This window comes from Amblyomma maculatum, chromosome 1 (genome assembly GCF_055883805.1).
Source record: "Amblyomma maculatum isolate TAMU_Amacu chromosome 1, ASM5588380v1, whole genome shotgun sequence".
Classification (NCBI taxonomy): domain Eukaryota; kingdom Metazoa; phylum Arthropoda; class Arachnida; order Ixodida; family Ixodidae; genus Amblyomma; species Amblyomma maculatum.
The window spans coordinates 161987202-162109097 of NC_139344.1; the positions used below are offsets into that span (position 1 = coordinate 161987202).

General features: G+C 47.8%; 1 protein-coding gene across 1 annotated transcript; it reads left to right on the top strand.

Moving 5' to 3' along the window:
* The first annotated feature begins 25303 nt into the window (after positions 1–25303).
* On the top strand, positions 25304–116499 carry LOC146204767 (uncharacterized). The gene is made up of 5 exons (XM_084586556.1): positions 25304–25534; positions 87276–87535; positions 98368–98730; positions 100697–100861; positions 115997–116499. The coding sequence occupies exons 1-5, from the start codon at positions 25469–25471 to the stop codon at positions 116181–116183; spliced, it is 1041 nt and encodes a 346-aa protein (XP_084442682.1). The 5' UTR covers positions 25304–25468; the 3' UTR covers positions 116184–116499.
* The last annotated feature ends 5397 nt before the right edge of the window (positions 116500–121896 follow it).

The following is a 121896-nucleotide window of genomic DNA, read 5'->3' on the forward strand; positions in this document are numbered from 1 at the left end:
TCTCCTCGCCAGATGCAAAGGTCTATAGGATACGTAAACGCGAACAGGACAACCAAAGTCATTAATTCAGAGCTTTTCTGCAATCCTCGGGACTGTTGCACTTCCCCACTGGACTCTGCACCTCAATAGAAGATATTTTTCAGCACCAAGTGCTTGCCGTGGGATCAAGTCGAAGCGTCTGCGTTGCAACGTCGTGCTCAAACCAATGGCGGCCCCAGTATGCGTTTGTCCAATGTTATGCGTCTGTGCGATGGTTGTCATGTGAATGATACGGTCAACGCGTTTGTTACGGCAATAGTGCCTCTTTCTAGTTCACTGTTTATCACGGTACATTTAGCTTTTGAACTATAGGTTTGGCAACGCTTTGAACGTGGCCCACTGGAAACATTTAAAGTAGTTCCACCTCCCCGTTCTCAGATTCGAGTGGAGGTGTCGCGTGAAGATTGGGGCACTGAAATGAACCTAGCGCAATGCAGTTGCAATAAGCGAAAACCCTGCTACTCTTTGCCGCCAAGAAGATAACAAGGAAATACCTTCTGGCTCGTGCAGGGTTAATTGTACCATCACCGTGTGATATACGTGTGGAAACGCTTCGTTGGGGGAGCGCTGCCGCATTATAACGCAAGCCACAAAGGCCGAGAGCTGTCGTTTAATTTTTTCCTTTGCGAAGGAAATAAAATAAGAAGCAAAAGTGCTAGCCACTTGAAGACTTCGCAACAATGGTTTCTTGCGTGGCTGCCGCTTGTCCGATGAATGGACTCGATAAAAGCTGTTTAGAAACCCAGGCATCCGACGGCGCTGTTTATTGAGGGTACGTAGTACTTTCTTGATGAATGCAAATGCGGGCTCATTCGGTCGAAGATTGCATCGCGCCGTTTGTATGATCAACAGTTTCTATCAGTCGAGGTCAATTTGCCTTGATCATTGCAGGCTTTATTGCTTCAGACGTTCCTGCTAAGGATGGCGCGGCTCTCTAGCGGGTCCTCGCGGCCGGCTTCTAGCGGTTTCACTCCATAGTGTATGTACTGTCCAAGCCACCGTCCTTCGAGGCAGTGACAGGTCCAGGAAATGAGGCATGGAGGTCCAGAATGATTGCACAGTGCATCTAGTCCCATGTGCAGGCCTCGTCCACTCGCATCGACGTCGTGGTATGCTTATGCGTTTTAATGAGATATACCATTAGCGATGAGGGCGAAAACTGTCCGGTGGCGTCGGAGTGAGTGTGAAGCCTCGCCAGTCGTGGCTGATGGGGTTTAGCGGCATTTTAATCCATCTCTCCAACAGCCATACATGGCAGTAATTGAATTATAGCAATGAAATTACTATAATTTAATTACTTTCTCTTTCCCCCATAACTTTTGCCATCCTCCTTTCCTCAGCTATTTGCAAAGCCTCTTCAGATAACCATACAGTTTGCTTTCTTGCATTTCTTTTGCTTTGGAACTACCTTAGTAGCAAGTTCTTGTATTATATCACGAACATCAGTCCACATCTCTTCGGGCTCTTTGTCTTCTATATCTAATTCTTGAAATCGATTCCTCACTTCCACAGCATATTCTAATGGAATTTGATCTAGATCATACCTGAAAGGCCTTCTAGTTTTCTGTGTTTTCCTCAATCGAAGCTTAATTTTGGCAACAAGAAGCTGATGACCGGTGCCACAATCGGCCCCAGGCCTTGTTTTTACTGCTTGTATAGCTCTTCTCCATCTCTGCCGGCAAAGAATATAGTTGATCTGATTACTGTACAGACCGTTCGGTGAAGTCCATGTGTACAGGCGCCTCTTGTGCTGTTTAAAATGAGTATTCGCTATGGTCAGGTTGTTGTCTTGACAAAACTCTACTAGCCTCTGCCCAGCTTCATTTGGCTCGCCAAGATCGAACTTGCCTATAATTCCGGATATTTCTTCACTCCCGACCTTCGCATTCCAGTCTCCTATGAGAAAAACGACGTCTGATGATGGGGTGCGGTCTAAAAGGCATTGTAGGTCCGCATAAAGTCTCTCAACGTCAGCTTCTTCAGCAGTAGTGGTCGGTGCATAGACTTGGATAACTGCTATGTTGAAAGGGTGACCTTGGATCCGAAGTGAAATCATTCGGTCGTTTTTGGGGTTGTACCCTAGCACTGCTTTGCCCATTCTTCTGTTTACTATGAGGGCGACCCCATTCCTTCTCTTGGATTCGTGCCCACAATAAAAGACATAATGGTCGCCGGAGTTAAATTCTCCCATTCCGGTCCACTCGAGTTCGCTGATACCCAAGATATCAATGTTCAATCTGTCCATTTCTCGCTTGACGACATCCAGTTTACCTTGCGTCATAGATCTTACATTCCATGTTGCTATGTGATATATCTCCTTGAAACATCGGACTTTCCGGTCGCTTCCCGACACATCCACAACTGAGCGTCCTTTTGGCTTTAGCCCAGCCGCTTCATTCGTCCTGGAGCTACTAGGAATCGCCCTTTGTTCATCCCCAGTAACATGTGGGACGCCTTCCAACCTGGGGGGCTCATCTTCCGGCGCCACATCATAGGGTTTTCTTGGAAGGAAATACTGGAGTGGGTTGCCATTACCTTCTTCAGTGAATCACATTTTCTCAGAACTCTCTGCCGTGACCTGTCTATCTTGGGTGGCCCTACACAGCAGAGCTCACGACTTCATCGAGTTTCGCAAGCCCCTCCGCCACGACAAGGCAGTGATCCATGAAGGGGGAATTACTATTACGGTCTGGTAATTTGATAATGTAATGAATCACTTTTTGGCACTATTTCCGCGACAAAAGTAATTAATTCATTCCGAAATTATTATTACTAAAGGGCACCATTTTTCTTTCAATAAACAACACTGTAGAGCGGCGCTAAAGCAGGAACGACGTGCAGCAAGCCTGGGCCAGCGTATTGGATCGACAAAAGGAGACAGAACAGAGAAAGGAGAAAGGAGATGCAGAGCTCTGCGTCTGAGACCTCCTGAATGTGTCCTGTGTAGCCGAGACAGTTCAAAACTAGTTGGAAGCGTACAGCGGCATTCCCTGTTGCTTCAGCTAGGGCACAATGGCGCATGATTACACACTCGTCACCATGGAACAAGAGAGAGAGGTAGGGGGAGAGGGAGGGAGGCAGGCAAGCGGAAGGGTCCATGGTGGGAACATTACTGAGCGCAAGGTGCCGTGGTCGGTTCTTGGGATCATGGAAGCAATAAAAAGCCTCGCTTATTCGGGAACTTCAAACGGCGGAGATGGCTCTGGGCCAACGAAGTTCGACCATGCTTCTGTTCCTGTTGTTTTGTTGCCACTATCTTCCTTTTGTAATGACACGTGCTGTAGAAAAGAGGGAGGCAACAGTTCTCTAGTTCTCGAGACGAAAGAATGTGTGTCGCGACTGGAGAGTTGTTTTGTTTACTCGCTTTACTTAGCTTTTGCATAGATGAAAACTAGAAAGCAATTAAATATGTAATTGAATTACTCAACAAAAGTAATTGTAATTACATTGTTTTGGAGCAGTAATTAGTAATGTAAATTAATTCCTTTTCAAAAGTATTTTTGTTATGTATGCCACCAGCCATCTGACACGGGTGGCAGGTGGCAGGTTCCTCCTCTCCAGTTGTAGGTTAGAGGAGGGAGAGAACAGGCCGGAAATGGCTAAGCAAATATTAATAAAAGACGTCATTACGAATAGAAACAGATCGAATATGAATAGAATCAGAATTGGAATAGATTGCTGAGGAAAATACAGTGAAATTAAATTTGGAATAGAATCATAATTGGAATAGATCGACGAGTGAAAGTAAAATTATTTCCTTCGCAGTAACCTTAATTGATCATCTCTAAAATCTTTAAGTACACTGAGAATGCACAGGCGCCGGCGAATCTTGCGTGCCGTACTTCAAGCAGTGGTTTCGCGATGCACGCCGTGGAGGGCTCCGGATTAATGTAGACCACCTGCAGGTTCTTTATCACGCACCTGAAACTCCGTAATGCACGCGTCCTCGTACTCAGTAGCAGAGCCGCCAGTAAATGTGCATGTGGCCTCTGCGAATTGCAGCTAAACCTGCGGGCATTTCGAACACCTCTGTGAATGGACTAGTCCCACTTCGCGTGTATTTTACCCGGCGTGCTGTGCAGTGGCTACCGGTTCACGTACGCGGGCCGGAGTTCTCGCGATGGATTCCTGGCCGCGCCGGGCGCATTTCGATAGAGACGAAGTGCAAGAACGTCTGTGTGCTGTGCGACGACAGTGCGCACTAATGAAGAAAAACGTTTCAGCCACTTTGATTGCGCACATGCGAACCCGTAGCGTTTTCAGATAATGTGCTGCACTCGCAATGATTTCTTCGTTTCAGACAAACGTAGCACTCTTTAAGACTACATATGTAACTTTTTCAAATTCGTTATGGCGAGTGCAGCAAATAATATTTCTTGCGCAGTGAGGGGGTAAGCTATAGAAGGGGCAAAGAGTTCATTATAACATGTTTTCTGCACCTCTAGCGTCATGTGCATTTTCGAAATGAAAACTTATCCTCTGGTCATTCGAAAACCCATTTACCCTTCCCGGTGTTTCGATGTTACCACTTCCTAGCTTTGAGGCACTTAACACGAAATTTCTTCTATAAGTGAAGGGCAGCGCCTGAAAGAGCAGCTCTTCAGCCCTCCAATACATACAGGGTGTCCACGCTATCTTTAGCCAAGAGATAAAAATAAAACATTTGAAGTATAGCAAGGGAAACCAGTTGCATAGATCTACCAGCCGTCTTGCGCACCACAGGCAATTGTTTTGTTTAGAAATAAATTGTTTATTAAGATATTTTTTCTAAGTTACTAAATATTGACTTTACAAAATAGATGGGATTGGGAGAGCACCTGTAGAAACCGCGGTGCAATTTATTTCCGGTAAAGGAAACCTCACGTGTATCTTTTTTTCCGAGCTGCAAAGAAGGCCCGCGAAATGCAAAAACCATCACCTGACTAGCGCATTCGTGCGCCGCAGTTGCGGTGCCCCCAAACGTTATTTCAGCAAACGAAATAATCTGCATCTGTTGGCGATGGTTGCAGCAAGCGCGGCGAGCTCGCTGCAACTTAAACCGTCACGTGAGCGGACTGGCTGACGCGGGTGAATAAACCACCGCGAACATAACGGCCTGCCGCTGCAACGGGGCCATAGAGCAGCTGATTTCTTTCGCTCAAACCACGGTTGAGAGCAGCACAATTGCGGCGCGCGGATGCGCCAGTCACGTAATTTTTTTTTTATTTCGCGGCCTTTCTTTGGAGCTCGGGAAAAAAAATCACGTGAGACTTCCTTTATCGCATATAAATGAAATGGGAGTTTCTGAAGGTGCTCATCTTTGCGAACCACTTTTACTTTCTAAAGTCAGTATTTAGTGATTTAGAAAAATTATCCTAATTGCTAATTATATGAATGCAAAACAAAAATAAATATACCACGTCTCTCATGAGGATTAGACTTTCGTATTTTTATTTTCTGGAAATCGCCTGACCTTTTTTGTGTTTACTTCTGGAATGGAGTTTTCATTTTTTCCGCCCGGAAACATAGCTTCTGATGGAATTAAGAATTGCCGCTTTTATTTCGGTGGTGAATATGGCATGCCCGTATGTTTGAAAGTGGCGTGTATACTATCTTGGCTTATGTTTACCAAGGGCAAGGGACTGCACCCGTAAGTAATGCTTATAATATCGTGTTTTAAGAAATAGTCGCCATTTCGAATGTCATCGCCGCAAAAGAAAATGGGGGAAAGGGAGGGGGGTAATTAAGCTCCGCTTTTAAAAGCATATGACGCGACAGCTTTAATGACTCCCGTCTCAGGCACCCATTGCGGATCGTAGTTCGTGTGCATGCCCTGGATTAATCATTAACCCTTTATTTGGTGCCTCGGTTATCTCACGCATACACATTAGCATGCACTTGTAAGCTACGCACATTATGTGAAAGACCACTCAGCATTGATATATAAAGCCGCGCTTCAACCAAGCCACACGAACGTGCCTTAGTGGACTATGGGTAGCGTGTCTTGCACATCGCACAAGGGTTCTGAAAGATTCGATTTTCATCTGCACCCTCCCATCTCAAAAAAGCTCTTCGAGTTGGCAGCTCCTGCCTACTCGGCCATGTCACGTGGTCTCGTGACGTCACGCAACCCGCCGACCAATCAGTGCCAGGTCATGTCACCTGCTAACTGCCACCCGCCAGAAGCATATGCCCGTAATTTTTTTCGCTCACAACGTCGCCGCCAACATCGACGGCAGATTTTGTAGAGAACGAGGCTTTTAACGTTGTTGCGTTTAAGAAGTAACAACCTTGAAGTCAAGTGATCAGGAAAGAAGAGAGGAAAGAACATATAAGGTTATTTCTAAAACCCGGGCTGGTGCGAAATCCGAATAAACAAACAAACGAACAACCAAACAAACAAAACTGCCGAAAGGAACAGGAAGTAGTAGCATGCGATCAACAGACACACAATTTCCTCGCTTTGGCAGCGTAACCAAGCCTCGCTGTGTAACCGCTTGCATGTGTGAAAAAAAAAAAAAAAAATGGGACTATCTTGTTATGGTCAATGCAAATGTGCTTTCTACTTGTGCTCCCGACTTCACTAACGGAAAAGTTTAAAAGCAGAAAAGGCTTCAAAAGAAAAAAGAAAAAAAAAACGGACTTTCTTTTTCTTTTTTTTTTTTTTAGCGCGATAAGGCTCTTAACTTTGATGACCTCTTGGAGTTACTACATCAGATTTGCTTAGTATGCCCCATAATCGTCGCCTACCCTTGGAAGGAAATCTTCAAGGCAATATACTCTGTGCTGGTCCCAAAAAGACTAGGCATGACCTTGCCTGCCAAGGTTTGGCCACACTGGAAGCAATGAGTTCGGGTGCTTCCGAAGGACGAACTACGCTCAAGTGTTCGTATCATACAGATGGTTCCAGCTTTCTTCCTGTGAGATAAGTCTGCTAAACAAAAAAAAAAATAAAAAAAAACCTCCCTGCTTCCATGCCATATCCTCCAAGGAGCCTGGGAGCATTCGAGTGACTCGTTCCTGCTTGTTAAGAGGTGTGAGCAGATGAGGTGTACAGGAAGCGGGTATATAATGCTCGTGGAGATGGACTTAAATATTTTTTTTTTCTGCGGTTCCCGCAGTAATCTTGACATTTTGGGTCGAGTCTCGAATGCCTACTCTGCGATTTTCTAAAATGGCGGCCTTTATGCACTTTCTGGATGGATCGATACCAGTGCTTCGATTTCGGTGAAATCGAAGCTATTTGCACAGATATCTTACTAAATTTGAATTTACGATGGCAGTTCTTGACTGTACCATATGGTGAGAAGTTCTTCCCTCCCCATAAAACTCCTTCCTCTCGCCGAACGTGTCTTTGTGCGTTTTAACTTCAGAATCTGGATGACTGCTCTGTATTGCACAAGGTTCTTTATCCGCTTTTCGATGGAGGCGAAAAGCAAGACGCCCGTGTGCTGTGCGATGTCAGTGCACGTTAAAGAACCCCAGGTGGTCGAAATTTCCGGAGTCCTCCACTACGGCGTCTCTCATAGCCTGAGTCGCTTTGGGACGTTAAACCCCACAAACCAACCAACCAACCGTTTCTTCCACCATCTCAGCGCATGCAAAAGAAAGGTTATTACTAGTTTAATGTTGCTCCATCGCAGTGGTACAGTGGCTACGGCGCTCGATTACTGCACTCAAGGGTGTGGTACCTAATCACGGCCGCGACGGCCGCTTTTCGATGGAGGCGAAAGGCTAGGCGCCCGCGAGCTATGCAATGTCAGTGCACGTTAAAGAACCCCAGGTGGTCGAAATATCTGTAGCCCTCCACTACGGCGTCTCTCATAGCCAGAGTCGCTATGGGACGTTAGACCACCCAATAAATCAAACCACTCTATAGTTTAGTCTTGTAAACTAGCACGTATACCCTATATGGACATTCTAAATGTACACTTTCCGCACCCTGCACGAAAAAGAGGGGATCAGTGGAAATCAATAATAAACGCCCTTTGTAAAATTACCATGCCGTTGTCGGACCACTTTCCTGGCTGCCATACGTTTTTAAACACCATCTTGTAACCCCCTGTGCTCGTGTCCAAACGGCCAGCAATCTGAAGCGTACATATTGCCATGCATCACTACAGAGTGCCTTGGAACTTTGCTTGCTGTTTGCTGTGCCGTAAAGCATAGCCAGTATGGAATGCGTGTAGAGGTTTCACGATGCCGTCTGCATTTGAATAACTTGAGGCACGAGCATCCACGCTCTGCTGTATATAACGTGTGTCTGCCTGGCAGCCACGCGCTGCACACGTCATCTCAAAGAAAGATCCAAGCCAGGCGTGCTTCTTTTGTTTTTTTGGAAATCTGTCACTTTCTTGCGAAGCCTTAATGTCCACTGTTGGCAGTTTTTAACACGATGTCGTTAAAAACCCCGTTCTCAAAAAAAAAAAAAAAAAATATTCGGGCACAGTGAGCGAAAAATCCCGGGCATGGCTGTGCTGTGAGGTGGCAGCTGACATGACTGCATTGCTTGGTCGCAGAGTTGTGTAACGTCACGTGACCACGCGACACGGCCGATTGGCAAGGGCGTACACGTTGCAAACAGGGCTTCGAGCCGCAATTCGAGTGTGTACAGTAAGTGTATCTTTTTTTTTTTTTAATTTAGGAAATTTCTCTCAGTGTTTTTCGAAAGTCATCACGCTGGAGTATTAGTGCGGATCAATCAGATAATACTGTCATCGTCCCTGCCTCTGTCATATATTCCCTGCCTGTTAAGAACATGCAGCAAAACGGTGCACAGTAAGACGTGCGTGAAAATGTAGTCAGGAGACAAATAAGTGGGCAGGCACTATCCTCTGACTTTCGCTATCGGAGAAAGGGCTTGGTGATAGCCTAAAACGTCCATCAGTGGACCTGATGGGGTGAATGAGTAATGTAGAGGGAGCGAGATAGAGTGGTACGAAGAACGTGTTTGATCTTTTATTGGGGGGTGTGCGGATATCCCCCCATTGTCATTTCACCAAGAAAAAAATCAAATAGCGCACGTTCAAAATTTTCGAGACGGATCGAATATGCTTTCAAACTCGCACAGTTTTTTGCATAATTTGCCCAAAGTTCGACGTACTTTTCTCCGGCGGCTGTTTCAAAACCAGAGTCTGCTCTAACGTAGCACGGCATGCTGCCACGCTCTATATATTTGCGCTGGAAAGAGGCTCTGAGACGTGGTTTATTTCGGTGGTGGCATGCATAGTGCTCATAAACAGCGCGGCAGGGCTCAGGCAGGGTCAGCAAAGTGCCCTATCTCGGAGGCCGTGGTTCATGTGTGACTCTCGCTTACACTGCCTACTGATATGTGACGTCAGTTTACTCGCTGTCGTCATCAGAAGCAAATGATAGTTTTCGTACATCTGTGACACGAGGCCATTTAATTTCTGCCGTGTACCATTGATACATTGTTGCATATTATATAGTGTGTATAGCTCTAACTGCATAAACTAAAGCGCTGGATACTGAACCCCCGCCTTTATAGCTATTTGCCGTTTGGCATGCATTATTTGTTTTGTGCCAATATTAAGGCGGAAGCCTTTAAGCGCTCATACTCGCGGTAAACGTCTGTCCGTTACATCTAAATGCTGGAAGAAGAAGGCAGGCGGAGCGAGTACGCGCTGCGACGGCGCTCCTTCGCCAGATGTGTCGTTGCAGTCGAGTGAGTGAGCCGGATGGCTCCCAAGCGGCCCAGTGATTCCGCACCAAGCGCTTCGGATAAGCGCAGGAAGGCGGATTTCGCCAATACCAAACGGCGAAAGATCGATGAACGAATGCGTCAACGGTGGCTTCAGGACTTAAGGCCCCAATATAGTCCGACGTAACGCACGCGCGAGCGCACGTCGGTCTCCGCGACGTTACGTCGGCAAACAACCGAGATCTATACTCCAACGACACGGCGTGACGGACGTAGCGAGCACGAGCCGACGCGGCCCAACGTCCCCGACGCCCAAATAGAATCTCGCCTATTTCTCGCCGACCGCGCCGACAACGAATCCCAGCATTCCCCACGAGCAGTGAAGGTGGCGGGTTGCTATGCAGACATCGACAGCGCGCGCGTTCCAGACACTGTTGCCGAAAAGCTGCTAGAAGGCATTCGAGCGCATCTCTGCGTCTATGATACCAAACGGATTAACTACAGAGGCGTTGGGAGGAAAAAAGTAATGCCTGGGGATGCCCGTGCCATGCCCGTTTTAATACAGTGCTCGAGGAGGTGTAACGATGGTATTGTTTCCCTTATCTGCAGTACTTTCAGTGGGAGAATACCAGAAACTGCGGAAGTGGCTTCGCATAGAGTTGTGACCGGTATACGCCGAAATCGAAGGCCTCTATTTGGCCACACGGAATGTCAGCGGCTCAACAACCTGGGAATTCGCGAGATCGATGGAATTCTACAGGAACTGCGGCCGACCGAGAAAGTGATTCTCATGACTGTGTAATCTCTAACTTTTCTGTAATCGTACAGATACTTAAATGATGATTAGGTTTCAGTAAAACCCGCCCGTACACAATCATTATCGTTCCGTCCGTAGCCGTCGTCGACGCGGGCTCAGGCCGTTGCTGGAAACTCCAGTGAAACAATTAACCATATTATACTCGAATGTAATGGTATCCATCCGGAAGTTGATGCAGGCGCAATCACTGTTCCTGAAGCTCTGGGGTTTAGAGATAACAGTGGCCGGGTGAACAAACCGGCGGTGGAAACAAGCAAAAAACGACTGGAAGATTGGTGGCTTAAAAGCAGAGAAGTGACATAACGTTAGTATTGTAGGAACAAAAATTTAATAAATAGAATGATGGTTTAGTTAAGCATTCTAAATCAATAATTAAGATATAGGGAGAAAAATGAGCATGATAGCATGCTACCACCCCGTTTCAAAGGGGACGCTCCCATGTTCCATCCATCTATCCATCTATGGATTGGATGTCTCCACGGCTGGCCTTGCGCCAGTTGAACATTCGCAGTAAACCCACCGTACCATTGCCTTAATCACGACAGTATTTAGTGCCTCGATGGGCGATCAATTCCTATCTGCAGGTGCCCTGTCGTCTGCTCGAAAATGCGCACCGAAAACGTACCAGCAAGTTGTTTCCTTTCTCCATGCGTACCAGCCCTCGAGGCGTCTTGTGCGCATGCGCGCCGCGGCACCGGGCACGCCAGCTGCGCCAGACTGTAGAAGCACCAGTTTTTAACGCGGTAGCGTTAAAGGGACACTAAATACAGCCAAAGATGGTATGAAAATCTAATAAACTACATTCGGTGACACTGTCGCCGCATATCCGGCAGCAAAAAATCGAATAATTGCTGAGATATTGCGATAAGATTTTCTTGTTCCCGCCGGTCAAATTCAAACTGTGCCCTCCGACTGCGTAGTTGGAGTTGAGTGACGCACACTATGACGTAAGCGGAGACTCCGTGATAGCTAGCGAGCCGGCGCGGCCCGCGGCGTCACATCCCTCAAGGGCCAACATGCAACAGCGTACTCGCAATGACGGCCTCAGCCGAAATAAATAAAACGATGAAGAGAGTAATTTACCTAGCGATGGGCCCATAAAGGAAGAAAAAAAAAAACATAGAGCGCTTGTAATGCACAATACTTTACATGTATCTCAAGCTTTTGCGCTCCTTCTTGCACTGTGTATAAACAAACCGAGCCCTCGGTCATCGCAACGCTTCCTGACATGTTTACGCACAAATAAGATTTAGTTACCAGCAAAATAGTGTCCTCGCTGCTGCGCTTGTCAGTTTTGAAGCTTCGTCGCACTTTTTTCCTTCAGGGTTTGTGCTACAGCTCCGTGTTCAGCGAAAATTACGTCCACGGTGGCAGAACATTACCGAAGTGCCGGCGCCACTACATTTGCCAGCGCTGTGAAATTCCACATGTTAAAATGGATCCAGTGCACAATATAGTGCGCATAGGCATCCAGAACATTAGTTGCAAGACGTGAGAGCAGGCAGCATGCGCCAATGAGCAAGAAGTTGTAATTTTTAGACCGGCAGCAGAAACACTTTATTGTAAATGGGGCCATGACATAAATACTAGAAATATTTCCAAGGTTCCTGTGACGCAGCGTAGCCGAGCGGTTAGCGCCGAACGTTACGGAGCAAGCAATAGCGAGTTCGAGTCTTACCGCTTCTGGCGTTTTTTTTTTTTTACAAATCGTCTTTTTTTTTAAACTTTTGTAATGTATTTCTGATGCTTCGTTGTATTTCTGGTGCTTCGTTATTTTTAGCTTTTACTTTTTACCGGAGGCCCTTTTTTTCGCCGGGCGACGAGCGCAATATATCGACGCTCTCCTTGGTATGAGCGGCAAATATGCCCCTTTTGTTTACGACGCCTGCAAATAGCACGTTGAAGGTCTTGTTGACGCAGTATATGTTGGTCAGATGTGCCATGATTTAGTGAACAATTGAATGATACTGCGTTTTTCCTTCGGTACTTAGCATATGTATGCTTTTCGTGGCGTATGTAGCTGCAGTCCAGCGGTCAGGTCGCAATCGAAGCGGCAACGGCGGCGATATGTTGGCGCAGAAGTGTGAACGAAGGAGCATGTCGGCGGTAGCGGATTTCGCTCGCTTGTGCCTCCGAATGCTCAAATGGGAACCATCAAGGCGCATCTGCTGCTCCAAGCTCGTAATTCAGGCGCTGCAGGTTCAAACAAACTATCCGAGTGCGCACGAAATGCCTGAGCCGAAACATAACCAAAACTGAAGTGGGCGCCTGTGGCGCCTCCAAGTATATTTTTGTATTTGCCTTGCAACGTTTACGTTGTCTTTTCGCCGTCGTTTACGTATGATAAAAGCGTGTTATCATGTTTGAGAAAGAACGTACTACCGCATTCAAACATGCAAAGTAATTCACATTTGTCAGCCTCCGGGATCCCTAGCGCGTCACGTGATTTGTAGTTGCGAGCCTCGGCCGTTTGGCTGTGGTGGCGATACCTGTATTTCTGTTATTCTTCTTTACTACCTTATAACAGCTCTGTTTTCAGTAAGAGTGGTCTTTTTGTAATCAGGAACTAGCATTCTATTAATGCAAACCCACTTCCTTTCTCTCTTTAGTGTCCCTTTAAGAAGCTCGTGTCGCAGAAAAGCCGGTGTCGTCGGCGGCGTTGGCCGTGAGCGATAAATCCCGGCATGCACTTCATAAATAAAAAGCAACTTCCAAGATGGGCTGGGTGGGAATCGAACCAGTGTCTCCGGAGTGTGAGACGGAGACGCTATCACTCAGCCACGAGTTCGATGCTTGAAAGCGGTACAAAAGCGCTTCTAGTGAATGCGGTGTTGCCTTAGAAACGTGCCGTAGAACGTTATACTGCGGTGTATATCGGTTATTATGAGCATGTTACTTACAGAAGTCGCAGTTACACGTGTAGCGAAGTACGTTTCCGCTACATTTCTTCTGCGCTCTGCGCACATGCAGAGCCATCTTGCGGCAAACACAGAAGAACCCCTCCTCGCAATGTGCGGCGCTGCCCCGACACGTGGCGCGCCACTCGCCCCTGACTTTCGGGCCGCGCGGGTACCGGTGCGAGGTTGCCCCAATACCCTTGCGTTTAATAAGTTTTCTCGACGAGGTGCAATAACGCTATCGCGTTCCACTCTTGAAGGCGAAGCTTAAGCGTCCTCCAATTTTTTTTAACGCGCGTGTCATGGCCGACGTACTTTGGCTGACGTCGCTGGCTCCGCCAGTCGCGTCGTAAACGTTGGACTATATTCGGGCCTTAAGGCGAGAGATGCGGAACGAAAGCATTTGCGATGGCGAAATGCTTCGCCTGAGACAAAAGCAAGAGAGGCAGAAAGTAAGCGCTAATAGCGAATAATTGGCAGTCATTGGCAGTCGAAGTGGCGCGGCAAAGCGTGCACTTCAGGCTGGTAAAGTGCCCCCATAGTTTTTTTTTTTGTATAAGTAGCGAATATTTTCAAAAATATTCGATTAGTATTCGAGTTGGTTCTATCACTATTTGATTGCTGCCCTATTCAGATTTTAGCCACGCTATTCGCAACTGATTTGATAAAAAAAAATGTACTATGTTCGCGGAGGACGAAACATATAGAGGAGGCGGCCAGTGGGGTCTACCTTGATCACCATTACCTGCGTACGTTGTAGGTACGTCACCAAAGGCGCGAGTTCGGCCATCTTTGGTTGCATCGCATCAGTTGGTAAAAAGGAAGTGCGCGTTTCTTCAGCAGTGCGCAGCGTATTTGGGATGCGCCGTGCTCCGCCGGGATGGCGCAATGATTAGGGCGAGGATGCGGGATCGAATCCCTGCCTCGGCGGCCGCTTTTCGATGGAGGCGAAAAGCTAGGCGCCCGTGTACTGTGCGACGTTAGCGCGCGTTAAAGAACCCCAGGCGGTCGAAATTTCCGTAGCCTGCACTATGGCGCCTATCATGGCGGCTTTGGGGATGTTCAAACCCCTAAAACCAAACCCCAAAGATCCGCGATGGAATTCGTGATGAGGATGAGAGGTGCATGCATCGGGAGGTGACGAGAATTACGCCCCGAATCGCAAGGTGCCCCAAGCACGTGGAAATGCCCGCGGTTGCTTTCATCAAGAGTGCGGTTGATGCTAGTGCAGGCTTTTCCGCCCGGGTGCTGATACTACACGAGCTTGAGTTTTTTTGCTTTTTTTTTAGAACTCGTTCTTCCTCTTAGTAGAAGCTGTAAGCTGGGTGTGGGTAGGTTTTCAGACCACAAGCTGGATCGGCACGAACTTGCCAAGTTCAGTTCTGGGGCTATACTTATTAGCTGACTTCAGCTGGAGAATAAAGGATCGAACAGCCGTCGGCGTCGACCGTTTCAAGCCTGCAGCCTTCTCGAAAAATCAGGAGCATGTCTCTTGCCAGGACGCAGGTGACATGGTCGGACACTGTCTGGTCGGAGGAGCAATGGCGCACCAGCACTAATGTCTCTTTCGCTCATGAAATTAATCCGCCTAACTTGTGATTTGTAGGCGGGGGGTTTTTTGCCTTCACGAGACCAGATGGAATTTTCGAGTTGGCCCTGCCGCGGTGGCGTGCAGTTATTAGGCCGCCCGACCGCTGTGACCAAGGATGCAGGACCGAATCCCGGCCTCGGCGGCAGCTTTTCGATGGAGGCGAAAAGCCCGTGTGCTGTGCGATGTCAGTGCACGTTAAGAAACCCCAGGTGGCCGAAGTTTCCGGATCCCTTCACTACGGCGCCTCTCATAGCCTGAGTCGCTTTGGGACGTTCAATTTCATAAAAAAAAAAAAAAAAACGCTTTCCAGTTGAAATGAGCTGTAAACTGGGGCAGTTCCTTTCACATGAAAAAGAGAGCTACGAATAGAACGCATGGGACCCCTGCACCCCCGTTCAAAGCCTCGCTGGTTTGAAGGATTACGAGCATATATGGTTCTGGTAGCTACATGGGAATGTCTACTCCTCTCACCGCAAGGCTATGATGATCCCACTGAGCTCAAAATCTTCACCTGAAAGAAACGTCGAAGGTTACAAGACATTCCATGTGCTCTGTCACCTGAAAGGAAATTACCACCGTACAATACGATTAGAAACGACCATTAATGTGTCATTACTTTGCATAGGAGATAACATGTTCATTTAGCGTGCTGTAAACATGTGGTCGTCTGTCGTCGTCTGTGAATGATTTCTGCAACCATTTAGACATTAAATATATATATATATATATATATATATATATATATATATATATATGCATTTGTTATTCTTGTTGTTGTTATTGTTGTTATTATTACTGTTATTACCATTTCGCACTGATTAGCTCCACACAGAAAATATCCTATGCTTTCCTTGGTGTAAGTGGCTTTTAGAGTCCTTCATAAATAAAAACATAGTTGATTTGTATCCTTTATTTAGTAAATGAGAGGACCTTTATATAGTTTTCATCCCCTTAACGCAAATACAAAGTCAAATCAAAAGGGCGAAAAACAGTGCAGCGTTCTCTAAGGCATAATAACATATTATATTACATGAATTAAACGTGTATGCAATATCCACAACGGAATCGAAAGAAATAAGAAACAAGACTCTTTTTCTGGATCTTACTGGTAAGCAAGATCACACTTTTTTCTTGCAAGATAAACAAAACGACTAGTTTTTCGAATATATTTCTCGTAGCATTCATATCCGGTCAAAACTTGTAGACGGTCAAGATGGCTCCTAATTTCAAAAGGCAGTAATTAAAGAGCACGGGCGTGGCAAACACCGAGGCGGGAGAAGGACATGGGACAAGCGATCGCAGGACAAGAAGTCATATTCTGTATTGAGCCTGAAACAAATTTCTAAAATATGTACGTGCCATATATTTTGGGCATGAAAAAAGAAATCACTATAATCAGGCTGTGCTGTATACCAAGCTATCGTGCACATCACAGAAACGTAGCAAGCGCACTCGTTCCAATGTGACGCCTCCATTGTGCAGTAGGAGAAAGGATGATGGAGGAAAGATAGGCTGGGGGGAGGGATACTCAGATGGCCGCCGGAAACCCGGCCTCGCACGTGTGGAAAGACTGAAAGTATGCGCAGTCCGTCCGAGTACGAAAATAGCAGCTTGTCGTCGGGCGCTCGTTTGTTTCAATTTTGAAACAAAGGAAAGCGTTCATACGACAGTCCTGATGCACGAGCTTTGCGCTATATTTGAAGTGGCGGTATGACTGGCCCACCACGCCTTGCCTAGCAATTCGGTAAGGACCGTGGCGGCCCTCGGCTCTTTCTCTCTTTGCGCCACGATTTAACGATTGCATTAAAGAATCGAGTTTTGTTTGACTTCGTGCGTGCCCGAGCCAATTTATATTTTTCCCAGACAATATGTGCTTGCGACAAAATCAGCTGCAGTATGCACATTTGCCGCATGGTTTCATATGTACGAATGCACCTATAACTGCCGTCCAGCCCATCACGACTCAGTTATGAATTCGTTTCTTGTGGAGGCATTGTAGAATCACTCTCAGCGTCATGTATTGGTAGTTCGCCTCGCTTTGTTCTGTCTGACACACACAAATACCGCGGGGCTGACTGTTTCATCAGGGAGCGCAATTAAGATATCCCACCGGTCAGGCTGGTGCACGTCAGTAACTGACAGTATTCGCACGATGCGAGCATTCCTTGCAGAAGCAATAGAAGAGAGCGCACTCTCTGCCATGATGTTCGTATCGCGCGAGCACTGTAATGAACTCGCTTGACCGTTGGCTGTATCTGATTGCACTCCCATGTCGGACACAATTCAAGTCTGCAGTAACCGCCACACACGATTCCTGTGTGAAAGCTACCTAGTTAAATATAAATCACTAACTAATTACAAAACTAATTACAATTAAGGAATTTCGATGCCTCTGACGTGTTTGTTATAGTCAGATACCCATAACTGATTTCAGCTTTATTTCTTGCTACAGAGCAGTGGGCCCCGGGAAAGAAAGCCGCAGCTTGACAAGCTCCCGAGGCCCACAACATCCAGCAACAGTGGCGTCATTGGTCACATGCAAAAAAAAAGAAAAAAGAACGCATACATAATCCTAAGGCATAATTCACAATCTATAAATGAACAGCGAAAACACAAAGTAAGCGCGCGATATAACATAAATGACAAGATTCAATGCATGCACAGAAAGCATTACTTAAACATTCTGTATGCATTCAACATACATGAATGAAGACAACATAATCGTGGCGTACTCACGGGTTACGCTAAACATTCAATGAGACTGCACATTTCGATGCTATCGATATACATACCCCCCTCACCCCCCCCCCCCCCCCCCCCACACACACACACGCACACACAAAGAGAATCATTTAGTGAAAGAACGCCCGGAGGTAAGCATTGCTGCATTTATTAATGTCATTGCCTCCGTCAAAGAGACGGTTGAGCAATGCGGGAAGATAATATCTAAGAATCTGTAGCCCGTAGTTCGTGGCGTATTAAGGGTGCAGTGCTGTAGACATTCACTGTTCACTGTTCAGCTCAGTAAAACACACGCTGCGTACCATTGCTGATAGTCAGAAGTTGCTAACCATATATGGTCAATAGCGAGCTTTATAATAGGGGGGACCCTATTGGTTAGTGGAAACGGGTAACAGTGGGTCGCTAGTGCACATGCTGACAGTAATTACCGCAACCCTCCGCCCTTTCGTCATCGAAGCATTTTGGGCATGAGCATTGTCGCCTCGCTGTTATCCTAATCCCTTATCCGGTTGGGTCCCCCTATTCTAAACTCTCTAATGACACTGACTGTGATTCGGACGTACGGCACTTACCAGAAAAAAGAAAAAGAAAACGGATATTTTGGCTGCTTGTGGGGAAATGGCAAAAACCTGGTCTTCTTGTAACCTCACGAAACGTCAGCATAAATTTTCATTCCTTGTTTTTTTTTTTTTTCTTTAACCATGCATATGGGAAGAAAAACATATTCGGTCCATCTCGTCGTTGCTGGGAGTAGGAGCAGGTTGCAAAACTTCAAGCTGGGCTTGCTGGTTCATGGTAAACGAGCGCGAAAAGACGAATACGGCCCAGAAGACAACACGACTCAAGCGCTCACTCTGAACTGAATGGTTTATATGGAAAGAAACAGCTTAATAACACAAGAGAGAGGAAAACTACAAAGAAAACCCGATGCCACATCAGGAATCCTAATCAGGGCATGAAAACACGCGCGTGATAAAACGTGAAGAAAAGCAGAGAACGCCGGCACAGGACAAGCACGCGGCAAACTCATTTGTAATCAAGAAATGCAATTTCAGGGGTTGTTAGGGTGACGGAGGGGGTGCTGACACACGTTTAAATTGATTTTGCGATGTAGTAGGCTTCCGTAAGTTCGCGTGTGAATTTGTTAGGGTGTGTAAAAAGAACAGTAGTTTTGTCAAATGTTGGCATACATCGCGTACGCTTTCCTCATCTATTGCAATCCCGGCAATGGTCAGCCAAGTTAGAGCGGTCTTGGCTAAATGAATTCTTCTGTTCCATGAGGCGTATGTTTAGGCATCGGCCAGTTTGGCCAATGTAAGCGTGTCTAGAGGTCGTCGGAATTCGGTATACAACATTCTTGCAGCATTCAACATATCTGTTGACATGCTTGACACCACATATTTTGCTGACAGGACGGGGTACAGCATCCGCCCGTTTTTGAACAACGGCGCACAAGCGGGAGAGCTTGACATAGTTTAACAGGATATTTGCAGCGAAAAGGGGCGAACAAAGGAAAGAAAGAAGCACAGGAAGGCGCTACACTTTCAACAATACTTTATTACGAGGAAAGGTACATAATATATAAGTTGCAGATTACTTTTTTTTTTTTTTTGCCAAGTGCTAGACTCTTCCAAATCTATCAGAAAAGCGTATTCATTTTCGTGCAGCTTTCATATAGTCGAGCTCACGCACACAGACCTAGTTTTTTCAGTGTGATAGGATTCCGTCAGCTCTCGCACGATCGCACCTTCCTACCACACAACCATTTTGAAGAAATGCAAAGATGCGATCGCGCTACAGCTCGTTGAATCCGATCACATTGGTCCGGGTGCGTGAGCTCGATTACACTGATGCTGCATAAAAATAAATAAATCTTTCTTGATAGCTTTAGAAGATTGCAACACGCGGCAAAAAAAGAAAAAAAAGTAATCTACAGCATATATGTTCTGTGCGTTTTCTGGTAATAAAGCCTTGTTGAAACGAGCGCTGTCCTGTGCTTCTGTACTCCCTATGTTCGTCCTTTTGCGCTACAAATATCGCATAGAAAAAAAATAAAAAGGGTTCAACGCTGCTGAACCGAATATGGAGCAAAAGCATTAGATGCGGATTACCGAGCGTTCTTCTTCTTCTTCTTTGCCGTCTTCGTCATCGTCTTCGTCGTCGTCTTCTTCTTCTTCGTTTTCTTCGTCGTCTTCTCATCATCGAGGGGCAAGGAGGTCCACGGGCCACGGACCACGCGACCAGCGGTTACACCTGGCGCAGTATTGTAAAAAAAAAAAAAAAAGGGGGGGCGGGACACTGAAGATTCGTCTAAGAGTAGGCGTTAAGCTTTTTTAACACCTTCCTAACACAAGCATCACGATTTCTTAAGCAGTAAATGCAATAAATGTAAACACTAAGTAACCATCTGCTGCCCCACTGTGGTGGTGCAGTGGCTAGGGTGCTCCACATCACACGGGAGCCTTGCTTTTCGCCTCCATCGAAAAGCGGCCGCCGCGGCCAAGATTGAACCAAGCGCCTTATAACCACTGAACCTTCGCGGCGGGATGGCTACGAAGGAGAAGAGCTCAAAAGGGTGGCATCGAAGTAAAACAAGCTTTAAGGAAATACCGGCCGCAAGCATTGTCATGTATATCGCTCGGTTTCAGCTCAAACTAATTACTTTTGAAAGAGTTTCTGCCTAAAAACTGCTGAAAAAAATACCAGGCACGCCCACATCCAAACGCAAGATCTTCAGCGCTACCAAGAGAATGGCATCAACGTGCCATGAAATCATTTTTGTAGGGAAGGAAAATCACCCAGAAGTGCTGCTGTAATGCAGACTGCATAGATTACACATTCTCAGTAAAATATTTGGAAGGCATATGTTGCATATGCCATTCTTACGGTGCGTTATTTTTACTATCCCGTATATAATAAGAGGTAATTTCCGGATAGCAAAATGAAAAAAGGAAAAACGTTTTCATCCTCATATAATGCGAGCGAGGAACAATCAGCAAAAGTTTTTTTTTTTTTTTCCGAGTACATTTCGCGGTTTTTCCGCGCATTGTACGCGTTCTGCGCTTTTGCGTCCAACGCAAATACCCCCCACCAATGATGCCGAATAGTTCCACGAACCTTCATGTTTCGGTGCTGGTTCGGTGCCCTTCTCGCGGAGAATTTCGCGCATCACGAGGAGAAAAGCTGCTCATATTCGCCACAACAATTGCGTAAGCCGCATGGTCCTCCGGCTGCACTAAAATCAGTAAGCCGCTTCCAGCTCGGATGTGGTACGGCAGTATCGGCCATGTAGTGTGGCGCGCTCGCGCCTGTTCGCGCCTAGCACCGCGAGCAGGCGAGCGGCGTGTGCGCCCTGGAAGTCTTCTCAGATTCGGGGTTTTCACGATCGTGGTCATCTTACACATGCATCGCCTACTGATAGTTCCTCATTAGAGACATCTTTCTGTACAAAATATTTTTGGTACCTCAATGCGTTCGGTATCCCGCATTTCTCGATAGCGTGGCCGACGCGCTCCTTTGGAATGCTAGTCAAGCGTCCGAGATTCGGCTGTAGGGAGTGGCTAGCATAGCCGAAGAGGTCCGTGAGAGACCCTTGCAACATTCCCACTGATCATTTCATTATCCCTTCATCGTGTGAGGTGCGACTGACCTCCTTCCAGTCGCTTGTGCGTCGCGGGAACCGTGGTCCCACGATGAGAATTGCAGGGTCAGCGTGGCGAAACCGAAACCATCGAAACATTGAGCCGATTCAATCGCTAGATAGCAACGCCTCTCGCTGTAAGCCTGATTCTAATAGTGGCTGATCAATAACGAGACCGGAACTACAAAGTTAGGCTGAAATTTGTTCGGAATCGCGTATAATACGAGATGGAAATCTGTCCTGGTAACATTGAAAAAAAAAACATATTATACGCGGGTTTTTGCGGTATGCATGGCGTCCCGCCATGGTGGCTCAGTGGTTAGGGCATTAGGGAGCTTGCCTACTGAGCCGGATGACCCGGACTCGATCCTGGCCGCGGTCTTACAGTGGAGCCTAAACGCAAGGCTTCCTGTGCAATGTCAGGGCACTGTGATGTCTGTGCGGTGACGTCGGCAAAGGCGCCAGCGTGTCTTCATTGCCAGGGGCACTTTAGGAAGCGGATATCAACCTGGACGTAGCAGCAGGACTGTTTCGACGACAGTGGTTCCACAGCAAGGCCCTGCGCGAGCAACAAGCTCGCGTGGCATCGGATACCAAAGTGCGGCGAACGTTACGGGAGGCTGCCGTTGAAATTACGCTCTTCCCAAGGGCAGCGGTGGAAGAAAGAGGCATGCATCGCCGGTGCAGAATTGTGGTCGGTTTACAGTTACCAAGAGCACGCCTGAGAGAACAGACGCGCCTATAATATGATACCCTCGCATTCGCAGCGTCAAGAACCAGGTCTACCCGTGGGAAGCTGGTGACGTATTCGTCGACGTGCCGGGGCCTACGTGAAGGAATCCGTTAGGCTGATCTTCATGGTGCTGTGTGAAAAAATACCAATTGGTGCTCTTGTATTGGCCAGTGCTCAAGGACAAAGGATTGTCTATCTAGGTACCTAGGGACAAGACAGTGTATAAAAACCGGGGTTTGACCATTGCTGGGGACACTGGGAGACTTTCCTTGAAATCTCTATCATGTAAATAAATTTGCAAAAGCTCCTTGCTTCCGTGGTGCCTCGTCGCCTCGCCTTGATGGCCTTCGCTACCTTCGGCTCTAGCCCCGCCGGCGTCGCAACAGCACGTTAAAGAACCACAGGCTCTCGACTACGACGTCCTCCATATCCTGAGTCACATTTGGATGCTAAATGCGGTAAACCATAAGCCAACCATATATGCTTGACAGCCCTTAGTATTTCGAAAATAAATACATACATAGTACCTTTTGAAAAAGAAAATCGTGTTTTCTTAAGCATAACAAACAGTTTACTGCCACTCCCGATTTATTAAGAAACTATGAAGGGTGTATAGGAGCAAACGCGCTGCCGTACCTTCGTGATGGGAAATGCATATCATGGGGCACGCCATCAGAGTCATATTGGGAGAGTTAGTGCAATCATGGCATTTCTTTTATAGCCACGTGCCAGCATCACTAATTCAGGGCAATCCAATTTCAGTTAATCGGAAACTGTATATGGATAATCAATACTATGTTGAGGCGTGCCGTGCCGTTCAGCGTAGTTGCTCCCCGAGATTCGCAGCATTTGACGAATGTTGAAACTCGCGATATATATATATATATATATATATATATATATATATATATATATATATATATATATATATACATATATATATATATATAATTTCCTGGGCTTTTGTCCAATAGCCAGCTTTTTTTGCTTGATTCGGGTGGAAAGTTTACGTTAGAATGTGATGCTTCCCAAGTTGCACACAATACGGGGTCCCCTGGGTCCCTTATGGGCAATTTGGGCTGGGGCAAACAATATATAGTACCCTTTAAATCAAGTGGATCAAGTGAGCAAGCCCGAATTGGGCTTGCCTCTGTTTATCCCATTTGGGCATAATATAGGCGTGGCAAGGGCTAACTGAGCACAGATTCCCACATCAGACCCTCAAGGGTTCCTCGTGGAGAACTTTAGGGCAGATGTAAAAAAATTGGGCTTTATGTAGAAAAAACTTCGGGTAACCTAAATGGGGCTGCACACTCAAAAGCCCGATTGGTCCCGCATGGGCCCTGGCGGATCTAAAAACGGGGCACGTTGCCTACGTGGGTCCCTTGTGGGGTGCTTGAGGGAAGGTCTGAAGGAATTGTGGGCTTTATGCAGATAACTACTGGGATATCCCAAATGGAGCTGCCCACCAAAAGTTGATATGTTCCACTTGAGCTGTGGCGGGGCTGGCGGAGTTGAACTGAAAAGCGCGCATGCCCGCACGTTTCCCACGCGGGCCTTTTTGGGGTACTTGCGGGCAAATGCAAAATATATTCGGGTTCTATAGCCGAGCTTAACACTCTGAAACTCCTCCATCCTAGGTGCTATTTTATTTATGTAATTCCTATTATACGCGCCGGTAATTGCCTCTTCTGGAAGTGTCACAAAACAGTTCTAAGTATACTTATGCCATTACTTTTTTACTTTCGCACCTATGCCAGTTATGCAGTTTGGCAGAAAATATGCAGCAATAACTGTTCCGCATTACGAGTATGTACAGGACTACCTCCGAATCTTCCCTGCGTTATCTGCACGCCGGAAGTGGCTTTGTCGATTTCGCTGGCAGTCAACAGGCCCGTGCATCTCCCCTTTTTTGATATTTTCCTCATTGACTCCAGCCAGCCAGCGACATTATCGACACAGAGCGCCCAAAATAAAATTTTCACATCAACGTTTAGGAGGCATTGTGGGCCATCCCATATTATTGTTGTGTTGGGAATAAACTTCTCTTATGTTGCTCAGTACAGAATACCAGGTAAAGAAATAGCGCTCAATGCTTCACACTTGATGGCAATCGGGACTTGGGCAGCCCCGAAAATACCAACTTCTACCCATGAGGGCAACAGAGGACCAGTCCAAATCGGGCTGGCCTCCGTAGAGCCCGCGACGGTACTTTTCAGGTATTAGTGGGGTTAACCGACATGGTCATTAAAACGTTGATCAATGGGGCGACACTCGCCTGTACAAAAGTAGGGTCCGTTATAGTGATTTTGGTATGCTGTTCACATTCAGCTATCTGGGATGAATATGCGGGCAGCCCTATTTGGGCGGCCTACACGGGTATGAATTGGAACCGATCGAGGCATAAGTGGACAGCCCAGTTGGGGCCCTTCTGGGCACGAGCTGCAAAACCAGCATGGGGCCCGCAAGGGCTGCCCCCATGGGCGCAGCACGGTCCCCTGCATATTGCCCACTTTGGCTTCTTGGGTTATTCGGGTCAAACTGCGATTTTAGGGTAGCCAAGCTTCAATTTAAAGCTGAAGCCTAATGTTGAAAGTCATGGTTTTTCATGCAATGTGGGTGTTTTCATTATCATGGAGTCTGGACATGGAGGGACCTAAGCCTAGATATTTAGGGCTACGCATTAGTGAGTATGCGTCAGATAGCTGAGCAAATCCAAGGAGGAGGTAATAATTGCCGGGTCATAGTTCCGGCAACTCCCGAGGGCCACTGTAACAGAGAAATCATGCTGGCTCGTGATCAGTTTCAAGGGTTCGTGGTGGCTACATGCGAGGGCATCTTCGATTTTGTATGTTCTTGTTATCTGCCAGATGCATATAGCTCAGACTTCACGAGCGCGTATACTGACACACGCACACATACACAATCGAGGGAATGAAAAGAAGACGTGACTAATTTCAGGAGCAAACAAGGAGGGAGCGATGAAATCTATCCTTCAGGGAACGGTAATGTTACCCCTGCATTTCGACACAATCCGGTAGATTTATTGCTGATCGTCTTCCTGCTCCCTGATGGTCTTGTTGCGAAGCTCTTTGAGAGGAGGGAACCGTCGTCGGTGGCGAGGACGCCGTAGCCGATGCGCGGCGAGAGAGCGTCGGCGGTTGTGGCGTGTGCCGTCCACCAGCCAGAGCGTCGGAAGCCGCCGGCCGAGGAGGAGCATGCAGCAGCACGCGGGGCGCCCAGGAGCGCCGCGGCCACCCGGCCCAGTTGCAGCCGCCCCCGGAGTAGCCTGCTGACGCGCGCCGCTGTTCTCCGCGGAGCGCCGTGGCCGCGTCCTACCCTGCGTTCTCTGTCGAGCCGCCGCCAAAGATGACGCTGCGCCTCGTGGGCCCTACGCTTCCGCTCGTGCTGCTCGTCGGGGCGGCCTCGGCCAGGGTAAGTCCGCCTGCAGGCGCTTTTCTAACGCTGCCTTGATCGCCGCGGTCAAAAGGTTCTCAGGTGAAAGTGTACGCATGACACAACAAAGCGCGCAGTATGTATGAACACACTGCTGCTGATTGTCAAGTTGCTTTAAGAGACCACCGTATCAGGTGAGAGTGTTGTGCCATGTCGTCTGTGTTAGTATTTTGTACTGCTTTTTTTTGCTACTCTATCAGCCAGGAATATTGTTCGCCAACAAACCCAGCAGCGTACCATGTTGGGATAAGAGTGATTGTTTTCCTTGAACACGTTGCAAATATTTTTTCGTTTTCCTGAAATCATCACTTTACGAAAGTTGCTCACCCACATAGCGTCGCTGTTGATGGGAGCATGCAGGCTGGGAGCTGTCCTCCGAGTCGTGTTCAGATGATATAAATACGAAGAATATGTACCGACAAAGGGTATCCGCGCGCGGCTCAACACCTTAGCTGAGGACTGGCAGCACAAGCTATTTTGAGAGCTTATCCGTAGATCGTATCTCTTTAAACCTGCTAAAACAGAACATTCGAGAGCAAACAGCTTCTATATAGCGCTTGTCATTCACTTTTCGGACCACAGCAAAAAACAGTTTTCAGTAGCATAATATGAAAATTTCGGATTGGATTCCGCTGCCAACATCCAGTCAAATATGTGCATCCAACTATGTGTTTTGAAATTTGCCAACGCCAAAAAAAAAAAGTGTTTTCGCACATGCCAGCGGAGAGCGGAAAATAAGTGCTAAGCGTGGCTTTGTGTACATTTTGTCTGACGCAACCACAGGGCGCGCAAGGTGTAGGGGACGGATGAAAGAGGTTGTGAGCAGGGGGGCCAGTGCAACGCAACGCTGCCCTTGCCCCTCTGATGGAATGTACGCCCTCTTGCGTACCGCGGTGTCAGTCACCACCGTCAGCGCCACAAGCGATGGGATTCTCGGTCGCGATTGGCAGCCGCATGGGCCTCCTTGCTTTCCTCAGGTCTGAGGGGGAGCTACACAATTCTGACCTCGTACATGCCTGTTCTGACGTCTCAGCCCTCCAGGACTTCGCCCATACCTCTCGGCGCTAAGGACATTAGCGAGGAGGTCAATGTCATATACTCGACATCTATGAAGAATTCAAGAGCGCGGACCAAAAGCTGCAGGAAGAAGTAGCATGCACTGCATGGTCTCTGTCTCCTTTAACATCATGCATGTAAATGCATAAAGCTGGCATGGATGCAGATGAAATACAATATATAGCCGCGAAGCAGCATGTAATGAGGCCATGATACGATGACGATAACTACAAATATAATTAAAATTACTATTGGTAACGTTATAAACAAGGTGCAAGCGATGTAATGTAACGTGGGGGTACAAAATAAATGAATGATGATAAAAGTGCAGCCACAGCTTCTCGAGACTGGAAACAACGGTGCCCCTGTGGACTAAATTTTAACGCTCTGCCCGTAATACCGACGTGTAGCAAAGCCGGGTAGTGTGGCGCTCCCGATAGCGCGAATAACCGCGTTACTGGCTCTCTGTCGAGGTACCGTTTCAGCCTGGCAGCATTAATTCGGTATGAGTATAGATGATTATAAAACGTTGACGCTTACAACGTTATTAATGCGTTTTCTAGTTTTCTCAAATCAAAGTAAGCATTACCCCTATAAGCATGCCTCACGTGGGGACGATTCCTGTGGTTTAAGACTAGAGAGATGCAGGAACTATGGTTAGTTTGCCTCCACCTCAGCGGTAAATTTGGAACAATACAGTTCCATATTCACCACGCCAGCATCACCCCAAGACCACTTCTGATCCCAAGGACACGGGTTTAATCCCAGCTGCGACAGCCGCTTTTCGATGGAAGTGAAAAAGAAGGCGCCCGTGTGCTGTGCGATGTCAGTGCACATTTAGAAACCTAAGGTGCGGAAATTTTCGAAGCCCTCCACGAACCCCTCAGTCGCTTTGGGGCGTTAAATATTCTAAAAAAAAAAAACATCAATAAACTGTCGCTGCGCCGAGGTGCCGCGAGGCGAGCAGTTAACTTGTTTGTCGTGGTGATTGATGCCGCTCGGCGTTGAGACGTACCACCCTTTCAAATGATTAAGATCGTCATTGTTACAGCGATGTTACTTTTGGTCCCTGTACTGGGTGTCGTCGAGACTTTTGAATGGTGTTACGTCAAGGCAAGTGCTCCCTTGCACTGTTCCGCATATGAGAACATCTGCCTCGCCATCACTTCCGCAGTGATTGCTGCGAATGCAGACAACAGTCCGAGCAACATTCCCCCTCAGCCCTTCAGGCCTCTAAAGTATTGGCGGCAATGTCGAAGCTTCTGTATACGGCCCAGATGAGAAACGGGGTGCCTGGAATTTTCGAAAGGGATATGTTACTATTCTTCTATAGAGGGTATTTTTTTCACCGTCATTCGGTGCATGATACTTTTCTTACCTCTGGAAGTCGACAACGGTTTTTCCATCGAAGTGTTGTTAAAAGCTCTTATTGTAATGAAAGGAATCTATACAGTTCAGTAATGAGGCGTGCTTTGTTGTCGTTGCAAGAACACGTACCTGACCTCAACGCGCCACGGGCTGCTGTAATTTTTGCAGTTGGCGCCGCTTTAAGATCTTGGAACTGCATTAAAAAAAAAAAAAAAAAAAAACGAGCTTCAAAAGCGAACGTTCGCATTGTCTTTGTCCGCTGCACTTCTTCCTCCGCACCCGCGCATGCTCCTCATCGCATTCCTCCGAGCACCGCGGATTTTCGTGTGGAGTGCGAAGAGGACGTGTTACGTGCGTGACAGTGGCCCGGAGAACTGCTCAAGGCTAGGCGCTTTCCTTTCGCTGACTGGCGGCCCATCGTTTCGGTGCGACGCTTCTCCATAGAGTGCGCCGTGGGAGAGCGCGCCTCTTGTTTCGGACATTATCACCCATTTCTACCGGCAGGTAGCGAAGACGCCGGTGATCGGTGGCGTCTATAATATTCTCCCTTATAAAACTTTACCGGCGATCGCCGTGCGCGATGTGGTTCGTCCGTGGTTCGGGAAATTTTTATAGCGCCTGGTAGAAAGAAGCGGCAAAATAGATCATTGGTTGTCTTTCTTGGACTGCTGCGCAAAAGAATTTGGCCAACTGACCCTTAATGAAATCAGACCAAAGCCCTGCTGGCGTCACTAATTTTTAGTGTTCACCATCGTGTGTCTCTCATAGCCTGAGTTGCTTTGGGACGTTAAACCCCACAAACCAACCAAGTGTTCACCATCGTATTATGCTGGTAGGCTTTCATGGTCCTGGATATATATATATATATATATATATATATATATATATTATTTTTTTTTTCCAGGGTAGCAAACATTTTTGCATTCATGAGATCGCAGCCAGATTGTGCGTGATTTAAGCTATTGAACTATTTGGCTAATCTCCGCAACTTAAAATTGCTTTGTTTTGGGGAGAAATTCGTAATTTCGGACTTTCCCGATCAGGGAGGTGACTATTCATTTCGTCGCCACAGAACTTTTTTTTTGTTTTTTCGTGTGCGCACGTATCGTCAGAGCGTCTTGTATGAGTTATCCTTGCTTTTAAGCCCCCCTCCCCCCCCCCCCCCCCCCAGCATACTTTACTGCAAATATATATCCGTTTTTTTTTTTTTCCTTTCGTTTGACAAACCTACCGTCGTGGCGTTGCGAACTCACTGTAAGTGCCGCTGCAAAATAAATTCATGTGCTACTCGGCCCTGAGCTCGTCTTCGTTATGTTATCACTACAGGCTACCTAAACGATATGTGCGCGTTTAAGCAACTGATTTTAGTAGCTGATATATTTTATTTTATGCCCTTATATTTTCAATGCATTTCGATATCGCTCGCCTTCATGGTCGTTGAAGCGTACCTGAATGGGATGCAGGGTATTTCGGTGTGCGGTCAATGTAGATGCGAGGAAAGTATTGTTCATTCCCTGGGCTCCCGGTCTCACTTTATAGTTGAACTTCGAATATTGCGGACTGGTTTAAATTGGCTGGGCACCCAACGATTCTCTGCAGCGAAAATCGTGGGTTCTTTTTCTGATGAGTGAATGACGCAGAAAGTCACTCGACTAATATAAGGCACATCAGCCAGCCTTAGAGACAGTCTGTGATCTTAACACATGGTTCTTTATGTGCGTGCTTCGTGGCTCTGTTCTCTTGAACTGTACGATTTCTTTCGTTTGTACCTCCCCAGGTGTGGGGTGAAATGTTGATTAACATCCCTGTTTTGTTTTTTTTTCGTCCTTGTACTGAAGATAGCGGGGTTATGCGCCGGCTGAAAAAATCTTCGCCCAAAAGTTTAAACCTTGCGCATTAAAAACCGCCTTATACTTAGGTTTGTTCGTTTTCAGGTAAAACTTGATTTTACCTTATTTTTTCACCCCGAACATGTCCCTGCCTGAGGGAGTTGTTGGATGACCACTGACCTCTCTCAATTTCCCTGACCGACGATGTAGACTCGCTTCGCTAGGAGTCTAGCTAGTACTTGCTGGAAGCGAGCCCCACTAATGGAAATGCCGAAGTCATGGACTACTCGCGGTGCGCAGTTGTGCGCTACCCAGGCCTAGCTAATGCCGCGTTGACACTTGTATCCAGGCAATGGAAGCTGTAATGTTGTGAGAACGTTCTATTATGTTCGGATACCTCTAAAGGCCGGCCAGGTCTCGCATGAAAACGAAATATGCAGATGTTAACAAGGACGTGTAATAAGTTGATGACCAGCTTGTGTGAATCGAAAATGCTTTATGTCCAAACTGGTCCAGGCTCTTTACTGTCTGTAATTACTAATTAACAAAATATACGGAATTCCTCAATACTTTTTTCACAACCCCGATTTTCCCCAGCTTACTGGCCTGAAATATAGCCTTAGTTGTTACATTTTCCGATTCAGTTATTACAGCTTGTAGATTTAGCACGGAAAAAAAAAATCAATTTTAGATTGCTTGCGCGAAAAACACAATTTCTCCCATATTATCAGGTTTAAATATATATAGCGCCCAATTCTCCTCTCTTCCCCTCCCCCAAATTGAAGAAGTAAAAATAAAAGCTCGGAAATGAATAACCGTACGTATATTCCGAAGCCTCCCGATTGCAGTTGTTTATGGCCGGCTCATGGCGCTGCTAAGTGTCCTGCGGATCAACTTTGCTGATATGCAAACAGCTGTGTAGATATGCATCATCTTTTTGTTGTTGTCCGCTAGAATTGCGGGCAGCCTGATTTTTTTTCCATTTTCACTATGCTGGCCTGTGGAAAGAGATCGCGAATGTTGAGAAAGCCTTTGTCGCATTCCAATCTGCTGAGCTCCTTCGGCACTGAACGCTAACCCGCGGGCTTTTTTCGATGTCACCTTGGTGCAGAACATGTTCCGGGCGGCGTCCCCTCCGATCACTACTTCCGTCGTCCTTCGGCTCAGATTGAGTGTCCACTGCTGAAGGCGGACTTCGGAAAGGACGGGCGACCTCTGTATATACGTTCTGGAGCACTGGCTATAGCAGTCACTGACAGCCGTTTGTTTTGGCCTTCCATCGCCTTTCGCTACTTTTGTGGCTGCAGGCACGAGCGAGAGTGAGCCGGTCGCACCTGAGGATGCTTTGGAGAGCGTGTGGAAATGTCTTCCTTTGCCTTCACCTTTCAGGAATCAGTGATGCGTAAACTGTAACAAAAGCAACTGCTCCAATACACCGAATCTATAGGGACGTAGTCTGGGCGCATCTGATTAATTAAACGGCTTGGAACTTTTGAGTTGAAAGCATTATGATAACGAATGTCTGTCGTCTCCACGTCCCATATATTCTCCATGAAAACGTAATTTGTGACAAAAGAAAGTGATTCGTTTGATTGCTTTCTTTCTTATTTATTCCTTCTTTTTTTCTTCGGTAGCTTTGTAAAGGCGTGATTAGTATGTTCAAGAGTAGCACCAATTTATTAAAACTGACGCATTGACACCTTTCACGATTACGTCCTGAGAGGACGCACATTTTAGTAGGCTGCTCTTGACATCGACCACAAGAAAATCCTGTGAGAACAGCTCGCCGAAGTTTTTGCTCTTCGTAATGCAGCCGCCGCGGATATGAATCCTACCCATGAACTCATCATGCTCGAGGGCAGCACAACGCCGCAACCATTGAGCCACCGAGATAATGTAGTGGGAACGGTGACCTTGTACGTAAACCTCTGCATAGCTATGTGACTGCGCGTAGCCGGCTGCTCGTTAATGCCACGACATGTAGTACCGTAATGCATATATATAGCTGGTAAGGTTTCCTCCTGCAGTAGAAAATTAAGCAGCAGAAACAGCTAAAACGAGAGCGGGGTATATGGGTGAAGATAGTGCATTCCATCTCATTGCGAGAAGCGGAAAACGCGAACGCGGTTGTAATGCGCGCTAACGCCCAGCAAGGAAACAAATCAGCTATTTCATCCGCGCGCAGCGAATGGAACCTTCTCTGACGCGCTGCATCCAGACGAGTGCAGCGTCTCCATCATTGTCGACGCAGTGCACGACGCACACGCTTTCTGCGCGCCTTCGCCGCACGAGTCTCGACATGCCCGTGTCTCCACCTTGCGTCCACAATACTGGAATCTGCGCGCGACGAGGTATGCGCACACTGCAGGCCCGGCCGGGCGTTCCCCGCATGCATGAACAAGCGCGGCCGAAAGTCGAGCGCCGCGCAAGCCCGATATATGCGTGCGCACTGTTTCTGCATAAATTCGTGCTCACGCTGTCACCTTGACGCATACGAGGCACCGATACGTTGCCGACGCCAGCCGCTCCTCGGGATCTAGCCTCTTCCGAGCTGGTATGGATCTTGGCTGCTGCCGCCGCTGTCTCCGATAGAGACGAGACGCACCACCGTATTGAGCAACGCGCACCAAGGCTCCGCGAAGTGCGTCAGCGAACGTAGCGGCCTCATAATGCGCCCTCACTTATCGTGGTCTGAGTTTTCCAAGCTTGCTATCCGCGTACTTATCTTTGCCAATGAAAGTGCCTCAGTGCATCCCAGACTGCTCCTTAGACGCCATGAACTCTTTTTCTCGTTTCCGCTGCGGAGGCGCCCATGCAGTGGTACGTACAGTACATTCCACGGGCGCCTTTGAGTGCTGCGTCCCGTCAGCGCGCTCTTGCTGCGACACGAAAGCTCGCGTCCTGCGAACCTGTTCAGCTGCATGTAACGACACGCACCAGGAAGAAATTGTGCTGAACGGAAGAGTTCCTCGCAAGCCAGCGGAGCTTTTAACGACTCCTGTAGTTGGATCTGTTCGAAACAGTGGTCCATCCACTATGTGGCATGTTAGGACTGTCAGTTCGAAATATTGAATTAAAAACGGCAGCAGACATAGGACATCGGGAGGCGACGACACAGGACGGTGCGCGGTCCTGTGTCGGACGCGGTTTTTAATTTTCCAATGTCTCACCAACTGGCCTTCATACCTATCCTCCTACTGTATGTTCGATCAAGCCAGTACAATATCGCACGCTTCGCCGTTGGATTCGCGAGTACTTGTTTCGAATTCATGGGTGAAAGTTCTTTTTCAGAAACGGGAGCTCTGAAACGAACGAAATATCATTTATAGACTAACGGAGTGCTTGGAAATTAGAATCCTTTTACTCCCAAAGACGTACCCAACGACCTTCAGTGCGTGAAGGAAGTACACGTTTAAAAGAGCCACTATGTAATGCTGAAATGAAGCACATTGTTTTATGACGCTCGTTTAGAGCAATAATTTTTACAACGATAGCTGTAGCTGTATAGGGCCCGGTTTTGAGTAGTCGTCGTCGGTGTCGTGGCGCCCGTATTGTCTCCTTCCCTCTGCTGGAAGAGAAGGGAGAATGGGGAAGAAGAGCGGGGTAGGAGAGGAGCAAGATTTGGCCTCCAAGATCATCCTTACCTCCCCGATCTCGGAGGCCATGAGCAGAAGGGAAAGGTGCCCTACAGAGAGGCCGCTGTTACGACCAAGCATCCGCAATTGCGCGCTCTATTGTTCGCCTGTGGGCATGGATAAGTTTTGTGAATATGTGGTGATGGTCCAATGGCTCTAAGTGAGCCTGTTTCCAGGAATCCTGTTTTGTAAGCATGTTTTGCTTTGTGGACAACCTGCAAATGCCAAATTGACCCTGTCAAGAGAACGTCTGGAAAAACACAAAGAAACGTCCCCCTGAGGGAAATAGCAGGAAGTGCTTTCTTTCTTTTGTTCACCCTTCCAGTCGAGAAGTGCTATCCTCCAGTGATGAATGCCTCCTATCCAAAGGAGACGACAGAGTGACATGTCCGCTGACGTGCAGGACAAGAAAGGAGCATGACTCATACGGCCATTAAGTGATTTCCCGGGAATGCAGGAAAGATTTGCAATTGTCGAAAAGGGACCATGTTGGGAGCCCTATGCGGCGCCACGTGCACTCGGGTTTCTGAGAAGTAAAACCCCTTGTCAGAACCAGCCTGTGGTTTCTTTGCTGAAGAATAGAAATGTACCTCCTCTCCTCGCCGTTCCCAAGCTTTTCCCGCCAACAAGTGATCACGCCCAACGAATGAATGCCGGACCAGTCAGTGCTTCAGACCATCAGTGCAGTGATGTGTTCGATTGGATGCCGATACCTGAGGGGCGTGCCCTGGATTTGGTTGGTCAGCATCTTCAGAGAGGGGCTGGACATAGGGGGTTTTTAAGGACGCTGCAGAGCACGAAATGTCGCTCTGAGCCCTGGGTAAACGGCTCATCCAGTCGCTTCTCGCTATGAACTCTTAACGCTTGCCATTTTGCTGATGTACCCTTCTTTTCCATGTAAATATTGTAAATAAGTTTCTCAAAGTGCCATTAAACCTGCTTGTACATATTTCACCAACTTCGAAGATTCAATCCTACTTCAACCCCGAGTCTCTGCACGCTACCAAGTGAAGGCCGGGTCGACGTAGCCCCAGCGTCACGACAACTGGTGCCCAGCGTTGGGATCTGAATCTACAAGCCACAACATCTGGTGATTGGAGGTGGATCTGAAGCTACAAGCCACAACACCTTGTGATCGGAGGTGGCATCTCAAGCAACAAGCAGGAGCAACAATCGGCCAAGAGGGCAGCTCGGAACATCGATCGCATGTGTGGGTGAGTGCTTGGCTTTTCTTCTGATGTGGACCAGGTTCTAGAACAGGGTTAGATTTTAGAACTGGTAAAGAGAGTGTGGAAACGCCTTTAGGTTGGTAGTTTGCACAGTTGTTTTGGAAGTAGCCGACACTCGGAGCGATCATGGACCTACAAAAGCTGCAGAAACCGGACCTGTTGCTATTGTGTGAGGAATTGGGAATTGATACAAGTGGTTTGGCATGAAAACCCTTGATTATAAAGGCAATCACTGATCTAGGAACCGATGATGAGGAGCTCAGTGAAGCATGGAACCTCATCGGTCAAAAAAAGGAACAGCTCAGACAGCAGAAAGAGCGTGAAATTGAAAGAGAAGCAAAAAAGCTGGAGCTAGAAATTGAGCTCCGGAAATTAGAACTAGAGTTGAGCAAGAGGTCGGGCGATTGTCCCCAGCTAGCGGTACCTCGTCTCAACAAGGAGGCAGATTTCAAGATGTCAAAGTACATGCAGCCATATGTGATATCAGGGGATATCGGTCTGTATCTGGCTAACTTTGAGCGAACTTGCGAAAAACTGTCCTTCCAGCGAGACACGTGGTCTCAGAGATTATTGACGGTTCTGCCCTGCGAGGCAGCGGAGGTTGTCGCGCGGCTAAGCAAGGAGGACGCGGACAACTACGAGAAGGTCAAAGCTTGCCTTCTGAGAAAGTATAGGCTTAGCGCCGAGGCGTTCAGACAACGTTTTCGGAAAGCTACTAAGTCCAGGGACGAGAGTTACCCTGAATTCCTATACAATTTAAGAGTTAATTTGGGCGAGTGGCTAAAGAGCACTGATTCCTACAGTGATAGGGACGCTGTAGTCGAGCGAATTCTTTTGGAGCAGTTTTATAGCTGCCTCCCAGAAAAAGAAAGAAATTGGTTACAGGACCGAGGCGACATTAAGTCGGCAACTGAAGCTGCCGAAGTCATTGAGGAGTACGCTTCGCGCCGACAATTCAGCAACCCAGCAGTGGATAGGCTCCGCAATCCCAAGTTGAGTGTAAATAACCGTCAGAAAAGGCACTTTGCTAGATTTGCAAACGAAGAAAGGAAGGCTTCTTCAGGCAAACGCCCTAGAAAGGACGGCAGTGAGAAAAGTGGGGAAGTGACCAACGCGCAGAACACAAAGAACAAGCTTGGGGCTAGGAAGCCGCTCACATGCTTTAGGTGTAATGAGCAGGGTCACATTGCCGTCAACTGCCGGAAAGAAAAGTTTGTTTTCTCGTATGTCAGTGACTGCGATGAAAATATGCAGCTTTTGGAACCTTACATGCATGACCTAGTAGTCAACGGGAAGCCTTGCAAGGTACTGCGCGATTCGGCCGCAACGATGGATGTTGTCCATCCGGTGTATGTGTCGCCTTCCGACTATACAGGACAGTGTGCGTGGATCCGCCAGGTAGTGGAGGAACAGAGTGTGTGCTTGCCAATCGCGAACGTGGTCATCGAGGGCCCTTTCGGCAAGTTGACAACCGAGGCTGCCGTTTCAGGAAAGCTTCCTAAGTGCTATCCGTATTTGTTCTCCAACAAATCGGACATGCTACTGCGAAAGAGGGGCATCCTTTTCGGAGACAGAGTTGTGCAAGCCTTAACACGTTCAAAGGCGCGAGAACTAGCTACACTGCTAATTCCAGAAAAATCCACCGCGGAGGAAACGACAGCTAAAACAGTGGTCGATGCGGAAGACAGTGGGTCAGAAAACTTTGAGAGCAAGGCATCTCAAATAAGTCAACTTGAAAGTGAGCTTGATGAGACGCGGAATGAGGACGTCCTTGGGAGTAACCTCTTGCCGCCAGCGTCTAGTAATCTAACGAGACTTTTAAGTGAAAACCGAGAGGAATTAGCTATGGAGCAAGCCAATGATCCCAAAAATAAGCTCGAAGTACAGTGGGAAGGACCTGCTGAAGTAGTTGCAAAGCTTTCTGACACTAACTACGCAGTGAAAATCCCCGATAGGCGTAAAGCAGTGCGCATTTATCATTGCAATCTTATGAAGCCCTATGAGCAGAGGGAAACCATGGTAAATCTAACGTTAAACCTTCCTGAGGAGATGGGGGACAACTTGATTTGCCTCAGCGAAAAAGGAAGCAACGCTCAGGAGCTTCTCAAAAAGACGGAGCAGAGAGGAGAACTAAAGAAATCCCAGCTGTCCGATCTGGGCGCGATAATAACAGAGTTTGAGGCCTGCTTCGTGGACAGGCCAGGCAGGACTGATTTGACTGAGCACGATATTGAGCTGACTTCAGACGTGCCAGTGCGATCAAGGTGCTACCGATTTTCTCCAAGGCAAAGAGAAATTCTGGATAGGGAAGTAACTCGCATGCTGGAATTAGGAGTAATAAAACCCTCGGAAAGCGATTATGCTTCGCCTATGATCTTAGTAGAAGCTCCAGGTAAAGACCCTAGGCCTGTGGTAGACTACCGAAAGCTAAATTCTCTCACCAGGGATCAAGTGTATCCTATTCCGAATATTGAGGAGAGAGTAGAACAGGTCAGTAGAGCGGCATATGTGACTACGCTGGACCTTACTCGAGGATACTGGCAAGTACCGCTCACTGAACGCGCCAGCAGATACGCGGCTTTCGTCACTCCGACGGGCAGCTACCAGCCAACAATGATGAGTTTCGGGCTCAAAAATGCTCCATTTTGTTTTTCCCGACTCATGGATAGGGTTTTAAAGGGGTGTGAAACATTCGCGGTGCCTTATTTAGACGACATTGCGGTTTTTTCCGACTCATGGGCGGACCATATGGTACATCTAAGAGCTGTACTGAGCCTTTTGCGTCGAGCTGGACTAACCGTAAAGGCCGAGAAATGTTGCCTGGCAAGGGCGACCGTGGACTACTTGGGTCACAATGTAGGTCAGGGTTTCAGGAAACCCAGCGAGATTAAGATTTCTGCGGTAGCAGACTACCCGCGGCCGAGCACGAAGACGGAAATTCGAGCATTCCTGGGTCTGACTGGGTACTACAATCACTACATCCCTAACTATTCAGCTTTGGCTAGCCCTCTGACCGACGCTCTCCGCAGGACAGAACCGACAAATGTAGTCTGGGACGAACAAAAGGAAGCCTCCTTCGTAAACCTGAAGGCTGTGCTGATTAGCCGTCCGGTATTGCGAGCTCCAGACTATGGCCGAGAATTCACGGTCCAGTGTGATGCCAGTGATCGAGGGTTAGGTGCTGTTCTCTGCCAGAGAGATGACGACGGTAATGAGCACCCCGTGCTCTACTTGAGCAGAAAACTGAGTTCTAGAGAGAGGGCTTATTGCGCGTCAGAGAAAGAATGCGCTTGCATTGTATGGGCCATTCAAAAATTGCAGTGCTATCTTGGAGGGGCCAAATTCACCGTAGAGACGGACCATTGTCCCCTAGCTTGGCTGCAAACTGCGACATCGAAGAACAGTCGCCTTCTTAGGTGGAGCTTGATTTTACAGCAGTACAATTTTGAAATAAGATACAAAAAGGGGAAGTTAAATGCGAATGCGGACGCGCTTAGCCGCTCTTTCTAAGCGGTCCGAGATGTTCCTCATCATGTATCCAAATTGATAATCAGGTTTTTTTTTTTTTCGTGCGCTTGTATATGTGTGGCTATGTAAAGCAGCACGTTTGGTTTTCTAGGAATACGTGGGTCCTGAACGTCTTGAGAGTGGGCTTTTCCCGAACAACAATGGCAGTTTTCTTTTAACCTGGTCTCTTCAGACGGGAGCCGAGTGCTTGCTTCGGCATGTGGTTGAGTTTCAGACAGCTCGAGCAATTTGTCCTACAACAATCAAGACAACGCGACAAGCAACAGCGAGCTTCAAGCGTTCACGTGCAGGCCATTAAGTCGTCTCTTCATGCAGCAGCTGGGACTGCTGCCCTCCGAGACTCTTCTGGCGGGGGAGGAGGCTGTTACGACCAAGCATCCGCAATTGCGCGCTCTATTGTTCGCCTGTGGGCATGGATAAGTTTTGTGAATATGTGGTGATGGTCCAATGGCTCTAAGTGAGCCTGTTTCCAGGAATCCTGTTTTGTAAGCATGTTTTGCTTTGTGGACAACCTGCAAATGCCAAATTGACCCTGTCAAGAGAACGTCTGGAAAAACACAAAGAAACGTCCCCCTGAGGGAAATAGCAGGAAGTGCTTTCTTTCTTTTGTTCACCCTTCCAGTCGAGAAGTGCTATCCTCCAGTGATGAATGCCTCCTATCCAAAGGAGACGACAGAGTGACATGTCCGCTGACGTGCAGGACAAGAAAGGAGCATGACTCATACGGCCATTAAGTGATTTCCCGGGAATGCAGGAAAGATTTGCAATTGTCGAAAAGGGACCATGTTGGGAGCCCTATGCGGCGCCACGTGCACTCGGGTTTCTGAGAAGTAAAACCCCTTGTCAGAACCAGCCTGTGGTTTCTTTGCTGAAGAATAGAAATGTACCTCCTCTCCTCGCCGTTCCCAAGCTTTTCCCGCCAACAAGTGATCACGCCCAACGAATGAATGCCGGACCAGTCAGTGCTTCAGACCATCAGTGCAGTGATGTGTTCGATTGGATGCCGATACCTGAGGGGCGTGCCCTGGATTTGGTTGGTCAGCATCTTCAGAGAGGGGCTGGACATAGGGGGTTTTTAAGGACGCTGCAGAGCACGAAATGTCGCTCTGAGCCCTGGGTAAACGGCTCATCCAGTCGCTTCTCGCTATGAACTCTTAACGCTTGCCATTTTGCTGATGTACCCTTCTTTTCCATGTAAATATTGTAAATAAGTTTCTCAAAGTGCCATTAAACCTGCTTGTACATATTTCACCAACTTCGAAGATTCAATCCTACTTCAACCCCGAGTCTCTGCACGCTACCAAGTGAAGGCCGGGTCGACGTAGCCCCAGCGTCACGACACCGCGTGGCGGTGCGTGTGTTCCCGAGAGGCGGTTCTCGCTAACACTTTTATGGACGAGATTCGCCAGCGCCGAGTGTGATTAGCAGCTGTGCGCGTGCGCCCGCGCAGCAGTGGTCACCACAGTGGTGATAAAACCGCGCCAGCGGCGATTTGTTTGGCACGCCAGTCGCGTTGAGGGAGGTCACTGATGGGAGCCTAGACGGAATGCGGAGCGTCGCAGTCGAAACGCTGCAGCATTTGCAGGATGCCATGCAGGGGTACCACGTATGTGTGGCAGGTCAAATATAGTATGGGCGTTCTCGGGACGCTGACCGGAAACGCGCTGCATGGCAGCGTTACACCATCTCGTACCATAAAAAAAAAGTAATAACATTGCAATTCTCCTCTAACACAGATACAATCATCGCATCATCACGCCACCCTGAGAAGCCTGCAGTGCATCACCCTCTTTTTCAGCAGCGAACGTCACGACTGCGGATGGGCGATAAAGGGTCAGCGATTGAATATGCGTGCTTGGGTATGAGTAAAGTGAAGAGGAGACGCTTCGTGACTGACTCAGGTCCGCGTTCGCAGCTTGATTTGCTGCCTTTATTGCCCGACTGGTAGTGTGAGGTAGGCTGATATCAAGATCTCGATGGTGACTGCCATCATACGTGCCCTTGTCATTACGTTTATTATTCCGAGAACCAGCTAGCGCTGATCACTAACCGTTCTACTCGAGAAACTATAGTAACTTTTTGAATTCATGATGATTGAAACACCAATTCATTCGTTAATAAACTTTTCAAACGCCGCATAGCTATAGCGCCGGAAAATTTTCAGTCGTACTGTTAGTTGTAAGCGCTGCAAGAAGCCATGAATGGCTCAAGTTTCATAGTAATCTGATATCACTCAGAAAAAATTACGCGAAGAATGTTTGCGGCAGGAATGCGCCGTTTGAACGCCTTGCTTTCTAGCTGCTGGCCGTTGACAAGTTCTTACTCGCTTAGCTGCAGTGAATAGTCCGTAATATTTCTGAGGTACTGAAAATTCTTAACTGGGATTGACTGGAATGAAAGTTGGCCATTTTTTACGGTTTCAAATTTTGCGCGATTTTGATGCGTTGTGGAGAACACACTTAGCAGTCTAGAGCTCCAAATTTTGTGTGAAATTAAGAACGTAACCCGCATAATAAAGAGAAAAAATTTTAGTGCAAACAACGTAAGGTATCGTGCCAGTATGTAAGGTTTAAAATTAACATTTTTGCAGCGCGCCGCTCATAAAGCAAAGCTTGCTATTCTTCACTAAACTAACTGAAACAACAAAACAGGTTTATAATAGTTCTTATAAAAGTAGAAGTTGCATAGACTTAGTGAGTAAAAAATAATAGGTTTGGTTTGGTTTGGTTTGGTTTGTGGGGTTTAATGTCCCAAAGCGACTCAGGCTATGAGAGACGCCGTAGTGGAGGACTCCGGAAATTTAGACCACCTGGGGTTCTTTAACGTGCACTGACATCGCACAGCACACGGACGTGACAAAGTCTTAGTGCCGAAGTAGCAGGTATCCAAACTTGCAACTTTTTCAAATGACAAAAACGACGTTTTTCCACCTCTAGTGATATACGATTTTTTTTTCGCGAGAAAAGTGCATCGTATTATGCAAAATTAAGGTTATTTACTTTGTGTCGAGACATTTTCTCACCAAATATAAAAATTTTATTGAAAACAAAAAAAAATGGTCATGGGACCTCGATTACCTTATGAGTGACTGTCACTGTGGTTCGAACTCACTCTGTTCATACATCCTACGATACCTGACTGTCATTTGTTGATAAGTCCTTAAACATGAACTTTCTAACTAGATTACACAGCGCATGGAAAACGTGCATAATGGGCTGACACTATAGATCTGTTGTTTCTACAAAAGACCACTTGTGTAGGATGAATTCGGTTGTCACCGCATGCAGCCTTTCTCATCGCTTGGTAAGCTTCGTTTCTCGCACTATGCTTCGGATATTGCCATCTTCATTAGCACTTATTATTTAGCACGCGCGTGCCGAAGTTCAAACTCATGGCCGGTTTGAAGCCGCCCTTGGTGGCACTTGAACAAATGCTTGATCAAACTGGACATCGGATTTGAACAAATTGTGCAACACCTGAAAAGATTTGAAGGAATTGGGAAACATGCAAAGAAATAATTTGTCCACCCGCAGCCAAAGCTATTATTGATGTGGATGAATTCAGCTCAAATCGCTCAATCGGAGCCCACATTATAGCGCTAATCAGTTGCGCTGATCGTCCTTGAATTTTTCTTTTAACTCGTTCATGTTACGTGGGACTGCTATGTGCACACATTTCCATCCGCAGCAAAGCGAAAAAAGGAAGAAGGCCAACGATGCGATAGGATTCAAGCAATTTACACTGCAATCCCCCACTTCCGCTCTTACCCACAATATATATATATATATGTGTGTGTGTGTGTGTGTGTGTGTGTGTGTGTGTGTGTGTGTGTGTGTGTGTGTGTGTGTGTGTGTGTGTGTGTGTGTGTGTGTGTGTGTGTGTGTGTGTGTGTGTGTGTGTGTGTGTGTGTGTGTGTGTGTGTGTGTGTGTGTGTGTGTGTGTGTGTGTGTGTGTGAAGGAAAGAAGCCACAGTCGGCGAGGCCAAGGAAAGCACTGGGGATTGTACTTTGTCTTTTTTTAATTTTTACTTTGGTAATCACATAAATTAGTCATGTAATCTGTTCAGGGGAAATATAGTTAAACACAAAGTAGAAGGAAAAACAACGGGCCGATGGTGGGAACCGAACCCACGACCTCCGAATATCGCGTCCGGTGCTCTTCCAACTGAGCTACATCGGCCGCTGTCCCACCTGCTACTTTCTTGGGTATTAATGTTGTCTGTATACGAACCTTGAGAGTGTTCACCAGCGCCACCCTCAACCATAGCGGTGGACGTGGAAAGTCCTGTGTTACCGCCAGCGTCACGTAGAACGTGAGCCCCGGAGATGAATATAGTGGCCTTTTATGTGGGCTTCGCAGTTTTTTCGTTATTTGTATATTACTGAGGCGACCTGTGGTAAAGATAACGGAGATTGTTTCGCACCTCGACCTGTTCGTATGTGCCGAACATAACTCATACTGACAAGTTCTCAGCTCAATTTCATGGGCATGGTAGTTCTCAGCTCAATTTCATGGGCATGGTTAGCTCTGGAGAAGGAATAAGGCTTCGTATAAAGAGCTGCAGGGCATTTCTATAGTGCTGTATTAGTGTGTGTGGCCCACAGAGCGACTTGGGCATCACAGGCGCGAAATGTTGCATGGGTATGAGAGCCCTGTCTAATAGAAGCAAAGCCAAGGCAGAACGCTGCTGAATACTCGTTACCATTGGATGCAGTCATGATACACTAAACATCGTTCCCATCGGCATAAGTGTGCTGCCCATGTATTTGTGGCAGGTGGATGATACTGCTGGTCATTATGACCCCGTTATATAGCACTGTGGTCGATACCTTTCTTGTCTGTCGTCATTGCCATGTGGATCGCATATAGTGATGAAACGTAGCCATCATCTGTCGTCATCATTTCTTCTGTATCCAAAGTCGAAGCCAGGTATTGTGATAGACGATGCGCGCTATGCTGCCTAAGCTATAAGGGCATCTTATATGTGTATACAATTTCACTCTACAAGTTCGCGAATGGTTCACGTCGGACAAGTTCGAAAAACTGGAGTTTATCACCGGACTTCATATAGCCTAGACATTTCTTCTCGTGCACATTTTCAAGCAGCGATTTACTATATTTTTGCGTTCGCGAGGTTAACTTCCCTTTTTGCCACGTCATGTTTACATAGTGGCATTGGCATAGCCAAGCACTTATCACCTTGAACCGTCTGTGCTTCATGGTTCTTGCAAGCAGCGCGGTTGGTTTCTGGCGTCAAGTGACGAATGACTCTCCAAGTCAACTTCGGAAGCCACCGCGACCTTTCTCTCCCCCACTGTGCGTCTAAAAGTGGCGACACAATTACTACCCTCCACCACCCTCTTAGGATATTCGCTTTTCCGTATTTGCAAGTGCAGCTGTGCTTCTGTATTATTTTTTATTTTTCTCCCACGCGGGTGTTGAGGAGAGCGTGTGCGCGGCTGCGCGGGCGTTCACCGCCGCACCGTTTTGGGGTCAGGCGTCGCGCGGCGACCTTTGCGGATGTGCGGCCGCCTTCGCCACTGCCTCGAGCACTCACCCGTTAAACTCTGGCCCCTCGAGATGCGCCTCAAACGGCTTTTTCTTTTTTTAGTTCCTATTCCTATTGCTTTTCCTTTTTGCTTCTGGGCAGCGCGGCGGCGCGGAAGATGAGCTGCCCCAGGGGAAATCCCCCGTCGCGCGCACCCGCCGAGTCTTCCCCAACGGTAAGACTTGACCGCTGAGAAAACAGAGCTCGAAGCTGTGTGTCGGCAGCAGCCGTTCGACAAAAGGCGGGCGGAAGGTAACAACGAGGTCTTACCGCTTCGTTTGTTTCGCTTGACCCACGTGACCCGACGCGTCGGTGTGCTGAATAAAGTGCCGAGCTTCTGTGTAATCGCGCACGGTTGCGCATACGTAGCAGCACCTATCTGCATATGCGTTTGTTTTGCGGGTCAATAGATGCGGCGAGCGTTCAATGTGTGCACGCGAAGAACACGCTCACGGAGCTGAGCGTGCGATATCTCCAAATTCATCCTTGTTCTTGAATTTATTCGGGCGAAATGCGATATAAAGATCGGTAGAATTATTAACTTTTCTCAGAGTGCGAATACTGCCAGCATGCTACTCGGAAATGGGGAGAGTGTTTCGGAGACGGAAAGCCCCAGGAAGAAAATGGGAGTGCACCAGAAAGCAAATATATAATAATGAAATCGATGGTTATGAATTTAGTATTTTAACAATGCGAACTAAACTCGCACGTTCTTTTTGTTTAGGCGATTGCGCGCGCGCGCGCGCGCGCGCGCGTGTGTGTGTGTGTGTGTGTGTGTGTGTGTGTGTGTGTGTGTGTGTGTGTGTGTGTGTGTGTGTGTGTGTGTGTGTGTGTGTGTGTGTGTGTGTGTGTGTGTGTGTGTGTGTGTGTGTGTGTGTGTGTGTGTGTGTGTGTGTGTGTGTGTGTGTGTGTGTGTGTGTGTGTGTGTGTGTGTGTGTGTGTGTGTGTGTGTGTGTGTGTGTGTGTGTGTGTGTGTGTGTGTGTGAAATATGGATTACATATTTTCAACCACGAAAGCAGTATTAGTCGTTGTCACTAGAGAATACTTTTTAATAGTAAAATGGTATACAGTGACTTTCTCAGCATGCTCTTCTACTACCGCGTTTGACTTCAATGCGACCTTAGTGAACACTTTAAATTGTCTCCTCGCGGAGCAGAGTCGCTGCAGCGCTGCCTCATTGAGGGGGTCTGAGTGAGAGTTGCACGTCGTATCGCACGGACATAATAACACTTTGAGGTAATGAAAATCTTTTAGCTGCAGATCCGCGATCGAACTTGTCGCCTTTTGGATCTAAGACAGCGGTCAGCTGGCACAGCCAACAGCGTTGTCATTTTCCTAAATTGCGTTTACGGTTGTAATCTATTCTACGAGAGAAACTTCTGTGTCGCTCACTGAGGCTACTTTTCGACGCATTTCATGCAATTGATCTCGGTGACTGTTCGGCGCTATGAACAGTTATTGTAGGCTCATTTGTCTTGGCTTGGTTTGGTTTGATTCATGGGGTTTAACGTCTCAAAGTGACTCAGGCTATGAGAGACGCCGTAGTGTACGACTCCGGAAATTTATACCACCTGGGGTTCTCTAACGTACACCGACATCGCTTAGCACACGGGCGCCTTGCTTTTCGCCTCCATAGAAAATCGGCCGCCGCGGCCGGGAGTCGATCCCGCATCCTCGGGTGCCGCAGTCGAGCGCCCTAACCACTGCGCTGCCACGGCGGGGTGCAGCGCTTGTGAAAATGGCCTTTTTTTTTTTTTTAGATTAACAATTTTTTTGGGGGGAGTGGGTAAAAGTCTGTACAGTTTCGGCCCAGCATGACCTGTAGCAGATGCTAGAGCAGCATGGTGGGAACTCCCTGGTATTACGAGCTCAGAGGTCTTTGCAAAGGCCGCGGTATTGTTGAAAACGTAACTAAGCCGTTTCTCTCCGTATGTTCGGTGCTTATGCAAAACGTGCGCTGCTTATAGGTTGACGAAGACAGGGTTAGGAAGACTACACAAATGGTCAAGCGCAATCTACGAACTGAGGTTTATTCCATTCCAATGGAAAAGAGAGGAAACAAGCTCACGTGCGTCGTGACATAAGCTCAGTAAAAGTAAAAGTGAAATAGAAGACAACACGGGAATACACTGACAAATAAAAAAAATAAAAAATAAAGAAAACTTAACAAGTATTTGGGAGGCTCGGCTTGGAATTCCGCGGCGTAACCATGACCACCATGGGATGTCAAAACTGATACACGTCCGTAGTAGCTGCTCATGTAAATTTTTAATCATTACACAGCAATATCAATCTGTCTCCTGGTGAGAGCAACTGAGGGGAAACCTACGAAATCGCCTTCCGTGCCCGATTTAGTCAAGGCAGAAAGCTGGGCTAGTTGGTGTGTCATCATTAATAAAAAGACTAGCGGATATAGCACAGGCGCAGACATAGCGCTCGTCCTGCCTTCTCCTATGTCTGTGTCTGGGTTATATGCGATAGTCTTATTATTAATGGTGCCCGATTTATTCCGCGATGCATAAGAACATGTTAAAACTAGTGCAGTCCCAAGCATGTCTTAATTTTTGGTGCTGCATACTGCGACATGGTGCATTGCAGTGAAGCCCAACGCACGTTGTGGTAAGAGTAACGAAAAGATGCATGCCACGAAACTGTGTGTCCCATAACTTTTCTGAGGCGCCCTTTAACTGGGCCGCGACTGCGGGGAATTTAACATACCGTTTGCACATGTTCATGGGAATGGTCCCAGCTTCCGATATGTTGTAAAAATTTGCTGTTAAACTCTTTTTTTTTCATCGCAGTAAGTCATAAAACTGGCATATATATATAAATGGTCCCTTTCCTGAAAATAAGTGTGTGCGGCGATTGGAGAATAATGTAAGATACTTTTATGAACATATTTCTTGCGATGCATAGCAAATGCTTCAGTTTCAATTTATTTCCACAACAAGCACGACATTTTCAAACTGAATTGTGTTAGCTTTCATTCTCGGCAAAATCAGGAGAACGCCGTCCCGAAATCGTGGTGAAGGTGAAACCGACGCTGAAAAATAGGATTTACTTTCCGTTTGACTAGAAATTAAGAAAAAAACATAAACGCAACACGCACGCACATACACACATACACACACACACGCGCGCACACGCGCACACACACACACACACACACACACACACACACACACACACACACACACACACACACACACACACACACACACACACACACACACACACACACACACACACACACACACACACACACACACACACACACACACACACACACACACACACACACACACACACACACACACACACACACACACACACACACACACACACACACACACACACGAAATACTCCAGCGGTCCGAGCGGTAATTGGCGCAAGGCCGACGAGCATAGAGCAGCTTTGTATCGAACGCCTCAGGAACCCCCAGTCACCACTTGAATTATTTTAAGCTCTGTGATTATTACAGTGAAATGATGTAAGTGCGAGAAATGTACTTAAAAACAAACTTATGGTGAGAGACGACTTCTTCCATCGCTGCAACACCTCGCGCTATTTGTTCTAATATATATAAACATTCTAGTCGTCATCTTTGTCTGTTTATTCGGCTCTTGCAAATTCTCGCGGGCAGTATCTCTCAGCAGTGCTCAGCGAACTGCTAGCTCGAACATAAAAGCATACGAAGGTGGCGTCCTGTCCAGCAGCCAAGTAGTATAGAGGCGCCCTACAGCCAAGAGTGCTGCTATGCCAGCGTCTATGATCCCTCCTAATGTGCTAAGCTTTTTCTTCAATGTATACTCTTGACGGCGGTACTTATGCCGGCTAGGTGAAGTTTCACTAGAGCGGCGTTTTCTAATCGTGCCGTCACAGCGGGTGGCAGCGCAACGGCTCAGTGACCCGTGCGCGGCGCCTTCGTTGCCCTTGCGTTGCTCGGTCGCACATTTCCGTCGTCGCAGGAAAGCGAGAGGCACTGTCCACCCTTCCGTTCCGCCGCGAAGTAGACGATGCTATCGGCCGGACGTGAGCGTTCTCGCCGGATGGCTTTTACTAGCGGATGGGTGAGTGGCTGGCGCTATCGGCACCTGCTGGTCTTAACTGTGCCTCCGGCGAGGGCTCGCCCGCTTGCTAAGACGTATTGATCACCCTCTTGACCCACATAGCCACGCGAAGTCACGCGTTGTGCACTCGGGGGATTGGCCTTTCCTTGTCTGTTTTGCTAGTTTTTCTCGCTTCTTTTCATCATTTTCCTTTTTTCTTGCGCGCATACTCGTATCTAATATGTTAATGGGTACACTTGTGTTCGCGGCGGGGAAGAAAGACAGCATTGTGCAAGGAATACAGGCGCGTTTGGCTTTGAAGCTGCCGACTGTCTGTAGTTGATGATCTCGGAAGACAATTCTGAAATCTGCAGCCCGGGAACACGGCACCAATACAACGGGGACGTATACACACAGCTGAGCGCGTGCACCAGCGCTCTCTGCGCCCGTGCACGCTAAAGCTGCGCTGTCGACGAATAAAAATTTGAGGCAAAAAAAAAATTAAAAACTCTCTAAATCCTTCGCGCATTAGAGACCTTTTGATTGTTTGCTATTGGGCTCAGCGGCAATGCATTTTATACTGTGTCGCGCATGCTCAATAATTTGCCTCTGTGAAATCTGGCAACGATAACGCAGCTGCCGTAACCCAGCGGCAACAGAGGCTCTTAGTTCAGTGGAGACGTATACTATAGCATAGACGTATGCCGGTTTACTGGACGTCTCCTGCGCACACGCTGTGGAAAGGGCCGCAGCTGGCTTCGGCTAGACTGCTGGTGTACGTATACGTATATATTAGAAGTGCGTTTCCGCTATGCTAAAAGCCTCTGATAATGGCTCCGAGCAAAAGGGATAAGTTGAAAAGGTGTATACGCATTATGAAATATAAGCTATTCCTTAAAAAAAAAAAAAAAAAAAAAAAGATGTTTTGTGCTTTGGAAACGAAACTCGGCCTATCTATAAAAGACGATGGTAGGAAGAGCGCGTGCTTGACTACTTCCATGCCTGAAAGCGGTGTCTACTGGCTGTTCACGTGGTGCACTCACGTTGCAGCCACGCGGACGCTACTAGCACTCACAAACGGTCACAATTTTATTCTTCAGGTTTCGCGCGCTGACCTAAGAGCATTAAAATAAACACACAGGCAATGAGCCATTTTTTTCTGACGCTCTCGCACTTTCCATTTGCCCCCACCCCCTTTTTTGCTTTCTTAATATTGCATATATATATATATATATATATATATATATATATATATATATATATATATATATATATATTGCCACTGTAATTTGGTTTGGTTTTGGGGTTCAACGTCCCAAAGCGACTCAGGATATGAGAGACGCGCATGCCGCCCTATGATCTATTCTCCACGTACTATACGGGCCAGCGGAGCGCTACAGCCTCCGAATGTCGTCGTATACGAGGGCGGCTACTTCGCTTCACTCACATTACGGCCCGGACCTCGGGCCACCGCAGTTCTGGATGATACCCCCAATGAAAATTTGTTGGATATGCTCTTAGCGTTCGATGAAGAAGTCATTGGTTCATTTGGATATTGTCGATAGCATTTTTCCTTCTCCCATAACGGTAGCACGCCGAGCGCAGGTGGTTAAAGTCGGTAGATATGCATTGACACTGTTGGTGACTATATTGGAAAGTGACGGGCTGCCCGATGCACAAAACTTACTGAACAGACCACCCTTAGACACACACAGGGCAGCAAATGAAAGACAAAAATCGGACGTAGATTTTACAAAAACCCGGCGCAGTATTGTTGATGGTTGCGTTGTTGCGTTGAGGATGCGTTCTTGTCTAACAGGGCAGTTGCTCTAGATTAATTTTATACACATTTAGTTTCTTGTGAACGCGTCAGATATTTTGTTTAGAGCATTTTCGAACGTCATCAGACGCCCCCTTGCTGCCACTTTTCTGACGGCGCATTTCACTTAATACTGTGATGACGACAGCAACATACTGCCTGTGCATGCCTGCATGCGGTCCCAGACGGCCATTGACGTACGGCGGACGACCGACGGACGTCTGTTTTCGGAGTTTCGGACGTCCGACGGAAATCCAGTCATGTTCGACATACGTACAGCGGGCATCCGTCGGACTATCGTTTGTGGATCCGGACCGCGTCCCACTGACGTCCGGCGGACAGCAGGAGGCGAATATTCAGACGTTTCCCTGAACTTGCTCGCAAGGCTCGCTGATGGCGTAAAAACTTGCCAATAAGATTCCTGTAAAGCTCAGCAACCATGTGTCATGGAAGGAAGAAGGAAGATGAGGAGGTGGAAAGGCAGGGAGGTTAACCGGTAAAAGAAACCGGTTTGCTACCCTGCACTGGGGGAACGAGGTGACTGGAATAAAGTGATGGGCAAGAGAGGGATGGGTAAAGCCAGTATAGTTACACCATAGACATATCATGTCATATCACATCATGTCACAGTCATATCGTGTCACATCACAGCAAAACCACAGCCTATCGATCAAGCCCGTGGCTTTCATGAAGCGGAGCAATGCATGGGAGGCCTTCACCGTGCCGTGGAAATTTCAGACACATACTAGTGCTCAATGCCTTTGTCGTTAGAGTAAAGCAGACAACAGAACATACAACAGGAGTTCAAGTTTCCTGTTGTCTGCTTTACTTTAACACAACAAAGCACTGAACAGCAGTGTGCGATTAAAACTTCCATCCAAGAGGCCCATATGATAGCTGAGCTTTACACAAACGCACCATCTCTGAAAGCATACGAAGTGCATAAGCATACCAGCATGCATAGTTGTAAAAACAGCATTTTAGATTCTTTTTAGGCTTTATTGCAAACATTGCATGGTCTACACAAAAAAAAAATATCCATGCTAAAGCTGCATGCAAGAATAGACGTAATGGCATTGTAAAATGCAGGCTAGCTGGAGTATTAAGAATCTACTTGAATAATTGTTTAAAATATCCTTGGCCGTGACAGCTATTTCCGTGCAGAGGTGGAGGAGGAAAATGCGTTTATTGAAACCTAATATTTGGGAACTGGTGAGGAGATGATCGAGTCCTCTGCGGGCGACCTCCTCAAGCCGGTAGGCCGGGAGCCGCTACTATCCTGCGCACTCACTCGATCAGCTGTTGCTGGTCTTGCAGTTATAAGCTGGAAAAAGCACGTTGGGCTCCTCCTGCAAAAGAAGGGAAAATGAAATTCAAGTTATCTGTGCTGAACTTGGATTAGATATCTCCAAGGGCAACTGCCAGTTTCCCTCAACTGCTTTTTCCAGATGGCACTGTACGTGTGCATCTCCATTCAGATACTATATAGAAAGGCGACATAACTTCACCAAAATCCATGCAGAATACCAAAAAGATACAAACGTAGTTTGACCAGACCTAACATTCAGTATTTTAATGCTTTTATGTCGTCTTTTTGAGCATGCCACTCTGACCAAACATAACATGTTATAAATGTCTGCTTCTAGGAGCCCTCAGCAATGCCCAAGACATGGAGTGCACATGCAGAGGAACTAAGCATAACGGATGTTGTCTAGTAACATAAATCACAGCCACGACATTACAGTACTACACAATTACGTATTGGTGGCAGAAACTTGCATTTTGAGTGGCTTAACAGGCAAATTTTTAAAGTCATTGTTCCAGCTCTGAAAAGAAGTAATCATAATAACATCATTTAAAATTGTCACCTCTTTATTCTGTTTATTTTTATATGCTCTTCGCGTTCGATGAACAAGTCCTTGGTTCATTCGGATATTGTCGATAGCATTTTTCCTGGCCCCATAACGGTGGCACGCAGAGCACAGGTGGTTAAAGTCGGCAGGTATGCATTGACACTATTGATGACTATACCTGTGCATACCTGCATGCGGTGTATCAGCGTGGACCTGCGTTGAAGATTTTGGGCTGTCCGCGCACTTTAACTGGCTGCTCTTTTTGCGGCGCCGAAGTTGACGCAACGAACGGGGGCTCCTCTTGGTTCTCGCCACAAAAGTAGCAGTGCCGCTTTTAATTGTGGCGAGGAAGACAACATCGACCATGTGATCTTGTCGTGCAAAGTCTATAAGATCCCTCAAAACAGTTGCCTGATCCCGCTAAAGACGCTTGGGATAAGCTATAGTTTCAAGCGATGACGTTCAGTATAAGGCCGTCGAATAGGCCGGCTAGCAAATTGCATCAAGTATTCAGGGACCTGTAGATAGTGGTTTGCACGAGCTGTCATTTTGCTCCCGATTTGCAGCCAGGCCGGATGTGCAGTGGGTAGGGATGTGCCCTTTACTTGATCCCCCGTCGTAACATGATTTATTAAAAAAATAATGGCTGCGCCTTTTCTGTACAGCAGTAATTTTTTCCTTTTCCTCAGAGGCAAAGGAAGCTTCCGGTGTAGTTCGGGACGTCTTGGGAATAGGCAACAAGGGGGCATTTCGGTCACTGCGTTCTTCTTGCGCATTTTAATGTGCGCGCGGTTTCGCTTTTCAGTTTGCGATTTCCGCTCGCGTGCTGTCGCGCGATAACCATCTGTGCACCTTGGATAATCTGCGGAAGACTCACGATATCGATGATTCGCCCGGCGCCTTGCATCTGTCACTGTAGCTTCTTGTTGCTCTTTCGCGGTCCCAGCGGCACCTTTAACCTAATCCAATAAATTTTTGGAAGCGGTCATCGACAGCGCTATCTGGTTCAGGAGGCACCCCATTGGGTGCACCCACCGCGCGTGCTGCAAAGGTCGGCGCTGACAAATGGTGCCAGCCCGATGGCACTCGTTGTGGCGCGCCCTTTTCCCACGCGGCTACCGTGCACAGCCTGCAACTTTCGCTGTATAGTGCTCATCGTCACGAGTAGGGATCGCTGTTTCTCGCAGGAGTTCCAGCTGTTTAGCTGCGGGGTCTGCTTATTTACCCGCAAAGTGTAAATGACGTTGATTGAGTGACGATATGTGGGAGCGCTGCGGTGGCTCACTGGTTGGAGCGTTCGGCTATAGTGAGCCCGAAAACACGAGTTCGACACCGGTCCCTTTTCTGTGTACTCAAAGATGTTGAAGATAATCCTGAGCCCTCCACTGCGACGTCACTGGTCGCCCATGCGTCGCTTGGGGACATTGAACCGAATATACCCTATACCACACCTATGGCGCTGTTGTAGAATGGCTAAGAAAACAAAAAGGTCGGACGAGATGATTATTTGAACAACGTCAAAGTACCAAGCTATATTATAGCTTGTCGTAGATCCAGGTAGAACGGGAGGAAAACGATAGTTTACGCGGTATGAAGGAGCACTGAACAAGGGTAAATGGGGTACGCCTCAGTTCGCAGGTCGAGCCAACGTTTCGACAAGTGGACTTGTCTTCGTTTGGACCCTGCCCAGACACATTTACCATTGTTCAGTGCTCCTTTCTAGCTTAAGTTATTCAAGCATTCATGCTAAGCTGCGTGATGTTACCCTTTTTCTTATTTTACAACGGCAGCTCAAACATTGGGTGGGATACCTAAGCTACGCCTTTAAGGACAATGGCGCCACAGTATTAACGGCTTCCGTTCGCCGGCAGCCTCAGGGAATACTCGTTCACATAGAGGCGCCGCCAAAAGTAAACGGAATTGGCGGCTTTGTCGAAAATATTTAATTTATATAAATTCAAAGTTTATTGGTCGGAGTTTATTAATTTAGTTTAGTTTATTGGGTATAACGCCCCAAAACGACTCAGGCTATGAGAGATGCCGTAGTGGAGGGCTCAGGAAATTTCGACCACCTAGGGTTCTTTAAGTTGCATGGACATCACCAGCACACGGGCGCTTAGCTTTTTGACTCCACGAAAAGCGGCCGCCGAGGCCGGGATTCCGCATCCTTGGGCACAGTAGTCAAGCGGCCTAACCACTGCGCCACCCCGGCGGTGCGCAGGGCTTGTGAAAAGGGCATTTTTTAGACATTGCAAACTTTTTTTTTTCATTACTTCGCTATGTTCACAGATTTCTGTCCGCAAACCGCGTCCGCACACTGCGTCCGCAGACAGCATCCGCAAAATCCTGTCCACAGCAGTTGTGAGTAACTGAGAAGTAGTAGAGGTTAACGAGTGGTGTCAATCGATAGAGGGTGACGTAATGTTGCGCCCGAAAAAATAATTAGGCCAATAAGTTAATTAGGTAATTAATGAGAGGCAAAAAATGTAAAAGTTCTCCGCAGAAGTTGTATTTGAGAAGTGGTAGATTTTAATGAGTAGTGTCAGTCGATGGAGGGTGACGTAATTTTGGGTCCAAAAAATAATTAGGCCAATAAGTTAATTAGGTAATTATTTAGAGGCAAAAATATAAAAGTCCGCAGCAGTTGTGAATAATTGAGAAGTGGTAGAGGTTAATGAGTGGTGTCAACCGATAGAGGGGGACGTAATGGTGTGTCCGAAAAAATTATTAGACCATTAAGTTAATTAGATAATTAATTACAGGTAGAAAATGTAAAAGTAAAGGCGAAAATGGCCTTATTAGCCAATGGCTTGGCGCCACATTTGAATGTATCAAATGCTAAAATAGTTAATTAAGTCAGTCAATTAGGGCGACGTCAAGATGTATCAAATTCTAAGTAATTAATTAAATCAGTCAATTAAAGTGACGTCAAGGATGTGACATCACGCAACCAAAAGTACAGCCGAAAAAGGGCATAGGAGGAGATTGGCGCGGAGTTTGAAAGTACGAAAAACTAAAATGGGTAAACAAGAAGTGATTTAATGTGACGTCAAGGATTTGGCGTCATGCAACCGGAAGTAGAGACGAAAAAGGGCATGGGAAGGGATTGGCACGCAATTTTAACGTACCAAATACTAAAATGGGTAAAGAAGAAGTGAATTAAGCAACTAGAAGCAACCAACAGCAGCATCCGTACTTTCGCATTACTCCAATGCAGATTCTGCAGTGCTCTTTAATTATTCAGGAATAGGTATGGGTGTGTACAGTTTTGTTCAGCATGACCTGTAGGAGGCGCGAGAGCAGCAGTGTGGGAGCTCCCTGGTATGGCTGAAAACTAAATTAAGCCGTTTCTCTTCGTGTGTTCGGTGCTTATGCAAAACTTGCGTTGCTTAGGTTGAAAAAGTTTGAGCTAATAATAATAATAATAATAATAATAATAATAATAATAATAATAATAATAATAATAATAATAATAATAATAATAATAATTGGTTCACAGGAAAGGAAAGGCACAGTATCTGTGACACTTGTTCTGTGGACACCTGTACCGCGCCGTAATGGAAGGGAGGAAGATGGGTCTGAAAGAGGAAAGAGAGGAACGGGGTGCGGTAGTTGTGGGCTGTGGAGTAATTTAGACTACCTGTGTAGTTCGCGCAATGGCAATTACATAATCTGCATACGCCCTTTCAATGCTGCACGAAATGAGGGCAACGAAATTAAAATTTCTGTAATATTGTCTTCTATTTACTTTTGACAACACTTTACTGCTAGTGTATCACTAGCTTTTTGTGTGTGTATCCCACTCATACCGATTAGCATAGAGTCGTATAAGCTTCCAAATGTACCGAAAGTTCAGCCCACGCAGATATGAAGCCCCGCTTTAACCCAGCCGTGCGAACGTGCCTTCGTGGCCTATAGGGGTAGCGTGTCTAACTTAGGATCCAATGATCCTGGGAGGCTGCATTCTGACGTCAACCTCCGATCTGAAATGCGAAGAAGCACCGCGAGTTGGCAGCGCCCGCCACGTCATACGGTCTCGTGACGTCACACAACCCGACGACCAGTCAGCGCAGGGCCATGTCACCACCTGTCAGAGGCATGACCGCTATTTTTTTCTCACAGAGCCTACCCCGGATTTTCTGGGAAACGGGCCTTTAACGCTATCACCTTAAAACTGCCATATCCTGAGAGCGACGATGTCCGCACTACGCGCAGAGGGTGATCAGAGAGCGCCCGCATTTCACGGCGGGACACGCGCAGACTCACGTCGGCTCGTGATATAAGTTCGTGCTACCAGGACTGGCACCTTGAGTAATGCCGCACACGCCTCGCAGCGAGGGTCGTGCTTGGTGTGAAAGCCGGGAGCGCAAAGCGTGCCGAGATGGGCACGGTATGTGCGCGAAGAGAGGGGCGATAAATGCGAAAGTCGACTACGGGTGGTTCAGGAGAGCTGAGATTGGTTGACGACCCACGTTGTACGGCGCGAACAGAGCGGCTGACAGCGTATAGCGTTCCCTCTGGATGGGAAAGCCGGCTGCAGCACAAGCCTGGCGCTTTCGACGCTCCCAGTCAATGTCCCAATGCGGTAACTGTGCCCTCATGTTTTTAAAGCATATCGCAGACAGGCAGTGCCTTGAAATTAGTAATGAATGTTCGCACAAACATGCAAAGTTATCTGCTTGAAAGCGTAATTCTGTATGGCATGGCAAATTATGATACGTTACACGATGATATGGCATATTGTATATGATATATACCTGTGGTATACGTGGGGTACCTACAACGTATTTACTAATTTAATCGCAAACGGAATCAGGGCGACCTGAGACTTCAGTCAATCAAAATATCAGCTAGGCTTTTGTAAACGCTACTTTACAATATATCATACGCATAAGTGATCGAAAAATGCTCGGAATATTAACGGCGCTTATACATAGCTTTCGTTGATTACGAGAAAGCATTTTACTCAGTCGAAACACCAGCAGTCATTCAGGCATTGTGAAACAAGAGTGTAGATGAACCATATGTGAAAGCACCGGAAGGTATCTACAGTGGCTGCGCAGCAACTTATATCCCTTAATAAAGAAAGTAATAACATTCCAATAAAGCAAAGTATTAGGCAAGAGGACATGATCTCTCTAGTACTATTCATCGTTTCCTTAGAGGAAAATATTCAGAGAAGTGGATTGGGAACAATTACAGATAAGGGTTAAAGAGAATACCTCAGTAATATGAGATTCTTTAAATACAATGCCTTGTTGAGTAGTCTATGTGACGAATTACAAATGATGTTAAGGATATAAGCAGGAAAACAGTACGGTATGGACCTAAAAACTAATATGCACAAGACTGAAGTAATGTTCAATATCCTCGGAAATGAACAACATTTTGCAACAGACATCGAGGCTTTAGAAGGGGTAAGAGAATACGCATACTTAGGACAGGTAATAGCTGCAGATCTTGGTCACGAAACGGAAATAATTAAGCCAATCAGATTGGGTTGGAGTACATTCGGGAAGTATTATCAGGCCATTAATGGCATGTAATCAATATCCCTCAAGAGCAAAGTACCGGTAACAACAGTACTGTCTTGGGCAGAAGCAGGGAGGCTAACGAAGAGCTCAACTTAAATTGAAGATGACGCAGAGAGCTATGGAACGGAAAATGGTAAGTGTAACTTTACGAGACAGGAAGAGTACCCAATGGGTCAAGAAAAAAAAAAGAAAAAGAAGACGGGAGTTAATGATATCCTATATAGTAGAAATCAATAAGAAGAATTGGGCATGGGTAGGCCAAGTAATGCGAAGGCGAAATACCCGATGGTATCTAAGGGTGACAGACCGGATCTCGCTGGACCGGGTGACTGGGGTGGCGGAAATTTAGGTGAGCGGATGAGATTAGGAAGTTTGCGGGGATGATGTGGATGCAGCTGTCACTGGAAGGGGTTAATTGGAGGGACATGGGAGACACCATTGCCCTGCAGTGGGTATAGTCAGGATGCTGGGGAAGATACATAGACCTTAACATTCCAAAGCGACATCGGCAATGAGGTACGCTATAGTGGCTTTAGATAATTTTGGCCCTCTGGGGGGCACTGATGTACCACAGTACTCTGGAATCTTGCGTTTCGCCTCCATCGAAACGCGGCCGTCGTGGCGGAGAAAAAACCAGCGCCCCCGGGCTCCGCAGGCAAACGTCCTAACGAACGAGCTACCAGGCAGGGCGAGGGCTTGTTTCATCGGAACGGATGCGCGCGCAGACACCTTTTAAGTACGCTGAAATAGGCGTTCAGTTCATCGACTGAGACAGCAAGATCCATGTGAGTGTTGCGCAGTGAAGTATCAGGGCACTCGGTGATCATTCTTCCAGCTGTTATGGCGCAATGATTACAAGTGACTTTCGGCGAATCAAGGGCGCGCGTCGGAAGGCAGTGACCATGACGCGTGGCGTAGCTCTCTTTAAGTACAGTGCTGTGGTATGGGGACATTGTGCGGTACACACAGGTTTTCTTGTCGTATTTTGCAAAACGAGCGAGAGTGAGGAAGTTGGCGCGAAAACATTTCCAGCCAAACCCTAAAATGGCTCCAGAGCACCCGCACTTGCAGCCTCGAGAATCGGCAGCCGGCTGGCTAGCATGGCGTGCGAGCGTGGACCGGGCCACGTCTCCGGCGGCGGTGGCTCAAGCGGGTCAAGTGTGTGGGCGAGCCTTGGTGCCCGGATCACGCACGCGACGGTTCCTCGCCGCACGGCTGACGGCGAGCGCCGAAGGCCTTGGCCGCCGCCGCCTGTCCGCCCAGGATCGTGCATGTGTCCCTGCGCTTTTTGCACTCGGCTGAGGTAGCGTTTTCGGGTCAGTTTAGCGAAGTGTTAGGGTGAGAAACAACGCCTTTTCATTTTGCTTAAGTAATGTCTTGTAGATAGCTGGCTGCTATTAACTTATTATCGGCTGTGTACAGAGACATCAGTAGCTTATAAAAAGGATGTGCGGATATTACTGTCCATAGCGAATCGAACATATTCGTCATACATGACAAAATTACTTTTAAAAAGGTTACCATTGACTCTTCCCAAAACGTATAAATAATGATCGACACTACGTTACAGTTTCTTCCATAGAGTGATGCAATTCATAGTCCTAAATTACTTCTTGGTCTTCATGCGTAAAAAAGCTAAACAGAGTAAAAGAAAGATGGGGAGGACAGCTGGTCGAAGAATCAGTTTACCGGCTCCTGATACGGCATCGTTTATTTACATATTTCTCATTTTGGTACGGTCGTACCATGGACCACAAAATACCATTACTTCATGTTACCATTGCTGCCCTCGAAGTCCGAAAGGAATGACTTTAATTGCGTGCTGTTTTTTGTTTTTCTGTTTCTCTGTATACAGACTTGATGAATGCGTTTACCAAGTGCATCCTCAGTTTCAACATCCGTTAGTTCCCTACCAGGATAATATGAATGGTTTTTACTAACCTTTTTGGAGAATATTTAAATTACGACGTATCACTTAATTCCGCCCCGCCGCGGTAGCTTAATGGTTAAAGCTCTCAACTGCTGAACCCAAAAACGCGGGATCGAATCCCGGCTGCAAAGGCCGCTTTTCGAGGGAGGCGAAAAGCAAAGCGCTCGTGTACTGTGCGATGTCAGTACTCTCAAAAGAGCAACAGGTGGTCGATACTGACGGAGCCCTCGACTGTAGCACCTCTCATATAGTCTATGTCGCTTTGGGACATTAAACACTACAAACGAACCAGCCTTTAATTCCTCTGGACATCAGCACTAACTTGAATATACTTGCTTCCTGTGGTTACCCTCGCAACGGGAATCTGTTGCCCTGAAATTTCTCCTGATTACGGAAGGGAAACTGATTCCCTTGCCACAGGTGTAAAATACAGGATCCATGATTAAGCCCTATGTTGCCGCATCCAAAGGTAGCAGTTTGCGATTAGCAAGACTTTGCTGTTTGCCGATTGTCATGAAGCAGCAACACGATTGTCGACAACTTCCCGCGGCGTTCCGCTTGATTGCATGCTCATGCAGTGCTTTGATTATTGAAGGATAGGTGTCACCAATTATCGCCTTGTGTGCCACTATTTGTGCTAATACACCTACCTGCATGTGTCTTGAAAAGCAGGTGCCGCAATTTTAGCATCTGTTATTTGCGCCCTAAATTTCTGCGCGATTGTTGACCTTTGTGCTTCCATTTCGTGAGCTTTTGTTTCGATTCCGGGATGTGATGGTGAACCCATGTTTTATCATCCAAAAAAATTAGGGATAGAAGTCTTCCATATTTCTTTTTTATAAGTTTGTCGAAAAAATCTTTGTTGTATTGCTGGCAACATGCTTGTTTGTCCGTAGACGGTAGACGTCAACATTAGTGGAGTCCGCCGGGTTCTCATCTTTGACACGATAAAATGTCTTAATAAGTCTGAAGACTGCTTCTACTAAAATGCTTAATTCATGAGCTATGACAACAACGGTCCTTCGAAATAATGGCCGCCGCTTTACGGCGATTATATTTGACACCAAACTTTGCTTGGGAAGGTGGATCACGACAATGTGCTGTGTACACCCACCCAATTTGTTAACGGTAGCACGCGAGCGTTGACCGTTCGCTTGATCAGCGCCCTATGACGGAACGAACATGCAAACTCGCTTAGAGTTGCCTCATGCGCATCAAGACCAGGCCCCGGTGGCCGTCGCCGGCCAGGCTGTTCCAGGAGCTGCACGCAGCCCCTTACCCTTTCTTTTGATCGTAATAATGCTGGCACACGCCCCAGAAATTCAGGAAAATCCACGTGCCGCAGAGCTGCAACCAGCGTACTCAGTGTTTCTCGAACGAACTTTGCAATCGATTTTTCGTTTGCTCTTGTATTGTACGCAGTTGTTTGCGCATATGGCTGTGACCCCCGATTTTGATAAGCGTGAAACGCAGATAGTGAGATTTGTTTGTGGAATGCTTACACTGCTACTATCAGCAATCTCTCTTACCCTCTTTGCTGTGTTAGCGGCTAGAATGCCAGGTAGTACGGTTAGCGAAGAAAAGGGTCGGCGGCTGCTCACAGCTTCTGGAACAGCTTAGCAGACGACGGTCACCGTGGCCTGGTCTTCGTGCGCATGCGGCAAGTCTCAGAGAGTTTGCCGGTTCGTTCCGTCATAAGACGCTGATCAAGCGAGCGGTCGACGCTCGCGTGATACCGCTAAAAAATTGGAAGGATGTACGTACAGCTAGCAGCCATGTGCATCCATTCATGCATATTTCTAGGTTTCTTTTGTTTCCTTTGTAGGAAATTTAATCACAAAACATAATTAAAAATTCATTGCTTCCGTTTCAGCCAACACTTTGCCGTATCTTGCCATACTGCCATTTACAGTGACTTGATCGGATTGAATGAGCCATGAGTTCAGGTCCGGGCTTGTTTAAGTCAGCATAGGCAAGCTCAGTTCCCTAACACTGGCAAAACATACTAGGGCGGAAAACTTACTGATGACCCTTTGCACATATAGCTAGGGACGTTCTGTAACTGTTTCCTTTTCCTTGTTTAATGTTTGTTCCTTGACGTTCTTGCAAATATATACTTGACACAGTCTTTATCGGTTGCTATTTAGCATTTTTCTTTTGGTAACTCCCACATATATAATTTGAGTGATTTTCTGTATGCTCCCCTTGAGTATACCCAATCCAGCACCATTCGCCACTTGTTATCCTTAATCATTCCTGGGCGATCAGTGCATACGTTTTGAGACGCGCGGACAATGCAGAATTTCTGCAGATATCACACTTGTATTTCAGTATGCTTTCAAACATTTCTTGGCTAGTTGACATTTTAATTCTTCCTAAATATGCCTACTCATTTGGTTCTAACACTTGCGATCTTTAATAATTACTTTTTTCTGCCCTGCTCATTTTCTCAAATCATCCACTTTCAAAAGAACGTTTTACTAATGTCGTCATTAGTGTTTCTCTGCTAAGAAAGCAATTTTCACGCATTTCTATTTCTTCTGATACAAGCATAGGAATACCTTCCCTTAGAAATAGTTTTTTTTTTTTTTTAATTTTGCTGTCTATTGAATTATCTAGTGTTTACAGAATGTTGTTTATTGGATCGCAAGTCACACACTCCTGCGGAGCGGGTGATATAGCGATGAGCAGTACTTCCAGCTTACATACTGCAACAATGCGGAAGATGACAGACCAGGAAAAATGCCGTGACGCGCAATAGCCACCGCAGCAGGTGACGCCCTCCCTAGTGGCTCCACTACCGTCAGTATTGCGCTTCGCGATCATCGCGCAGACTTCTCTTTCATTGCCCCCCCCCCCCCCCCCCCCCGCTTTCAATTTCCCCCCAAACTTGTCCAGTGTCACTACCTTGCCCTTGTTTCCGAGAGGGTTTATCTGGAGGCCGGATTTTCCCCCTCGCCTGGAACCTTCCGCATTTGGCCGCAGGTATCATGCGGGGTCTGGTACTGGCCCCTTCGACGATGCTTGTCGCCAGCGCCGCGGAAACCGCGCTGGGCGACAGGGGTGAGGCTGAGCCACGTTCGCTTGCTGCCGACAGTTGCATGCGGCGGCTGCTGTCCTTGCCTCCGCAAATACACAGAGGCGCGGCGTCGTCCTCGGCGTGCTCTACATTGTACATGTCGGGCGGACGTGCCTCGCCGCCGGCGCACACGCTCGACGATCGCCGTGACCGCGTCCGGCAGAAACACCCACCAAATAAGAGAAAGGGGTAATGAGAAAACACACGGAGTGTGTGTGTGCGGTGAAGGGGGGGGGGGGGGGGGGACGCCGCGCAATAATGGAGCACGGACAATCGCCATTTCGCGGCCTTCGCACCTCCATCCGCTCTGTTCGTTCCGAGTCCAGGACCGCGCGCTTGTTAACGACGCCGCTACCGTTTCTCCAGTCCTTTCGGGCAAAGAGAGCAGCGGCGGGATAATCATTTATTACCTAAATGTTTTACGAATGGGGTTAGCAGAGCTGAGTCATGCAGTAGAACTAAGGGTGCGCAGTCAGATGTCGCGTTAGGCTAGCTGCGCACGTGTTCCGGACTTGTTTGCTTTGTCACGCGTGCGCAGATAAACTTATTTAATTCTTGGTCATATGCACCTGCACTTGGCAGGCTACATGTTGCGCTTCGGCGCTCAGCATATATAGGCTCCTTAACCGGCACTGACATATCGCTCCTCCTTGTACGGGTCCACTGGCACCTTCAGGTGCAGGTTTCTTGGACGCCATCTGTAATTATGAGGCAATAGTGCATTATTGTAGGACCTGACGGGAATCATCGTTTAATCTGCATAAGCTTAGCAAAGTGTTGCTTTCAAAGCTTATCTTGCACTCACACTAGTTATTATTGAGACGAGCATAGAAAGCCAGTGGGGTGTGTTTGGACAATCATTAGCAGAAAACCACAAAAGTCCAGACGAGGGAATCTGTAGATATTTTGAGTGTTATGGTGCAATCTTACTACATTAAAAAAAAAAAAAAAAAGTTGGTTTCAAGACTATCTCGATGAAAAATGTGCTTTTCCAGAATTTTTGGGCTGGAATTGCGCGCAGCCGTGATGTCACACGCATTACTCTTAATGCCGTAGAGAAGGAAAAAAAAAGACATTTTTTTTTTAATTCTCTGCGGGGGGGCTTCAAGAAGTAGAGATGCAAAATTTCTTGAAATTTTGAAACTGCTTGAAATTAAAAATAAAAACTTAGCTCTTTTTTCATGTTTTTCTTAAAAAAACAAATTCGGGGGAAAATTAAACACTAGGCTAGAACAGCTTGAATTCTTTCACTAAAAGGCCGAAACGTTAGTAGTCACATTGGCTTTATCAGACCGTTCATAAGGGACCTTAGGCCTTGAGCCGCATATCCAATGCATGCGATATGCAGAAATTGCTTTCAACAGTATCGCTAGCTGCTAGTATGTTGCTGGTATTGTCCATGGCTAACGCCACTAGCTTATCGCTTCCGAGCGTTTCAGTAACATTGCACATCTTGCTAGTAACATATACCACAGTTTGCCGATTCTTTCCCGTTTCTACTGATCAGTAAAAAAGAATGGCTTTGACCCAGCGCGGTCAATTAACCAGCGCCTCGCGACGGATATTAGTCCATCCATTTGTCAGAGGCGCCCAACGTGACGTCTTTTTCAAGTCTTCTCTGCATGACGCTTCAGTAGCTTGTATTTCGAATCGAGCAAAGCTCCACTCAGAAGTGATCAAGGAGCTTGAGCTGAAACAGTGTCAAGGCTGAATCGCATGCACGCGAAAACTCACGCGAACGCGAACGCGACGGCGGCACGCGTCGCGCGAAGCCTTCGCGCGAACAGAAATGCATGTGTCGCTTGGCTCGTCGCTCGGATCTGCCGAAATAGAAAATTTCGCTCGTTCGCCCGGAAGTAACCGTACGTCACTGCCGCTCATTTTGCACGCTTTCTTTATTTTGCTGTGTTGCATTGTGATTGTGCATTACCGCGTAAACATTTCGCTTTGTACGAACAATGGTGGATAGCCAAGGATTCAAAGAACGTCTAATCGCAACCGAAACAACAATAGAACCAAGGGGTCACGTGACTATTCGTGCCGTTTACAGTGCAAGCAAGGTGCAAGTTCACACACATTCGATACGGTTTGCTGTAAATACATTTTACTTTGCCATGTTGTCGCAAAATAACTTTAATTCTTGCAATCGTTATGACTGTTGTTGGATTTGGCAATAGTTTTGCGGTGTACTAAGCCACTATGCCAGCCACACAACCTACACAGAGCGTTGTCGCCGTTTTGCTCGGTTCGCGCTGTCGCGTGCATGCGTCTTCCCCAGTAGGCGACGGAGCGAACCATGATCGCTTACGCCGCGCCGCCTTGTCGCTTCGCTCACTTTTTCGCTCACATGCGTTTCCCGCTTCAGTCTAGGTTTGGAGATCTGCAGTAATACGATCTAGGGGATAAGCTGGCCCTTTGATTTTTCTCGGTATAGTCAGTGCTGTTATTCGCCTCTGCAAACTAACGACTTACTTGTTTGACTTGACGATGGCGCTGATAGACAATCCCGCCCCTTAGCATTTGTGTCGTAGACGTAAATTACATTGATGTCTAGCCGAAATATCTTACGCTTAAAAAAGATGGCTTGTCAAACTCGTCACATCCGGAAATTCATGTTCAGCGTTACAGTACTCGCGTACTGCTCTCTTTTGCTCGACTAGTGGCTATTTCACACACAGTAAGTAGTTCCAAAAGTTAAACAGCGGGCGAACATTTTTTAAATATTTACAACATCATACGCTAACTGACTTTCATACACTATATGAGTACTGTCCTTCTTGTGTTTACTCTGTGAAAGGACACATGGTAGGGCTGCTCAGCCTTATAAGTTGAAACTACCTTTGCCTGATTTTCTCGAAATGTCATTACATGACATCACGAATATACCTCGCGTGGAATTATCGTATAGCCTTATCGGAAATAATTAACGTGTACAGCAGCCAATGTCACTCCGGTAGAAGGCTTGCGTTCGGATAAAGCAGCTTACATTGGCAAAGCCTTTGTGGTTTTGTGTCGTGTTCCTCGCACGGCAGCAAGGTGAGCCACTTTGCTCGCCATAATTGTTAAATTTGACTTGTTGCTTTCAGCCTGCTGCATCAGTATCACCTGCTTTCAACCCATTTCTTAGCAGCACCAACGTCTGAAAAAAACTATTTTAACAAATGATGACATAGCCCTTCGACTAGACCACTGCTGAGTCAGGTGACTCGGGTTCGACCCTGGCCGCGGAGGCCGCGTGATGGAGGGGAGGCGCAATTAAAGCGCCCGTGTGCCGTGCGCTGTCGGATCTCAGTGCATTTTAAAGAATCCTATGTAATCTAAATCGTGTCTCTCAGATGTAGCTATGTGACGTTAAACTCCACAAAAACCTAAAAACAGGCGATGACAATTACTCACTAACATATTTGTTTAAGTGTACTGCAGTGGGTTTTAAAGCAAAGAATAAACATAACTTGAAAGCAAGAAGTCATGAAACCTTCTGATCGCAATTGGAAATTTTCAATGTTTATTTAAATTTCTCCTCCACTGAAAAAAAAAACAACAACGAAGGAAACCATTTTTTTCCCCTCAAATGTTTGTGTTTTTTCCAGCCTTCACATATCTGCTCTGAAGCACTCATTTTGTTTAAGTGTAGTCTAAAAAAAAAAAATACGCATAAAAATTCATCTTACGGCAGAGACTTGTCTTTTTGTTACGCCTGCCAGCTTGAGCTCCTTTCTCCGGTATCTGTGTTCACTTCTATGAGGCTGGTGCGGATACGCGTAGTGTGTGGTCAGTGATACGGCCAAGATGTATGTAGGCCACCGCTGGCATTGCGCAACACGCCTCGCAGCTCTACCATAGCACGCGCGAACTCGGAGAGGAAAGGAGCTGTCCGTACGAACGTGACTGCAATCTGGATATCGCGCAGGCACGTCTGGGCACGGCGCCAGCAGCTGGGCCGCGTGTGCAGGATTGGGCACTTTTCCGAACGGTATAATCAATTAACGGATCTATTTCTCAGGCAGCTCAAATTAGCTCTGGAACACGCAATGACAGTTTTGCAGAATTCAGAGATGGATAATACACTGCTGCATTCATTGATCGCGTCAGGTAATTACGTCAGCCAGAAACACACGGTCTTCTATAGGCCGCCTCTCTCAAAGAACCTTCGGATCATTGACGATGATAAGCGCCGTATGTAAGCACATTGACTTCATTGGGTAATTCAAAAATGGAATCGACAATCGGTTGGATCATTCATAAAAAAAAACATAACATCTTGGTCGCGATACAGCAGTTGGTGATACGCTGAGATGTCCCTGCGATATCCAGAAAACGTTGACGTTCATACAGCCCTGCCTTCTGGCGTCCGCGAGCATTATGTCCGAATTGCAACGTGTGCTGCGTGATGTCAAAGCGACCCAGATTTTCGGTGCATTGTCATGCCAGGTAGCATATTTCAGCATATATCTCCCACTCATTGCGATTGATGAAGGCGCCTCTGGTAATTCTCCTGGGGATGTTGCCCTGGTAGAGGTGCCACCGAAAGTCTGTGAAGTTCCTGTTAAAGTAAAATTACCATTTTGCTGAAAGCCTGAAACCTAACACAACGACATCTCTAATTATATATCGTGAGAAGATGCTTCAAGATTTAACACTTTGAAAAATCGAGCATTTCGTGCGTCAGCTGCAGGTCAGCCAGAAACTCGTCGACAATGAACACGCGGGCGCGCGCGGACGCAAGACACACACACGCGCGCGCGCGCGCGCGCGCGCACACACACACACACACACACACACACACACACACACACACACACACACACACACACACACACACACACACACACACACACACACACACACACACACACACACACACACACACACACACACACACACACACACACACACACACACACACACACACACACACACACACACACACACACACACTCCCTCTTTCTCTCTCCCTCTTCTCAATGAGGCATTTATATACGATTTGATTGATTGGTATGAAGTCCCAGCTTGGTGAATCCAACCGTGAGCTGTTGAGTCGCGTGACATAGTTCACAGCATCTTTCGGCCACCAAAGCTAATTACGATTAATTATTAAGACTAATTATCTAACCTGCAGTAAGTGGCTATAGGAACGAAGGGTCGATTTAGAAACTGCAGGTTGTCTTTCAAAGCTGCAGGATACATATCTGTAGCCCACTGCACGAGCGAAGCTTCATCGGGGAGAGTGTAGAGGCCCGTCTTGGGGCAGCATCGCTGTCACGAGGAATCTTTCTTTTGTCCTTTTTTTTTTTTTATTCTGCGTGTCATATTTTAACGCCGGTAAACAAATCTACTTCACGTAAACGGTACTTCGAGGCGTATACATGTCAGTCAGCACCGTTTTTTTTTTTTTCGTAACGATCTACATATCCTCAATTAACACCCTGTTTCCAAAGCCAATAATTAAAGAGTTAGGTAGCTAGTGTTTTTATTTTAGAAAACAATACTGCAGACTATGCAATATGCCACCTATCAGCCTTCAGTTGGTTCACGGGGCTTGGACAATCCGCCCTGCTTTAAAGTTTCGCTATGTTTAGCTGGCACTAATGCGAAAGCGCAACTGAGCGGCCGGAGCCAGCGCTAGCCACGCTGCGAACGCATGTCAGATTGCGGCGTGTCTCTGTCGCAGTGCTGGAGCGGCAGACTGAACGGGCGAGCACAATACAGACACGCCGTTGTGCGACGCGCACTCGTCGGCTTGGCTATAGCGCTGCCAGGCCGCTCAATTTCGCTTTTTCCTTAGTGCGGCCTCGAAATTTGTCGCCGCTCAGTCTCGCTGCGGCTGCGAAGAGAAAGGCAGTTTTGAAAAGATAAAAACACATGTGGATATTCCTTTGCGGCGGGCTGTAAACCTTTTCTTTCTTTAAGAGCGTTGAAGTAATGATTAAAAATTAACATTAGGTAACCAGCTGCTAATTGTAACATGCCTTAGCTGTAATTCGATGCGCACCACTGATGACAATGATATGGTCTTCTAACTAAAAACTAAAAAATACTATTTTAAATAATTGTGCGAAATATAGGTGAATCATCATCTATAGAAGTTTTCGTTACATGGAGGAGCGGCAACTTTAAAGGTTTGGTTTGTGGGGTTTAACGTCCCAAAGCGACTCTGACTATGAGAGACGCTGTAGTGGAGGGCTCAGGAGCTTTTCGCCTCCATGGAAAAGCGGCTGCCGAAGCCGGGATTCGATCCCGCATCCTTGGGCACAGTAGTAGAGCGCCCTAAAACACAGCGCCATCCCGGCGGGTTCTTAAAAGGCTATCTTGGTTTATTTTACTCGCAGTCTAGGTCGGAAGTCAAGAAGCCACGCAACGAATTTCTTGTAGTTTGCCGTGCATGTAATGTTTGTTCTACAGGAAGTGCAAGCTATCCATATATATATATATATATATATATATATATATATATATATATATATATATATATATATATATATGGATAGCTTGCACTTCCTTCTTGGATGGCGCTGGTGCACGCTCACATGTTTAAACCGGTTAGTGAACATATATACCCAAGCAAGCGGAGGAGGGACAGCCGTCGATGTAGTTTAGTTGGAAGAGCACTGAACGCCACATTCGGAGGTCGTGGGTTCGACTATCACCATCGGCGCGTTGTTTTTCCTCCCGCTTTGCATTTAATACTCTTTATTCCAATAATCAACACAAGACAACATTCCTGTAAATGTTAACAGTATGAATAAAAAAAAAAAGTTTCTTTGCACTCCTAGACTGTTCGCTCCTTTATAATATGTGTATATATATATATATATATATATATATATATATATATATATATATATATATATATATATATATATATATATATATATATATATATATATATTGTGTGTGTGAGAGAGAGTGCATCGCGAACGGTTTTCAATCACGTGACCGTCGAGTCCGCATTTTGATATTTTTGTTCGGGGCATGAAGTAGAACCTGCAACGCGGAGACGGCGGCGTGGCAACGAAACGCGTTCTGCGCAGTGGTCCGCTGTGGCTTCTCCGGTCGACGTCAGGGGTGACGTGAGTCTGTCTCAGCAAGCGGCAGCTGCCGTCGCTAAGAGCTTTTAACCGCTTGCAAGCGACGGGCATCACCGCTACCTTTTCGTGGTAAACACGTATGCCAGCTCTAAACCGCCTAAACGAGATTGGGGCATGCTACAGCAGCCAAGTAGCTCAGACGCCACACAATAAAACAATATTTCGGGTATGTAAGACGCTGCCGCTGTAGAGTTGGCTATAGAGCATTATCTTGTAAAAGCTGATCAATTTACTGTGAACTACAACTCTGGCTCTGAAGAACTTCTCCTAAATAGTCTGATTTTCGTAGACTTAAATTATGAGGTTTTCGCGGAAGCATTTCTGTTAACCCACGCCAGCGTAAAGCTACGCAAATGGTTCCCAATACCAGCGTCTAAAAGCTGTCACTTGTGGATAGAACACACTGTCATGTATTCAGTTCAGTTTCGCATCAGCTGAAGGGTGGTGCGTATAAAGAAAATATAGTCTCTGAAAGCTGCTGCTCTGGGTCGCTAGATGGAGGGAACGGGGACAGCAGTACGGCGCCTCTCGACGATGCGTCCTAGGTCAAGAGCGCTTTTCGAGGCACATGCGACGCGTGAGAAATGACACACCTTCGAAACAGTGCGTAGAACATTTGAATGCGTACTCCGGAGACGTCGCTAAAAAAGAATGACAAAAGAAAAGCGCTAGAAAATAGGGAGCTTGAGAGAGAGGAGTGGAGGAGATACGTACATAAGCAATTGTTTAACCCACCCTTCGACGTAACTAAATTTTCTGTGGGAAGTCCTTCACGTGCTTTCCGGATAATCAACCGTTTATAATATTTTTTGGCCTGATAAAGCCGAATGCATTAGCGCTCGAGAATGAGTATACGAGGAAGTTGCTAAGGGAAAATCACCACGAAAGCAGCGAGGCCACTTCAAAAAAAAAAAAAAAAGGAAAACGAGAGAGAGAGAGAGTTCGTCGTGCATTCTTATTCTCGAACGTGACAGCTCGAGACGCATCCTTGTCTACCCATTTTATGGTCATTGTCCGTGCCGCTTGGACTGTGACTTTGTACGTCTCAAGGCTTGATGCGGATTTTCTGTGCAACCTGAAATGCACTCGCCTTATTTTATATCTATTCGATGCGATGAAAGGCACAGGCGAACTCATTGTGTAGGCGGTAAATTGGAAAACGCTTTGTCTGTGACAGTAACCTCGGACATATCTAAACTGCAGAAAACAGGTCAGACCCCTTTGCGAAGGAATTGGAGGCTAATGGTGTAGCATTTTCAGGCGTGTTGGCTGCGGTAGTAGTCTATCGTAATCGTTGATATGGGCGGCTCATTCGTATCACCAAGAGACTATATAGCTAATGCTTTAAACTTGTGGAGTTAGCGGCGTCAGACTGATGGTTGGGAAGACTGGGCAGACACAGTATGCGCGGTGCGCCCGGAGGCTCAGTTTTGATGCACCTCGGTGATTCTTCTGAACTGGACGTCGCGCACATATATATGCTGAAATCGTTGACGTCACTTGGAGCGGACAGTCGCCCTTACCTGCAAGAAACGGCCCTCTGTTGAAACCAGGTTGAAGGCCACAGCTTCACGTGCGTGAACATCGTATGCTACGAAGCCGTATGTTTTCGTTTCTCCGTAGAAGCAAAATTTGTTGGACGCGTATCCGTATTTAACTGCGTATATAAAAACGGACGCTTTCGCGCTTCCGCGCCGCACTTGCGTGTTACGCCAGAGTAAGCAGCGTTTCCGTCTAGAGGCTGTCACGGTACCGAAACACCGCTGGCATCGAAACCAGCCGCAGCAGAAACTTTGGATAGGAAGGACAGCGGCGGGCGGCGCGAACTTGGTGGGGTCGCGTGCCGCGAACTGTGTCGTCGCGGCGAGAAGTGGCGCCGGGGAAAAGTCCCCTGCCGCTGGCAGCCGCTGCGTCTGCCAGCCAGGCCCGGCGGTTGCTTCCGCGGTTCGGGGAGCGACGCCCTACATTTCCGTTTCCTTGGATGCCCGGACGCACGGAGCTTCCTCGCACCGAGTGCGCTCGCCGCCACGAGCGAACGTCGAGCGAACCTCACCTCATGCAAAGTCGCGCCGATTACGGCCGTCCTTCCCACGCGCAGCGCTTGTCGCGATTGTTGGCTAGGCAAGATCGGCAAGATGCGCGCGGGAGATTCGATATCCAGGTCACCCGTTGTCGAAGGATTGCGTCAACACCGCGCTGCCGAGTGAATCACCCGAGAGGGGAGAAAGTGCGCCCGATCGTGTTCCTCGCGCGAGGGGCCCGGGTGCAGTCCGCCAGGAGTCAGATGCCGAGAGAGGGATCTGCCATCGAATATGAGGACTTTAATTTGTTCGGCATTTGAGTCGACTTGCGAAGTGCCTCACAAGCGATTCTCGCGTGCCCAAATTTAGGCTGCCCGGCTATCTCCATCCTAATGAGATATTCAGAACGCTAAACAAGAGCTGCTCCTTTCTCGTGCTGGACCCGAGTTAGAGAACAATGTCTCTAAGCCCGCTGCGTATGCGCGTTTGCCAAGAGCTGCCTAGTGCCATGTTGGTTGTGTCCTTCGCGGCGTCGTCCGCTTGAAAACCCGCTTCACTTCGCGCCTTGAATGCCGTAATACTCAAGAAGCGTGAACGTTGGGGCGAATTGGTAAAACATACTTGACATGAAAGGCGCGGCAGATGAGGACAGAGAACTTCTCCTTCTGTGTTCTTTGTCCTCTTCTCTTTATGCAGTGCCTTTCATTTCAAGTACGTTACACTCAGTTCGCCATACCATTTATTGTGTTCAGCTAAGAGACAGAGGCAACGCTACAGAGTTCCGGGTGGTTCAGTCCTGATAGGGTGTGCACTTTCGGCATTCAGTCGGGTGGCCGCGGTGTCAATGCTGTGCTTGTCGTACGAACCTTCGTGTTTTAAAATGTTGCAGGCGACAATGAAAATGCATTTGGCCGCCGTGTTTGCTCTTTCTGCCAAATGGAAATTTCTTCGCGTAGCCATGCACGCGTTTGAACGTTCTCGCAATGCTTACGTTGCTTTCCTCATTTTCCCCTGTTAATTTTTCGTGGTATTCATATTTAGTCATTCATTAGCCGCGTCACAGAAGTGTGTTATCCTTATTTCTTCATCACGATCTTTGCTTAAAAATAACCATGCGGTTCTTTTTATCTACTTTTGTATTGAAATAAACATGACGATATATCACATGGGGCTCTTCAACGTGTACTGATATCGCACAGCACATGGGTTATTTAGTCATTCATTAGCCGCGTCACAGGAAGTGTGTTATCTTTATTTCTTCATCACGATCTTTGCTTAAAAATAACCATGCGGTTCTTTTTTTATCGACTTTTGTATTGAAATAAACATGACGATATATCACATGGGGCTCTTCAACGTGTACTGATATCGCACAGCATATGGGTTCGTTGTTTTTCGCTTCTATAAGGTAGTAAGGCTTTCAGTGAGAGCAGATAACAAGAGAAAACTCGGCGCCCGTATTCTATACTCACTGCTATCTTTACTGTAGAATGGAACCGTAGCACGTGCGAAGTTGGTGTGATTGCACTATTGCTACACGGGTCCGGTGCGTGGCTGAACTTTCCACCGCTACTCAGGGCTATCACAATAACTTGCCTTTTCCTCTTTTTTTTTTCTTTTCGTTCTCCCTGCGCGCAGTGCCACAGCGCAACGCCTAAGCAACGTGTTCTTATAGCCCTGTCTGACGCTACACGAGGACACGGCTTCCCGCTATTTAAGACGTGCGTACGGTTAGCGCCAAATACAACAACCCATTATGAATCGTTGAATAATTTGAACAAAACATTTCCGCCTTTGTCATCACTTTTTGGACTCCGAAATCAGAGTAGAGCTATGAGTCATTACATGTTTTGTATAGAATAAATAACCAGGTAAGAAGCAGTGTAGGCTGAGGGTGACGATGACTATTGAAATAAAATTCAGTGCTGTTGGAGGTTAGCTTTGTTACGTATCAACGAGGACGCGAGAGTACTAATGATAGCAACGAGAGGCAAATCTCTTCACAAGAGGAGAATAACAAATTTGGTGGGAGTCTGAAAAGAAAACGACATTTGTTAGCATCAACAGCCGAGTTCATTGCAGGACAGATGTGTCTCCCAGTGACAATAATTTATTCCAGAATAATATTCCCCTTACTTACGTTAGCCAGAATTAATCATAGTCATCATTTGAATGACCATCCTCTCTACGCGATTGATCTTTTGCATCGGCATCGATAAACTTCTTTTATTACCCTCCCGTCGCGTACATTTTCCAAAATTCAGCATTAGCCTTCGTTCTGGCAGCTGCGAAACCCACCTTTTCTCACCCAGTCCAATGTCCCGCGTCTCTCCAGTCGTATGGGCTGGTGATATCAACGCTCCCCATCCCGACTGGCTCTACACGCGTACTCCTCACTCGGGCCGCATCCTACGCACGATGACACAAACTCTCGGTTTTAGCCTTTGTAACGACCTCACATCGCCAACACGTCAGGGCAACAGCATCCAGCGCGACACGGTTCCTGACCTCACATGGTCCCTGAGAACACCAGGCCTGCGCTTCCATCGAGCGGCCGTGGTATGGGAAACTACTGATCTCACCTTTGGCAGCGATCACGTTATTATCACTTACCACCTTCCTCTATGTTCCAAACGTACAAAAAGCGCCCGCAGAGCTCACTTGACGGACTGGGCCCTTTTCAGAAGGCGCCTTGAATCGATGTCCTCTCAAAATTACTCCGAATGGCAAGAAAATGTCACACAGACCGCGCACGAAACGACTAAACATATTAAAATAACTGACAAAATCCCTGCCATTGACTCGCACTTGCTCCATCTTTGGGACCAACGCCACGCGCTGCAAAAGAAGTGGAGGCGAAATAAGCAGAACCGTCTGCTCAGATCTAAGCTAGAGGCCATTACAGCAGAGGCCCTGGACTACGCACGCCAGCTGGATACCAGCAACTGGCTCCAGTTCTGTGACTCGCTTGGCGGCCAGCTGCACACGGCCAGAGTATGGCACATACTCAAAGCAATGATTGGGCAGGCACGTGTTCACACGCACATTCCGCAGTTGCAGATATCTACCGGACTCTCTGATTCCACACTTTCTTCCGAACTCCACACTAAGTTTTTTTCCGCCCCATCCTGCAGCTCCTGTACCAGACCCACCTAAAAGCAATCCCACTGACCTTCCCATCGATGTGGATTTCAGCATGGCTGAACTCCGCACGGCTCTTTCTCAGTCTCGACAACGAACGACCCCTGGCCCCGACTGCATAACATATGGCCACCTTCGCAATCTCCCTGACACTGCATTAGAAGCCCTGCTCGGTCTCATGAACGAAGTATGGCGTACAGGGATCCTCCCCGAGGAGTGGAAAACTTCTCATATAGTTCCCATTCCGAAGCCCGGCAAAAGAGCAACCCTAGACACCCTTCGACCGATTTCTCTCACGTCGTGTGTGGGCAAACGTATGGAGAAGATGGTTCTCGCTCGCCTCACTTGGCTCACAGATAATCCCGACTCCCTTCATTGGACCATGACTGGATTTCGAGCTCATGTCTGCACGCAAAACACGATGCGCCGTATTCAGCAAGAGGTCTATCAGTACACTAGCAGTCATCAACTCCGCCGCATTGTAGGTCTCGACTTCCAAAAAGCTTTCGACTAGATCTACCATTCTGCCATTCTTGAACAACTTAAACGTCTAACCTGCAGCTCCCGCCTGTACAATTATATTCACAACTTTCTCACGACCCGTCGCCACGCTATAAAGCTGCCTAACTACCTTCAACCCTACTGGACACCCATTCGCGGGGTTCCCCAAGGCTCTGTTCTCTCACCCTTCCTCTTCAATCTTGCTCTTCGCCCTCTACCCCTCCTCCTCGAAAGGATGCCGTCACTTTCCTTTGGGCTTTACGCGGACGACGTAACTCTCTGGACGTCCACAGGCAACCCCGGCACTATTTCATCTACCCTTCAACAAGGCATTGATATAGTTGTCAACCTCTCTCGTCAGGTAGGGCTAGCCCTCTCTCCTACTAAATCTGAATATGTAGTGGTCACTAATCACCCTCACCGAGCTCGAGCGCAAGCCGATCGCGATCTTATCCACCTCATCCTACGCGACACACCCCTTCCCCGTGAGCGAAAAATCAAAGTACTCGGTTTCGACCTCACGGAGGATGGCAGAGCCACCGAATGGCTTAATAGATGCCAACGAACGCTCACTCAACTTATTCACATAATCGGACGCATGACACGTAGACGCCAGGGCCTCAAGGAGCATGACATACGCCGCCTCACAGAGGCCCTCCTCTACACTAGAGTCATGTATGTCCTCCCATACATACGACTTACCCCCTCCCAATAACAAAAACTTAACAGACTCCTGCGCCCCGCCACACGCCTGGCACTCGGGGTGCCCCGCTACACCCCGCTTTCAAAACTCAAAGAAACCGCCCTCCACACACCTCTCGACGCGAGAATCGACATACACCTCCTAGCACAGCAATCGCGCCTCCGCCTGACGCGTCATGGCCGACAGATTCTCAGCTCTCTTCACTACAACGTCAACGACCTTCCCCCGATTCCACCAAAACCACCTCCTTGGAAAGTTTTGCCTCGTATACATATACCACCCTTACCCCGCAACATGCACCCAGTAAACCATGCCGGCCGCAGGAAGGCTCGCATCTGCACACTACACCACCGCTACCCCGACCCGAAAAATATTACCTATACAGACAGTTCATACCATGCCGAGACTCAGCAAGTCACAGTGACTGTTAAAGCCCCAAGACAATTGCCTATTGTCACCCACTTTTCACATGTTCCCACCTCCTTATCTCTTGAGATCCAGGCCTTAAGCTCAGCCATACTCTGTCACACCACTCCTAGCCAACACACCATACTTACTGACAGCCAAGACGCGCTTCGTGCGTTTCTTGAGCACGCGCTTCCCCCTCACATCCTCCACCAACTCTCAGTTCACTTAGCCCAATACCAGGATACGACCTATACACTAGACTGGGTTCCAGGCCACGATGGAGTGCCGGGCAACGAGTTGGCTGATCAATTCTCCCGTGCAGCAGCTCTTCCGGGAGACTCGCGCACTCCCTGGCCCACCCACTATCACCCCCCGACCATAGCCCGCCAAGAACGAGCTAGGCGCCACAAGATCCTCCAGGAGCTCCTGCCTTCTGCCATCCCCTTCCAAGTTCCTTTCCCGTCGAGACTCCTGTCTTGTCCGACAAGCACAGACACATAGTCTTCCCACCCCTCACATCCTCCATTATATAGCCGGATGCCCCTCCCGCCCTAAATGCTCTTACTGCTCGGGATACCCTGACACCACGCACGCACTGTGGGACTGCCCACACAGCCTCCAATCACGCCAACAGTACATAAACTCTCTCCCACCCAATTATCGACCTAGTTCACTTCGGGAGTGGCTCGCTCCACCTGAAGGGGCAGACACGGTGGCATGTTGGAGGGCCCTCGTGTGCCATATCAACAGGGTCCTTCCGGATGCCTAATTCTTTCTTTTTGTGTGTGTGTGCGGCTCTAGACTAAGGGCCCACTTACGTTAGCTTTGTTTTTGTCTTAATTGAATAAAGTTTATTCACTCACTCACTCGGCACTGCGCGTGCAACAGTGCAGCCCCGGAAAAGGTCTTAACGCCCGGTGGAGATGCGCACCGCGGCGCTCGCTATGCAAACGCCTGCAGCGCCACGGAGGCGAGTCCCGTTCGTCGCTTCAGATGCGGCAATGTGACGTAACGTTGCCCTGCATACCGACATAATGACGTTTCTGTGGAGGTGGGTCGCGGTCGCGCCTCTGTTTCATTTCCACCGTCGGGCGTGCTCCCGTGAATGCTTTCGTCCATTAGAACGGCAGCTTGTTCAACATCTCTGAACGAAGAATGCGATATCTGTCTCGACGAAGAGCAAAGCTACTTGTTTCAACCGTTTCACTTGGAACGACTGCTCAGATATCATTCTTGGCTTGCTGTCAGGAAAGTTTTTCTGTCGCACCCAATGAAACCCGAAGTTTAACACTGCTAAAGAAGCCGCTGGAGATGGCTCGGCAGTTATGCTTTGCGAGTCAAAACCGTGTTTTTTTTTTTCGCTGGGCGCATTTTGTAATCCTAGAAGCAACACGCGAACAACTGATAGGTGAAATGCGCGCTTAATTTTAACCGCTACGCATTTGCGCACTGTAATAAAGTTCCTGGAAAAGTGGCTGATACAGGTGCGGATGTTCAGGCCGGACGTCAAAAGAAAAATTGTGGGGGCACGTAAGCTCAGTTTTTAAAAGGTGTGACGTGTCAGCGCTAATGGCGAATATGAACGCAGGCAATGCAGTGGTGGTACTTTGCCGGCACCGTAAACGGCACACGGTGAGCAAGACCAGCTCACCGAGTACTTGGTCATAAAATCAGCCCCTTGCTAATAGTTTGAGCCAGCTAGGGCGCCTTTCGAGAGGCAAGGAAGCCTTCTACCCAAAACTTGCTCTTCTTGCTAAAAATGTATAAGCCCAATCACAAGTTAGAGCAGCGAATGAAACTTAAGCGCTGCCGGATTCATGATCCAGAAGCGGCACAAACGCCTCAACCATTCATCATTGCACAAGCTGTTGTTTTTGCATAATAACTTAGAATCATTTTTGTATGGGCTGTTCCTGTATATATTCTTCACATATGTCATCTTAAAAGTAAGAACTCAACGTTTTAGGATCTCATCTTAAAATTATTCAAATTATTCAAAGCAAAGTGATCCCGAAATTATTTCTTCCTGTATTGCCGCTTCAGCTGTAATTATAGCACGTCGGCTGGACCGGGCCCGGGCCTTAAGCCTGAACACAAGGCCGGGCCAAGCCGGGATCAAGGCCTTTCATTGTCGGGCCGGACCAGCCTCGGGTCTGTAGCATAGGGCCCAGGTCTAGCTCGGGCTCACAGTTTCGCCCCGTGCACACCTCCGAAAACCGCAAGGGCGGATTTCTGCTTTGTTATGCCAATCTCCAAACACAACGATGAGTTGAATAAATACACTTTATCCGAAAGTGACAGATGGCAGCTGTTAGCGGAGCCTGGAAGGAGGGAGACGAGGTTCCGTATTGACCCGTGGGTCACTTTCACGTGACCTACTTTAGCTTTCACTGCTGTTGATCAAAAGTATGGGCCTGGTTAGCCGAGGATGGCATGCGTCAACCTTTGTTTCAGCAGATTCTTCCAGGCGGCGTGGGCCGCGCGGCTCACTGGCGTAGCGAAAAACTTGTTCATAAGTGTGCCATTCGCGAACCGAACCCGAAAAACATCCGGTTCGGCACACAGGCTGCCACACTTTAATGTTCACTTGTTCCTGGGTCTCTACTGCTCATGGCACAAGTTTCGTCTTCTTAATTAACCTTTCTTTTATAGCTTCGCGTTCTAAGGCATCCTGATCTAGCTTCAAAGAGAAGGCCGCCGCCTCTTGATTTGTCATAGAAAGTCTCCTTCTTATTTTCAGCTTTCGAGTTTCTGTGTAGGTCTAGGGTCAACTTCTTTTCTATTGAATTATTCCAGATTTCAACCTCCGTGCTCTTTACCTGTCGTTTGATGTTCTTTATGCCTTCGCCCTGCCTTCCTACATACTTACTGGTTAGTTTTCTTGACCTTTTCCGCCACTGTGAATCAATGCCCTTTCGGAATAAGTATTTAAACACATCAGCTGTCCACCTATTGTCGTCCATTTTCCTGAGTCGTTCTTCATACCATATTTTGCTCTGAGCCTCTCGTGCCTCGAAAGACGCCCAGCCCATCTCTCCCTGTACTGCTTCGTTTGTAGTTTTGCCGTGGGCTCCAAGTGCTAACCTTCCCACATATGTTTGACTTATTTCTGACCCTGACTGGACTTCTGCCCTTAAGCACAAAACCGTGTTCCCGAAGATTATTCATTTCCCAATACATTTTAGTACATCATACCTGCTGCACCCCCATAATGCTCCGTGCTTCATTATCGCAACATCCATTCGTCCCTTCGCCCTGGTGGTCTATTCATGATTTTTTTTTTTTTTCATGTATACCTGTCCTTCGTTTATACATACGCCAAGATGTTTATATGACGCTAGTTTTGTATCCCGCTCCCTTTTATTTTAAGCTTTTTTATACTATCAGACCCGGCTTAAATGCGCTGAAGGTATATAAAGCCGACTTTATCTCCCTCGTATCCGCATATATTTAACCAATGCTTGTATATCTTCCTGGCTATTGGCTAATAGAACAATGTCCGCGAACATTTATCCTGGAGGCCTTTGTTCTACGTCCGTTCCGCCTAGCTTATACGAGAGATTAAAACCAAGATTGCTTTCTTGTAGACTCTTTCCCGTATACTTCATATAAATCATAAACGACAGCGGTGATAGCGGACATCCTAGCCTTAATCCTTTGCATTCCTCGACAGTAGACGCACTCTTAAATCCCTCCCATGCAATCTCAACTTTATTATCTCGGTATATGTCCTTTACCAATTCAGTAGCTTCTTGACCAATGCCTTCAGATTTGAGGGTGTTCCACGAGTTCCCTATATACGCGGTCATATGCAACGATTTTGTCCCGAAAGAATAAATACAGCTGTCTGTTTTCCGCCCTGGCTATTTCTAGGCATTGGGTTATTATGAAAGTGCATTCATCTAGGGACCTACCGCTTCTAAACTCGCTCTGCAGTTTGCCCAGTACATTATTGCTTTCTATCCATGCCTTCATTTTTCGTTTCACTGCCTTCATTGCCAGCCTGTACGTAAATGACTTTATCCTGACCTGTATAAATGATTTAATGTTCTTCATATATAAGCTTGCTTTATAGATTAAATTCATCTTTGTCTGGTCGCCAGCTGTCCGGATTTTCTTTATTTGTTATTACCGTCTCCAATGCCCTAATCAACGTTTCCTTGCTTCTTGGACCAAGTCCAATAATTAGCGTGATTGGAATTTCGTCCACCCCTACGGTTGTACATATATAGAATATTTGTCTCCGCCTTCTTCCAATTAAGATAGGTCAATTGCAAGCTCTTTTAGTTTATGCTGTCTGATACTGTTTCTTCATTCGGGGCGATTGCCTCATCATCACGCCTAATGATTCGGCTATAACTGTAATGTATCCTGTGGCGTCGTCCCCCTCTAGAAACTTTCCTTCGGCGCCTTGCACCTGTTCCTGCTCTTTCTCATTTCGTTTACCCAGGCAGCTTATATGGCTCTGAAATTTCTTTGCCGCCCCTCTGGTTGAGTCGCACACTTCGGTCATCCATCGATCGGTGTGCTGTTTTATTTTACCTTTCACAAGTATCTGCACTTACAATTTCTTTTGCCTGTAGGATTCTCGTCTTTAGAAAGCTGCGCTTTCTTTGCTTCTCTGTGTTCTCTGGAGGCCATCCACATTCGTTCGACTGCCTGTTTAATTTCACAATTCTGCCAGCTTCGAGGAGTCATCTTACCTTTCCACCCATTTGACTCTTTTACTTGTCGAATTTTTGTACGGATGAATCATGCTAACTTATTATAATCCCACTCCTCCATGAAGTATTTCTCTGCCTTTTCTTCAATGCCTGGTGCTATAGCTTTAGTTGTTTGTCGGTTAAGTTTGCGTTAGCTCTGTGTTCTTCCTGATTTTTCCTTTTTACCAGGTGTACGATCTGCAGGCCAATAAGTTTATACTCACTTCCCAGGCTGCTCGCGCCCTTCTCATCTATTTCCATCCTCGCTAGCGTATTGTAGATTCCTGGTGACATTAAACAGTAATCAATGGTCGTTTGTATATTGCGGAATGCCCACGTGATCTGTCATTTACATTTATTTTATCTGTTCACAATAACTAGGTTAAACTGCTCATAGAGTTCTAGCATTGACTTCCCGTTGCCGTCAGTGTATCCATCCAGGTGCTCAATGTGTCTATCCATATCACCCAATAGGGCTATCTCGGGCCCAATAGGGCTCAATAGGACTATTTGATATCTTCACTGATGCATTTAACTAGATTCCTGTTTTCTTATTTGTATTTGTCTTGTCCATAAATAGCCTACCGCTAGCCTTGTCTTTTTACTGCTATTGTTCCTGATACCCAGGCATGGGGTTCTTTGCAAGCTGATTTTACCCTGTGCCTATTGGTCATTTTATTTATCAGCATACCAACACCACCGCCCATCCTGTCCGAAGGCGGCGAAGCGCCGCCTGCTACTAGCCATGGCTAGTAAGTGGCAGAGTGGAGAGTTGTAAATTCCCTCCCCACATTCAGGGGTGAGGGTAGGAGAGGGCTATGAATGTCTTAGTGGCTTGGGGACATGGAGATAACGGACGAATATGCAACCATGGCTGCCATGTGGAAAGGGCATGGGTGGAGGAGATTTGACGAGTCCCGCAGGGCGGTGCTAAAGAAGCCAAAGTATGCCTGCCATGTAAGCTGAAGGTTATGGCGTGAACGGAGGAACGAATCACTGGCGGGCGAGAACGAAGGGTGGAGAAAGGAGATGCAACTCGAAAGTGAGGAGGGCAGCGGCGGAATATGGAAAGGTGGAAGTGTAAGACTGAAGAACTGAACTGAAACAACTGAAGAAAGTAACAAAGACGCTACCTGTAACCCAGGAAATCCACGCACTCAATAAAAAAACAAAGATACGCATCCAGATACATTGGACACAAGACGATGCTGAGAACGCTGAGCAGAGAAAAGTTGACCACCTCACACACGAAGTTTCAAACACTAATGCGCCCCCCACCAGGCTCCCTTTTGATGCCCGCTCCGCTGTTCCCATCTTAGCATCCTCTTTAAGGAAAAGTACACGTGCCCTCATTCCCCCGTGTACATTCCCACTCCCTCGTAACTTAACGAGATTGGAGGAGGTTTTCCTTAGAAGGATAAGAGTTGGGGCGGCCCTTACCCCGTCGGTAACGTGCCGATGGGAATCTCAAGCAGACATCGGACCAACCACATGCCCGAAGTGTTCCACACCAGCTGCAGAGGGGGATGTTTGCCACCTGCTGTGGACTTGTGCAGGGACAAGGGCATCAAGGACACAGATTCTGCGCGAAGTGGGACTAACCACAACAAGGGAAGAGGACTTCCCTAAATGGCTCACCGACAACGACAAGAGTGGGAGCCTGCTCCGGTTCCTTACCGAAAATAATTAACACGAGTTTCTATAACATGCCTTATGGCAAGCTTACGTAAAAAAAAAAGTGTGACGTGGGAAGTGGAGGAGGAGGGTAAGGCGCGGGCAGGGAAGAGGGGCCACACTCAATAAACGCAGGTTGATGCGTAAAATGCCAGGGTGGAAAATGGTCGCTAGCGAAACGTGCCCACGTCGTCCGCGTTGGGGTGCCTCGGTGGCCGGAGGCCAGTACATCGAGGCGCTCTATATAGCCCACGGTCCGCTCGAGACGACCTCAGGTAAGTCGTGTATAAACCTCTCTCTCAGAGCCAGGTATTGGTCCAGCATCTGGAAAGCATCTGCTGCTGCCCATATCACAATGCCTCCCTTATAATAATTTAGAACTGGGAAAGGAGTGCCACTTGAAGGATTATTATGTGTGAAAACTAAAGAGTAGTGTCTAAGTGCGCGCCCATGTTTCATTCTTCTCTCAAGTTTTCTTATCTCAGCATAGTGCAAAACCAAAATAACTGAAAAGCTGCGTTCAAATTTCGCATTACCAAGTATCTTAATCGTTTGCGAATGTATTCTTGTTAGTGTGTGTGTGTGTGTGTGTGTGTGTGTGTGTGTGTGTGTGTGTGTGTGTGTGTGTGTGTGTGTGTGTGTGTGTGTGTGTGTGTGTGTGTGTGTGTGTGTGTGTGTGTGTGTGTGTGTGTGTGTGTGTGTGTGTGTGTGTGTGTGTGTGTGTGTGTGTGTGTGTGTGTGTGTGTGTGTGTGTGTGTGTGTGTGTGTGTGTGTGTGTGTGTGTGTGTGTGTGTGTGTGTGTGTGTGTGTGTGTGTGTGTGTGTGTGTGTGTGTGTGTGTGTGTGTGTGTGTGTGTGTGTGTGTGTGTGTGTGTGTGTGTGTGTGTGTGTGTGTGTGTGTGTGTGTGTGTGTGTGTGTATATGTGAATTATACCTTGTTCACAAGCTCCACAGTGCTTCCATTGCCGGCTTCGAGACGACGGGGTGCATTAGCCACAGCATTAGTAATGTACTCATTCGCATTTCTCATTAGCTTGAACGGACCTCAGGACCGCGAAAAAGAAGCAGCAGAGCGCGTCACTTCGACTGACATTATAGCGCCAGGGAGCGCTGGCCGCTTAGTCCGACTGGGCTTTAAGTCCGACACCGTGCTGCACGGTGTTTTCTTGGCTATCGATGATAGCAGGTGCCTCGCATTTAGCACAATGTTGGACCCATTGGCCAGCACTGAGCGGCCCAAATATCCTACTATGCCAAGCGCTCGAACGGTCCAGTGAAGCCTGCGGGCCGCGGGTATATCGCTTCCCGACTTTCACTCTAACATGTCCCGTGTACTTCTTTTCTTGTCTTTCTGTGTCTTTCGTTGGGTCAATATTATAGATTCGCACCAACTAGTCGCTCCCATTGAATGTAAAGAATATTTCTTAATCGTAGACTGAGACTGCTTGGGGCGTCCTTGTAAAAAGGCGGCATTTTGTTACTTTTAAACACGTATTTCTTTGGGCGGGTTAGACAAAGAAACTGCGCCAGAAGCTTTTCTTTCTTTTTTTTTTTTTGTAACCTGTGAAACTGTCTTTTCTACTGTTTCGTTTTTAATCTGCACGCACGATGCCGCCTCTTTTCTCTACATTCCAGCTCTGACTCGCTGCAGTTTCTTGCGTTACACTTATATAAAAAGCTCTTGTTTTCACCATTGCATACAAATTGAAGGACCGCACCGAAAATGTGAAAGCTGATTACCAATAAATAACTGCCAAGTTCGTCCACACAGGAAGTACGGAAAATTTCTTGAAATGAATGATTCTACCCATAAAACAACTCCTTGTGCTGTTTAAGACGTCGCTATAAGAGATTTTGAGCCCGTATAAATGTCAGGCCCCTTTCCATGCACTCGGCGCAAAAATTATATCACTGCCACTTCATGAGACCGCTGCGAGCGTATGATGCCGCCGCGAGCGGCTGCTAGTTCTTTCTCCTCCGCTAAAAAATGTAGGCATGTACAGTCTTTGCCAAAAGTATAGAGCCCAGGGGGTCTGCTTCTGAGTCACTTCGTGCGGCTTGCAATACACTTCCAGTGTTCCGAATCTCTTGATGGTAAGATTTTTTGTCGTATACCATCTTGAATGGGAAGAACCTCCACTAATGCTAAATCAGCTCCACTACACAGCTCAAAAGCAAACCCCTTTGGCTGTACACTTTTGACAAAGGCTGTACGTACATACACCCGTTCGGCTCTAAAGAGAGGTCTGGCAAGCCAATAGTGGGTGAGGAAGAAAAAAAAAACGGATCATGGCTACCATTGGGTTCATGGTAGAGCCTATTTCGCTTGGTCGGCATCTCCATTTCTGCCGCTTTCTCGTATACCGGCTACTTGCGAGAAAAGGAAAAGGAGAGTGTTTTCGTGTTTCGCGCGTCACCGGGTGCGTGCACTCTCTCTACTCTCGGCGTTCGCCCGACTGCCGCTTCGCAGCATTGGGTCGTCTCCCGCATCTTGCGGGTCATTGCCAGCCGGCCCTTTTCTTAACGCGCATGCGCGCTGGCCCTGTCTGCCTCGCTCGCGCTACCTCCCTTCCGGGTGTGTCGCCTTTGCATCCGCTCATGGGCCTCAGTGATGACCCAGTGGCCCGCGTAACGTGCTGCGCCGCCGGCTTGCGTGATCGGAGGGCTATGAGCTTGAATGACGGATCGTTTCACCCTGAACGGAGATTGACCTTTTTTTACGCGCCTCCGAAACTTCGTGCGCGACACCTCTGTAAGAAAGCAACGCGGAACGTCTAATCCTACTTTGCACGCGACGCAGTGTTTTTCGCTCATTTGCTCGCTAAACCGAGAGCAGGGGGAATCACGCATTATGCGCCTCCATCGTTTAGCTGCGATGCAGTCTCCTGGAAGAAACTCAAGTCTCTTCGTGGCCTAGTCGATGCCAGGCATCACAGAATCTTTGAATCGGCCGCCGATGCTCCGCAGGACGTGGCTCACTGAATGGGCGTTGGACCCGTTTGCAGACATCATCAAGATCGGGCAGGATTTGAGTACAGTGATGGCAATGGCTGCGTGTGGCAGGCCGTGACCCTTCCCGATAGCTAGAACATTTTTTCAGTCAGCTGTAACGTGCGGAAAAAGATCCGATCTATATCTGAATCGTTCAGGGAGCGTCCTCTTCCATTCTTTTCAGAAGGAACAAAAAATCCAGCGTCAGTAAAACGAGCTTTCGGGCTGGTTGATCGCACCCTTAGAACATAATACAACAGTGAAACACAATCGCATAAAGAAGGAACATAAAGCACACGTACGAGCGCCAGCGGACGAAGCAGCGTTCGTCCGGGCGTGGTGTGTTTTTTCCTTAAGAGATTGGGTTTCTTGCACTGCAGTTATCTTTCAAGAATGCCAACTTCATCGTTTATGCACACCTGTCCCTCTAAGGCTGCGTCTTTCTTGGTTGAAACGTGCTGAAAGAGATACTATTGATATTGTAATTTCACTGGCAGAATTCTGGAGCTACAGACGGCGTATAACCAGAGATTTGTCAGGACACTCCTCCGACCACAAATAAATAGCGCGCAAGTTGTGTGCAGAAGACCACAAGAATGAAGGTGCACCCTGTGCTTGTCGCACTCAAAGCGGGCACCATAAGTAGCACGCGGTGCAGTAACGGTTTCTCGTCTGGCGGCATTTTGAGCTTTCTTAGAGCCTGACATCACCGCAGTCCTTATCACTTACGAGAGGTTCACGCCGTGCATTTCTTCTCACAACCAGCATCCATCCTGTAAGGCCACGTGAACACAAATTAGCTAAGGCGCTTCGTATACGGAGTACAAAACTTCGGGGCCGAATTATATATTTTGACAAATCGGCTATACCAAGACGTAAACGACCTCCAAAGTATTTACACACGACACGCTAATTTTTCACTTGTGCATTTCCTCTTTATGTGAACCTGCATTGCAGCCAGTTACATTTGGCAGTTGCGGTCATAAATTATTATTCATCAAACTGTGGCAGTGCAAACTGTGGCCACACCTGCGCCCATGAAACTGCAAGCATCCTTTATTTAACAAGAAGATAAAATCAGATCACACCTCACAACATATACTACGCACACGCTTTCCGAACTGCTATGAAGCTGCTTAGAAGCCTGAAATAGCTCATGCGCTGTCACGTATAGCTTTGCGTCAGCTCACCCTTAGAGGGTGCTTGCATTAAAACATTAAGTGTGCCGATAGGCGTAGGACATCTGTTGGAGAAAACAGCTAAAAACTAAGAACATGGAAAGGGTGTATTCAGCAGCGTTGTGCCCCTAAATGCGGAAAATTTGTTTACTGCGATCATGTCTGTCTATTGATTGCATATTGTAACATTATACCCGGATTTTACTAAGACTGCGAGAAGAGATCATGGTCTTAGTGTTTCTACCAGGAAACTATGTGCGGTCGGTACGGCATTGATTTGCTTTCACTCCAAGACAACAAGCTAGGCCGTTCAGTATAGAAAATCACTGCTTTTTCAACCCGTTTCACTGCCTTGACCTTTACAGGTTCATTCCAGAGAAGACTCTAGACTCCAGAGAAGACTCCAGGAGGCTCTAAAACGAACAATTAATAAGATAGAAACGAGACAGCTAGCGTTGTGCGTGAACTTGAACTGCTGTTCAATAGTTGGGTTAGGTTTCCTTTATACATCCACCTATCAGTAAGATAACTCGAAAGATTAAGATAACAGCAACAAGAAATATACTATACTGTGGACCTTACGTTTTTAGCTGTCTCTTACTGCGAACCCTACCAAAGCTCGTCTCTGGTGTCATTCCGTATTCCTATGCCTCGTACCGTTTCCTAACGCGACATTATGGCAGTTGTACTCTAGAAGGACTGAAAAATTCGTCTGTGCATTTTCTGATTACATCCGACGGCCTACTGCACTCCGGGACATGCTTGGCGTTATAGGGGGCTTTCGGCCATTCCGTCCTGAGGAGGGTGTGACCTGCGGTGTTCACCACTGGCGTACTACCTTTGGGCGCGTGCAGGCGGGCAGCCCCGTGCGTCTCGCCGTGTGGATGGTGCCGCTGCTCAGCTGCTGCTGCTGGGGCGGCCTAGTGCTGGGCGCTCTCCCCGCGCTGGCGGCAGGAGCAGCTGGACCCGTGTGGCGCGCCGTGTCCAGCTCCAGCTACTACATCGCCGACGTGAGCTTCCCGCAGCCCAGGCCTCGGCGAGGGTTCGTGCCTTCGCCGCCCTACTGCCCGGAGACCGGCCGCACTGTCTGCGCCCAGGTCGACGACTATCCCACGTGCGTACATATGCGCGCTCACGCCATGTCGAGCGCCGCGGCGTCTTTTGGAGAATGGGATTGTCGCCGCACGATCCTTCCCACTACGGACTTCAGTACCGAACTGAAATTGGCCGACGGCCGACCGTAGGTAAACGACAGGGCAGGGCTCGGAAGACGGTGTTCTTGGCCAGCCAATGAAGGCCCAAAGGTGGGTCACGGTTGGCTGCCAGTTACGCTGTTAATAGTTGGCCAAATGTTGCAAGACTTTCAGGCAACTATCGGCAAAAGGTAGGGAATCAGCCCGCACCCAATGATCGGCAGCCAAGCGTGGCCCAATGTCGGACCGTGGTTGGCTGCCCACGAGGTTGGTCATGTAGCATGTATGCTTCTTGCATTGGCAGAATGCTTGCACAAAGGCAACAGAACGAAGAGTTTAAGCAAAAATGATCAGCAACACAATCATGCCCATTTTTTTTCTATTTTTGCCGTCTCAAGCTCAAAGATGATTGGAGTAACTTCACTCGACTTGCGAGGGTCACTGGCTCTAAAATGAGCGCCTCATGTGGGGGGGGGGGGGCTCGCTGACAGTTGCTGTGCATGCAGCGTGGTGGTGCCTTGTTACGTAGTGTTTGTTTAGTGTAGGGTTTCTTGTACTATATGATGGACCTGCTCGGCATGGAAATGTTTGTGTTAATTATGGTCACTGTCCTCCTTGCAATCCGTTACCTTAAAAGTCACCGTATATTCGTTTCAGCTTTGCAGAATATTCTGAGGGTCGCGAATTTGTTTTCACAAAGAAGGTGGGTGTTTTGATAGCAACGTTACGGCCTGACATTTGAAACTATTCAGGCAACGTTTGCTTTGCTAGGGTAGACTTTGTCGGCAAGGTTGGCCCCCTATGTCGGCAGCCGTCAGGTGGAACGGTATCAGGCAAATAACCAATCTCGACCTCGGTCCAACCTTGTTGACCCAGCTTGAGCCGAGGTCGGCCATGGTTTTATGTCGACGTTGGACCAAGCTCGATTTTTCAGTTGAGATAAGTAGCGGACCGGAAACATTAGGCAGTGATCGCAGTACAAAAAATTAGGGCGATTTGATTGGTGCAGAGGAAATGCGAAAGGACATGCCTTTTCAAATTAGCTTATGAGGTAATGAGAAGCCCATGAAAGTCTTCCGTTATATCCGGGTCTATCGGGATTTCGCTCTCCATTTTGCCACCTGTCAGCCGTGTCAGGTGGCTCATCCTTGCAACGCCCCGCGGTATAAGTGGTATACGAGACTCTTTTCACTTGCTAGGTGAAGTGGCAGATGCCTCAGACACATGAAGGACAGGTTTCGCTTCCGAGACACTGCTAATGTTATCGCATTAAAAAAAAAATCAGGGGCGGGAACGTTGAAAACACATAACTCGACAGAGTTAAAGGCACAGAAAATCCTGCATCGGCGTTGACGTTGTGAGCGAAAACTCACGAGCATTCCTCAGAAGAGAGTAGTCGGCTGCAGGTGATATGACCGGGCACTGAAGGGTCGGCAGGTTACGTGACGTCACACTATCACGTGAAATGGCCGATTTGGCTGCCAATTCTAGTAGGTCCTTTGAGATGAGAGGGCGAGATCGACATCCTCTCTTCCCGAACCCGTGTATTCCGGGCCAGACGTGCTACCCCCATAAGCCACACAGACAGACACGGTCGTACATAAGGGACTTTATGTCAAGGGGTCTTTCACATAAGGTGGTAGCTTAATGCTGTATGATAACTAGCATGTGTGAGATATTAGAGACGAAATTTAAGTGATATTAGTGATTGAGCGAGTAGCAAAGTGCATGTCACGAATGAGGATCCACGTGGGGAGGCGCACGTGGAAGCAAGCAGGGCTTAAAGGGCCGATGAAAAGCTATGTTCTAAAACTATAAAACGCGCATAACAGTTGTCATTCCGTCAGTCATCTCTGCAACGCGAAATTTCTCAGCCAGCCTCACTAGCACCAAACATATCGGCGATTAAAAATGATGCTCCTTCTCTTCCCCCTCAACTAAGCGCACGCCTACACGTAGGGAAAAAAAAAAAAAAGAGAACAGGTCGCGACGGTGCTCTACCACTCACCGTCCCTCCCGCATCCCTTAGGAGCGCCCAGTGAGAGGGCGCACCCAGAAAGCCCATTTGACGTCAACGGAGAGGCGGCTACTAACGCTGGGAGAACGTCGATCTATCGGCTGCCAGGGGTTGCCAGGGCCGCTTAAAAAAGAAAAGAAAAAAAAACTTATTTGTAAATGATAGGATCCACACAGAGATTTTATATTTGGCTCGCATACTCACAAAGATCATATCTACGGATTTGTTGCATTATAACATCTTTTAAGTGTCCCCCAATATTTGCATTAGTTCGCCAGTGTTGCACGCAGAACTGGCCCGCCTCATTAACAAAGCCAGTACAAGAACCCTTACTTTGTCCATCGCGTCCATCGAGTTTACTTAGGGTTCATTTTCGGTTAAAACCAGATTTTACCCGGTTTTCGCACTGCGAAGATGTTCCTAAAAAATAGGGTAAATCCCGATTTTTTCGCGATTGCTGGAACAGCTGTGCCCACAGAGCTGCTGTGCGCTTGTTGTCGTCATAGAAATGTGTAGCTCATTAACAGATTTTGCTGAAAGCTCGAATGAAAGCACCAAAGCAGAAGCTATTCGAGTGATACTTTCTGAAAAAGAGGTTCTTTATGCAAAGACAGTCTTGAAGAGAGATGCACTCGAAGCACTTTTAGATGTCCAGAAAACGCTGGAAAGCGGAAAATGTCTGATGCCAAGCTTCGGTCACCTCGCAAACGTCAAGCTATAGCAGATTGTCAACGAGTTTTCCACGATGGCCGGTAAAAGCGATCGAGCAAAAGGGGCTCTATGTTTCTTATGAGCAGTTCCAAATTAGTAAAAACTTGTTGTGAAGAATTTTGCGCGAACATCTCCACAGAATGTGACTGCACTCTGAAACGGAGCGTCTAAGACGGAGAAGAAAACCAGATGACAATGTGGAAACTAGCTGCCATACTCGAATGCATTCCAGAGGCGGCTGCTGATAGCTAATGGCAGCTGTGAGGTTATGCGAACGTTTTCTCAGCTAAGATACCTCTGAGAGACCAGACATGTCTCGGATGGAAACCGAAATGTTGCGCATGCAGACGATGATTATGTATACGTTAATAAGGACGTGTAAAACGTCCATGACGAGCTCACGTGAATGCAGTGTTTCTTGTCCAAAAACTGACCGTTTCACATCCCTATAGTTACGACAGAAACGCTGAATTATGAAATACTTTCTTGAAAGCTGCACAGAACATTACTCTAATTGTTACCCACCAATTTGGCCAATGCAAATAACTTATTAGTTTATAAATTTAACCCGATAAAATCCGAATTTCTGAGTATTTACAAGAAAAGCCCGATGTCTCCCCTATTATCGTCGAAAAATAACGCCCTATTTTTACCCCCTGAATTTGGAAAAAATTTGAAACCCGAAAACTAATAACCGTAAATACACTAGAGCGCTCAACTTCAAATATATGTGTTGAGAATCTTGCTTAGGCTCCAGTTAGAAATATACGCAAAAAATATGAAGACATCTGTGGCTTGGAACAATGTAATGTCGTTGCGGCCGCGGGACCGGCCTTCGGCAGAATATATATATATATATAGACGGCGAGGTCATGACGGCAAGGACAGCGAAGCCTTGTCTAGCGTTTTAATCCGATCACGAACCGAGGCGCGTGCCGGAGACGGCGCCGCGGGACGATGACGATGGTATGTACAAATTAAAGAAGATCCACGGAAGGCTCACAATATATGGGTGTGTGAATTCTCTCCCGTGGCCAGAGTGGCTGATACGCGCTGCACGACGGGCCACCATGTAACTGCACGTGCCACTGGCAAATTGTAAGTTTTTGCCCCCGAAAGCAATTAAAAGAACAGCGTGGCTCTTGCTTTCACCAGCATCGCGGTTTCTCCGGAACTCGCTCTGGGGAGCGACCTGCCCCGAGGTGTTTTGTGCCGGAATTCAGGTATGCATCACTTTCCTTGAGGGCACTGCAGTGAGCGCGAGGTACGGTGCGTTAAGGTCGCGCGCCGGAAGCTGTGCAACTGCTGCTGACGAGCGCCACTCGTGACGACGTGTGGTGTGCATACACGCTTACCGCGCAGCTCCAATGCGGCTGCGCACACTCATGGTCACGATTAACTGTAGCGTTGTTCTTGAGATCTCAAGGCGCACCAGGCAACGGGAGCTCCTGCTTCTGCTGCTGCTGCTGCTACAGGGACGAACCGCGCGGATTTCATGCCCGCATTTTATCACCCTCTCTCCTGGCGGCCAAGAAAATAAGTAGAAGGTCTCTACCCGAAGAAAGAGTGTTTGCAACGCATAAGAATACGACGAGGGTTATTTTGTTGCGTCAGCTGCGAGACGATGGAAGGCAGCAGGAATTGCCGCGGCCGGCGCGGTGAGTCCTGATGGCTCAATTACGCGCTCTGCGTGCCGCTCCACACAAAGTCCGTCGTGGATGGACTGGATAATGCCGTTGCTGCGCACATGAACGCGTGGCACCCTCGCGGATGAGGGCGATGTAGAAGCTAGGCTGAATTGCGTCACTGGCTGCGCTAGCTAGCTCCTCCTGAGGCATCCCTCGGCTGCTGTTCTTCGCAGTATGCAGTGCATTCAGCGAATAACCTCGAGGAGCAGCACCAAAGCTACAGCGTCACCTTATTTGCCGGATGTTTGAAATACAGAATACGAAATATCTGCGTTTTATTCAGGTTTTGGTTTCAAACATCGGGTGGTACCTTTTTGCTCCTCCTGCGGGAAAATTCTGTAATCAGACCCCGCTAGAAAAACGGATGGGTTTGTGGCTCCGTGGGATTAGAATCGATGCTCGCGCGCAGAACGCGGATGCTTATATGGCGCTGAACTGCGATCCCCACAGAGAGAGCAGAAAATATCGCCAGTCCCAATACGTATCAAAAGTCAAATCTGTCTGCCGCAAATTCAACACCGGTGAGCAACACACTCGACAGACACTGTCGAGCGTTCAAGCTGGCGCTGCTGGGGAAGCATTTTCAAATACTCTGACCCCAGCGACGACGAAGATGGCATGACAGAGGTATAAACCTTGCTAGCGATGTTCTTTTGTATGTTGCCTAGGTCGATTCCATGGCGCAGTGAACTGGATACGGCGTCAGAAGCGTTAAACGCTGATGACGTGCCTTGTTCCAAGCGGCCACATCGTCGCTGTAAAAAGTGCAAAACGGCGCGACCGGCAATCTTTTCTTTGTTTATCAAATTGCGGCGAAAGCGCGGCGGCGCTTTGTTCGGGGATGACTATATTTAACGAGGGAAAAAAAAGATAGTTAAAATTCTATTCCATTATAGCCACCATTCCTCGATACACACCTGCAAGTGCTACGTGGTTGGTGTCTTTGAGCGACAGTCGCTCAACGGGTCCCGCAAACTGCCGCCATGTTTGGTTTTACCGTAATATGGAGCCAAAGACGGTAGCATAAAATGAAAACAGACTCCTTTAGCTTTTTCGCAGATTCGTGGCTCGGAAGGGGAATGGCATTGAAAATGATGCTCGTGAACGTTGCGCACTCGAAGGTCCGCCGCTTTTCGCGCTTGGACATGGAAATAATAATTGCGCGCGAAATAATTGTCTGCGCTTTCAGTAGAGGACAATGGTGACTTGGCTTTCATGGTGCACATCGACGTCATAACATATTCGAAACTCATGCACTAGCGTGGATGGCACTTACGTTCACTCTCGCTGTTTAAGAAATGCTTTTAAGTTCATAATTCGCGCTCATCGCATAGATACGTGCACCTTTTCCAGAACCAACTTGCCGTCTGAGTCTGAGGGCTGCTTTAAGCAATGGCAATGATTTCCGCTCACTGGTGCCAAGTTTTCTCTCTCTCTCTCTGGCTTGAAAATAAGGGTTAATACGTCTTTATCGTGCTTCCGGGTGGTTGTAGTTAATGCATAAATATTTACGTCAAAAACTCTTTTAATGAGTTTAAGTGTTGGCAGGAGGAGATTGCGAGCTATTGGGCTTGGCGTGTTTGTTTCCTGTTATTAAACCCCTTGGAGCGGAAGTTGCTTACAATACAAAGAAGCTGTACCGTCCACCGCAACTACCTTATACGTGTCCAGCCAGCGCCACCCTTGTCCGTTCTCAGTATGGGCGTCTCGGTCTCCATGCCACCTGGCGAAGAATATGAGCGCTTTGATGTGCGGCCTAAACTGCAATTTCGTTATTTGCGGAGTGTGTTGCACGTAACTTGAGCCAATGTTTAAAACAATGTTAAACGCAGGTGTGTGAAGCCAGCAAAATACTGTTTGCCGTTGGGTGGTGCAGCCCAGGTTAGTTTAAAAATTCGAACTAATGAATTAATTAGCTGAGATTTATTATGTAAAAACTTTAATAGTCGTTTTAAGCCCGAACACGTTGCGGGAACATCCTAATCAGTTTTAATGTATTAGAATTAGGAGTACCATGAAGGCGAGAACTGTCGACGTTAGTAGCGACGTCTCTGCAAAGACTTAACTTGCCGACCGTGGCAGGAGGCACCCCCTGCACATCACCTTCTATGGTTGGTAGGTGGATAGAGGGAGATCTCTCTCTCTCTCTCTCTCTCTCTCTCTCTCTCTCTCTCTCTTCATTTGTAGGAGAAAGAGTAGGAAGAGGCCGGGCTAAGAATGACCCAGCAAAAAAGAATCAAAGAAACGACCACGAATAGAAACGGAATAAAAGCAAAATAAGAATGTAAATGGAATCAGACTTCGAATATAATTGGAATAGATCGCAGATTGGACGTCAGTGCACGTGGTCGTCCTCAAGTTTTGCAGCGAGATCTTGAATAGCTTTGCACGTGGCACGTGACACAGCAGGAGGCTGACAGCATGTCACCCGTGCTGCTAGTGTCAGCCGGTGAACCTAAATCACTCATCGTCGGTGCACGCGTGAACGGAGCGATGGGTCTGGGGAATTGTGGGGGTTAACGCCCTGAAGCGACACATGGCTTATCTGGGGCGCCGTGGAGGGCTCCAGATTAATTTAGGTGATCAGGGTTCTTTACGGTGCGCTTTCGGGCGCCTTTTGCACTCGCCAATAGATCAAAGCGCGGCCACCGTGGCCAGGGTTAAACCAAGGTCGTCGGCTCTGTAAGCGCCTAACCACTCAAACACCGCGGCGGGGAAAATGCTAAAAAAGAAAAAAAGACCGTGCAGGAGATATGTTCGAGATATTTCGGATCCGCGCTCCGCAATTTAAAGAAAATGTTTCGGCCCTAGAGCTAATTAATAATAGTTAATCATTATAAATTACCAGAGCCCTCCACTACGGCGTCCCTCATAGCCTGATTGGCTTTTAGGCGTTAAACGCGTTAAAAAACCGAACCAAACCAAGAAGCATTTCGAATGCTTCTTGCGAAATAGCCGGGCACAATTACTTACGTAATCAGCTTGCGCTAAAACTAAGAGGAACTCCGCATGCAACGCGTCTCACTCGCCGCACTATATGCCAGTCTGAAGTCCTGCCCGCTGATGCCCTTGTCACTAGGGGCGGGGTGCAGGGGCTGAGCTAATTCGGGTGATGAAACAATCCGCGAAGAGGTAGTGCGTCAACTAGCGCTCGTGTTTGGAACTCGGGACCTGTCACCAGCGCTACTCCAGCTCTTCAGCATGCCATCCAAGGTCATATCATGGATGCCCTGCACGTCGAAAAAGCCAAGCTGAGACGCCCCCACTTCTTCAACCGACGGTCACCCTCGCCGCTGCTCTCGGAGCGGAAAACTAGAGAGAGCAGTTCTCGTGACAAGAGCTAGGCGTATACGTCGAATTCTACAGGAGGCCTAGCTCCGACGTCGCCCTCCAATGTCATTTTTGTGTTCATGGACGTGTGCTCTCGCTGATACTGGCGGCCCTGCTTTGTCGATTATAGACGCGAACCTGGACAAATCAAGAAAGGTATGACGCCGCTCATTGAGATTTCACTTCGCGCCACTAACGCCCAGTTGACCCTAGACGTTGGCTGCTTACTTAACCACCCATTCACCGCCATTGCCACATGCACAAACCGAGATAACAAAGAGGCGCGGCGTCGGCACCGATGCTGTACTTGCCAAGCAAAAGCAATGTATTCCACGAATATGTTGTTGACTATGCTAGCCGCACACTCTCCAAGACCGAAATCAATTTCTCTCTCACCGAAAACGAATTCTTGGCCATTCTGTGAGCCATAACCAAGTTTCACCCGTTTACCTGGGTCACTCGTTCGACGCTGTTACCCATCATCACCCTTTATATGTACATGGCTCTCGTCCTTGAAGGATCCGGAGGATCGCCTTGGCCGCTGGGCCTTACGCCTTCAAGAGTACAAAATTCGCGTCGTCTACCACTCCGGGCGCAAGCACAGTGATTCTGGCGCCCCCTCCCGGTATCCGCTACCCTCCGGAATGCGACTATGTTTAGCACTGACCCCGTGTTGTTGTTCTTACGCCGGCCAAGCATGACTGTGGAACTGAATAAATACCCCTGGGTTTCTTCTCTTCTCGTTGATCTTCTGCCCTGCTGCACCACCCCAGCACACTTACGCTCACTTCGGCGGCAAGCCTGCCAGTTTCCAAGATAACCTTATTTATGGCTGCTCGAAATTCTTCTCCACTTAAGCTCTAAAATCTGCGCGTTTTTTTACACTGACTCCCAGGTTCCTCATGGAGGAGCTTTGAAAATATATATGCCCGATTTCGTCACTGGAACTACTGCCGTGGAATGTGTAGCTTTTTACGAAAGTAATTTCGCACATGCCTTGATTTCCAGCGCCGCAAGACACCCCCGAAGGGCCTCTCTGGTCCATTGCAGCTATTGATCTGGCTGTCCGTTTCATAGTCTGGGCGTCGACCTTTTAGGGCCCTTGCTGTCTTCTACTTCCGGTTAGAGCTGGGTTGTTGTCGCCATGAATTATCTTACGATGCCGAAACGACAGCTCTTCCGGCGGCTGCAGCCTGGTGGCTTTTTCCTTCTCCGACAAATCGTTGTCCGCCACGGCGGTTCTCACGAGTATTTGCGCGACGTCATCCTCTTGTTTTTACCAAGTGTAGTCCATGCAGGCGCTTCTAGAAGAATGCTGCATTATTCCCCGGAAAACTATACGGTTTACCATCCTCAGTGACCAGGCTGCTTGAGAGGTTCAACCGGACGCTCGCTGACATGCTGACAATGTATACCAGTCGCGATCATTCTAATTTTGATCTTAGACATGGACGCGAACCTTCAAGCCTGCTTTACACCATTCTTCCCTGCCATCCTGATGCATAAGACTACAAGCCTGCCACCGAAATTGTGACGTACGCCTTGGCGTGCCACCAACTCGCCCGTTTCCTGACGTGCGATGACCAGAATCTACAGAAAGAGCATCGTGATCCCGCTTTACCTCATATCGCCCTACTTTTCGGCTTAGCTATTTGGTTAATGATCCCTTCAGGAGCTCCTTGCCTGTCCTCAAAATTTCCTCGTCAAATTTCACGGCCCTTATCGTGTTGTTTCATAAACTTCCGCGGTGAACTATATTATAGAGCCCTTAATACACCCACGGCGGATCTCCGTCGTGTGTGTATGCATGTAAGGTATATGTCTCCATGTATGGACAACCACCTATTTTCCGATACATTTGAGGACGCATATCCGTAAAATTTGACAATGAAACATTTTACTGGAGCCTTTTGCGGCGCAGAAGGTGCAATCAGCGAAGGAAGTCGGCAGACGTAGTACTTTGTGGTCGTTTTTAAGCATTCTGGACAGTCCTGGCCATTCTATCGTTTTGTGTTTGACGCATGATGGCCTTAGTTGCCCATTTGGCAAAAAAATCTCAACACACAACGCTTTCTGTCACTAAACATTCTAATCGCACTTAAGATATATATGAATCATTTTTAAAAAAAATTAGTTGTGGTTTAACTCTAGTTAACCCTAGTTGAATTGCGATAGCAACGGCGGAAGCTTCTTTTGCCTTCTACATTATTTACCTATCACGCCCTATCAGTGTAAGGTGCTACATTATTGGGGACACTTAAACTCATCCTTTATGAGTACGACGCGAGAGTGTAAGCTATCAGCCCACACATAAGTGAGAAGAGTTCAATGCTGCTGAACCGAATGTTGAGCGGAAGCATTAGCTGCCGGTTACCGAGGGTTCTTCTTCTTTTCAAGGTCAAACGTGGCCCTTCCCGAGACGACGCGACGGGCTGAAATCTGGCACAGTATTGCTATCGCAATAAAACTCTTTAGTATGCATAAACATATATGCTGTAATTGGTTCAAATCTAAAGGTCTTGATGCTTGGTTTTGAGAATTACTTTGGCTATTGATTTCTCTCGACATGTTGCAGTGAAAGCCAACGAGATCAGCTTCCAAGATGCGGAAAAAAGAGGCTAGAAACACTGCATGATGTCGTGTAGCATGTCGCATGAACGTCTGTTATGTATTGGATATATACGTACCGAGAGCTTTAATAACACCGTATCCGCATCCAACCACTGAGCGCATCCAACCGCTGAGTGAAGTAAAACAGACATTTTTCTTTGTTCTAAATAGTTTTAAGCTGGACGAATAATGACATGCCGCATTTACGACTTGAGTGCAGAAACAACCGCAGAATTCGCCCTTCTGCGCAAACGGAGTATTCCCTTTCAAATTGAGCGTTCCTTTACGCGCCCCTTCATCTCTCATCAAGCGCACAGGCCCCTCATCACCGTTCAATTCGCATCTCGTCACTATAGACTTTTGTCGCTCATTTTAGTCTGCTACAATGCTTGTGCAGGGACTACATATACCACGTGCTGCTGGGCAGCAAAAGCAAGCACTTCAACCTTTCTTCGCTGTTTTCGGATGAGCGGCTGGGCGACGCACAGCCCAATCGTGCGCTGCTGCCTGACCAGCCGCGCACCGACAGCTACGTGGTGTATCAGACGGCTGTGCACTACGACTATGACCACCAGGGGGGCCCGCATCACCAGGGCGGCCTGCACCACCAGGGGGGCCAGCAACAGCACCGCAGACCACCGCACCAGCAGAGGAGGCAGCAACCGCACCAGGAGCCGCCCCACCACCAGCCGCCACACGACGCGAACGATTGGGCGGACGCCACCATCGTGCTGCCTCCGACGTTCGTCTACCACAAAAGGTGACTACTGTAGGGTATGCTGCTGGGCTAGTTGGTGGTGGTGGTTGTCAAGCATTATGGTGTCGCAGCGCTGGCAGACAAGGACAAAAGCACGAGGGACACATACAACTGCGCAGTCGTGTGTGTCCCTCGTCCTTTTGTCCTTGTCTGCCAGCGCTGCGACACCATAATGCGTGACTACTACAGTCGGACCGCATTCGCAATGAGTCCCCCGAGCTCTCTCTCGAGCGATCCACTTTCGGTGTATTTACAGAATGAAGAACGAATAAGGGGAAGGAAAACCCTGGTAAGGGAAGGGGTTAGAAGTTTTGCAGGTGATGATTTTGTTAAGGTGTATCGCCATTTTTTTAAAAAGGCCATGGTCCACTAACCCCCCCCCCCCCTCCTCTGTTGAGGCTTCGGCACCGTATGCAAAGCAGCAAACATTTTTTGAAAAGAGTAATCAGTAACGAAGTTGCAGCCACCGCAATCAACCAAATGGGCGGTATGTCCTCCGGTTCCCTCACAGAGGGTTTTCCCTCTCCTGCCTGATTGTCTAGCCTCTGACATGGATCCGCAAGTCAAATTCCCCTTCTTTTCTCCTCCGCGTTTGGCGAGAGGCGTGGTGTCTGTAGAAAAAGGCTTTAGGAAAGGCGCAGCACACAGAACGATCTCGGAGCAGGGACACCGTGTGCGCGACGACGAAACGGTCTAGAGATGGTCCAGACAACTCTCGAGCCACGGCTCTATCGTTTTTACAGTGGCTAATTTTATTTGTTGTTGCTGGGTTACCCATGAGGGCAACGCCGGAATGCTAAGCCTTATTCTGAATGGGCCTGCATTCGAAAAGGGCGACACTGCTGACAGACTGCATCAGGATACAAATCAATAAAAGCAGTAGTTGTGTAACATCGGGCCATGGTCGATGGCGTCTAGTATTACTCCATTGAACAACCCCAACAGCAAACGAATTCAGATTTTTGAATATTTGACTATACCAAACAATACAGGGGCGTCAAATTTCTCCAAATTTTATTTTCGCCTGATTGTTAGCTTCTTGTCTGGGCAGCAAGCAAGGCTTTAACACTGGTCTACACTTTTGTCCCGAAAGAATCCAGTGTGGTGGTCACTGCGGGATTAGGTTGTATCCAACTGTATCAAGCTTTTAATGCGAAAGCACTACTTCGCTAGGTTCACAGATTTCTGTCCGCAGACCGTGTCCGCAACCGTGTCCACGAACATGTCCGCAGACAGTGTCCACAGACCGTGTCCGCAGAACGTGTCGCAAAATCGTGTCCGCAGCAGTTGTGAGTAAATGGGAATAGGTAGACGTCAATGAGTAGTTTCAATCGATAGAGGGTGACGTAATGCTGTGCCCTAAAAATAATTAGACCGATAAGTTAATTAGGTAGTTAATTAGAATAACTGGATCACATATCTGCCACACTTGTTCTGTGGACACCTGAACCGCAACGTAAGTGAAGGGAGGAAGGTGGGAAGGAAAGCGGGAAGAAAGAAAGGGGTGGCGTAGTGCATATGACGTCAAGGATGTGACATCACACAACCGGAAGTAGAGCCAAAAATAGAGCACAGGAAGGGATTGGCAGGCAATTTGAAAGCACCAAGGACTAAAAGGGGTAAACAAGAAGTGAATTAGTGTGAGGTAGAGGATGTGACGTCACGCAACCGGAAGTGCAGCTGAAAAAGGGCATAGGAAGGGATTGGCGCCCAGTTGAAAGTACCAAAGACTAAAATGGGCAAAAAAAGAAGTGAATTAAGCAACTAAAAGCAACCAGAAACAACCAACAGCAGCATCCATGCTTTCGCATTACTCCAATACAGATTCTGCAGTGCTCTTTAATTTGTTTTTAGTCCACTTGCTTTGCACGTGGGTTAGTAACGATGACAAACTCGGTACCGAGCTTCTTGAGTGTCTTCTTCGTTCGGTCCGGCGTGCTGTGAGAAGGCTACCTGGCGCTCTGCGTAGAGACCTGGTGAAGCGAGCTCCCGAGGTGGACCCGGCCTGCCCCGTGAGAACCATGTTCGTGTCTCCAAAGGCGGCGCTCAGCGACCGCTCCCAGTGGAAGTACGTGGTTAATCTGCAGGAGAGGGACCCTTCAGCTAAGCAGGTCATCCGCGTCGACGTCTGCAGGTAAGCACCGAACCTCATCTTCACTGCATCTTTATTTAGAAACGGTTATTTGATTAAACGGTAGGGTGTTTTGGCGCCTTCCCTCGTAGGCGAAATCCTCTGGCCAGGACTGTGGCAGCTTCTGATAGCCGTTGCTGATCATGCGGGCTAGAGCTCAGTGAATCACCTTCCCATGTGGAGGGAGTGGAGTGGGTTATGGGCGGTTGCCATGTGGGGTTCGGGCATTCCTACAGCTTCGGGCTTGTACAGGCATTACGTAAACGATAGCATGGTGGCTGTGTCGCTAGCAGTTGTGGAGACGACTGGGGTTTCCCACATTCATAGCTCATAAAGTACTTGTTAGAGCCTGAGGATGTGACATTTTGCCTAATGACTGCCTTTGACGAAAGGAAGATGGAATGAACAGAATTTTAAATTGTTTCTTACCAAATAAATAATAACTGCGCGCTGGGTAAACAACGTTTCAAAACTGGAAGATTTATACAGCTGACCGGAGTGCATCCTAGCACTTTGTAATAGGTTAATTAACTTGCAGGTTTCTGTTGGTTTAGTACCTCGTTGCTGGTCGAATGCAGAGCCTTGAAGCGTCGCGTGCGACGTCCTTTGACGGAGAAGGATTATTATGTCTGATTTTGGCAAAAATTGAGCATAAAGTTTAAATGCAATTAGCCTTAATGAAATAGGTAATAGCTGTCATCGTACGTGGGCACCCATTTAGCAGAGGTTCACCGTTAGACACATAGCGTGAAGTGTCCCGTGCACGTCCATGCCTTGAACTCCATCAGATAGGAAGCGTATCGAACTTGTAATTGGTACAAAGCCAACTACTATCCTTTGTTGTAAAATTGCGTGGTATCTACATGCAAACTGAGGACTTGTACATGACTTCCGTTCTTCTGACGACACTCTGACGAGCATGAGGCACAGCCGGCAGGTTTAAAGAGTACATTTTCAGAGTGCACATATATGCTGGAGATTGCGGTTGCAGGGCCCTTACGAAGGATCTGTGACGGGCAACCATTTTTTGTTTCCTGAATTTGACAGTAGCGTCTTTGGTAGCATGGTAATCCTATCTAAAACGAGGTTGGCTAACAAGGCGCGCCAAGTCAATGCTCCCAGTTTTTGAAGCGGAAGCTTCACTATGCCAGCCAGCTCGGGCCTTCAGCGTCAGTGTCGGTAGGTGTCGGTAGGGTCAGTGGCAGGCGGTAGCTGGCAGCTGACGACAGCCTCAGCACACCTGCCAAGCGCGCGCAGATTGTTCTTCGTGGCTGCAGGACTGAATGCCGGCGGTTCGCGGTCCCGTTCCCGCCTGGCTCAGAGGTTCCTGATATTTGTGAAGACCCGACAACGAGTGTGTCTGTGAATCATCTCCACAGACCCTAAGTTGCCTGACGTTACGTTTGGTCGGAGTTGCCAACTCGGCCTCTCCTTTCATATGGGAGGGTTGATATCAGACAGCCTGCCAGGACCCTTGCATTCACGTTACTGTAGGCCGCGCAGGCACGTTGATACGACTTGGTTAAAGCAAGTCATTATATGTGGCCTGATAGACTAGCGTCATACGCTTAAAGGCGGATATTAAGTGTACCCATAATTCGGCCACAGGCGTAGCCAGGCGAAAGCTTCCGCTTCCATCCAGGTTTAACCAGAGCTTAAACTACAGCTAATTTTGTAGCGAGAGCTACATTGGCCACAGCCTCGCCATTTTCTCGTGCCTGTCCGTGCCTGCCCGTACCTGTCCGCGCATGTCCGTGCCTGTCCGAAGAACGAAGAAAGAAGAAGAAGTAGTAGTCGTGGGAGGTGGTAGCTGGAAGCTGACATGGCGGAGCACTAACTGAACGTAGGGCTTCCTGACATTACGTTCGGCAGGAGCTGCCAACTCGGGCCTTACCTTTCATATGGGAGGATGATATCACAATCAGCCTGCCAAAACCCTTTCATTCACGTTATCCCTGGGCCACACAGGCACGTTCATACGAATCGTTTAAAGCGGAGCCTTATATGTTGGCTGGAAGCTTACATTATCGCGCCATCGCGAAGTTGGAATGAAAGCAGAGAAAGAGGTGCCGTAGTGGAGGGCTTCGGACCACCGCGTGATAGAGGTTTTCACCTCATCGCACTTAGTGGTCGAAAATGCCCCCTATGGCATAAATAAAGCTGAAACCATAAACTACTATGTGCAAAAGCTATCTCTTTACTTTCAAGCCGAACCTAAGCGTAGCCATGAAGATAGCTCTCGCGTAACTCCAGGTTTAACCACAAACTAAACCACAGCTAATTTTTTTCTCTGTTCGTGCAACAGCTCTGTGCACTGCTTTAAGCCATGCACAGTCTTGCTCAGGGCGTGCATACGAGTGCGCCGAGCCCGTTTCGGTTGCGCGTGTTAAAGGCAAAAAGAGCAGCGACTCATTAAAATGCGTGGCATATTGCACGCCCCAGAAAATAGTCTGCAGGGGTCAAGCGCTCTATAAATGCCATTTTTCACATTCGTCGGAAGGCCATTATAACTTGCCATTCCGGTGGCAGGTAATGCATAGTAACCTGTACGGTTTCGCAGATTTGCACATTTTTTGCGTGGTTATACCGCTGCGGGATGATTGGGTGTGCACATCAGAATATATATTCTTCTACATAAAGTCAGTCGGTATCAATAGCGCAGACATGAAGGCAGGCCGCACGCCATGCCTCACCGATGCCACGAATGCTTTTAATTTATAAAGAAAGTTTGCGTCGGTTACTTGCACCGGCGGAGAGCGACTGCAACTACAGAATTATAGTAGTCTTTTCGCTAAAAACGGCGCATGCGCAACTTCCCGCTACCGGAAATGAGGACACCACTAATCCGTGCTGCTTAAAGTCCTGTGATAAAACAAGACTGAGCGTTGTTGTGCCTGGCCAAAGCCGCCCAGAAATTCAGCCGGACGCCAAACTTCTTCGGCGAACGCCTCCTTCACAAACTCTGGATGCTTCTCTGCAAAGCACCAGTGCACTGGAGGCGAGCCGTACCAAAGGGAGTGAAGCGACGTGTTTCAACATGAGCTGAGCGTCCAGACAGCACGGCGCCGTGGCCCTGACGGTGAACCCCTTCTCGCCCCGCGGCATATTTGAAGCGAGAGCGCAGCGAGCTCTCCCATTGGCCCTGCGAAAGTGCTGCCGTCGGATTGGACCATTTTGAGCGTCAACGGTTCTCGGCGACGGAGTCTCAAGTGCTTCCGTTCGAGACTCCGAGTGTGAGTTCGTCACGAGCGTCCATCAGGAGCAGTTCGCCCCCTGACAGTGCGGACGCGGCGGAATCTCCCCGGCCGTCGCTGCGCGAGATCAGTCGCGTACGGCTATGGTAGCTTTCGGCCCCAAAGCCGAACTCCTTGTTTGAGTACCTGTAAATAGTGTATAAAACCTTTTCTTCATCTCACCAACGCCGACTCGGATTCATCGCTACCGCCCAGGGAGCTGACAGCCCTCGTTCACGAAACGGGTGACGAGCGCTGCGTTACCAACTCCATGGCACAACCCTGTTGACGGTGGGCTACTGTGTGATAACCCCACCGGCACGACATTGGATGGCAGCTGCGGGATCGACCGGCGTCAGGCACCTCGGCGCGGTGAGTACCTGAAGTTTCCCTCAAACGCCAGACTTCTCTAACACACAGGGTAGCTTATAGAAAGGCTGAGCGTAGCATTGTGTTAACCTTGCGTGTTTCAAGCCTACAGGAAGTGTTTTGAAAACCAAGGGATGCTGAGAGGGGAATCAGTGTGAGAAAGGCTTGCGCATCTCTTGCTAGGAGCGAGATAGCGAACGTATAGTACTCTATTCTAAAAAGGCAAACAACAAGAGGCCGGTAAAAGATGGAGAGTTACAAGGTCAAAGAACTTCTCCAAATTTGTGATGAGTTGGGCATCGATTTGGGCTCAACAAAAAGAAAAAAGGAAATTCTTGAGATCATGCAGGCAGAAGAAGTGACGGTTGAGGAAGCCGCAGAGGCCTGGGATGATATTCAAGAAAGAAAAGGGGAGGAGGAAGCCAAAAGGCTAGAACTCCAAAAGCGCAATGAACGTGAAAAGCGGTTTTCCCGCTTAAAGAAGCTTATCCAGCTCGAGCGTTCGGCAGATGAAAAAAGTGTTGAAAGGCATGAAGCTTTAATTGCCATTCAAGGTAACAGTTCGAAGCCGCGAGAGTGTCTGCAACCATTCCTCATTGCCGAGGATATGGCAGAGTACTTGGCAGATTTCGAGCGTGTCTGCAACAGTAAGCGCTTCGAGCGAGATACTTGGGCACAACAATTGGTGGCTCTTCTCTCCGCCGAGGTGTCGGAAGAAATCAAGCGCGTGTTAGGCGTTGACTTGAAAAACTACGATTACTTGAAAGAGTCTTTACTGAAAAGACATCGGCTGTCACCAATAGAGCTTGGGGACAGGTATCGGCGTGAGAAAAATTGTACCAAAACGTTCTTCGATTTGGCGTATCAATTGAAAGCCGATGTAACCGAATGGCTAGACAGTCAGGAAGTCTCGGAGCAAATTGTGCTTGCACCTGAGAATGAGACCAAGCTTGGGGAAGCGGCCGAGCAACGCGACCGCAGCAGTGAGCCGATCGAGCCTCGAACGGAAGTATCTGGGGTTACCTTGGTCGAGCCACTGGCAGCTGAGACGGTTGGAGCCGACTCCATCGGCGAGAAATCCGCAGTGACACCGTCCTGCACGCCGCCTCACGTAGCTGTAAGCAATCCGATTCCACCAATCGAGAGTGGCGACCTGGCAGTAAATCAACCACCTGACAACTCAGAAGCAGCAGTTGTACAGCATGGCGGAGATGTAGTCAGGCTAGTAGACGACACGTTGGCGATTTCCTCAGAAGCAGCAAGTTGTACAGCGTGGCGGAGATGTAGTCAACCTAGGAGACGACAAACTGGCAATGTCCGAGATCAGCGTTGTCGTAGATCATCACTCGCGGAAAAACGAAGTGGCGCTCAAGAAACTGCGCAGCCCACGAGTGTTGAACAGCTAAGGCAGAACCATGACGCGGACGCTGTCGAGAACCACACCTGTGAAGTCGACAGCGAGCGACTAGATAGGAGCCATGAATCTTCCTGTCCTGACGCGCTCAATTGTATTGGCGAAAACAACCTTGGTGAGAACATGGACCTCACGCGATCCGAAGCGCCGCAGCTGTCGGACGAACGTGATCGTGCGCCGGTTAGCGCTGAGCAATGCGGCACAGTGGCAGATCAGTGTAACTTGAGTGGCGAGCCTGCAGAGGATATGCCTAGCTTGGGGGCTGGCGTGAGCGAGCCTTGTCCTTGTTCGGACGCGACTGGCAGTGAGTCATGCGCTGCTGGCCGCGATGTAGGCGCGGCACCGCACTCCGACGATGTCGGCGCCATACCCGCTCCGGTTACCGGGAGCTTGAAAGAGCTGGCACCAAAAGAAAGAAAGCAAAAACTCAAGTGCAGCCGCCGAAAAGAGCGGAAAGGCAGGTGCATGAAAGAATGCTCTCATCGAAAGGTGAGAAAACGCAAACGATCACGAAAGGAAAACAAGCGGCGATCCCAGCGGCACAAATGCACCCGTGCTGAGAAAATGCGCGATTGGTGCGCAAAGCGTAAGGAACGAGACAGATCGTTCAACAAAGCGAGCAAATTGTGCACGTCTGTTCTTTCACACCCAAAGTGGAAAGAAAGGTCTCGTAGAGAAATGAACAGCCGAGGCTGTAGCGGAGGGAGGAGAGCCAAACCGCCCGAATACTGCTACGCATTCTGCCGCTTGCGGAAAAGAGCAGCACAATGCGAACTCTGATGCTTTCAGTCATGCATTTGAGACATAGCTACCTAAGACGAGCGTTTCGTCGCCAACGGTAATGTTGTAGGCAGATCGGGGCAAAATTGAATGACCTCCTTGCTTCCTCAGTTGTGGTCTACGGTCCAAGTGATTTCAAGGATACTCTTTTCCATTACTGATTAATAATTTTCCTTGATATTTATAGTATCGTTAATTTGCAAAATTGTTGTTTGAACCTTGTTCACTGCATCCTATACACTTGTCTCTTGTTGTAGTGGGAGCAAAAAGGGGACAACAATTTAGCTAATTAAATTTGAAATTTTGCCTCTGTCTGGTGTTTGACGGGTGACCGAGGGTACTTGCTTGTGTTGGGTGTTGCCTGTTGTCGGTCGGTTTCGCAAGCCGCAGAACAGTCTAACGTTACCAGTGGCGAGTGGCAAGGGCATCGGAGCGACCCGAGCGAAGTTGATCGGCGTGCCCCGGCAACCAGGCTGTCGGCAGAGATCCTGACCTGGCGACTGGAACCCGAGGCACGTGAGGCTACCTGGCGCCCGGACACTGTACGTGAGCTTGGAGGAACCTGGCGAACGAGCGCGCCCGGCATCCGAGCCACATGCGAGCAGCTCGTCTTCCCGGCGCATTGTCTGATGGCGGGGGTGCTGTTGTGCCTGGCCAAAGCCGCCCAGAAATTCAGCCGGACGCCAAACTTCTTCGGCGAACGCCTCCGTCACAAACTCTGGATGCTTCTCTGCAAAGCACCAGTGCACTGGAGGCGAGCCGTACCAAAGGGAGTGAAGCGACGTGTTTCAACATGAGCTGAGCGTCCAGACAGCACGGCGCCGTGGCCCTGACGGAGAACCCCTTCTCGCCCCGCGGCATATTTGAAGCGAGAGCGCAGCGAGCTCTCCCATTGGCCCTGCGAAAGTGCTGCCGTCGGATTGGACCATTTTGAGCGTCAACGGTTCTCGGCGACGGAGTCTCAAGTGCTTCCGTTCGAGACTCCGAGTGTGAGTTCGTCACGAGCGTCCATCAGGAGCAGTTCGCCCCCTGACAGTGCGGACGCGGCGGAATCTCCCCGGCCGTCGCTGCGCGAGAACAGTCGCGTACGGCTATGGTAGCTTTCGGCCCCAGAGCCGAACTCCTTGTTTGAGTACCTGTAAATAGTGTATAAAACCTTTTCTTCATCTCACCAACGCCGACTCGGATTCATCGCTACCGCCCAGGGAGCTAACAGCCCTCGTTCACGAAACGGGTGACGAGCGCTGCGTTACCAACTCCTTGGCACAACCCTGTTGACGGTGGGCTACTGTGTGATAATCCCACCGGCACAACATTGGTGGCAGTTGCGGGGTCCACTGGCACAACCCTGTTGACGGTGGGCTACTGTGTGATAACCCCACCGGCACAACAGCGTAGCGCAGACGCGGGAATGGTGCAAGGTGTGGCCACTGTGCGTGCGTAGGTGTGTCCCGTAACACAGTAACGTCTGCGCGAGTACATCTCAGTTAAGCTGAAAGTCTCCAGTGCCGCGTAGGGTGCCTTGTGCTGCAGTGGTCGGCGCAACGCAACTGTCCCGCCCTCGTTAAGGCGAAAGCCTTGTATGGCCCACGACGCAAAATTTGCGGCCGGAAGTTGTACGTAAAGGCTGCCCGCAAAATGTGTCCACGAAAAGTGGTCTCAGTCACGTAATCGCAAGAGTTAGAGGGGAGGGAGTGATTGTGAGCATGAAGTTAATGAGATGTGCAGTATGCTGTTACTATTATATTTGATGACTTCACCAATTAATTTGGTGTTGACTTCACCAATTCATATGACATTAATGACTTGACGCCATGAGTGTCGTGACAGTCATAAGAATCATATGAAACTAAAAACAGTAGTATGTCGTAAATAAAAAGGCAACGACATCCAGTCACATCACCAGGATGACTAGCAAAAAGGGGGTGACGTCATCTAAACAAATGACCAGGATGACTTCCAAACAAGTGATGACGTCAAGTTATGTGATAGTCACGTAATCATAATGACTTGCAAAAGGTGATAGCTTCAAGTCACTAAGCAGTATGATAGCATCCTCAACTCTCGTGACAAGGTAACATGACTAACATGACTTCCAAAAAGGGTAATGACATCATCAAATTACATGTCAGTTACACGACCAGAATGACTTTCAAAACGTCATGATGTCATCGAGTCAGGTGGCAGTCACATGACCATGTTGCCATAAAAATGATTACGCGTCTATGTCGCAATAGCAGAATCAACGTTTCGCATTTATCCTGCGCAGGTTCTACAGTGCTTCGTTTTTAATGCGAAAGTATTTCTTAGCTCATGGGTGGCGTGGACCAGAGCATGTCATAAAAAATTTTACAGTTTCAACTATCCTTGAACCAAGTTTCACAAGCGTTAGCCATCGGCCGCTGCCGCAGTTGCTACTGCCGCTTCGATCTTGGCTCGCTTCCGCGCTTGGTAAGCTTCTCAGCAAGCGGCTACTCTGGCTTCTCGTTGTTCGAAGTTCTCGGCAGCCTTTCTGGCACTGCTGCGGTTTCTGTCTTTAGCGGGATGGCATATGTGTATGGAGTTTTTACCTTTGTTAGATGAAGGAGCGGTACATGCAGATGGAACTTTATGAAAACGGCGATGTTCACTGCACAGTGCGAGAGTGTTTTGCAGTTGAAGCTTAAAGACAACGATGTTTACCACACAGGGCAAGAGTGTGTTTCAGTTTTAAGCGAGGCATGACAGCTGCGGCTATAGCGTATACAGTAGCGCTCTCGTTCCTGGGCACAACGGTGATGACGGCGATGTATGCTGTACAGCACGAGAATTCAAGGTCCAAATTGCACCATCTATAAACCTTGAGGTTTGTGCATGGGATGAGTAGAGCTTATGCTCTAATAATTTGTCCCCACGAACTGTCAGTCATGGATCAGTGTTATGGTATTTGTCCCATGAGTGGCGCCACAAGACTGCATCTAATCTATATCGAGTACGGCCAACTCGACTGTGGCCTCCAAATTTCAAAGGACCACCCCCAAAATTTGGCCTTCTGGACCCCTAAAATTTGACCACTTCAGAATTGGATCAAAATTGATGTCTAACCTAAATCGAGTGTGGCCAATTCAGAGGTGACCTCCAAATTGTTATGGGAAACTTCGAAAAGTTGGCCTTCTGTACCCCCAAGATTTGACCTCGTCAGAATTTGACCAAACTGATGTCTAACCGAATTCGGGTATGGCTAATTTAGTGGTCACCTCCAAACTTTCGTCGGCCACTCCCGAAATCTGCCTTCCCTGGACCCCGGAATTTGACTTCGTCCGAATGTGACCGAAATTGGTGTCAAGCCTACACATATGATTTGAGTATGGCCAACTGAATGATGACTTGCAAATTGTGATGGGGCACCCGCAAACATTTGATCTCTCGACCCCCCAAAATGTTTCTTCGTCCGAATTTGACCACCAAGAACGCCAACCAAGCAATATTACTAAGCAATGAAACGCAGAACTCATAAAAGAACTAGTCACAGAACTCGCAATGCTTTCGCATTTCTACAGGCAAGCACGCTTAAGTGCACCTCTGTAATTTTTCACATGCCTACTCCGATTGTGCTCCAGCAGCGCCTGCGACGGGACACGAAAGCTGTCGTGGACGAGCCTCCTAAAACAGCTTCTGCTGCAAAACGAACGCCATTGATTTTTTGTGGAAATATGAACTACTCAGTGCGAGCGTAGGACAAATTTTAAACGAAATGTTTTGCTGTGTATAAGAAACGCAGGTCATTCCTATTAATATGTTCATGCCAGTGTCTTGCAGTATTCCACAGTTGCCACATAATTAAATGGCTTGTCCAAGAAAGCTGGGCACGAGTAGATATTACATATTGTGTAAAGTATCGTGCAGTTAGAGTGCATACCTTTTTCTACGTGTGCTTCATAAGTGCAAGGCACAAACAACGCATGGTACCTACCCGTATCCAACCGAGCCAGAAATATATTGTTGACTGTACCATGCCGTAAATATAGGAACACCAAACGCCCATGACATATAAAATGACATTTTATTCAGTATATACGATAACGGCCGTTTTAAAGTCAAACTTGATGGTCTATTACTGCGAACCATCTGAACATTATCATTTTACTCATATTATACATATCGGGTGTTCCAGCTAAATTCAACCAAACATTTAGAAAATACCGTGTGTCCTAGCCTGGTGAAACCTAACTGATGGCTAAAATGATTCTCGCATGGCCTAGTCTGCAGCATTTTTTCCGTCCTCCAAACTTAATTCTTCGCTTGGTACGAGGGAAGATGAAAATGACAGGTATTGCTAATTATGTGGCCGTTATCTTTTAGACTGGCGGAGAAAAAGGAAGTGTATGACACGGAATGGTAGAGTTTGAATTTGTGCACCATATATAGTCACTTCAGCACTCTATCAGTGAACGATGCCGCTTCCACAGAGCTTCCTCCGCGTCTAATGCGCTCGGTTTCGTTTTTGTGCAGCATAAACTGCCGGAATTCCGAAGGGGCAGAGATTTAGAAGATGCGTTTTCCTTCGTTTCAAAAACTGATAGGGTAACGTATTCTCCAGTGCTTCGAAATATTAATTGGCACTAACCACCTAACTGCATTAATGTAAAGTTAGTGAGTTTTACTTGATTATATGCATGATTATTAGAAGATTTTATAGTAAAATACGGCTTATAGTTTTCCCCGAAAGTAATAAATTTTGTTCTATGTCAGTCATCCTATTTTCAGGAAATTTTGAACGTTCAGGATTTTTTCATTTCTATTTCGAACTCCCTAGTTCAGGAGTTTTTTTAAGTGCTCGCTGAAACTGCCGGTATGCGTAGCATGAACGTATATCATGGGCATTTCGAAGACTTTGGAATGCGCCCCCCCCCCCCCTCCGTGCAGGCTCGTAGACGTCAGTGTGCTTTCTCATTGAAGAATCACGTTTATGTCCGACAGGGAAAGTGGGATCTCAATTAGGACAAAATAGGGTACTCAGTTTAGTTACCACCGCACCTGTACGTTGGCCTAGAAATAGCTATTGGCCAGATTATTTCGGGCGTGACGCAGATGGCGTGGCCGAAGCCGGTCAGCCGTGTCGCTTTGGCGTGCCAGTAGCGTCTGCAGTGCACCCCCCCCCCCTCCCCCACCCTCCTTTAAACACGAGCATACATTCCGCGCGAGTCTGCACCCCAGCCATCGGTTCGTATAGGTGGGGCCTGAATGACCGTCGATCTTTGAGCATGAAAAAAAAATTACGACAGGTGAGGAGTACCTTTGAAGACACTGGTATTTATATTTTAAAGGCCCCATCTTTCAATCCCGGCGTCCCCATTGTGAGCGAAAATTCACGAGCCTCTCACATCACATCACATCACATCCTCTCGATCACATGACTCTGACATGTGGTAGTTGGCAGGTGACATGGCTGGGCACTGATTGGTCGGCGGGTTGTGTAGCGCTAATAGACCACGTTACATGACAAAGTTAGCAGGAGCTGTAAATTTGGGGGAGAAATATAGAGGATGACTTACCCGCGGACCCTGAGCCAGATGCGCAGGCCCCGGGCCTAGCAGGTACGTTAGTAGGACTTCGGTGAAATGAGGCTTTATAGGTATGTGTGAGGTAATCACAAATTGAGAGATTAGAGATTAATCGAGTCGTAAAGTTCAGGTAAACAAGCGAGGATCCGCAAGGGGAGCCCTAGACGGGAGACTTTAACTGTCGCGTCATACCTTAAACGGCGGGGCTTAAGTGTCCTCCTTTTGTTCGCTGCAGATAACCTCGCTTCCTCGGAACGCATTAAAGAAATTTGGCTGGGATATATTCGTGAAGCGGCGTACTTAAACATCCTAGGAATCCCACAATTTACTTGAATAGCTGAAAAAAATTCAATAATATGTGATACCAAGATGGTCAGAATTAATCCGGAATGCACACGTGTAACTTCTGCACATCATAAAACTCACAAACTAGCATATGCTGAGTTTGATGCTTATGCGTATGCTGTGCCCAAAATTCGCACCTTCAATTACATCACATCAGCAGTATATGCTACTTTCTTTAGAGCTTTGTTGAGATGTCTACGCACCATATACGAATGACCATGAATGGCATTCTTTGGGTGTCGTTTTTGCGACCCGTAAGCTTCGATCCGCGTTGATGCGACCCATATGGCCTCGAGCCAAAAGGCAACAACAGAGTGGCTCGACCCCAAGAATTCGCGGGCTCGAGTCGACGTGGGTCGCATCAACGCAGGAGGCGGGTCTCCAAAAGCGACACCCGCAGTATGCGACCCCTTAACAGGAATCGGCTGATTTATGATTTATGGGGCTTAATGTTCCACAGCGACTCAAGCAAGAAGGGGCGCCGTAGTGGAGCGCTGCGGATCGGAAGAAAACCACGAGAGGAGCCACTTAGGACACACTTCCTCGCTCTTGTTAAACCTTCAATCATACAGCAAGCACGCTGTCCTGCCGGAGGAGGGCGGTAAATCTTCGCAGGCATGCAGCGACGTACACGCAGATGGATTCCATTCTCTATCTCTTGGGATGGGATATATAGCTAGCATGGGTGGCAAAGATCAGGCGTACGGTGAATTTGGCGAGAATATGACGCACGTTTATTTTTTTTTTATTTTTTTAGAGCTCAGCTCTTTGGCGCCCGTTCCTGCGTTTACCGTTGTCGTCGCCGTCGTCCCTCGTAACCAGCCCTGCAGCCGGGGCAGCGCGCGCTCCTGCCGCCACCCTTCGCCGCTACATGCACCCCCCCCCCCTCCTTCCTCTTCCTGCGTGGTGGCGACGGTTTTTCTCCGGTTGCCGAAGCCTCGGCTCGACGTCAGCGGAGCATGGTGCGTGCATCCCAAGCCGAAACGCACCGGCATCAGTCAGTCGCTTCTATCTCTTCGCCGCGCAACGTTCCTATGGACCCACGCGCTGCCTCCCGCGACCTCTCGATAACTTAATTGCTCTCTTCGCTCCTCCTCCAATGACTCCTGTGAAGCGGCAATTCGGGCGCCAGATCGGTGGCGGTGGATCTTGATATGTGCACCGCCCGAGCCGAAACGCATAGCCGCCACCGAATAGCTGGTGAGCTGCGCGCTCACATTTAGCATTAGGAAGTAACGTAATTGACGGCAATTTTTTTTAGAGCGCAATTCTTTGGCGCCCGTTTCTGCGTTTCGCGGCGTCATCGCCGTCGCCGGTGTCTCTCGTAACCAGCTGACGCCACCGGGGCAGCGCGCACTCCTTACGCCACCGCTCACCGCTGCTTACGGTATAGTTGTTGGGGGAAAACGGATTACCTTTCTTTGGAACTGTGATGACCTTCACTTTCCAGTCTTGTGGAACCACACCAGATGAGAGCGACCGCTGAAAAATATGCGATAAGATGGCACTACTTGAATGTTTAGTACGTTTTATATTTTGGAATGAACGCCATCGATTCCGGCTGATGAAGTTAGCTTCAGGGAATCAATTAATGCTGCAATGCCGCTAGCGTTAAAAGTTATTTCAGGCATGGGTGAATGATTACAGGAGGGAAAAAAAGGTAGTTGAGTTTCGGGTTCTGGTGTAAATACTGAACAGAAAGCAGCGCTAAGGACGTTCGGGAATTCTTTTTCAGAGGTGAGAATGTCTTGGTCATCACATAATGATAAGTAGGGTTGCGGGCTAACAGTCTTCCAGAACCGCTTAGGGTTAGTATGCAACATATTAGGTAAAGTTGATGTGAAAAATGAACGTTTAGTTTTCTTGGAAAGTGATTGAAAATTATTTTCGGTGCAGTGATATTTTTCCCATGCACTCGGTGTATTTGCGCGCTTAGCAAACCGGAACTGTCGTTTTTTTCTTATTGTTAGGCCGTTTCAGTGCTGCGTGAAACCATGGTGATTGAGATCGCTCACTAACGGTGATGGATTGAATGTACGTTTGAGTTAGACTATGCATCTTGTTTTTAAACAGAAGTCCGTTCGATTCAACATCGCGATGGGAAAATCCAGGGAAGGAGTCACAGAGAGTAGCTATAGTTCTTCGTTAATGACGTTGTAGTTCCCTTTGTCGTAGAAGGTTATCTTCTTTATCTCACTCAATGGAGTTAGGTGAAAATCGAATGAAGCGTGACTAATGGCGTGATCCCGTATCTCTGGCAGATGGGTGAGCGATGTAAGGCGATCGGGGTGTGACGTAAGAAACAAATCAAGGATGTTGGACGAATGAGTAGTCTGTCTAATTGGTTCAGATATAAGTTGGGATAGCCTATAGCGTTAGACATAAATTTAGGAAGTCGCTTTCGATGTTGTGTTTAGACATTGTTTGTGGCAAATCAGACCATATTATTCCAGGAAAGTTAAAATCACACAGTAACACAATCGGAACTAGAGGATGGGCGGCAGAAATGTTCTGAAGGTCTTCGTGAAAGTGCATGACGAAAGAAGCTTCAGCGTCTGGCTGACGATAGCAAACTCCGGCAATAATTGGAGGGTAAGATGCGTTGCATGATACGAACAAGATTTCTAATGATGATCGGCTGTTGACGACAGAGCACTTCAGCTGCTGACGCGCAGATATGGGTACCCCGCCACTACGCTTATCAATGCGGTCGCGACCAAAAAGGTCGAAGTTAGGGAAACAAGATGACAACTCGCTATCGGTTTTTGATGGGTTTAGCCAGGTTTCAGTAAAAGGATTATGTTGCATTCGGTAGTCTCGGTAAGGTGATGAAGTGAGTCGCGTTTCGGTATGATGCTTCTAATATTAGTATAAAGAAGGGACATGGAGATCTCGGATAGGGTGAGCAGAAGCATGAAGGGTTGCGCATGACAACCTGTTGGGCAACGTGGTCGAAAACGTACGTGGCGTCATCAATAACCAGTTTGTTGTACCGGAGGTTTATTTATTTGTCCTAGGATTTCGCAAACTCAGCCAATTTCTTCCGTGCAAGACGAGTTTCTGAAGAATAATCTTCAGATATGCTGTAGTCTGATCCTTTGAGTTTTTTTTTTTTTTCTGCGCTTGATATGACGCTTTCTTTATCTTTGTAATGAGAAAAGCAGATAATAATAGGCCTGTTTTTATTAGCATCAAATCGACCGATTCTGTGCGCTCTTTCAATGTCCCTTGGTTCAAGTATGACGTCAAGTTTCGAGGGGCACAAGTCAAGGTTGACTCAGATACCACTGGCGAAATTGCACGTGTCCACATCGGGAGGACCGAACTCAAGGCTCCGAACGACGCTTGCTCTCTGAATGTTTAAAATTTGCACGTGCACAAATTGAACCTTTCGAAGAGCATGAAGTGCTGCGGGATTGTAACTTGCTTTTTTTTCCCCCTCTTTTGTCGGCAGCTCCCCAGATGCAGCCTGCTCGAACGCAATCAGCCTACCATTCGGCTACACCAGCCGCTGCACACAGAAGTACTTGAAGAAGAAGCTGCTTTCGCTGGACTCGGATGGCAGCGGCACGTCGGATGAGAACTTTTTCGTGCCTTCCTGCTGTGTCTGCGAACTCGTCCGCGACGTGGGAAAGAAGTAGTGCCTCCTCAAACCAGTCTACATGTCTGCACCCAGTGAAGGGAGGCATGATATGCACGAGGCCATAGTGGGTGTTCCGATGCTGAAATGAATGTGATGAGCGGACTGGTCACGAAGTGGCTTCGAGAGTGACTTGAAAGGAGTGCATGGAATGAACTATCGCTGAGCGACACTACTGATATATACCACGACACCTCTTTTACGTGTATTATGTACATGCGCAAGGTAGCTTGTACACTTTTCCGTGTCCGTGCACATTTTTAGCGTTTTCTTTATAAAAGACTATGGCGGAAGCAGCCATGGGTTGCACACTGCAAGTACTGTTGCTTGTCACTGCTGGCCTTGCTGCCTTCGGTCGCTGCAGGCCAGCCACATTGGGCAGTGATGTCAAATGTCCTTCGATAATTTCAACAAAGCACGCGCAGAGGCCGCAAAGTTGTATCAGTACGTCGACATATATGGTATACGTGGCTTTATCCAGGGAGTATACTCTGCGCTTCTGTGGTGCAATGTTTCAGGGATAAACGATGCTTACACGACTAGCAAAATACCTGAATACAGCCTGCCTTCGGCCTTGTGTGCTTATGGTTTGGTAAGGTCCTCACCATTCTGAACCAAGGTAGTGCATAGTGTCACGTCACGATACTAGCTAGGCTTGTGACTGAGACATTGTACTAGAAGAACAAGAGATAATTTCTTTTTTCGCGAGCGAAAAGACAGTCAGTGCATGCTCGCTTTTACTGTAAATTTTAACACTGGTCACCAACTAGCCCAACAAGTAATGCTTTTAAAGTCGGAAATAACTTTTTTCATTGGTTTTGCAACAGGATGTAATATTTATTATTTCCTCGTACTGTTGTAAGTTAGGTATTCATGTTCTTCGAAAATTCTACACAGTTCGCTGCTTGCGAACACCTTCGCGGTAGAAATTTGAATGTGATACTCTGCCGTGTCGGACTCACAAACCACGTTGCTTGACCGTGTATGCGATGGTACAATTAGGGTTGACGGCAACGGCCGAGACGCGAACTTTTAGGGGTGAACGTTGGCTGCCTCATGCATTAGCAGGGAGTGTGCACTTCTAGAGTTGTTGAGTACCGGATATGGACGGAATGGTAAGCGCCTAGCGGCTACGAACTGCATGCATATAGTCTGATGAAGGGCAATGCCATGTTGAAGCGCAAGCACTTAGAGTTGGCTTTCATCCGAGTGCACGTCCTCAGCTGAAATGATATTAGCAATTCAAATGGTATACCAGAGGTCTCGGCGTGGGTGCTCGGCGCGCGTGCCCTGTCGCAATGCAAATTTGCGGCGTACCAAATTACCGGCAGTTTCTTTTTTTAGGAGGTCCGAAATTATAAGACAAAGGCGATTTCAATTTATTTTAGCCCTGTGGCTATATTCGGGGCTATGGCGGACACCAGGTAAGATGCAAACTGATTTATTATTTCTCTAATTAACCAATCACAATAATTATTTTTATTATTTATTTCTAGGGGGTGTGTTGCATTTGTAGAATTGTATAGCTCGTCCTCCATGTTTCTTGTGGAAACCCGCGTAGACGTCTTGGTGGCGCTCCCATCACTGATTCTCCTTCCCCCAAGGGGAGGTATTTACCTCCTCTCCCAGCTGGTGCAGCCACGGCGTTCGCTGGGGTGGTGGTGATCGGTCGCGGCTAGTCGCGGCAAAGGGGCAGCAACTGGTTTTCCACTCAGTCGCGTACCGGAGCGCGGATGTCACAAAGGCCAGGTTGTTGGTGACTTCTCAAGCCGCAGCGGTCCTTTCCATCATTTTTTGCAACTTTTGAGTGCTTCTAGAGAACTTCCTCGAGTTAGAAGGGCTTCTGGGTTTCTTATATCTGGACAGTGTCTCCAATCATTTGGGTTTGTCTTCTCTTGGATTTCTCCAGCTCTGTTGGGTACAAAAGGCTACCACTGCAATGCTTATCCCTTTACCCAACACAGAGAAATCATGCGGTCTGTCCACAGTGTGACCTTGCCGATATTCAGTGCCAAGGATTCTTTGAGGTATGCGTATATGCGAGTTTAGGTTCGACTGCAACATAGGCTTGGAGACTTGCGTCCGTGAAAATGAAAATGTTCTGACATTGAATTGGTTGCCGTGCCGATGAAGGAGGGAAATATATTTTAGGTGATATACTGAACCGACCGAATTTCCCCATTTCTCCCTCACACTTTGAGGCAATGTCTCATCCCAGTCTAATCCAAGCACTCAAAGCTCTTGAAACAGCGTTTTTGAGGTGATCGTCACTGGACTCAGCAGGCCGAGTGGATCGAAGATTCACGCTGGCACAAGGCGTTTAGTGTTCCTGTTGACAGTGTGCAGCTCCAGCGCTGTTTTCAGTGATTACATCAGCTCGCCATTTCATCTGTCCCACTCTAGCCCCAGTACTCTTCATATAGCTGAAGTCGTGGTTGCAACATCACTGCAAGGATTTCCAACACCGTCAGCATCAAAGCGCCGTTGCAGGAATTCATTGCTGGAACCCCACTTTCGCAGTTTCATCCTTGCTGAGCTTATTATTTGGTGTGCTTCCTCATACTATTTCGTCGCCTCTTCCATGTTGGTAAGTAAGTAAGTAAGTGCTTTATTTTCCGTTTGCAAAGTACAGTTGTAAACGGACAGGTTCGAGGAAAAAAGCTGGTGACTCCGGCTATCAAATCGTCCACATACAGGCAGCTGCCCAAAATTTCTGCTGAGGGAGAGGGGTCCTCAGAGACGTTAGCCAGGTGATGTATTGTGGCAGCAAGCATAAAAAGGCTACTCTTGGCGCCACATGGGACTCTTGTCATACCCCAGACCTCTATATCATCTTCGGATAAGCCTTCACATGATGGAGATGAATGCCAGAGAAACCGGAGTGCGTCGCAGTCCTCACTTTTGATGCCAATTTGAAGGAAAGCCTTCTTGATGGCGGTGAATGCAATTCCGTGGCATCAAAAATTCAAAATGAGCCGCAGCAGGTCGGAGTTTAGGTTCGAGCCCGTGAAGAGGGCATCGTTTTGTGATGCAGCCTTTCACTTTCGAAGGTGCATCGAAACAGATGCGAACTTTGCTGGTAAAGCTTTCTGGACGGAAAACTGCATGATGGGGCATATAATACACTCTAAACGAGGTGCTGTCCGTTTCATCGGCTGGAACCTTTTCAGCAAAGCCTATGCATATTCGCTAATGGCATCATATACTATTAGTTTCTTTTTGTTGGGTCTCAGATGTCGCATAAACCTATCCATGCGTTCTCTTGTTACAGCCTCGTTGCTGTAGCAACGGTGCTGCTACAGCTTCGTAGCCATTGGTCAAGTGCCTTCAACGGAGCCTTGCCTCGTAGTGGCCGTCGGTCAAATACAAAGAACGAGTGAATTCTTCTTTCATCTGCTGTTCCTTTTTTCCAGACAGGCAGCTGCTTGAGAAGATGCAGAGGCTTTCCAACTCCCAGAACGCTTGAAGTTCGTCCAACGGGTTGGCATCCTTATCACAGACGTTAGTGTGCAGAACAGCCACCGAAAGTGTAAAAATGGTGACTTCTTCGCCAGACACCTTTAGATTTAGCTCTCGCGAGAGCTTCTCTGTTACGAATGATCTTCGGCTGCCGCCGTCGAAAAGACAGCGAACGAGGCGCTTTCTTTCCGATCAGTCCACCTACACCGGCGCCGTCTGAAGCAACACGACGTTTTTTTTGCTGCTGAGAGACGCTGTCAGTGAGCGCAATCCTGTAGCGGTATCGTCGTCGGCATTCGGAGCAAGCGGATCGCTAAGCGAAGTGATGTGTCGTCGGCCACACTTCGCGCACCGTAGTGTTCAATCCTTGCTCCCTTTCGTCATGTGCCCTATTTTCGCACATTGCTAGTACCCCCCCCCCCCCCCCTCTCATTTCGCAGTTTTCTTTTTTTCTCCTCCATTGGCATCGGTGCATTGCAGTCTGCCGCCTCACGCCTTTCGAAAGTGCCGATAGGTCTTCTCTCCTTGCTCAATTTGGCCCCCACCTGGAAGCTGGCTACTGAGCCCTTGCCATTGATATTGTTGGGAAACCGTTCTTTGGGCTGATCAGGCATTCGTGTTTAGTGAGGAGCCTGCGTGCTTCCTCCGTGTACTTTTTCTCTGCTGCCCATTTCCAGGCGAACTGATTGTAAAATGGTTTGAAGACTCGAGATGCCCAGCCCATACTGAATAGCCCACTCGGCCGGCAGTACACGAAACAAAGCCGCACACAGCATCACACCGTAGTTGTCCGATTTGAAGCCTAAAGTTTCAAGTCCTGCATGTTTCGCTGAACGTGGTCGTGGAGACGTCGCAGCTCGTTCACGTCACTCAAAGTTCTAACCTGGGTTAGGTTCAACAGCTGTGCGAGGTGTTCTTGCACGAGCACGTATATCCTGTCTTCCGAAGCTCTGTTCAAGTATATTGACAGGTGCTTCCTCAGTGTACTTTTTATTTGCAGTCCACTTCTCGGCGAACTGATTGTAAAATGGATTGAAGAATCGAGCTGTACATACAGCACATACTGAACAACCCACTCGGCCGGCAGTACACGAAACAAAGCAGCACACAGCATCACACCGTATAGCTGTCCGATTTGACGCCTAAAGTTTCAAGTCCTGCGATGTTTCGCTGAACGGGGTCGGTGGTGGTGGTGGAAAACAGCGTCGCAGCGCGTTCACGTCGCTCAAAGTTCTAGCCCGGGGTTGGCCCAACAGCTGTGCGAGGTGTTATTGTTTCACGAGCACATCCTGTCTTCCGATGCTCTGTTCGAGTGTCTTGACAGCGTAGTCGTAATATTTCTCCGTTGCCTGGATGCCGGTCGAGGCTGCCGCTGCTTTCCCCGTCAACGCTGTCCGCAGGTACAGGAACTTTTCTATGCTGGTCAAGGCGTTATGCTCGTGAACCTCTTGCCAGAATTGCTTCCAGAATGGTTGCCAGTCAAGCTTGTTGCCGCTATACGTATTGCTAGAGTTCCACCTTCGGCAACCTCAGTTGTTTCGAAGAGGTATCAGATGACATGGTCGTGAACTCTTCCATATTCACAGTGCTTGCTACACCGTTGGGATTTCTTGCTCTTAAACGCCGAAGCCTTGTCCACATTCGGGTGATCAAAGCTTGACACTGACGAACACCTTTATATTCTGCTGCGAGGCCTTCGTCACGCACATGGGGCTCAATCAGGGCATTCAGTTCTTTTATCTCTAGAAATAACGTCCATGCCATCTGATATTTCCGCGACGAGATCTTGTTTCTGGGGGCTCAGGTAATCTGTCGTAAGTCCTAGAGTCCAACAAGCTCCGCGTTGAGTCGGTCCAGTTCTGCGCTCGTCACCTCTCTCTTTTAGTGCGTAGCGCTACTAGCCGCAATCACGGATTTCGCCGGTGTGAGAGAGGGGCGTGTCAGTTGCAGTCTGCAGATGTGGCGGCCATCACTGGACAGTGTTTCACAAGCGTGTGTTACTCCGGAGTGAGCAGTCGTGTGTCACTCGCACGTCCTCAACATCGGCATCTCTCCCCTCGCATCAGTCACTCCTCAGTTTTCACAGACAGCAGACGTGCACGCGCGGTGTCCTCTGGACCTCGGCTTCGAGCCGCTCGCCGCGTCGTGAAGCTGCTTGTGCTTATACGTCCGCGCCTTAACTGGCGCTTGCCTTCAAGCGCATTTCCCATCTCTTTCTCGCCTCCTATGATGCCCTTTCGGCTGCAGAGCAGTGC

Bases quoted from the DNA above. Each gene is read 5' to 3' on its own strand.
- LOC146204767 (XM_084586556.1), top strand. From the start codon at position 25,469: ATGACGCTGCGCCTCGTGGGCCCTACGCTTCCGCTCGTGCTGCTCGTC. The intron at 87,536-98,367 runs GTGCGTACATAT...ATGCTTGTGCAG, and splicing joins CAGGTCGACGACTATCCCAC to GGACTACATATACCACGTGC. The intron at 100,862-115,996 runs GTAAGCACCGAA...TTTTGTCGGCAG, and splicing joins ATCCGCGTCGACGTCTGCAG to CTCCCCAGATGCAGCCTGCT.